The sequence below is a fragment of the Arvicanthis niloticus genome, chromosome 8 (genome assembly GCF_011762505.2).
Source record: "Arvicanthis niloticus isolate mArvNil1 chromosome 8, mArvNil1.pat.X, whole genome shotgun sequence".
NCBI classification, from domain to species: Eukaryota; Metazoa; Chordata; class Mammalia; order Rodentia; family Muridae; genus Arvicanthis; species Arvicanthis niloticus.
The window spans coordinates 81,981,106-82,125,284 of NC_047665.1; the positions used below are offsets into that span (position 1 = coordinate 81,981,106).

Sequence of the window (144,179 nt, forward strand, 5' to 3'; positions counted from 1 at the left end):
TGGAGTCTCAGGAATTCAGATGGCCCTAGCAGAGGTTCCGCAGATACCTTAGGCCTGCTGAGAGTGTACTAGTAGTAGATATGAGATTATATCTCAGAATGGAGCAAAGATATAGCCCAGCCTTCTCTTGAGATCTGTCCTACATTATCTCCAAAGACCCAAGGACATCCCAGTAGGCCCTAGATCTTAGAGATAATAGCATCTCTCAATAGCATCCCTCTGGGGAGTGAGCCTTTGATTTATAGATCCTTGGGACATTGCCTATAGAAGCAGAAACTTCTAGTCTCTTTGGAATCAAATATTGCTTTGCTAGGGCACACAGGTGAAAGGATGTATTATTGCTAAAGCAAACATGTGAAAGAATGTTTTCCTGAAGCAGACATGGGTGAAAGGATGTTTTGATATAGTGAACATGTAAAAGGACCTGGGATGAAGGAGTATAAATATGGCCCATGGACAGTGGGAGATGAGTACTGAATATTGGTTTGGTTTGCTCCGCCTTGTTACTCCTTAATAAGGACACGAATGTGTTGGTTCGACTTACAGAGCTTGTGGAGCTCAACTTGTGATAACGCTGCCATTGAGGAAAATTTGCCCAAGAACTACTTGTGAGGTTCCTGCAGCAGCTTGCTGCTTCAGTGGCCTTGCCTAAGGCTGGTCGGCAAGCCTGGTGGTTTCCTCAGACTTGAACTACAGTTGCTGGTTCATGCCTGGTGTCTGCCTGCCAAGAGAACTTGGACTGTAGCTGCCAGTTCCTGTGTGGTATCTGCATAGAGGACTGGTCTGCAGCTGCTGAGTTATATTTGGTGTTTGCTACGGGACTGAACTGCTGAGAAAGAAGATTTAGGACTCTCCCCTAAAGAACTATTGCTGAACAGGTCTACTTTGTCCACATCCTAATAACTTTTCTCTTCCACTACCTCTACTGGGTGGGGGGCTAGAGGAGAGGTTGAACCCTTGTTAAAAGTCGGTTGCAAAAATATTTCTGCCTACAGTGGATAAAGTCTATTGTGGTAGGAAAGACATGTCAGCAGGCAAGGAAGGCATGATGGCAGGGGCAAGAGGCTGGCTGGTCACACTGCATGCACACTAAAAAAGCTGACAGTGAAGTGGGGCTGCAAAATCCCAAGCTTTGCCAGGTATGATGGCACATACCTTTAATCCCAGCACTTTAGAGGCAGAGACAGGTAGATCTCTGTGAGTTCAAGACCAGCCTGGTCTACGTAATAAGTTCCAGACCAGCTAGGTCTATGAGGACTATCCTGCCACAAAACAAAAGAAAACAAAACAAAGTCTCATCAAGGCCTGCCCCTAGTTGCTCAGTTTCTCCAGAAAGGCGCTACCTTGTAAAGATCACAATACCTTTTTAGATTGTACCACCAACATAGGACCAAGTGTTTAGATAGAAGCCAATGTCTCACATTTCACATTTAAACCACAACAGTCTATCTGTTTTCCTCTGTGCTTAATTATGAGCATGCTCTTCTTAATAAGAATTGTTCTGGAGATTGCAATAATCATTTTCACAATAACCTAAACCATTGTTTAGTTTCACTCTGGCTTCCCAATAAAACTTGCACATTTCACTTTATTTTACATCTCCCGTGCACCCCTATATTTGAAAGTGAATGTTCAGATAGTAGCAACAGAAGGTTGAGCAACACAGAGATAATTGTGATATCATAAATTCTCTGATTTTCCTCCTGGTCTTTCCTGCTCCTGAGATTCTTAAGCCCAATGGCCAGACTGATCTTCATAAATCATAATCAAGGGTATGTCCAAACCACCTAGCCTGACCTCTGCATTTCTCTGTCCTCACCTTCTGCCATTTGACATCACTCTTCTCCTGTTTTACTGGCTTCCTCGTCTTTCTTTGAACTAGAACACCTGGTCCTGCTCTTGCCCCAGTGTCCATATACTGGTTGGGTTTTTTTTTTTTTTTTTTTTTTTTTTTTTTTTTTTTTTTTTTTTTTTTTTGGCTTAGGCAGCCTTTCCTCAACTAATGCTAACCCCCACCTCCTGCAGATCTTTGCTCAGTTAACATTTTTTCCAGGGGGTCATTCTTCTCTGCAATCCTCCAGAGCCCAACCCTTCCCCCCTTATCTATTTTCATTATGTTTGCCTGTTTATTACTTTTAAGCGTATTCTACAGCATAATGTTTCACTATGCTAATTTTGCCGATTTTCTTTCTCAGCCAGAATAATGAGTTTTTAAGGGGATGGGATTATTGCCTGTTGTGTCCACTGATATATCCGAAGCACCTGCAAGTATCTGAAATAGTGTTTAGCAAGTGGTTATTAAATATCTACCTTCTATTGCTTAACTTTTCCCAAGTTTATATGATGTAATTACATCATTTCCCACTTCCTTTTCCTCGGCCCAAACCCTCTCATGTAACCCTTCTTGTTCTCTTTCAAAATCATGGCCTCTTTTGTTCATTGTGGTTATATGCACAGCTTACTCAGTCTATATAACGAATGGTGTATAGAACACTCTTGCATAGATGTGTTTTCAGGCCTGACTGTTTCACATTGGATAACTAATTGATGTGCTCTTCCCCGGGGAAAACTATTTTTACCACCCCCCCCCCCCCCCGCTCTCAGCATGCTTTAGCTGCCTATAGTTCTTTGTGTATGATTGAGGACTAATGAGCTTTCCACAGCCCTTGTTGGCATTTTTTTTTAAATGAGTCAGATTATGGTCACCCAGCTTTGCAAAGGCTGAGGTTATGGATGGTGATGTTGGACTGTGAAGGACACAGACACCATTCTGAACATTCCCTGGGTGTACACTGGCTCCTCCCAATGTGTCCACCACCTTATCTGGACTTTGGAGGCTTTGTCTTTCAACTTAATTTCCAGGGCTAAAATTTTCATTTTAGGATTTCTCCCTATTTCATTTTTGTCTGTGATTGACCTGGTCCTAACTTATTTCCAGAATTTCCCTCATATTCTTAATTTCTTTCCTCAAGAGCCCTGACCCTAACCATCATAACTAGACATGGCTCACAGGAGCAGAGTGATATGTGGGCCAACCTCTGATACTTTGTCCGTGTAACTGATAGACTAGCTTTTAATCCAAGCTAAGCACAAAAGTTTTCATCACAGCCTTAGCAAACACTAAGCTCTCTTCTGCTGCAGCTGTAGAAAATGTTTGGATTTTGGGAGATCTGTTTGCTGATTTCAGAGGGCCCTACTTCCCACTGTGGCTCTAACGCAATGCTCCTGAACCTATGGTTACGATATTCTACACAAAGCCCCAGTCTATCCTTTCTTATTCTGTCAGGGTATTCCCCGCCCCAGTCTATCCTTTCTTATTCTGTCAGGGTGTTCCCCGCCTGTTTCCTTGTTTATGTTTGCCTCTCCTCTCTCCAATATGCTACTTTGCCAAGTTTTTAGCTATGCTAGGAAAAAAAAAAAAAAAAAAAAAAAAGACCCTCTGGCTAACCTTTTTGTCTCTGTTCTTGGAACTGAAATTGCTCTTATTATTTGTATAATATACTTATATATTATACAGCTTTATATATTTGTATAAAAATTTATACCTGCAGCTGGAGAGATACTATACAAACCAATGCTTTGAAACATTGCCTGATACTGGAATAAATAAACGTCACCCAAATATCAGATGATGTTGCTGGGACGTGATTTTGTGCCACAGTAACTATCCTCAGCCTTTCCTTAAATATCATAATTATTTTTTGTTATTTTTTATTATGTATAGTGTGTGTGTGTGTGTGTGTGCATGTGCACATGCAAATGTGTGATTGTAGGTAGCAGTGGAGGCCAGAAAATGGCACTAGAGTTCCTGGATCTCGAATTACAGGGTGTGTGAGCCACCAATGTGGATGTACACCAAGAAATGAATTCAGGTCCTCTGTTGTTAATGGCTGAGCCACCTCTCCAGCTCAAATGTAAAATGTTATTTAGGACTCTTTTAAAAATAAGAGTTGAACGTGCTAGGTATCAGGACCTGAACTAGATTTGTGGAACCAAGAGCAGAATATTTTGGTTTTATTCAGTGCCACTGAAACTTGAGCTCAAGCTCAGCCCTCAAATAATCTTAAATTCTTCAATGTCCTGGCTTTTAACATGAGTTATTACTTCAAAACCATTTTTCTTTTCAAACTTTGAGTTGTTTTAAAAGACTCCCGCCCTTCTCCAGCCAGGCGCACTAAATCTTTTCTTCGAAATGTAATGGGAGTGACTTTTTCCCAGTTTGAATATTCAAAGATGCAGCAGTACGGGCCCAATAGTTCTATACTTGTCTGCAATCAGACTCTAAACTTAAGCGTCTTTGTGATTCAGAGTGGGAACCAGGCCGACCTGGGAAGTTAACTGTTAGGTACTAGATTCCTATTTAAACTCCTTTAGCTGGCAACTTCAGGGGGTTGGGAGGGACACACAGACATGTTTGGGGCTGGGCTGAGACCGCCCCGCCCCTCTCCCGCCCCGCCTCTCTCCCGCCCCGCCCCTCTCCCGCTCCTCTCCCACCCCGCCCCTCTCCCGCCTCTCTCCCGCCCCTCTCCCGCCCCGCTCCTCTCCCGCCCCGCCCCTCTCCCGCCCCGCCCCTCTCCCGCCCCGCCCCTCTCCCGCTCCTCTCCCACCCTGTTCCTCTCCCGCCCCGACTATCTCTCTCCCAGCCCCGCCCCTCCCTGGCCAGGTTGCCAGCCGGGTCCCTAGTCTGCGCAAGGCCCGGGAGCGGAGGCGGGACCCAAAACCTCATCCAATGGGCGCCAGCGGGCTGGGCTGGCAGTAGCATGGTTACCCAGGTAACCAGTGAGTGGCCCCGCCCCTCCTGGCTAAGGCTTTGGCGCGCGGCTGAGTGTTGCTGGAGTGGGATCCCGGGAGTCTACCAGCGGCGTTCGCAAGATGCCCAAGTGGAGCCTGCGGCGGAGGCCGGGCCGCTCACTCGGACTCCTGCTGCTGCTGGTCTTGAGCTTCCTGGTGCTCCGCAGGTGAGAGAGAGCTCCGCCCAGCACCTATGGGACTCCTTTGGTCCCAGCCCAACACCTCAGGTTCTGGTCCGCCACACGTCTGGGAAACCGCGACTCCAATCGCTTAGAGCGCTCCAACAGCCTGGTGTCCCTTCGAGCCTCCAATCTTTCTTACCCTGCCTCTGGGTAACACCAGGCAGGCACTGCCCTGCCAGTCCCTAGCGGTCAGTGTGTTGAGTTTCGCAGTGTTCCATACTTGGTGCTGGACTCGGCTGTTCATAGACACATCCAGCCCTGTGGGAAGATTGACAGAACTGGCCTTCGCGTCTCTCTTCAGACATCCCCATCACTCCTTCGTGTAGCACCCACTGCTTTTCTTTCAATCCCCTGCATTTCCTCCCAAGCTGGAAGTTTCTATTCTGCAAAGTTAGTGTTGTGATGTCCACTGTGAAGGTGGTGTCCGTGGGCTTCTCCCAGACTCTCACCCCTGATTAATTTGCACCACACTGCTGTTTGTTTGTCCACTTTCCTCCTTCACTTTTGTAAGGTCGGTCCCCTTTTATAAACGTGACTTGCGCCAGTCGGTGACGGTGTTCTACTCACTGCCCATGAACAAGTTTTCTGGTGATCCACTCCAGAAGGTTTCCAAAGCATATCTATTTATAGGAGCTTACAGTCCTGACTATCTTCCAGGACAATGCCTGACACTTTACATATTCAAAATCTCCAGTGTTGCTGGGAAGCTCAGCAGCAACGTGGAATGTTTTGCCAGTAGATTTGAGGTGAAGGCTCAGGCCTGGGAGCTGGTGGTAACGATCGATAGCTCTCAGTCTTGTCTTTGGTTCCTTTCTTCATTTACCTGAACCAGAATCTAGGGGCTCTCTCTCTCTCTCTCTCTCTCTCTCTCTCTCTCTCTCTCTCTCTCTCTCTCTCTCCCCTGAGTCCTCTTTTGCTGCCGTGAGAACACATTTGGACACCTTTTCAAAACTTCTACCTCTTTGTTTCCGAGAGGTTGTCATGTTGTTTGGGAGAAGAAATTAGATCTTTTCTCATTCTAAGGTCTGGGGAACTCAAAAAGTCTTTTATTTCCTTAGTTGTTCCAAACACTTTCTTATTTATTCTGATTGCCCTTTCTTTGAATTTTGGTCATGGCTTCTGTCAAATGCTCGGATTCCCCAGAGGCAAGGTTGATGTAACTCCAGAAGTATTACTCAGGGCTGAGGCAACACAAGCTCTTGCATAGAGCAGGGAACCTCGGAGCTGGAGCTCCAGAGAAATATTTGCTTGTTTTTGATTGAAGTACACCTGTCCCTGCAGGTGACTCAGACAGGTGACTGTGAGGGCAACTCTGGTCAGGTAGCATTTTCTACTAGTCCTCAGGAAGATGTGTGGGACACTGATGAGGTGTCAGGCAAGAGACTGGACTGTGGAGAAGCAGCCTAACCTTCTCATAGGTGAGTAACTGATTGGCTACCCAGGCAAGCTGGTCACAGCAGGAGTCGGGCTGGGGCTGTGGAATGGGTCAGAAGTCATAGCTGTGGCTCAAGCCTGGAAACAGGTTGAAATGGTAAGTTGCTTCATGGCACTCTCTTTTTCAGCAGGCAAGGAAGGTTAGAGAGGCTCTGACTCAAGGTCAGGGATCCCTTGAGAGAACAAGTCTCTTTGGCATCATTTTGACTGTGTCTTCCCCATAGGTGCATCCTGTCCAGTTCTTTCTGTATTAACATATATGAGTTACTTTAATGAGCTATGAAGTCAGAAGAAAACAAACTGGCCCTCTCTTCCTGGCTTCCCCCAGCTTTGACTAGGTCATTAACTGAGTGGGCGGTGGGGGCCGCTCCCAGCTGTTGCTGGGGAATGTTGGTATGGCTAATGGAATATAGGTCACATGGTAACTGGCTGTTCTCCTCAAAGTGCTCTGGAGCCCAGCTGTCAGGACCTGCCCTTTCCTGGATCCCGGCAGCAGGTATTTTGAGGTTTCTGGGGGTTAGGTGTTTGGCTTAAAAATAATGCTTTTTTTTCTTCCTACAGTTTATTCACAGTTAATTATAGTTGTTTGATTATATTATACCTAAGAAATTTAAGAGGGCTAAAAAATGACTTTGGGGGAAAGATTTTATTCACTTTGGTGTTTTCTTTTTGTCCCAAACAATGCCTTTTCTTAAAAGCTTTCTTTATATACTTCATTGTACTTGTTAGACAATGAAGTATATACAGTTGATCAATCATCTTTGATATCGATAATGTAGGAAAATACCATTACAATTAAAAGTAGTAGAATTAGCCATCTTCCCTTTCCCTGAATTCTTTTGTACCCCAATGTCACCTTCCCCTCCCACTTCTTCTTCCTCTATGGGACCCAGTAACCCCCCAGTAAGGTGGTTTTTTGGTGCCCCGGTATGTTATCTGAGGTGTGTGCTCTCTCTTGGCTTGCTTTCCTGCTCCTCCCCCCGCTCCCCACCCCGCACTAATCTTAAGAGTGGTAGCCTGTGTTGTCAGTGTGAGCCATGTTTACAGTTGGTTGCTCTCCTTTCTTGTTTTCCTTCCACATGATGAACACAAGCGAGTCTATTTGATATGATCTGGACAAAGCGTCTTTATGATCCTTTTCCTCAGTTCACATCACTGAGCAATAACTCAGTCAGTTCTGCATATCTTAGACTTAGATTTTTATCTGGCTAAAGTGAGGGGCAGGGAAGGAGGAGGAGAAAGAGGGGAGAAAGAGAGGGAGGGAGGGGGAGAGGGAGAGGGAGAGGGAGAGGGAGAGGGAGAGGGAGAGGGAGAGGGAGAGGGAGAGGGAGGGAGAGAGAGAGAGAGAGAGAGAGAGAGAGAGAGAGAGAGAATATGAACTAGAGTGCTCCCTTAGGTCCAGAGTGTCCAAACTCTTTGGATGTTGTCCCTTTCATCTTTTAGTGGTAAAGGTTTTAGAATCTGGAAGTGTCTCTGGGCAGGCAGTCACACGCCTCATATAGGTGGAGAAGCAAAGTGACTCGGGAGGTAGCTCACAGTGCATGCATGACAGGTAAGATGTCTGTGTTAATCTGTGCTGGTATGATGGCATTGACACTGGGATTTTTATGGAACCATGGTAGCCAATCTCTGAAGAAAACCCAAGTTCTATTAGGACTTTGACATTCTTGGTCAGAGCAAAGAATTGCGTGGCATTGGCATCAGGTGTATCAGAACAGTGGGAAAGGGGCCTTCCTGCTTTGGGTTAAGTAAGTAGCAATGAAAGTGTATGCATTACTCTGCTAAGATGACAGTTCGACATCCCTAAACTGCCACTTCCAGCAGGGACAAAGACCTTTTGGTGAGGGCATGGTTTCTTCTCCACCCAGTCTCACAGTTTGATTAAATCTATTGCTCTGAGTATTAAAACCCATGTGGAAAAAAGAGATCCCTTTGTGTGGGACTGTTCCTGGGATGAAAGGCTGGTTTTCAAGGCTCACGGTAAGGAAGCAGACACTTTCAGACTGCGTTTGTTTGCCTGAGAGACTCAGCTGGTATTCATGAGTATTCTCATTTTAAGAAGAAGATGTTTTTAAGTATTTAACTTGTGAGTAGGTAATAAACGAACATTCAGAGGATAAAGGACGAATCAGTGAGAAGACACTCCTCTATCCCAATTTCCCCTCCCACAAGAATCAGTTACCTATGATTCTTTTAGGTGCATTGTATGCATGCATGAAAAGACAACTGCATTGTTTTTCTATTGGTCCATTAGATACATAATTTATTTAAGCATTCTGCACTTGATGGGCATTGATTGTTTTTAGTCTTTTAGCTCCTGAAGTAAACAGCAGTGAATATAGAATGGGTAGATTTCTATAAGTAGAATTGCTGATCATAACAGATATTAATTTTAAATCTTGGTAGAGTCTTCCAAAACAGCATATTTCAGTTCTTCTGGGTCATATAAAGGACATTTCGAACTCAACTATCTAGACTAAGGGAGAAACTTCTTTTTAGTTTGTATGTAGGACAATATAGATTCCTGAGATTTCATAAAAATGAATGTGCCTATTATATACATTTGTGATGTAATCGCAAGAAATAGATTTTAAAACACAGCTGTACTGTTTCCTGTATCAGAAGTTATTCTATTTATACTTGATGAATTGCCCCTATAGGTTTATGATTAAAGACTGAGAATCTTTTTGAGTTATCAGAGTTTTCACTTCTCTCTAGGCTGAGCTATAGTAATTTATTAATTTAAGAGGCTATTAATGGATTTTTTTTTGGTCACAGTAAAGGTACATACACTATCTCTGAAGACCATTGTAATTGTCTCTATTGTCAGGTGTGAATAGCTGAAATGTTTCGTTATTTTACTACTGGGTCTCAAGGTATAAGTCTAATCCATGTGTCTTCATGTATATATTTTCTACAGAATTTAGAAAACCTTGTCTCCTGAAGCACAATACTGTCTTAGGCCCAAGAGGACAGGCAACTATAGCCTGGGAAGCAGTCTACCTTCTTTTCAAAAGGAAAAGCAGAGACACTAGGGTTGCAATTGTGCCTGTGTCTCTGTAGAAAGCACATACTGGCATCCGGGTTTGAATTCCAGATCCTTGTAGAGGCTGTTTGATGACTCGTTCAGCAAAGTAAGAGTCCAAAGCATTGTTCAACTAGGGGGCATATATCCAATAAGCTGAGCCATATGTGAGCTGATGTGGGGAGAGGTTGCTTTGTGTGTATAAATAATGAGGTCTTTGGGCCTTTTAATGTACCTGCTAGGTAAAATTGTGGTCTCTGGCCTGGCTACTGGGATGCATGAGACCGTGGGTATTCTCTTGATTTCTCTGCTAGTCTGATGCCCTGAGCTGAAATCAGTTCATCTTTGGTTCAGGAGGCCTTAACAAGCTCACAGCACATCTTGAAGTTGAACTTGTAGGCTTTCATCTCAGACAATGTATTCAACATATTATGTATTTACCAAAGTAGTTAGTCCCTGGGGTCGGTAAGTTGAGGGAATGGAAGGACTACCATTTTAGACTGCTGGTATAGGTGCCCAGCTTGCTACAGTCCATTCGGCTGCTCCTGCTGATGTCTGTGTTGTATCCACTCACGGGGATTCTGGACCATTTATGTCTGGTCAGACTATGGTAAACAGATGCTTGAAGGAGATGACTTTGTCTCTAGTGAAGCTTCCTAGTCCCATTGAAAGCTTGGTACCGATCAGTGTTTGCAGGATTTTCAGAGGACCCTCTGGCATGGTGATAGGCACTCCAAGCACTCTGATTTGTATGTCATTCAAGAAGCTTGTTCTAGGAGGTGGCAGGATCTGGTCTCCTACCCTAGCAACCTACAAGTTGACAGTTTTTGACTTTAACAGTTGAAAATCCATTCACGGGCCTATTCAGAGTGAGAGAGGTGGTAACCCATCACTGGGTCCCACACAGCAGCACAATTTATCATATCCAGGGACATATTGCCTGCTGGAGCCTGTACCTGTACTCTCTGTTCTAATGATCTACCTCAGTGGTCAGTGGCAAAGTGTAAGGAAGCTTCCACCTTCACCTTGCTCCTTCACAAGTTTCAGCCTGATGAGGAGTCCTCACAGGGCCTAGTTCATGTCTTTTCACTACAGCCTGTTTCTAATGTCTGTAGCCCTCCGTAGCTGCAGTGAACACTGTTTTCACTTGCCACTAGTTGGACGACTTACATGAGGCCCCATTAGGAACACACACACACACACACACACCCCTTTGTCTAGGACCCTTATCTAGAATGTGAGCAAGACTAACCTTTCTTCTAGGGGAAGAACAAATATGACAGAACAGAGCAGGCCTTAGGCTGCAGGGCACAGCTCTTCTCTTAAATTTCTTCCTTAAAATAAAACCGAGATACAAAAGCAACAGAAGTTCTAGAAAAAAGTGGTAATATAAGCTCCCAGCTCCAAAGAAGGGAGGTGCCTACAGTTTCATCTAAGAAAATGTTATGAATGAACTGCTCGCTAAGGAAAACAACAGAACACACTGGGTTCCCCAGGGTTTGTTTATCTCCTTGGTAACAAGCCTGCCTTAGGAGTGAAACCCCTCTGATCTGTAAACCAGCCAGTCAGAACCACACAGTTGGCATTTCCTGTATTCCAGTAGTACCAAATTAATTACTCAGGAAATTATGGGGTTATTCTTAATATGATGATCATTAGTATTAATGATCATGATTAGTGTTAATAACTATTTGCAGGGAGTTTTGTCCTTTGGTTCATGAACTCTCCCTTGCATCATCTCCTTTTTACAGAGAATTCTCCGGAGAAACCCAACATCTACCATCCTTGGTTTCCCACAGAATACCTCCCTTTTATTGAGGTATTAATGATTTGTTTAGTAGGCTACCAGAAATTTCCAGAAAAAAGAAATATGGATTTTCCAGAATTTGCAATTTGATAACAGTTAGCAGTTTGCTTGTTTGTTTACTCCCTGTTTCTTGAGCAGCATTGAGAATTTTTGTTTTAAGTTTAGAAAATGATAGGCCATAAAAGGACAGAGAAAGAGAAAAAGAATGAGGAATTAAGGATGACTCCAGGATCTGGTCCTAAACAACTGCAAGTTCAGATTTGTTGGAGGGCGAGAGAAGGGGAGAAAAGGTATGTGGGTGCAGAGAGCGGGACCCTTATCTGCTTGCTATAATCTACATTGCAATGAAGATATTAAGTCATTATAACTGGCTCATGGTAGTTTGGAGTTCAACAAAGTTTAGAATGGAGCTGTATATTTTCTATGTGTGGTTTTGTTTTTCATCTCAGAACATCCTTGACTCATTTGTTGGTTAACAGTGTTGTTCAATTTCTACCTGTTTGTGAACTTTGTAGTTTTACTTCTCTTGTCTTTAACCTTGGAATCTGGCTAAAGTGCAGGCTTCGGTTCAGTAGGTCTTAGATTCCTGCATTTCCAACAAGCTACAGATGGAACTAGTCTGCAGCCTGCACAACACACTCAGAATTCAGCCTACACTGATCATTAGCTAGGTCACAGATAAAAATATTTGTTATTTTCCAGGAATGAGATTCACAGAGTTTGCCTTCAGCTTAGTCCATATCTCTGTGCTTAGCAGAATGAATCTCTTGTACCTATAAATGTCTATTTATAGGTACTCACCAAGGAAAGCAAGAAGTAAGAACCCAGATGTGAACTTCAGTCAATATTTAGAGATGGGTTTTTTTTTTTTTTCCAAGTTCTGCCCAGAAAATAGGATTGCTACCTGATAGAGTGGTCAGTAACATGTATTATAAATGTCTTTAAAAATAATGTATATGTATATTTTCATAACCAGATTGTCATTCTGTCCCCGTTTAAGACTTTAAAAGACTTAAAAAAACAATGTTATAGTAGTAGCTTGGCAAGTCTAGCAGGTAGGGGTGTGTGTGTGTATGTGTGAGTGTGTGTGTATAGTTGAACAGGCAGGTGAAGCAAAGTGTGTTCTTCAGAGGAAGTACCCTCAAATCAATGGAGAAGCACAAATGGGAACAGCCCAAACTATCCAGAGCTTACAGCCTGAGAAAGGCTCCTTCAGAGACCAATGGCTGCCAGGAGCAGAGTGAGAACCTCGGGGCCTCATTTGAATTACCTAGAGCTGTCAACTAGTGTGGGGACTTCAGGGTTTCCTGGAAAGGCTCAGATATTAACTGTTTCTAGTAGTGTGAGCCACACACTCTCCACAGCAGCTATTTACCTGTACCCCAAAGCAGCCATCCATAATAGAGGTGGATATGGCAGTGCGTCAGTAGTTTATGAACACTGAAATATGACCTTCATGTTGTTCTCTTAATATATTTCCAAAATTATACTTATTTTTCAGACATTTAAAAGTGTGAAAACCACTTTTACCTGGCAAACCTTGCATAGGTAGGTGATAGGCAGGGTTTGGCCTGTGGCAAAAGTAGATTACATGCTGGCAGAGGGGTTAGATTGGTAGGGTGGGATCTCTTTATACAGATTTTCAGTGCAAAAGTTTTGGCAGTGTAATAAAATAGCCCGATGTAAAGTTAGGCATCAAAAGTATTTTCTACCAGAATGGAGGAATGACCACCACAGGATTATTGCATATTAATGTCATTAAAAGCACAGAGACCATCCTCTGTGCCATGCAAGATCATTAGCTCCCAGTGGCCTTTCTGTGTGGTAGAGACAGGCATCAGCCCCATTCCACAGAAGAAACTCCCACAGACCTGGAGTCATTAATTTAGGGTGAGGGTATCTAGCAGGGGACCCACATCTACATTTTCTACTTCTAGATGTTGTTCTTGGTTTCATCCTCCAAGAGTCTTCAGACGTCTGGAAGATGAAACTTTTCCTCCAGAGAGAGAGAGAGAGAGAGAGAGAGAGAGAGAGACAGAGAGACAGAGAGAGAGAGAGACAGAGACAGAGACAGAGAGACAGACAGAGAGAGACACACAGAGAGACAGAGAGACACAGACAGACAGACACAGACAGACAGACACTGACAGACAGACAGAGAGAAACAGAGACAGAGACACACAGAGAGAAACAGAGACAAGGAGACACAGTGAGAGACAGACAGAGAGAGAGAGAGAGAGAGAGAGAGAGGCCAAAAAAAAAAAAAAAACCCAGATCAAAAGTAATTTTCATTGTTCATGAATGGTCCCAGAGAATCCCCAAGTAAACCATGATGCCCATGAACTGTTCAGTCTCTTAGTAATCTGCCCACTCTGGGGCCATCAGGACTATAGTATAGTTCCTGGCACTCAGATGACCATTTTATGCGGCGGAGCCTGCCTGAAATAAGAAGCCCTCTTATTGCAGGATCTACAATGAAAAAAGCAGCAACTAAAAATTTCTTTTATGCCAAATATTCTTGTGATCGTGTTTTCTGTCTCCAACTTCCCTAAACCTGTTCATGTTGACTTTTTCTCTTGACCTTCAAGAATGTAGATAAGGAGAGAGACTTATAGTCTTATAAATTATGAGAAACAAGTTGAGGGCTCCTCTTGGTCAGCCAACCACTGAGACATCAATAGGAACCCTTTCATGGACTGCAGCTGCCCCATAGCCTTCCCGGACATCCCCCTGCCATGCTGTGTTAACCTCTCATTGATACTAGATTATCAGAAGATAATTAAGAATGTCATATGTGGTCAGTGAATGAATACCATTTAACCTAGCTGCCTCTTTCTAGGTCTCTGAACCCCAAGGTGGGCAGCTGTGTCCGTGAGGGGGCTCTGAGGTACTGTTTTAGTAGCTCCTGCTTTAATGTCTAGTCTTATGGCTTAGAGCAATTGGCAGTAGTAGGAACCTGTGAGCTGCAGCTACTCCTGGGTCCGTCACACTAGAGAAGACTTCCTTGTATAGCTTGACCCTCCCTCATCCTCTCTCCTTTTAGCCCACGTGTCTTCATGTTGAACGGTGTGTCTGTCTTGTTCCTGGCTGCAGCATCTGCTTGCTCTCCCCCTGCAGTGGGGCTCAGTCCGGGAAGTAGTGCTGAAGAAAGTCACCTTTCAAGGTTTGGCTAAGTGGGAAGGTGGGTGTTTTCCCTGGCCACCCTGGGAACAGGTGAAAGAGAGAAAACAGAAGATTTGTGAAGGAGAGAAGAACACAGAGTGTATCTCTGTACTGGTACTGCTGTGGAAACTCTAGGTTGCATGAAGGCTTTTGCTTTTCTAGGTTGAACTGGAACACTCTGGTTCCTCTATGGCTCCAACGTCAGCGCCTGGGTCTTCGAACAAAAGGCCCAAACTTCATGCTGGAGGACTCGACCTTTCAGATTCTGGGGGGCTCCATACACTATTTCCGTGTGCCCAGGGAATACTGGAGGGACCGTCTGCTCAAATTGAAAGCCTGTGGCTTGAATACCCTCACCACGTAAGTACTGTCTCCTCATCCCTCCACCTGACCTGGCTACCAAATAGGGCTCCTGCAAAAGTGTTTGCAGGAAAAAAAGCTATTACAGGAAGTCATCCTGTGTTGTTTGCTTAGGTTTGCAAGTTCTACAGAACTCCCTGCAGGTGAGGTAGAGAAGATGCAACCAAGTAGTGGGAGAGAGAGAGAGAGAGAGAGAGAGAGAGAGAGAGAGAGAGAGAGAGAGAGAGAGAGTTAGTTTTAAGCATAAATATAGGAGGTGGTTCATTTCTTCATTTTGTGGCTTGAATAAACTTTCTTTTTTCACAGTTCTGAAGGCCAACCACTCATAGACTCATAGTCAAGCTGTTTATAAGTCTGATTTCTCCTGGGCCACCATGGCTTGTGGAGACCTGTCATCTTCCTGTCTTCTCAAATGACTTTTCCATTGTAGCTGTGCACTACCAGTTGTGCACTTTCTTGTTATAAAGACATACTACAAGTAATTTTTTTTTTTTTTTTTTTTGAGAAAGGTAAACTACGCAGCACAGGGCAGTTTCAGATGCTCTGTCCTTCCCAAGTAGAGTTTTGAATGCTGGGATTGCAGGTGTGCTCCACTTTGTCTAGAGTGACCAAGTAATGTTTTTCACAAGCAACTTCTGCTTCCCAGATTTGTATCCTGGACGAGTGTAGTCCTCTTCAAGGGTAGCGGCCTATTTATTTCCTGGAAAGATCTTTGGTTGCTTGTGATTATCATCCCTGCATCTAGCCTGGTGGTTATTCCTTGGCAGACACCAGATGAAATATAGAGTGTGCAAATCATCAGAAAAATAGGTTCAGAGGCTGGTGAACGTGGCTCAGCAGTTAAGAGACACCTGACTTTGGTTCCTAGCATTCATCTCAGCCTCACAACTTGCTTGTAACTCCAGCTCCAGAGGCACCTTTGGTCTCAGTGAGAACCTAAACTCACATGCACATATCTCCCTCAACCCACGACACATATACACATAATTAAAATTAATAAAAATAAATAAAACTAGGCCCAGTTATGAATAATATTGGTCTTTTCAGGGCTTTGTTTTCAAAAATTGCTAACATATATTTGGGGCTATCTCTATGAAATAAAAAGGGTCAACAGATTGAAATTCTCTATTATTAGGCAAAAAAAGAGGCATGATTATAAATCAAGGAATTATATAAATCACCTTGAGTGATTTGTGAACTAGCTTTGAAGACAGTTATAGAAGGGACACTTTTTATCAATCAGAACACTATTGAGAGAAATGTGGGCAACTTCTTAGAGGACCCCTAAAGGTCATAAGAATACTGCAGTGTGTGCTAACCTGGGGTCACAGAATTTGACCTTTTTTTCCAAATATCTCATACTTCACTTTAGTCAAGTTGATTCTCTGTCTTCCTAAGGAGATGTGATATTCTTCCTAGGGATTGCTTTGAATTCTCTATGGTCCTCATGTCTGGTTCCCAGGACTGAAGCTATTGAAAACTGTCTCTTTAACCATCATAATAGGTGTTAGAGGTAAAAGTGCTTTTGTGGACGAACAAACTTACCTGCAATTATCTTGTCTTTTACAGCTATGTGCCATGGAACCTTCATGAGCCAGAAAGAGGCAAATTCGACTTCTCTGGGAATCTGGACCTAGAGTATGTAGTCTTGGTGCTTCTGTACCTGGTCTGGGTTGGGAAGTTACTGGGGGTTGATGAAGAGCCATCAGGATGTTGTCTTGACTCTGTTTTGAGAAACTGAGGACTGGGTCTGGATCTTTGTTCTTAGGATGCTGAGAAAGACTTTGAACTCAGGGCCTGGATTCCCACCAACTGGGACATTACCCAGGGCTCTCAGCCTACAGGTTCCTATCTCCCTTTTCACTACAGTCCAGAGAGTCAAGATTGCACCAGACTCAGTGTTGGGGTTCATATATCTGAGATGGAATTGGACTGCTTCTGGGTGCAAAGTTCCTGTACTTTTTCTGTCTGACCACTTCTAGTGGGTGTGCGTGAATGGTCCTGATGCAAGGAAGCAGTGCATACCCAGCGCCCTGGGCTTTTGCCCCTCTATGTTGTGCAGGAATCCCCTGCCTGTGGTTCCTCCCATATCTAGCCATTCTTTCTTTCCCTAGAGCCTTTATCCAGCTGGCTGCGAAGATTGGGCTGTGGGTGATTCTGCGACCAGGGCCCTACATCTGCAGTGAGATTGACCTTGGAGGCTTGCCCAGGTGAGAGAGGGCAGTGCAGGTCTCCAGAGTAGCTCGAGGGGTCTGGATGCTTACAGGTATTGGTTTAGTTTTGTTTTAAGGTAGTTTTCATTCTGTGGAGAATTTCCTCTTTGAAGCAGGTGCCACTGACGCAGGGCCTTTGGCACAATGCTGCAGTCACTGCCCTTGTTGAGTAACCTTGGGTCCTTCTATGTGTCAGGTAGCAGCAGTTGGAGGTTATTGGCCTGGAGGCATTTTATTGTTCTGGCCACACTAAAGAGCCACCCAGACAGGTTACTTATCTGATCTGCTCAACAGTGCAAAATGAGATAAATCAAACCTGCCCTATCTGTTTCTTAAAGATATTGCTGGTGATTTATTAAAACCCCAAGTGTTACTGTAGTGCAGAGGAATCGGTCTTGTGTTTTTGTCCTCAGTTCTCCTGGGTCTTCTCTCTCTCTCTCTCTCTCTCTCTCTCTCTCTCTCTCTCTCTCTCTCTCTCTCTCTCCTTCCTTCCTTTCTTTCTTTTTTAAAATTTTAATTCAATATTTTATTTATTTACATTTCAGATGTTATCCCCTTTCCCCATCCCCCTCCTCCCCCCATTAATTCCCTATCCCATCCCTTCTCCTCCTTTTTTGCTTTTATACTGTTTAAATTACAGGCAAGTATTAAGATGAGTTCTAGGTTGAGGAACTAGGAATACAATAGATGCACATAGTCAAGGAACAAGCAAGACAATAAATCCAGATAGTCAAAGAACAATAAACAGAGTCCTGTGATTACTATTTCTAAGGGCTTATCAGGATGACCAAAATATCTGAGCCTACTTCCTTGCCCTAGCCCAAAGTCATTTTCATGCCTGAAGCCTACTTCTTTGTTCTAGATTAAGATTTAGATTTCTGCCTGTAATTACCTCTTTGTTCTAGCCTAAGATTTATATTCCTGCCTGAAATTTCTTTGTTCTAGCCTAGGCTTTAGATTTCTGCCTGAACTCCTTCTCTGTTCCAGCCTAATGTCAGATTCCTGCCTACAGTCCATTTCCTTGTCCTTGGCCTGTGTCAGATTCCTCCAAGCCGCCCATTTCCTTGTCCTTGGCAAATGTCAGATTTCTGCCAGGCAGGCCCAGAAGCTCTCCACATCTTCTTTTTTTTATTGCATAAACCAGACTTAGCCTGTCTTAGGCCATTCTGACAAGAATGCCTTCCTTACCCATCGTGGAATATGGATTATCAAAAGCAATGGATTTCTGTCTTAGGTTGGTAAGGCTCTGTGCAGAATCTTACCCATCCTTGGCTTGCCAGCCTGTTAAATTAATAACTCTGTCAGAAGGTTCATTTTTAGTTTTAAGTCATGTACTTTGGCTGCCAACCTGTTGATGTAGTTAGAGACAAGCTTTAACATGATGGGCAGGAATAAAAGTATTCTTAGGACAAGAAGGGCTAGCATGATAAAGCTATATATGCCATTCCTGAGGTTTGACCAAAATGGAAATACTGACCTTAGGCCATGGATTATTTTATCAGCATTATCTGTAGCATCAAAGGTCAACAAAGCAGCATTCTGTACATTTATAATCTCACTATGTAAAGTTAAAACACCCAGAGAGGTGTTAGAATTATGCTAAATACCCTACAGGTGTCTTTAAACTTTTTTTAAATTATAATGTCAATTATTGTAAATTTTAGAAGTAACACTACTCCAATGGTATTTGTCATGACACTTGAGATGGCTCCTAACTCTTGAACCCTGAACCTTCTTCAGATAATTTGAATAGGATATAGAGCATCATTTGTTGTTCCAGACACCTTTATAAATCCTTTTGTATTCTCAATACATCAGTAACTTTTTTTTTTTTTGCTAGATGGTTAACAAAAATAGTTGTCTTAACTTCTTGTGTCAAAGCTATTGCAGAAGCAGTGGTGCTAGCAATTAATGGTATTAAAGCTGTTAAACCAGCAGTAATCAAGCCTGCTACCCCCTTGCTTCTGCTTAAAGCCTAACTCACTTCTTCCAGCACTTTCAAGCTTTTTTTCAGAGAATCAAGGTTTTTCTAATCTCAGGGCAGTAAGAAAAAAGCTGGTTGATAGACATGCCAGATTTCAACACACTAACACAATTAGAAAGTCAATGCAACTTACAATAAATGCTGTAGAAGAGACACAAAACCAATTTTAGCTTGACAATTAAAAGAGCCTTAAAATATGCACTAACCCTTGTTTGAAATCCAGATCCTGTCCCAACATTATCTCTTGCTTTCATAACATCATGGAGAACTGCAGCTAACTTTCAAATATGTCTCCAAAAATGTCCAGATCCAGCCTTTCAAATGAAGACTGTTATTTCCAATATTGGATTGATTTCTAGACCAGGACATGATTTATTATGGATAAATATTATGGATATTTATCCATAATAAATATCCAAATAACTGGTCACCTTTAAGAAAAATACAAGAGTCATTAAAATTTCTCTTTTTAATTCTCAGTCCCACAAGGTCTAAAAACTTGAGGCAAGGCAGTTTGTTCCATTTGGGATATAGGCAAGCAAAGATGGGTCAGGAACATATGTTCAATACAGCTTCTCAAGTCATCCTTGTCAGAGCACTCAGCAAGCTCACAGGTCAGCATCATTCTTTGTCTCAGCAACAGCCTGTTTTAACAATCATTCTGGCAGCCACTATGCTCCTATAGCATGATGCAGAAAAAACACAAGCATGCCCTCTGCCCCATATTAGATACCTGGTCGGAATCATGCCATATGCTTGCAAGTGGATCCTTCCTTTTCACCTAGGCATAAGTATGCCTATTTGAAGAGTGCCATAGATACTCAGCAGAAAGTTCCTTGGCATCCAATTTTTTAAAATTTAAAATAAAAAGAGTATGATTTAAATAAATTTGTGGCATATACCTCCTTCTTTTTTATTTTATGAAGATATTGTTTCAATGTTCCATGGGCCCCTTCCACAATACCTTGTCCTTGAGGATTATAAGGAATCCCCATAACAAATTGTTGACAAAAATTCTCAACTGCTCTACCACAATTGCCAGACCGATTATCTGCTTTTTTGAATTGGATATTTTATTTATTTACCTTTCAAATGTTATCCCCTCTCTCATTCCCCCCCGCCCCCAAAACCCTTGTCCCATCCTCTCTCCTCCTATTTCTATGAGGGTGTGTCCCCACCCATCCAAACATTCCCGCCTCCCTGCTCTCGAATTCCCCAGCACTAGGGCATCCAGACTTTTAGGGACCAAGGCCCTCCTCCTCCACTGATGCCTGACAAGGCCATCCTCAACTACCTATACAGGTGGAGCCATGAGTTCCTCCTTTTGTATTCCCAGGCTGGAGGTTTAGACCCTGGGAGCTCTGGTTGAGTATTTTGTTACTCCTTCTAAGAAGGACCAAAGCACCCACACTTTGGTCATCCTTCTTCTTCTTGAGCTTCATGTGGTCTATGCATTGTATCTTAGGTATTGTGAGCTTTTGGGCTAATATTCACTTATCAGTGAGTGCATAGCATGTGTGTTCTTTTGTGATTGGGTTACCTCACTCAGGATGATATTTTCCAGTTCCATCCATTTGCCTAAGAATTTCATGAACTCATTGTTTTTTAATAGCTGAGTAGTACTCCATTGTGTAAATGTACCACATTTTCTGTATCCAGTCTTCTGTTGAAGGACATCTGTTTTTTTTTTTTTTTTTTTTTTTAAGCTTTTTGCGATTATAAGTAAGGCTGCTATGAACATAGTGGTGCATGTATCCCTGTTATATGTTGGAGCATTTTTTGGGTATATGCCCAGGAGTGGTATAGCTGGGTCCTCAGCTAACACTGTGTTCAATTTTCTGAGAAACTGCCAGACTGCTTTCCATAGTAGTTGTACCAGCTTACAATCCCACCAACAATAGAGGAGTGAGTGTTCCTCTTTTTCCACATCCTCACCAGCATCTGCTGTCACATGAGTTTTTTTTTTTTTTTTTTTTTTTTTTTTTTTTTTTTATCTTAGCCATTCTGACTGGGGTGAGGTGGAATCTGAGGGTTGTTTTGATTTGCATTTCCCTGATGACTCAGAATGTTAAACACTTCTTTAGGTGCTTCTTGGCCATTCGAGTTTCTTCAGTTGAGAATGCTTTGTTTAGCTCTGTACCCCATTTTTAATCAGGTTATTTGATTGTCCAGATTCTAATTTCTTTAGTTCTTTGTATACCTTGGATATTAGCCGTCTATCAGATGTAGGATTGGTAAAGATCTTTTCCCAGTCTGTTGGTTATCGCTTTGTCCTACTGACGGTGTCCTTTGCTTTACAAAAGCTTTGCATTTATATGAGGTCCCATTTGTCAATTCTTGATCTTAGAGCATAAGCCATTGCTCTTCTGTTCAGGAACTTTTCCCGTATGCCCATGAGTTCAAGGCTTTCCCCCATTTTCTCTTTTATTAGTTTCAGTGTATCTGGTTTTATGTGGAGGTCCTTGATCCACTTGGACTTGAGCTTTGTACAAGGACGTTAAGTATGGATCACTTTGCATTCTTCTCCATGCTGACCTTCAGTTGAACCAGCACCATTTGTTGAAAATGCTGTCATTTTTTCAATGATGGTTTTAGCTCCTTTGTCAAAGATCAAGTGACCATAGGTATGGGGGTTCATTTTGGGGTTTTCAATTCTATTTCATTGGTCTTCCTGCCTGTCTCTTTTACCAATACCATGTAGTTCAAAATCACTACTGCTCTGTAGTACATCTTGAGGTCAGGGATGGTGATTTCCCCAGAAGTTCTTTTATTGTTGAGAATAATTTTAGCTATCCTGGGTTTTTTGTTTTTCCAAATGGATTTGAGAATTGCTCTTTCTATCTCTGTGAAGAATTGAGTTGGAATTTTGATAGGGATTGCATTAAATCTGTAGATTGCTCTTGCAAGATAGCCATTTTTACTATATTGACCTTGCCAATCCATGAGCATAGGAACTCTTTCCATCTTCTGAGATCTGCTTCAATTTTTTTATTCAGGGACTTGAAGTTCTTGTCATACAGATCTTTTACTTGCTTGATTAGATTCACACCAAGGCATTTTATATTATTTGTGACTATTGTGAAGGGTGTCATTTCCCTAATTTCTTTCTCAGATTCTTTGTCCTCTTTATCAGAGGAAGGCTACTGATTTGTTTGAGTTGATTTTATATCCAGCCACTTTGCTAAAGTTGTTTATCAGGTTTAGGAGTTCTCTGGTAGAAGTGTTGGGGTCACTTAAGTATACAATCATATCATCTGTAAAAAGTGAAATTTTGACTTCTTCCTTTCCTATTTGTATCCCCTTGACTTCCTTTTGTTGTCTAATTGCTCTGGCTAGGACTTCCAGTACTATATTGAATAGGTAGGTAGAGAGTGGGCAACCTTGTGGAGTCCCTGATTTTAGTGGGATTGCTTCAAGTTTCTCTCCATTTCCTTTGAAGTTGGCTACTGGTTAGCTGTAAATTGCTTTTACTATGTTTAGGTATGGGCCTTGGATTCCTGATCTTTCCATGACTTTTATTTTGAAGGGGTGTTGAATTTTGTCAAATGCTTTCTCAGCATCTAGTGATATGATCATGTTTTTATTTTCTTTGAGTTTGTTCATATAGTGGATTACATTGATGGATTTCTGTATATTGAATCATCCCTGTATTCCTGGGATAAAGCCTACTTTATCATGATGGATGATTGTTTTGATGTGTTCTTAGATTTGCTTTGTGTGAATGTTATTGAGTATTTTTGCATCGATATTTTTAAGGGATATTGGCCTGAAGTTCTCTTTCTTTGTTGGGTCTTTGTGTGTTTTAGGCATGAGCGTAATTGTGGCTTCATAGAATGAATTAGGTAGTGTTCCTTCTGTTTCTATTTTGTGGAACTATTTAAAGAGAACTGGTATTAGGTCTTCTTTGAAGGTCTCATAGAACTCTGCACTAAAACCATCTGGTCCTGGACCTTTTTTGGTTGAAAGACTTTTAATGACTGCTTCTATTTCTTTCAGGGTTATGGGAATGTTTATATGGTTTATCTGGGCCTGATTTAACTTTGGTAACTGGTATTTGTCTAGAAAATTGTCCACTTCATCCAGATTTTCTAATTTTGTTGAGTATAGGCCTTTGTAGGATTGGATAATTTTTAATTTCCACGGTCTCTGTTATTATGTCAACCTTTCCAGTTCTGATTTTATTAATTTGGATACTGTCTCTCTGCCCTCTGATTAGTCTGGCTAAGGGTTTATCTCTCTTGTTGAGTTTCTCAAAGAATCAGCTCCTGGTTTTATTGATTCTTTGTATAGTTCTTTTTGTTTCAACTTGGTTGATTTCAGCCCTGAGTTTGATTATTTCCTGCTGTCTACTCCTCTTGGGTATATTTTCTTTTTTTTTGTTCTAATGCTTTCAGGTGTGTTGTCAAACTGTTAGTGTATGCTCTTTCCATTTTCTTTTTATAGGCACTTAGAGCTATGAGTTTTCCTCTTAGTACTGCTTTCCTTGTGTCCCATATGTTTTGGTATGATGTATCCTCATTTTCATTAAATTCTAAAAAGTTTTTAATTTATTTCTTTATTTCTTTCCTGACCACATTATCATTGAGTAGATTGTTGTTCAGTTTACACGTGAATGTGGGCTTTCCATTGTTTTTGTCATTATTGAAGTACAGCCTTAGTCCATGATGCTCTGATAGGATTCATGGGATTATTTCAATTTTCTTGTATTTGTTGAGGCCTGTTTTGCGACTAAGTATATGGTCAATTTTGGAGAAGGTACTGTGAGGTGCTAAGAAGGAGGTATACTCTTTTGTTTTGGGATGAAATGTTCTATAGATATCTATTAAATCCATTTGGTTCATACCTTCTCTTAGTTTCACTGTGTCTCTGTTTAATTTCTGTTTTCATGATCTGTCCATTGCTGAGAGTGGGGTCTTGATGTCTCCCACTATTATTGTGTGAGGTGCAATCAATGTATACTTTGAGCATTAGTAAAGTTTTTTTTTTTTTTTTTTTTTTTTAATGAAATGCTTGCTCTTGTGTTTGGAGTATATATGTTCAGATTTGAGAGTTTATCTTGGTTGACTTTTCCTTTGACGAGCATGAAGTGTCTTTCATTATCTGTTTTGAAAGCTTTAAGTTGAAAGTCGATTTTATTCGATATTAGATTGGCTACTCCAGCTTTCTTAGGACCAGTTGCTTGAAAAATTGTTTTCCAGCCTTTTACTCTAAGGTAGTGTCTGTCTTTGTCACTGAGGTGTGTTTCTTGTATGCAGCAAAATGCTGGGTCCTGTTTATGTATCCAGTCTGTTAGTCTATGTGTTTTTATTGGGAAATTGAGTCCATTGATGTTAAGAGATATTAAGGAGAGGAGATTGTTGCTTCCTGTTAATTTTGTTATTAGTAGTGGCATTATGTTTGTGTGGCTATATTCTTTTGGATTTGTTTGAAGAAGATTACTTTCTTGCTCTTTCTAGGGTATAATTTCCATCCTTGTATTTGTGTTTGCCCTGTATTATCCTTTGTAGTACAGAGGTTGTGGAAAGATATTATGTAAATTTGGTTTTGTCATGGAATATCTTGGTTTCTCCATTCATGGTAATTGAGAGTTTTGCTGGGTATAGTAGCCTGGGCTGGCATTTGTGTTCTCTTAGGGTCTGTATGACATCTGTCCAGGATCTTCTGGCTTTTATAGTATCTGGTGAGAAATCTGGTGTAATTCTGATAGGTCTTGATAGGTCTGTGTATATATGTTACTTGCCCTTTTCCCCTTACTGCTTTTAATATTCTTTCTTTGCTTTGTGCATTTGGAGTTTTGACTATTATTTGACAGGAGGTATTTCTTTTCTGGTCTAATCTATTTGGAATTCTGTAGGCTTCTTGTATGTTTATGGGCATCTTTTTCTTTAGGTTAGGGAAGTTTTCTTCTATAATTTGTTGAAGATATTTATTGGCCCTTTAAACTGGGAATCTTCACTCTCTTCTATACTTATTATCCTTAGGTTTGGTCTTCTCATTGTGTCCTACATTTCCTGGATGTTTTGTGTAAGAACATTTTGCATTTTTTTGACAGTTGTGCCAATATTTTCTATGGTATCTTCTGCACCTGAGATTCTCTTTTCTATCTCTTGTATTCTGTTGGTGATGCTTGCATCTATGACTCCTGATTTCTTTCCTAGGTTTTCTATCTCCAGGGTTGTCTCCCTTTGTGATTTCTATTTCTATTTTTATGTCTATTTTTATTCTATTTTTATGTTTTGTTCAATTCCTTCACTTCTTTGGTTGTGTTTTCTTGTAATTCTTTAAGGGAGTATTTGTGTTTCCTCTTTAAGGGCTATCTATTTACCTGTGTTCTCCTGTATTTTTTTTTAAGGAAATTATTTATGTCCTTCTTAAAGTCTTTTTATCATCATCATGAGAAGTGTTTTTAAATCTTAATCTTTCTTTTCTGGTGTGATGGGGTATTTAGGACTTTCTATTGTGGGAGAACTAGGTTTTGATGCTGCCAAGTACCCTGTGTTGCTGATGCTTATGTTCTTGTGCTTGCCTTTTGTCATCTGGTTATCTTTATTGCTACCTTCGCTCACTGTCTCTGATTGGAGACTGTCTTTCCTATTATCTTGGTTGTGTCAGAACTGTTTGGGGTGAGTGTTGCTGCAGGGGTTAGAGCTTCTGGAGCCCTGCCTCCTCTGGGTTTTGTGGAATTGGTTGCAGAGCTGAACCCCAAGATTTGCTCAGTGCTCGGGCACAGATTGGAAGGAACTGGTGCTTCTGGCCAGGAGTGAGTTTCTGGGTCACTGTGGGTCCCAGTTACTCCCTGTTTGAGGAAGGTGTTGCTGTCTCCTTACCTAAGATACTGCAGGGGGTTAGAGCTCCTCGGAGCCCTGCCTCCTCTGGGTTTTGTGAGATTGGGTGCAGAGCTGAAGCTCAAGATCTGCTCAGTGCTCAGGCGCAGATCAGAAGGGGGGGTCTGTTCTTTCTAAGTGTAGTTTCCAGTAAGGTCAGTGTGCTTTGGGAGTGGTGTCTGAACGGGTATCATGTGGGCCCACATCCATTCCGCTTCCTCAGCAAGACTGCCTTCATTTTCTAGTGGAGGTGTGTGTGTGTGGGGACTGTCCTATCTTATCAAGTGTTATTATCATTGTCCTTACAGCACCAATCACTGGTGGCTAGCCACAGCCTCCACCTACCTACCTGTGCTGTCCCCAGAGGAAATAAGGCTGAAATTCTTGGTTGTGGAAGTGGCTGGGGAAACTCTATCCTCACAGCACAGTACTATGCCCAGACCTTATCTGCTCTCTGTTTCCAGCATGGCCTGCCCTTCCATCAGGGCTATAACTTGTCTTCTGTCCAGCAGCCAGGATCATTCTGATCTGGCAAAGTGTCTCAGGCAGAGCTGTGAGCACACAAGCTGCTTGGCCGTTTGTGAGGATTAGACACCTGTGCCACTGTCAGCAGTTTCCTTGGGCTCAGCTGGAGCTGGGCATAGGAGGACACAGGGTCTTAAATTAGAAGCAATGGGGACTCTTAGATCTTCCCTCCCTTGCCATGGGGGGGGGCACCTACCTATTCATGAGGGATTCCCAGGAGGGTAGGATGTCAGTGTAATATAGGCCTCTTTGATAGATCAGGATTTGCAGGTCAGGTTAGAGGAGAGACCCCCCTTTAGCCTTTCATTATCAACTGACATTTCCTGATACGTTTCTGTCCCTTTTCAGAGCTTCTTAGTTAGGGGAAGGGAGACATCAGAGCCTCTTGTTAGAAACCATGTTTCTTAGGACTTCACTGGATGGAAGCACTTTGGCTTTAGCTTTGGAGCTAGCCCCTGGTGCTGAGTTTCTGTTTGGGTCCGTAACCACAGCTGATCAAAGGAAGACTTCATTTTGCCCTCCTGCTGCTGCTCTGGTGGCAGACTGCAGGGCCCAAGCTCCCACGTCCCTCTGATACCATCTTACAACTCTTATCGGGATCATTTTTCTGGGGCATCCTGAAAGGTTGAATCTGGGCTTCTCTAGTCCTAGTGATTTGCAATCCTTTTGACATTGCCTTTCTCCCTGCCTTGGGATAGGGTCTCACTGCACAGGAGAGCCAATTCACTATTTAGCTCAGGCTAATTTTAAGATCATGATTCCCCTCTTTCACCTGAGTGCTGGGATTCGAGGAGTGCTCTGCCATGCCCCTTTGGGCTGTTAGTGTAAATACAGACCAGGCCTCGCTCTTCTCTTTCCAGTGGACAGTTGAGAGCACCTGTAGCCATGAAATTCAACCCAGACTTCCCAAGGCATTTGGTGTGTAGGCTGGCACTGTGGTGTGCTTGCCTCTGTACTGTGTGCATAGCTTCCTGACTTCCTAGCTCATTGGAGGTAGTGGGGTGGTAATTAGCCCTGGCCTTGACCAAACTCATTCTCCAGTGGGTTGAAGTTGCTTCCTTTTCTCTAGTCACTAGCCTGCCCAAGCAAACCCACAGACTCTGACACTGATACTCCTTTTCTTCATTTCTGTCTCCAAGCTGGCTCCTCCAAGACCCTGACATGAAACTGAGAACAACTTACCATGGCTTCACTAAAGCAGTGGATCTTTACTTTGACCACCTGATGTCCAGGGTGGTGCCACTTCAGGTAAAAGAAATAAAAAGGCTTTTTGATCTTCTGCCTGCCTTCTAAATAGCATGCAATCCTCAGCAAGCTCACAGATGGAGGTCCTGCAGTTCTTCTCACCACAAGGGCACACTCTTCACCATTCTGAGAGCTCAATTTAGGACGTGAGGGCCTGCAGTACTTGTGTTTTCAGAGTGTGCATACTAGTGTGGTCTCAGCCAGGACTGAAATAACAGGTGGGCATGAGGAACCATATTATTCTGTACAGCCAGAGTTACAGCTGGGCTTGGGTAAATAGCATTGCCTTAGAACTGAAGCATGTATCTGTCAGAGTCTCAGTGACACAATGACCACACAGAGCACAGCACACACGGGAAGGCCCAAGACAGGACATGAGAATTCTGTGTAAGTGTAAAGCTCTAATTGATGTCTTTTTAAAAGTACTGCCCTATACTACCAAACAGTGCTGTACAATTCATTCCGACTATTCAAAACAAATGTACTCAGATGAAACTTCGGGAGAAAGAATCTTAATATTTTATGTAACAGTTACAAGTAATAACAAACAGGAATGGGATTAATTAACTCAGTTGCTGTGTAAAGCCACAAAGAATGATATTAGAAAATTAGTACAGCAATAAAAACTAGTGCATTGATTAAAAAAAAAACCTCTTGGGTTAATGGTTTGGAACATTCATAACAACATGAGTTAAAATGAACAGCCAGATGAAACAGGTTATCAAGGTTGGTTTGAAAGACAGATAAGCAAGGAAAAACATTTATATAAATATACCCCAATATTAATTGAGCCACGCTTATATTTACAAACTTGCCTGTTTGTAGAAAATTCATAATTGTACATCAGATGTAACTGAGTGTCCTGCCTTTTTATTTATGGAACCAGGCATTACTAAATATGAAAGAATCAGGAAGCTTGGGAGTTCTTAGCCTAGCTTTTCCCAGGAACATGGAGTTCCTGAGATGGTCCAGTACATTATGTGGTGGGAGCAACAGTGAAGGTTTCCTGAGGATGCATTCTGAGGCATGTGAATAGAATAACCAACTTTGTTCATGGGTACAGCACAATTGTTTCACTTGCTTTTTTATTGTATAAGATGTATATAACAAAAACTGACCCTTTCAAGTATACAGATAATCATCATTAAGTATATATTAAACTTCCTTATTAGAGGAGATATATTCCAAAACTCTTAATGGATGCCTGGGACCACACATAGTAGTAAACCTTACATATATAACATGTTCCCATTCATAGACACCATGAAGTTTGAAGGGACTCTGGCTACCTTGAGTGTGGCGAGCATTGCTCTGGCAGACCTTACCCATCGCCCCAATTTCTTTTGCCTTACTGAAAACCATTAGATTGCATTACTAAAGATAGCCCCCAAGGTCCATTCCCTTATTTAGTCAATTTCTCTTCCTGAGGCTGACTACCAATGTCCAGCTATCAAAGTATTGAAGTCCAGCAATCAAAAGTCTTCTTTGCCTCACCTAATTAACATGAACTATTAAAATTAAACACCTCATCCCAACATGGGGTTTCCCATTTTACCTTTATAAACTTCTATTTGCCTATGGAAGTCTCTAACCATAGGCAGTCCTTTGTCACCCCACCCTACCCAGGACAAATACCCTTTGCCCCTCTCCTTTGTTCATTTCCCCCTCTCCTTTGTTCCTTTCCCCTTCACCCTCTTCCTTTATCTCCTGTCTTTGTCACTTATCCATGCTCTCTGTTCCTCTGGGGCACATAAATCTCCTTTGTGCTGAGAACATGGTCTTGGGGTGTCTTGAGCTGACTCCGAGGTTCCCTACAAAGTTTACATGGATCAGACAGAGTAAGAAATTAACAATAATGGCATTATAAAATAGAACAATTATAGCAGTACACTGTAATAAGTCACCAGGATCTCTGATTTTCCTAAAAAATGATTTATTTATATTATGTATATGGATGTTTTGTATGCATGTCTGTCTGCATACCAGAAGAGGGAATTACGTTCCCTACAGTTATAGACAGTAGTGAGCTGCCATGTGGGTTCTGGAAATTAAGCCCTTGACCTATGGAAGAACAACTTGTGCTCTTAACCACTGATCCATCTCGCCAGCACCCTGGGATCTCCAATCTTGTACTTTGGGGCTGTCTTAAAGTAGAGCCAGGGCTACATATACCTAAGTAGTGCATTCTTGAAATTCATCTGCAACTGATGTGGCCACTAAGAGACTGACAGACTGGTTGTATACAGCATGGACACCCTGGACAAAGAGATGATTTACAGTCAGGCTGAACATGATAGGGCAGTGCCAGTTTTCATCAGATTGCTCCTCCCTTTGAATTTATGCACAGTTTAAAATTTATGATTTGTATATGGAATTTACCACCTCATATTTTCATACTGTCATCTGTTATATATAATTGAATCCTCAAATACAAGCCCACTACTCCATGGTGGCTTAAAAACAACAGCCAAGGGGAAACTATTCTACAGCAGAAACAACTGTTGTTTGATGGCTGAAAATAACAGCTAGGGGGAACTACTTCATGACAGCTTCAAACCCCAGGAAAGCTGGGAAAGGCCGGGAAGCCAGAAATTGCACTAATCCGCTAGTCAGTCAGTCTGTCAGTCAGTCAGTCAGTCAGTCAGTCAGTCAGTCAGTCACTCACTCACTCAGTCAATCACTCACTCAGTCACTCAGTCAATTACTCAGTCAGTCAGTCAGTCAGTCAGTCAGTCAGTCAGTCAGTCACTCACTCAGTCAATCACTCACTCAGTCAGTCAGTCAATTACTCAGTCAGTCAGTCAGTCAGTCAGTCAGTCTCACTCAGTCAATCACTCAGTCAGCCAATCCCCCAACCTCATCCAGTGTCTCATCTGTTCTCCCTCCTACATTGGATGACTTACTTATACTAGGTAAGTACTTTATCTCCAAAGTCCCTCCCTAGCCTGTGGCATTTTTCATAGAAACACTAATCTACTCATGAAGACTCTATCCTCATGATCTAGTCACCTTTCAGAGGTTCTGTCTCTTAATACCACTTAAGGTTATGATTTCAGCTTATGAATTTCAACATAATTCAAACACTTAACCTTCTAACTCAGGAAAATGTGGAATCACTGAAATCGGGACCTATCCAAAGCATCTGTAGAACGACTACACATAACTTCAGGGACACTTGACATCCCCTAGGAGGGAAATGTGGGCTTCAGGAGAGAGCAGGTATAGTACAAGAACAGGAATTCTCTCAGCTACTAAAAATGAGAAAGATGAGGGACACAAGGGGCATATCTTAACATAATACAGGCTTTACTGCAAGTCCACAGTCAACATTATCCTAAACAGAGAGAAACTCAAAGCATTTCTACTAAAGAAGACAAGGATGTCCATTCTGTACATGCTACCTCAACATAGTACTTGAAGTCTTAGCTGGAGCAGTAAGAAAACTGAAGGAGATGGAGAGGATACAAATAGGAAAGGAAGAAGTCAAAGTATCACTATTTGCAGACATTATGATTGATTTTATATCACTGATGTGATTTTTGTATATATAAAAGACCCTAAGAACTCCACTAGAAAACTTGCACAGCTGAGAAACACTTTCAGAAAAGAAGCTGGATAAAAAAGTAATACAAAATCAGCATCTTTCCTATATATAAACAGCAAACATACTAAGAAAGAAACCAGGAAAACAGTACCTTTTATAATAGCCTTAAGACTTGTGTAATAAAATCTTTAAGACACTGGAGAACATTTCAGAAGACAGAAAAATCTCCCAGGCTCGTGGAACAGTCGGATTAATATAGTAAAAATGGCCACCCCACCAAAAGCATTCAAGGCCACCTTCATCAAAATTCCAACACAATTCTTTACTGGAAAAAAAAAAAAAAAAAAACCTTAAACGCATTCATACGGGAATGCAAAAGACCCAGGACAGTTACAATGATTCTGAATAATAAAAGAAATACTGGCATTATCACTATACCATGTTTCAAGTTGTATTACAGAGCTATACTAATAAAAAAACAGCATCATGTTGGGATAAAAACAGACATACTGATCAATGGGAATAGAATCGAAGACATAGACATAACTCTACACACCTATGGACACCTACTTTTTGCCAAAGAAGAAAAAAAAAACACACTGTGGACAAGACAGAATCTTCGACGATGGTGCTGCTCAAATTGGATGGCTGAAGGTTGAAGAATGAAGATAGATCTATTTCTAGCACCTTACACAAAGCTGGACTCCAAATGGATAGGAGACCGCAGCACAAAACCTGACACTTTGAATCTTATCGAAGAGAATGTAGAAAATTAACTTGAACTCATTGTCACAGGAAAGCATTTTTTTAATGGGACCCCAGAGCATAGGGGTTCATAAGACCAACAACTAATAAATGGGACCCCGTGAAGCTAAACAGTTTCTGTACAGCAAAGGACACCTTCATTTGACCAAAGTGGCAGCTTACAGAATGGGAAAAATGTCTGTGTCCATTAAACTTCTGGCAGAGGTGTTGGATGTCCCCACACACAAGAGACTGATGCATGTAGGCACCCAGAAACTGAGGCAGCATGCACAAGACCTGCGCAAGTTCAAGCCAGACAGAACCATAGCATGGAGAAGGAGAAATGGACACAGAGTTCACCTCTAACTAAAATCTGTTTGCAATGGCTAGGAGAGGGAAAATCAGTTTTCTCCAATGGAGTGACACTGGGTATATCAACCGCACTCCGGGGCAGGCTCCATGCTTAGGAGTAGTTGGTGAACACAAAGTGGACTGTGTGCTTTTTATCTTTTGTTGTTCATTCGTTTGCTTTGGTATTTTTGTCTTTGTTTTTCTTTTTTTTTTAATTGGGAGAGAAAGAACATGGAGTTGAGTACCTGGGTAGGGAGGTGAGGAAGAGCAAGGAGGAGTTGAGAGAGGAGGAAGAATGTGATCAAAATATATTGCATGAAAAAAAATTAAAAGCCAATAAATATTAAAAAATAATTTCAACAATTTCAATTTCATCATGCCACCATCCCGTTGCTTCAGTACCTGCTTCAGGACGTTTTGATGTCAGAAGTCTGTTTATACATTGTTTGGCTCCTAAGTGTTCACTTTGAGTTCAGATGGATTTTAGAATTTCTTTTTCTATTTCAGCAACACCCTGGGGTTGTTATAGGGATTTTGTGGCACCTATAAATCACCGGACAACACTGACTTAAGAACTTCTAACGAATGGACCCAGAATTTCTTTCTTTATTGGTACCGTCTTTGCCTTCTATTAGTATCAATTTGTAGCATTTCACTTCCTTAGTTAAATTTTTATTTTTATTCTCTTTGATACTGTTTGGAATTGATCATTGGTTGTGTATAGAAATAGAACTGATTTTATTTTTGTTTGTTGATTTTGTGTCTGGTAAGCTTGAAGAGTTGGCTGTGAGCTGTAACGCGGTTGTCTGCGGAGTCGTTGATTTTCTACATTAAGATCATGTGTGTGCAAGTAGTAATGGTTTAATATTTAACTTTTGTGCAAGCTTGCTTTCTGTTGAGTAATGCTTTAGCTAGAACTGGAACTGTGTTGAACAGAATCAGTGTAGAAGGAATCTTTGTCTTGTTCTGCATCTAGAGGAAAGGGTTCTGGTTGTTCACTGCTGAATATGATATTGGAGATGGGCTTCTCATATGTGGGCTTTATTATGTTGAGATAGTTCCTAGTTTGTCAATAGATTCTTCAAGTCTATTGAATTCTGTCAAGTGCGTTTTATGTATAAAAAGGAGACTGTGTGAATTTTTCTTTAATTTTCAGAATATAGTTTACATTGGTTACCCTTATATCCTAGAATTTAATCTTATTTGTTCTTGTGCAATCCTTTGAATCAAGGATTAGTTTGTAGTGTTTTTGTTTGTTTGTTTTTGAACAGTATCTTATTTCATAGCCCTGCTCACCTGAAACTCACTATGTAGACCAGGCAGGCCTTAAATTTACAGAGTTCTACTTGCCTCTGCCTCCTGAATAGTATTTGTTGGTTGGTTTGTTTATAGTATTCTCTGGCTTGGTAGTGCTGACCAAATTGAATAACATAGGAAGTATTTCTGAACTTCATTTGGTGCTAATTTTGCTTTCAGTGTTTAATAGAGATGCTGATTATAATCTTAATGCTAGTGAGACAGAAACAGGGAGATTGAGAGTTCAAGGATGTCCTGGCTACACACTAAGTTGAAGATCAGTTTGGACTATAGCTAGGTCCAGGGCAGCCTGGGCTATACAGTTGAAACTTGTTCTTTAAAGAAAAGTAACTAAAAGAAAAGCAAAAATAAAATTCATCAGCGAAACCCGTAGTCCTCCTGGTCTTCTCTTGATCGGGAGGTTCTTGACTACTGATGCAGACTCTATTAGTACCGGTGTGTTTGCACTTCCTTCTTCTTCATGATTTACTGCATTTCTAGAAGCTATATATTTCTGGGAATCCATGTATTTCATCTAGGTTATTTAATAGTATATAGTTGTTTAAACTTCTCTTTTCAAAACCATAATACTTTCATTTATCATTTGACCATTTCATACATATATGCTGTTTAATTTTGACCTATGTACTTGCATTTCCCACTTCAACTCCTTCTGGACCTCCCCTGGCAAACCATGGAATTTATATAAATTTATAATATATATATATTATATATATTATACACACACACACACACACACACACATACCTCTGGCTCTTACTATCTTCTTGTCTTCTGTTTTGGGTCTTTTCTGAGCCGTGGGTGGAAGGGATGTGTTGATCTCATTTATAGCTGCGACTCCAGCAGTTACTCACTCCCTGCATGTTGGCTAGCTGTGGGGAGTCTGTATTTACCACTGCTCATTGTCAAAGTAAGCTCCGATTTATGAGAGCGGAAAGCTGTGAGTATAAAGATAGCAGCTGAGGAGGCGTCCAAACTCCTCTTTTTTAACTTCTATAAAATCAGTAGCCATGCACTGTTTAGTTTCTGATTTTAATCGAGGCTTCCATTTTTCTTAGTTTAAAGGTTTTTCTCAGTTTTTTTTAAAAAAAGATTTATTTATTTATTTTATGTATATGTATTTATTTTATGTATATTTTACGTTTATGTCCCTGTCTTCAGACACACCAGAAGAGGGTGTTGGATCCCATTACAGGTGGTTGTGAGTCACCATGTGGCTGCTGGGAATTGAACTCAGGACCTCTGGAAGAGCAGCTGGTGTTCTTAACCTTAAGCCATCTCTCCGGCTCATTTTTTCTCAGTTTGATAGATTTTTTTTCCCTTTAAAAAAAAAAAATCAGGTCTTAGATCTGTGATTTTTTTCCTTATCTCTTAAAATTTTTCTAGCTCAACTTTATTCCTTCTGAAAGCTTTCTTTCTCCTTTTCTAAGTGCTTTTTAGTGACTTGGTGCTACTTTTTCTTTGGCAGTTCCATGTGTGTAGAGTGTGTTGTGTTTATCTCGTTCCTTATTCTCTTCTCTCTTTCCTACCCTGTCAGGCCTCCTCCTCCCTCCAGGCCCTGGGCTACCTTTATGCTTTTCATTTAATTTGATCACTCGCTGACTTTAACCAGGGTTAGCTGTGTAACCCTGTGAGTCTGGCGAACTCCACTGAAGACAAGGACTGTCCCTCTCTAGAATCTGTCGGTTGCTTATAGGTAGGCAGGGAGGGGAAGGGCCCTGAGCTCCCTTTCTTATCGTGAGTGGTTATTGACAGGCCCAGTCTTGTGCAGATCCAGTGCAGGCAGCTGTAGCTGTTATACATTCTGTTTGCAAAGGTTGTGTCAGCCCTAAAGGTGGCATTGCAAGGACTTCCTCCCTATCTTCTGGCTCTTCTATCTTTATCTTCTCTCTTCTGTGATGTCCCTCTCATCCCCCAAACCCTAAGCCTTGAGGAAGTGCTGAAATGTCCTACTGAGGGCTAACACTCAATTGCTGTCCTACTGAGGGCTAGCACTCACTTACTCTAAGCACCTCGAACAGCCACAAGCCTCAGCCTTCACTTTTGTCATGCTTGTGCTGGAAGTGTTGCACTGGAACTTTCTCCAATTTTTTTTTTTTTTTTTGGTCCTCTCCTCTCCTCTCCTCTCCTCTCCTCTCCTCTCCTCTCCTCTCCTCTCCTCTCCTCTCCTCTTTTCTTTCTCCCTCCCTCCCAATCTGCTTTTGTACCATTTTAATTACATGCAACTATTAAGGTCAGTTCTAGGTTGAATAGCAATACAATAGTAATAGTTCCCCGATTTCTTAAGACATGAAGGTTAGATGGTTAATCTGAGATGCTTCATCGTTTACATGTGTGCACAGGTGGGAATGCTCTGCATTTTGTTAGCTTTTGGTTTTCATTTTCCTTCATCTCATTTTTTTCTACTATCTATGATGGTTTCTTCATTAGCCATTGTTATTTACGATTATTGTTAAATTTCCATGTGTTTTCTTTCACTGTTAATTTCTATTTTATTCCACTGTAAGTACAAAAATACTTTGATTTTAGTGTTTTAAAATTTATGAAAACTTGTTTTGTGGTCTAACATATGATCTCTACTGGAAAATGGTCTATGTTGCCCAAGAGAAAAATGTATGTCAAGCTATTTCAGGGTACCGTGTTGTTTGTTTGTCTTTTCTGGAGGATAACATATTTTATATGGCTTTAGGTTATCTAGCATGCATTTCAACTTGGGGAATTAATTGCACACTAATTGTGAAGGAATCAACTCCTTCAACTTTGCTTTGTTGCAAATTTATTTTTGGGAAGTTTTTTTTTTTTTTCTCTTAGATAAAGAGTTTCCAGTTAACAACTTTTTTTTTTTCTTTTGGTGTGTTGAACATATTAGCCCACTGTCTTTTGACCTGCAGCTGGAGTCTACATGGTAGCTTCACTGACAGTTTTTTGTAAAGTGATACATCATTTTCCTCCATGTATCCCATCCTTCCTCCCTCCCTCATATTTCCAAACGTTTGGTTTCATTTCTTCCCTTTATCCCTCCCTCTGCCCCTCCCTCCCTGTCTCCCTTCCTCTATCCATCCATCTTCCCTTTCCTGCACCCCCCTTTCTTTTAAACTTTTAATAAGGTTTTGCTCTCAAGCTCAAATTCACACTATACCCAGATTGATCTTAAACTCATAATTCTCCTACCTCAGCCTTCCAAAATTCTGGGATTACAGGTGCATGCCACCTTGCCTGATCAGCCATTAATTCTTTAAATACCCTTTCTATATATTTCCCTTTTTAATTTAAATTTTTATTTTTGAGATTTTTATATGAGTATTATAATTATACCATTTCCACCCCCTCCAACTCCTTGCATGTTCCTCCCACTGGAATTATTGATGTCTTCTTTAAATGTGTATATGATACATATGAAATATGTATTTAATTTTGTGTTGCTGAGTTCACTTAGTGTTGCTCTGTATCTGTGTGTTTAGTGCTGACTGCTGTAATTGGATAACACACTGGGACTTGTCCCTAGAGAACACTGACTTTTCTTCTCCTAACAGCCATTAGTTGACTGCAGCTCTTCATCTAGGGCTCTGGCATTTTCTCTCCCTTTTTCTCCTCCTCTTCCTCCATGTCAAAGAATAAGTATATTGGTCTGATAAATGGTATCACCTAAGTTCATTAGGCCCCATTCACAGTTTTTCATTCATTTTTCATTTCTTTCCCTTAAGGTAGATAACTTCAAATGATCCCTTTCAAGTTCACTTATTGTCCCCTTTGTCTAGTGCATCTGTTGTGTGCATATATATTGCACATGTGTATGTGATATCTATATCTATCTTTATATCCATTTCTATGTGCATACACACACACACACACACACACACACACACACGTCCTTATCAAAGTCCTCCTAATATCCTCTCACCTCTTTCTCCTTTCCATCAAATCAAGCCTTGCCCTTTTCCCCTCTTTTTGGTTTGTGGTTCTGAGCATCCAGCCTAGGGCCTGGTACATACTAGGAACGTTTAAAGTATTTTCTACTGGATTACGTTCCCTACTTCCATGTTTCCTTTATTTGTGTGTGTGTTTCCCCCATGGCTTTTGGTTGAACAATAGGCATTTAAAAAAATAATCTTTCCCCATTTCTGCAGATGGTCAGGGAAGGCCTTCACCAGTTGATGGGGTTTTGAAATTGGAGAATCAGCCCAGGATGCAGATATACCATCCCTCATATTTTCTGGACATATATTCTATCCATACCATCCGTCTTCCATCCAAATCCTGATTTCCTTTACAAGTCATCATATCCATAGAAGTCTCATTGCAGTTTCTTCTAGGATGCTTGTCATACTCTTTGGCCCATAATTCTTTTGCTGCCGTCAATCACAATCTATAGTCTTCTTTTGTGTTGACATGCTAATGTATCTGCCATTGCCTTCTTCAGCTTCCAGCCTGGGTTCCAGGTCATCTGAGATAGAAGCCACTCTACCAGGCAGTCCACAGACAGACCATTGTAAACGAGCTTCATTTTTTCCTTCCATTCTGGGGCTTGGAAGTGGAATTTGAGATGCTTTCTCTCAACCACACCATGCTGCACACAGAGGGGCCTGGGGCCAAGGCTGAGTACCAATATGACATATTTCCTAGTGTCACGTGTAGTGGCTTCCTGATTGGTGATCATGACACTTGTTTGCTTTGGTCTTAAACTGGTTTCCAGCATTGCTCTAGTTAGTCTGTGGTTGTTTGATATTTCCACCGGAAGACATGGCCTGATGGTCCGTGGTCTGATGATGTCACTCCCAATTACACACAGAGTCTATTGAGATTCTTGTTCTCAGTATAATGTGCTGCTAGTAATTTGTGATGGGTGTAAATTTGGATATTATGGTCCCCACTGTCCATTTAGCTTCTTTATCTCTTTTCCCCAGTATAAGCATGGGGGACCTATCATTGCGGTGCAAGTGGAGAATGAATACGGTTCCTATAACAAAGACCGTGCATACATGCCATACATCAAGAAGGTAAGAGTCACTATGTTCGTGTTTTCTCGTTCCTTCCTCTGGACTATATTATAGACTCTGTCATGCTGCCCTAGTGCTTTTCTCAAATTAATACCCCATGTCTTCCAACACCACTCATTAATTAGTGTAATGTTCTTTATGGCTCATCTCAGCAGACCTGTCACTCACCCGTTATTGATTGAGTTTAGCAGGATAGGTACAGTGCACATCCTGTGTGCAGGGACTAAGAAGAAAGGAATTGCCTTAATTAAATGGAGGTGATAAAAGCTTTGGGGAACGTCTGCCTTAGCCCAGCATAAAGCTAGATTTGTGGATGCACATGGATTTTATTGAGGAAATGGAAAAACAAAACAAAACAAATAACAAAAACTAACCAACCAAACAAAACCACCCTGACCATCTACACACCGTACTCATTATAGGGATTTCTGGGGTGGTGCTCGGACATAGGATCGGGGAGTGAGTGAACTGCAGATTCACGTGCAAGACAGATTGAGAAGGACGGTGGGGTGACAGCAAAGAGAGGCCTGGCATTCACTTCTGTTTCTGGTTTTGTGTCTTCACTTGGTAGTTGAGGTTTTGAACTAATATCCCAGTTTCCCTAAGCCACCCTATTCTATTACACAAAGCAGACTAATTCCTGATTGGTGATCATGACACTTGTTTGCTTTGGTCTTAAACTGGTTTCCAGCATTGCTCTAGTTAGTCTGTGGTTGTTTGATATTTCCACCGGAAGTGCCTGCATCTTTTGTATTATGTGAAGTCGGGTGGTTGAGCACTGTCGTAGATATACAGTAAGCTGTCAACAAATGACTTTGATAGAGTCATTGGCATTTGTTTCAGTGTACCCTGGAGCACTGGCCATGGTGTGGCTGAGGAAGTGGGGAGTGGACTCCAGATCTGTGTGACTAAATGACTTTGGTTCAGGTGCTCTGGACAGCGTGTCTGCTGCTTCCAGCCCCAGTTTAACTTTCCATCTAGAAATTACTTTCGTTCTCACAGACTGGAGACTCCCTTGTCCCTCCTTCTTACTTGAGGAGAGTTCTCTGCAGGGTACCAGCTGTCTGAGAAGGGTGGCATTCCTCCAGCTGGAAAGGGGTAGTCAGTCCTTGTCCACATCCTGGACAGAGCACCTGTCTAACTTCCGTGTTTTGAGTCACCTAGAAAAAGCCAGGCCTAGACTCCAGAACTTCTTTTGCCTCAGGCCTCGTCAGGCTCCCTGGGGCACAGGTGCCTCTCCAGCAGTTGTTTATCAATGATGCAGCTGCAGAGGAGAGCTCTGAGGAGCATCAGGAGTAGAGAGTAGTTCCTCAGGGGACCTTGTCTATACAGCCTGGCCTCCCTGGTGCCCAGAGCTCAGCCTGAGGAGGCTCCTGGGAGCATCCTTTCCTGAACTGCTGTGCAACTTCTCCTGGGCATGTTGGCAAGTTGTGCATCCTGATGGCATTGAATGACCTTGGGCATGACCTCCCTCAACGTTTTGAGCCCTACTCTCAAGTGCAAAATGGACACAAAATTGCCCTTTCCTAAGGTTTCTGTGGGAGGGTATGCGCTCTGTGCTTGGCAGATGGCTAGCACTTAGGAAATAGTAATTGGCCTATAAAGGGCAAAATAAAAAAAAATAAGTAATGTCTTAAAATTTAAGGGTATAGAAAATTTAGTGTTCTGTGTCAGTGAGCCAGGGCTTTTAGTAGAGATCTCAGCAATATTCCTCATGGATTAAATGCTCCAGCTCCTGCCATTTCTGAGACGTGGGGCCCCTTCTGTTCTGTCCTCACAGAACATGGGAGCTGGCTTTTATTGTTAGATGTTCCCTTTTTGTTTCCAGAAGGATTCAGTTGAAATAAACAGTCTTGTCATTGTAAAGCCACCTTTGTAGAATTGTTTGAGTCCAAAGTCCCAGAGTGGAGCCTGTGTGGATGGACATTTTTTTTGAGTTCAGCACCACCTCTTCTGTGACCTCTGTAAAAGATCATAGTCCACTCAGCCTCTCTGTGTTGTTCAGATGTTGGCTATGAAGAGTGAAGGAGACAGTCCAAGTGCTTAGCACCATGGCTGATGTTCTCATGTTAGCAGCTCTTCCGAGTGGCAGCAATCTTACTGCTCCTCCAGCAGTGGGCTTTATTTACATCCTTCAAGGAATGCTTCCAGCTCTGGCCATGGGCGGTACTCCATAGGCATGCCACTGAGGTATGGCTGGGCCATCATTCATTGCTCTTGCCGTTGACCAAGCTCACACTGGCTCAGAGTGGGGAAGAGACAGGCTGCTTGTTCATGCTGTGGATGAAGGGGAAAGTATAATGTTCCCCTGGTGACCTGACCCTCTCAGCGGAGTTCCTCAGTCGGTTGCAGTGTAATAGCATGGCATGGCATCTCTCCTTCCTGAGCCAGCCTCTGAATAAGCTTGTGTGTGTCCTCAAACTGATCAGCCCTACAGAAGCAACCAAGGCCTGCCATATCTCAGCAGGCACATCCTCTGTCACACTTGAAAGCAAGCAGTTATTGGAACTTGGTTGAATATTGTGGGCATAGATAATGCGCAGAGAAGTACTTTGGCTAGATTTTCCCCTCTTGCTCTGTAGACTACCTCAGCTTCAGCAGTGACCCTGCAGGCGCTCCGAGTAACAAGAACAGATTTTTTTTATTGGATATTTTATTTATTTACAATACAGATGTCAGTCCCTTTCCCCATTTCCCCTCCCTAGAACCCCCTATCTCATCCCCTCTCTTCCTTTATGCTTTTATACCATTTTGATTACATGCATGTATTAAGGTCAGTTCTAAGTTGAGTGTCTAGCAATATAATAGATGCAAATAGTCAAGGAGCAAGCAAGACAATAAACACAAATAGTCAAAGAAAGAGCAAGGCATTAAACACAATTACGGGAACACTTCTGTGATCACTGTTCCTAAAGGCTTATCAGGATGACCAAAGTATGTAAGCCCACTTTTCTGTTATAGCCCAAGGTCATTTTCATGTCTGAAGCCTACTTCCTTGTTCTAGCCTAAAATTTGGATTCCTGTCTGAAATTACCTCTTTGTTCTAGCCTAAGATTTAGATTCCTACCTGAAAGTACTTCTTTGTTCTAGTCTAATGTCAGATTCCTGCTTAAAACCTACTTCCTTGTCCTTGGCCCATGTCAGCTTCTTGCCAAGCAGCCCCAAAGGTTCTCCGCCTCTCCCCCTTTTTCATTTCATTAACAAGACTGAGCCTGTCTTAGGTCGACGAGAACAGATTTTTTAATGTGTCTTTTATCCACCAAATAGGCTTTGGAAGATCGTGGCATCATTGAGATGCTCCTGACCTCAGACAACAAAGATGGCCTAGAAAAGGGAGTCATCGATGGAGGTACCCGGAGGAGGCCGCCTGCTTGACTCTTGTACCCAACTCCCTGGGCGTGGTCTGAGATACAAGCGGGTTGCTTTTGTTACCTGTGTTGTATAGCATGGGGCTTGGCCCTCTGGGTTGTAGGGGTAATAGGGCGCACCCCCCCCCCCATAGCCCTTTTCTTTTTAGCAAATGCTTTACCAAAGATCTTTCAAACACCCAAGTACCAGGCGAGCGGTATCTGTTCTGTGTTCTTGCTAAGTTCATAGCACTGCAGGTGGCTGCCCTCATTGGCCAGTTTCTGTTTATTGGAAAAATCGCAGCTTCATTTCCTTCAAGTACACCAAACCTTGCAGTTTTTCTGAGCCCTGTCCTGCTAGACACAGCAGCCAGTGGACACATCCTTTTGCTTTTCTTTTTTTAAAAATTAATTTTTACTATTTACTTTACCTCCCACTCACTGCCTCACCAGTCACCCCTCCCCCAATCCTTCCCCCATCCTCCCTGTTCTTCTCCTCTATGCAGGTTGCCCCCACCCCCATATCCCTTCCACCATGGCACTTCAAGTCTTTTCCAGGCTAGGCGCTTCCTGCCTTTACTTTTCTCTTTAAAATATATCCGGAACTCAGATGTGGTTCACTGCCTCACTGTTAGTGTCCTTCCCACCTGCAGGGCTGCAGTGTTCCCACGGACTTCTCTTGCTTCACTGACCCCTCCAGCAACCTTTTCTCAATGCAGCACTCTGCCTGAGTATGAGAATGTAACCCTGGAGTTGGGTCTGGGGCACACCCCTGCAATCCCAGCACTAGGGATGGGTGGCTGTGAGTTTGGGGCCAGACTGGTCTACATAGTTCCAGGATAATCAAGACTCCATAGCAAGACCCTGTGTCTAACAGCTAAGGGAACAGCCCAGATCATCTTGATCTACTGCTCGGCTTCCACGTGCTCCCCAGAGACAAGAGAGATGCACACACTCTGAGAATGGCTGCACAAGGCTCCTTACACAGCAGCAACTCCTGCATGCCCCTTCACTCTTCCCTCCCACAACCTCCCCCACTGCCCCCTCCCATAGCCCTACACATGACCCTGAGTACACCCTGGCAGCATGCCCCAGTCTCCACACACACATGACTGACTGAGCTCACTTCCAAGTTCCTCCTGTTTCCCACTCTGTTCTGCCCTCCTGGATCCCATTCTGGTCTTTAAGGTGTGACTCCCCACACCTTTAGGGAGTCTGCAAGGATTCCTTTCTGGTGGTCTTCGCAGTGAGGCTTTCTCTGAGCACCCTGCTAGCACATGCTCTTCTGTGCAAGGCCCAGCCCACTCATTTCCCCTTTTAACCTTTGGAATAGCCCACTTCATTTACTGCTCTACTTCACAGCAGCTCTGTGGGCCTCGGGCTGTCTCATATGGCCTGTGCTTGAACATGTGCTCACCTGCAGTTGGTGCACAGGAAGACTCTGCCCTCCTGCAAGCCCCGGTGTGAGTCTTCTGCGGGCCATGCTTCTCTGGCAGCACCTCCTTGTGTCTGTTTTGTTTGTTTTGTGTTCCCTCTCTAGACTAACCTGTTTGTCGATGGGACTTTTATCTTGATATCCCTCTCACAGTACCTGGCTTGGTTACTTCTGGGAACGACTGATGAGTAGATGGAGAGGAGAAGGCTCTTATCTACAGCAAGCACAGTGAATGAAAAGGCATTGGTTCTCCTTGGGGGGGGGGGGGGACGACAAAGATCAATAGCGATTCCTGTTACTTCCACAAGGTGGCAGCATCTACTCATGTTTATTACCAAGGCCCAGTTGAAGGGACTATGGGGTCTATGAAGGCCTTAGAAGATGCTCTGTCCATTTGCACTCATCCTCTCCTGCAGGCTCTAATCCTTGGGACCCTGAGACCACTGCTGCCTAAAATGATGAATTTTTTTTTAATTAAAAAAGTTAAACATTCACTCACATGGCCTGTCAGTACAATGATGATGATAATGGCAACCATCATCATCATCATCATCATCATCATCATCATCATCATCATCACCATCATCATCTTATCAAGAATTACATCTTCCTCCTCATCCATTTCCCCAGAAACAGCCACCTCAGACTGTAACCTTTTCCTCCAGCTCCGACCTTCTCATTTCTATACAACTTGTACTATTGTACAACTATTGTACGATCATACAACTCTACGTCTATTGTTTTAGGATTCTGAAGCTGCCCTGATGCTGAAGTGGATGGTTGGGGTTCCCCTGGTCTCGCACACCTCCCTTTTCTTGCTAGTACAGTTCAGTGCTGGGATGCGTTTTGGCTGCAGGACTACTGGGTGGGGTGTGCTGCTTCACAGCATGAGACTCAGGTAGCCAGTCTCACCTTGCGTGGATGCACGATCCCGTCTGAGTTTCTTGTCACCTCAGATACCCTGCCCCTTAAACCCCTGTCCCTGCCTTCTCTTTTCTTGCTTTGTTCTGGCTGTTCTCAAACTCATGCTGCTTTTGCCATGACCCCCTGAGTAATGACATGATGGGTCTATGAGCACGTATCATGCCTGGAGCCCAGCCTCACTTCTGTCTCCATTCTTATCTCTCCCCATTTCTCTTAGCAAATCTTGTAACGGAGGCCTCCCAAGCTCCCATCCTATGCTTCCTTTGTTTTAAAACACGCTACCTGTTTCTCTTATTAGTTCTGCTTGCCCTGACTTTCTGTTACTATTCTTCCCGGTGTTTGAAGGGAGGTGGAACTCTGAAGGTTGGCAGAGGAGGTGAACAGGCACCCTTTCCTGTGGGCATGATGGAGCCACTAGGATTGTGAACATGAGGAAACTCACATGTCAGTGTCTAGAGATGCAGTGTTTCCCCCCTCCCACACACATATAGAAGCTGCCTCTGGCATCTTGCACAGATGTTGGAGGAACAGATGTGAGGACTGCACAGGAGCCTCCATGCTTGGGGATCCCCTCTAGTCCTCCCTCTACCTCTCACCCCCATGCTCATAGAGGATTGTTTTCTAAGAGCATGTGAGCCCCACTGAAGGAATGGGCCCTAGTGCAAAGGGAGCTTGACTGCAGGGCTGGGAGGATGCCTGTGGCCAGAGGGGTGCCCTTCAGAGCGGAGGAAGGACTTACTTGGGATCTGGAAGAAAGAACCAAATCTACCCTCCTGTCCCCTGCTGGTCCTCCATGGAGTTTACCTTCCCAGGGTTCCCTCAGCACTTTGCCTTTGCTCACACCCCTTCTGCATCTTACTTCTTACCCTTGAATTTCATGAGGTGTCAGGATGTCATGACAGCTGTCTGTGTTCAGCTTGCTCTGTGCATTGGGTTGACTTTGAGCTTCAGAGTCTTCCCCCGCGGGTTGCTGGAGGACAGTGACATCAGAGGCTTGGTGTGAAGGGGCCTGAGTTTGCAACCCTACTCTGCCGCTCACAGTTTGTGGACCATGAGGGGAGTCTCTGTGCCTTCAGAGCCTTAGCTTTGTTTTCTTCACTGGTGAGCATGGTCTGACATTCTGGATGATATCTGGGGCTGGCCATCCTGCCTTAGTTACCCCCCCTTTTTTTTTTCCCCCGAGACAAGGTGTCTCTGTATAGCCCTGGCTGTCCTAGAACTCATTCTGTAGACCAGGCTGGCCCGGAGCTCAGAAATCCGCCTGCCTCGGGCTCCCTAGTGTTGGGATTAAAGGCGTGCGCCACCACCGCCCGGCGCCTTAGTTACTCTTAAGCTCATTCATCTGGCACTGGCCATTCAAGTGGACAGTAAACAGGAAAGGGTCCTTGGAATCAAATTCTGCAGCTGGCCATGACTGTGGCAGGGTCATGGCCATCAGCCATCAGCAGCATTTTTCGTGAGCATGTATTTTGCTTATGGAAAACTGTCTGAAATACTGGTTAAATTTTTAGAATAAACACATTATGGAACAGTAGACAGTGAGTTCTTACCACGAAATGCGACATGAGCCTTCACTGAGTCCATTGTTGCCCTTGGTGTTCAAAGGCTTTGCCTCTGCACTTGGGTGCAGTGTAGGGCTCAGGGTCTGGTTCCTATGACAGTAGTTCACATAGGACTTTCCTCTGGCTGCAAACATTACAGTCAGTAAAAATCAGATGCTAACTTTCTGGCTTTGCTATGCATTGAACGGTGGAGTTTCTAAGAATAACAATATAGGCAAGTCCTTTGGCATCGCCAGAGCTAATTTCTAATGGAAGGTGGGAAAAATGTCTATACTAGCTTTTTTTTTTTTTTTTCATGCTGGTAGATTAAAGATGTGTATAACTCAGAAAGTCTTTGTGACTGCAAGACTATGCTTTGTTTTTCCTTCTCCACTGCCTTCCTAGTGCTGGCCACCATCAACTTACAGTCCCAACAGGAGCTGACGGCACTGAACAGTGTTCTCTTATCTATACAGGTAGGTCTGGCCCAAGGGATGCCGTGCATCTTCTAGCTTGGGGGCAGGGATCCCACATGCCTGCATTGATCCCAGAGATCTGTGATGGGGAAGAGGACTCTTAGCTCTCCCAGTCTCTTGGTTCAACCACACTGCCTCCTGGATGGGAGGGAAGCAGCTTAGAAACCCTGCTCTAAAGTCTTGCTGTGTAGACGGACACCATGCAAGTGTGTTGCCCCCTTTTGGGAAGGGCACCGTTTGAAGGTTTTGTCTTTTATGGACTCCACAAACCCCAGAATTTCTTTGAGATATCTAGAGAGAAAAAACCTCTCTATCTTGTACTGTAGAAGGCATCCGGCCTTAACCTTTAAGGCTTCATCGGCATTGGACATGTTTCTGTTATCCATTAAGACAGGCGGCCTGGTTGATTCCAGGTCAGTACATGGGAGAGGTTTCTGGGTGTATTTCACCTTCCTCAGACTGATGGTTACACATAGTTCTATTCCAGTTGATGGCTCTAGTTTGTGTGTCTCATTAAACAAACAGATGTGATTGAGGCTGAGCTAAATCTCATGTGCAGAACAGATAGCTCATCTCAGCCAGGCTTACTGAAAGGTGTCATTACCCCCAGGTTGCCCCCCACCAATTGCATATCTGCCATGGTCTTTAGCCTAGAGGGAAACTGATAGAGTCTATTGACAATTGATAGATGCCTGTGGGGATACAGGGCCAATGGTGTGGGATTACTTGTGGGCCACTGAGTAGATTGTTTGTGCCAGCTGTTGGCCTTTCAAAGTAGGGATGATATCCTCAGGTATACTCTTGAAGTCATCAGGACAGGTAGTACCCTGTAACATGAATATGTGTGTATGGTGTGGCTACTCCTGCAGTGGAGATGGAGGTCAGAACAGGTGGGAAGGGTCCTAGGAGGAGGGCAGGTGTGATCTCTGGTAGACTCTCCAGAGGGAGGGACTATGCATATACATGTGTGTGTATTCAGGTGGAAACCTCTCTTCTCATCTTCCTTCTTACAGTATGTCCTAGGTCTCTTCTCTGTCTCTAGAGGTGTCTGGTCTCTCTTACCTCACAACTGACCATAAGACTTCTGTCCTGAGGTGTCTGTAATCTAGTTGGGAAGAGAGGCTTATGATATATGGTCTCAAAGTGGCTAAGCAGAGTTGCAGTTGTGTCCTGCCAAGGGAAGTACAGATTCTGGGGGCTGCTCAGCACCCACTTGGTCACTCTATTGTGAGCCTGTGGAGACACTGCTTGGCTCCAGGGTGTTTCTGTTTTGCCTTTAGTTGTGTGGGTATAATGAGAACCTTTTCTTGCATAAGGCAATATTTGAAGAGGATCGCACCGTACTGGTGATGGAAAGAGTGTCTGCCGCTGACCTCTCGACATCTTGCCATGTCAGTGCTATTAGGCTGGCTGTCATCAGCAGAATGGCGCCGCTGAAGTACTTTCTTGTATAGTCTATGACGTCTGCCCTTTCTTAAAGAAGTGGTTTTGTCTGAAGGGCTTCATTGAATGGACACTACAGACCCCAGTACTTGTTAACTTTGGAGTATCCATTAGTTCTTAAATAATGCTTAGTAAGGAAGATAAATCATGCTAGAAATTTTTGAGTAATTCCTGTATACCAGAAATTTATTTGCAACCTTTCTTCTAGTTCTAGTGAGTATGAGTGCTAGCTACTGTTACTGCTATCCACGGTCTAGGAGATAGACAGAAAAATGGTTGAAATACTCAGAAGATGGTCATTTGGGGTTGGTTGTACCATATTTTGCAGGAGGACAACTTGGTCCATGCTGGACATTTGCCATCTACTCATCACACCATAGAAGCTCTTAAGCAAATAAGCCCACTGTTGGACCTGGAGATTTTGTGACTTAATACTTAGACTCTGCTTCTCCCTTTTGGGTGACTAGATGTGTTTGTAGTATGGCGTAACTTAGGATGTAAAGGAAAACAAAGCTACCAGCTTGCTAAAAACAAATCTTGTGGCTATTTTGACTTTTCCTAAGGGATAGTTGTTACTTTCTGTGCCATGAACCACTAAGAATGCCCCATGTCTCTGGAACATGTTCTGTTGCATTTTATGGAGTTTCAAATGTCAGGAAAGTCCTGAGAGAGGATGCTTAATCAGCTGTCTCTGAGTAATTGAGGAATGCTTCCTGGCTCAGAGCCTAAAATCTTAGCAGATGAGTCGTTTACACATGCCCAGGTGTTTACAGCTTTTGCAAACATGGTGGAGCCAAGCATAGTCCCAGAATGATCCCCGTATGCTTGGAGAAGGCAGATGTCACCTCAGTAGTCTGAAGTAACAATTAAGACTTGTTCAGTATCCTAGGCAAGGTGTGAATCCAGAGTGCAGCTGTAGAGCTTGCACCACACGTAGCTAAGCTGCTCTCCCAGGATCTGAGTCTCTGTTTTAGTTCTGTAAACTGCAGTTTAAGTCAGAACATAAAGAAGCCCACTCTGAAACCTGCTGGCTTCCACATACAGAGAAGCAGTAACTTTGGTCTGTCTGCACCCATGGTATGGTGCTCAGATTTACTCGTCTAGAATAGGACATTCTTCTTCCCTGGTTGGTGAAATTTGTCTTGAGCCAGAATGCAACCCAACCAATGTAGTAAAGGTCACCCAAATCAGGTGATAAGTTCTGATAAAAGCTTAGTTTGAGCAGATACTTACATTTTCTTGCTAGTATCTGTCATATGCAGCATCAAAAGCACATGAAGCATAAACTCTGGTAGTCTCTTCCCTGTTATACCAGTAGGTGGTGAGGCCACATTGTTGTTGGTGAATGGTCCATGCTGTGCACCTACAAGCCTCTTAGGCAAGGGGTGGATGGCCATGGAGGACAAAGATATGGAGTTCTGTTCAAGAACAGTGCCATCTTTCCTTTTTGATCAGCCTGCCTGCCTATTTCTCATTTTGTGGTACCCAGGGGATTCAACCCAAGATGGTGATGGAGTACTGGACAGGGTGGTTTGACTCATGGGGTGGTGCCCACAATATCTTGGATTCCTCTGGTAAGTGTTTTCCTTTGCCTACACCTAATAGTTATGTTGACACTTCGTAAGAACGTGTTTTGCATTCCCTGGCATTGTGTATGGAGTTGTAGGACGCTGAGTTCCCAGGATCATTTGTATTCAGATTCAGCTCTTGGTATTTCAGAGACTTGACACTTGAAATAACAATAGGGCTTTCCCCATTGCTTTTCTGTGATTTTGTAAGTAGAAAAGTAACAGATGTGTATTGTACATATCTAGGAAATGTAGGAAAGTTTAAAGAATAAAAGTCTCCGAGTCTAGGACAAGCATGCTGATATATTTAACAGTGCAGGCGGCAATTAGTGTCTCTTCATCTATGTGCATACAGATAGAGCTAGAGACAGATTGATCAGATCTTCACACATCTACACACGCCACACCCTGCCCCTCACGCCCACCATCCTATACTATTGAACATAGGAATGCTTGGTGTACACAGACATTTCTGTCTTAAAGAATTGGCAGAGCTCCATTGTATTGATGATTAAACCACCGTTTAGTGACCCAGTTCTTTAGTGATTGCTTAGTTTTGGCTTTGGTTAATTGAATATCACCTAAACAAGCATCCTTGAAGTTTGGTTGGGATATATTTTCTTATGATAAAGAATAAAGTATGCATCAATACAGTTTTAATATATGTATTTACCACTGTCCTTCAGACTGTAGCAGCCTACTGGCAATTATAAAATAGGAATAATCATTTCCTGCAGATTCATCAGTACTGAGTATTAAAATAATTTTTTAAATTTGCCAGTTCACTAGGTCAGTATTAAGTTTACATTTGTTGACTATATCATCCAAATATATAATAATTGGCCTTTTATTTTGTTGTCTGATATTCTCTTTGTATTTTGTTGATATGTTTTCCAGTTAAGGGAGGAATTAGGGACACAGGCAGGACTGTTGCATAATGGGGTCCCAGTTTTGTTGCATTTCCTTGGGACGGAATAGCCACTAGAAAACATGCTTTCTGGTAGAGTGGAAACAGCCCACGTACTACTATAGATTGTCCAGAGAAATCTGAATGACCCAGTGATGAGTGACCTGGTGGGAACTGGAATAAGGGGCCTAGTTGGGGCTTTCCTTAGGCTTTGAATCACTGTAAACATCCTTTCTCCCTGTTCTCTCCTTGAAGAGGTCCTGCAAACTGTGTCTGCCATCATCAAAGAAGGCTCCTCCATCAACCTGTACATGTTCCACGGAGGCACAAATTTTGGCTTCATAAATGGAGCCATGCATTTTAATGACTACAAGGCTGATGTTACCAGCTATGGCAAGTATCCTCAGTGGTTCTCCCTGGTCCTCTCCAGTGTCTGTAGGGCTGGCACTTCTGATAGAGAAACCTTTAGAGACAGTTTCTCAGTCCTTTCATGTCTTTGGCTATGTAATATCCTGGGAAGATAGAGACTTTGCCTGGCTGTCACCTCTAAACTTCCAGAGTAGTAGGGCCTGTGAGCAGCTTGTTGAAAGAGCTGTTTGGAGGAGCAAGGGGAGGCAAATCTAGAGTAAGAAGGATGGGGACAGATTTCCCCTCTCTCAGACCCTTGGGAAGGTGTGATCTCGGCCCTCTAACTGAGAGCTCTCAGGGAATAGAAGAGATGTTCCATTATATCTACTTGCAGTCAGAAACAGAGAATCATGCTGTGCTCATGGCTACTTTGGTAGTACTTACTACCTACCTTAGCGTGACTGAATGGTTCATACTAAAGGTATTTCTCTTCAAAATTGCTGGTCTGAGAACTATGTTCCTCTCTTCCGAGTTCTTCCTCCTCCCCCCCCCCTTTTTTTTTATTTTCTTCATCCTTTTTTAGTCTTCTGGGGACAGAGAACCTGAAGGGTCCATGGGTGTCTTGCAGACTATGATGCTATATTGACAGAGTCTGGAGACTATACTGCCAAATACACCAAGCTTCGAGAACTCTTTGAAGCCTTCTCAGGTACAAATAAGGGACAGATCAAACATCCACTTGGGCCCATGCTTTTGCTATGAGCCTTTAAAGTTTCTGCTTATTCCTATCCTACCTCAATTCTAGCTAATCCATATTCAAAAATGTCCTAGTCTACTATGAAATATATCTCAGTGCATGCATGAGGCCCTGTGTTCCGCCTGGCCCACTGCCAAAAAAACAAATAAGTAAATAAGCAAATAAGTAAATAATAAAATCAATATTCTAGACAAAGAAGGTTTGAGAGATTATTGTCATCATTCTGTACCTTTAATATTTGACTCATGCTAAGCCTATTTATGCCACATAGAAGACACAAACATGCCCTGCTCTTGCCCAGGCCCCATGTTCTAGAGTAATTTAAGCTCTGAGTAGGGCTTGTGGTTGATCTGGGTGCCAAGATGAAAGGAGCACATGGGACTATGGGTGTGAGGCTGGAGGAGGTAATGGTGATTGAATCTTTAAGGGAGGGCCATGGTTCCTGTTGCAGGTGTTCCTCCACCTCCTCCACCTGAGCTTACTGCTAAGATGGTCTATGAGCCAGTGAGACTATCTTTCTACCTATCACTGTGGGATGCTATCCCATACATGGATAAGGTAAGTGATGCAGGCTGGGTATCAGGAATAGTTACTAAGCAGACAGGACCCAGGAACTTTCCCGCTTGGATTCCAGGATGAGCAAACCCACTTAGTGGCATCGAGATCTCTAGCCAACCAGAGAACTGAGTGACGAGAATGCACTGGTGCTGGAGTGGGAATTGGGAAGAAATAGAAGGGCTTGAACCTGGTGTCTCCCCTCTAGCCTCAAGGGTAGGCCTTTCCATAGATCATGGGTAGGGTGAGGAGCGGAGGAAGGAATAATCCTTCCCCTGTGAAAAGAAAAGAGGAAACCTGCGACAGTTCATTCTGTTGTGATGCTGGCTTACAGATTCCATGACACGATGGTGGCTTCAGGATGTTGGTAGATTGTAGGACTCTAGTGAAATCGCCCTTTTCCTGTTGTCCTTATTTATGCCTCTGAGGAGTCATTAGTTTAAGCGAGTAAGAAGGTAGAATAGAGAAGCGGTTAGAGTATCCTTGCATCCTGTTCCTGATATCCTTGCTGCTCATGTGAAAACTTAGAATTAGGAGCTGCTTGACTTCTGTACCTTCTTGTGTCTTCTTATGTAGCCAGTCACATCTGAGATACCCATCAACATGGAGAACCTGCCAGTAAACAATGGTAATGGGCAGGCCTTTGGGTATGTTCTATACGAGACCACCATCTTTTCATCTGGTGAACTCAGTGGCCTCGTGCGTGACAGAGGACAGGTAGGAGCATCTCCTCAGAACTCATGGAACTTTGTGGTGACAGGGCATGGCAGGACACATGCTATTTTCTGCCTTCAGGATCAGCTGTTGGCTGTGTGTAGTTCCCTCAATCTTTCCCTCATACCCATGGTGTTCATTTTCCTCCACGCCTGCTAAGCACCTTCCTAAGTACTCCCAGCCATAGTTGTTTTCTTGTTTAACAGAGGCTCTTCTCCCTCCTGTTCACCATGATTTCCATCTGCTCACTTTGGCAGGTCTTTTTGAATAGAGTATCCATAGGATTCCTGGACTATAAAACAACGAAGATCACTATCCCCTTGACCCAGGTTTGTTATCCTAGGGATCTGGGTGATGGCTAGGGAACTTGGTAGGAGTCAAAGGAGGAAGACCAGGAAGCCAGGAGACTTCTTAATTAAAAACTGGAAAGAGCATAATTGGTATAGTTATGCTCTAATTGTATTTTTGAGAGAAATGTTTTTTTTTTTTTTAACAGGAAGGGTGATATGTAGGAGGAGCTAAGGTGAGAGGAAGAGAAGGAGTAAGGAGAGGAGGAGAAGAAGGAGAAGAGAAGCTAGGTGATGAGAGAGAGAAAGAGAGAGAAAGAGAAGGGGGGACATGGAGGCAGATGTTCACGTATCTCCACCAGTCAAAGATAGTTTATATATCTCGGTTGGGTATTGGGTTACACTTCTGATTGAGCATTACCAAACTTATAAAGCCTTTGATTAACATTTTAAAAAATGTATAAAAGCAAAAAGGAAAAGGGGGCAGGGAATAGGGGTTTTCTAGGGAGGAGAATTGGGGAAAGGGGATGGCATCTGAAATGTAAATAAAATATCCAATAAAAAATATAAATAAATAAATAAATAAATAAATAAATAAAAACTGGAAAGAGAAGGGCACACATAGCTTTCTGACCAGTTGGGGGCTCTCACTCCCTATCTTAGAGCATAGGGAATGACTGGGAACACAGATTCCCAGGTGTAGCTGAGTTATCAGGCAGTGATAAATGGCCACTGTGTTCCTGGCAGGGTTACACCATACTGAGGATCTTGGTGGAGAATCGTGGGCGAGTCAACTACGGAAATAATATTGACAGTCAGCGCAAAGGTGGGTTCTAGTACAGACCAGGAGAAAAGCCAACGCCATTCTTCAGACCTGTCTATCTGTTCACCATTGAGTATATTAACAGGCCACAGGGGCCCACTCAGGGAGATGGCTTATGGAGGCCTATTGCAGGGAGGTGGATCTTGGGGACCCACTGCATGAGAGGCAATTCATGGAGGTATTTGAAGGGAGATGGTGCCTGGTTTATCTCGTAAGGCTAATGGGTGTTCTGGCTAATGGGTCAGGAAGGTTTGGCCACTTTCCCTTTAGTGCTTTAGAACTGTATGGTGCTTGTGCTCCTGGAGGAGCCTTGAGATACCCCCTTCATCTTTCTTTCTACTGAAATTTACTTTGGTGGGAGTGGTCCTCTCTGCTTTTAGGGTTATGAGTAAGGAGTAAGGAATGGGAATATCTTAGAGTCCATGGAAGAGTATAGGACCCCTGACTTCTTGGGTCTTCACACTGAATTTCCGTTCTTCATCTCCCCCAGGAAAACTGAGGGAATAAGCAATGCTCCTGGGCCCAGGAGGAAGCCAGACACGCAACGAGCAAACTGCTTGATACTGCTACGTGCTCACCATCTAGATGTCTTTAAACCTATCTTTAATCTTAGGTTGAATTCGGAGTTCCTTGCTGAGTGACCAGGTCTCTGTGTCTGAGGCCCTCATAATACCATAAAGTTAGGCTCTCTGTTACCACTTAGCCAGATACAGCTGTCCCTGGAAAGAGGCCAGAAACCAGATGTTACACACTGACATCTCAGCTCTGTCACTGTCCTTGGATGTACTGTTCTTCATGACAAATTCTATGGCTTGACAGTAGTCTTATCTGTTGCTACACTTTTGACATCTCCAGGGAGGCTTTAGTTCAAGGGCAGAGTACCTTACACTGCACATGCTTTAGGAAAGATCCTTGCTTCATCTTTTCCTGGCATATCCACACATGCCCTGGCTGCAGCTGTGTCACCCGTCTCCTGATTGGGGGCCTACTCATCTTTTTTTTTTTTTTTTTTTTTGCCCACTCTCCCTAGGTTTAATTGGAAATCTCTATCTGAATAATAAACCCCTGAAAAACTTCAAAATCTACAGCCTTGATATGACAAAGCAGTTCTTTCAAAGGTGGGTCCCTGTGTGTCTGGTGAGGTCATAGCTAATATGCAGCAAGAGCCAGGAATACCCTGGCCTCCCAGAGGCCACAGTGACGTACCTAAGATGAGGGGTGGGACAAGTGGAACCCATGTTTACAAATTGGGAAATGCACATCTTGCTATCTTTCTACCATCCTATGACCTGGTTGGGAATGGGTGGTCTTGGGGCCTTGGTGTGGGCAGGGATGTGCCATGGGAATTAGATGCAGGTCTGGAAGCAGATGCGAGAGATGGTCCTTCCTTCCTTTTTCTGCTTACATCCTGTCCTTAGGCTTGACGTGGACAAGTGGATCCTCATACCCAAAGAACTTACCTTTCCTGCATTCTTCCTGGGTGCCTTGTCAGTTGGCTTTTACCCTTCTGACACATTTCTGAAGCTGGAGGTTTGTAGGATGCTTTTCCTCTCCTGTTCTCTCATTTTCTTAGGGCTCTGAGCCAAGATGACTTGGATAGAGTTTTCTGTAATTCCTGGGCCAGAAACCTTCAGATCTTTCTCTATTATCCCGTATGATAGGGATCCTGTGACTTCTCTGTGTCAGAGTGGGCTCAAAGCTGAAGCACCTCGTGGTGTGTGTGGGTTCCTATGGACAGTCTGAAGTTGATTACCCTGCCTCAGAGGCACAGCAGTGGGGTGGGTTAACCTTCATGGATGTCTAATGTTGGTTCACTTTGGTCTCTCAGGAACATGGTCTGTTTCTCACTTTGGGGCACCCGTGGTAAAGTGAGACCTTCCCTGTTTTATTTGAAGGGCTGGGTGAAGGGTGTTGTATTCGTCAATGATCACAACCTTGGGCGCTACTGGAATGTAGGACCTCAAGAGACTCTCTACCTCCCAGGTGTCTGGCTGGATAAAGGACTCAACGAGGTGGGAATACTTGTAGACTCCCTCCTTTTTCCTTGAAACTCTCTTCCCATCCCCGGGGGCTCCCCCTGCTATCAAGTTGCTTCTCTGCCCCTGAAATGCTTGACCAGGAAGTAGGAGAGGGTGGGTATTTCAGCTACCCTATTCTCCCCCTTCCCTTACTGAGTGACAAGTCTGCATTCACCCCACCACCTCTCCTTCCAATAGCATTTCACCCCCACCCTTCCAATCCTGCTACCCGATACTCTTCCATCTGCCTCCAGGGTAGACCTCACAGCACAGCCCTTGTTTCCCACAGGTTATCATTTTCGAAGAGACGATGTCAGGCTCCATGATACAGTCTACTGATATCCCCCACCTGGGCAGGAACCAGTATGTTAACTGAACAGCAGTCCCAGCAGCCCCTGCTGTGGTTGACAGCTTCCTTCCTTCTCTCCTTCAGGAGAAGTCATCATAATTAGCAGCCTCAGGGAATGAAGGGCTATAGTCAACTCAGGCCAAAATCCTAAGCCTGAGGGGACTGAAGAGAAGATGGGGTAGCACTGTCTGGATACACTCACAGTGAGATGTCTTCTCTTCTGGTTTTGTGGACAGGTACTTTCTGTTTCCCTGATCTTTCAGGGGAGGCCATAGGGCCGTCTCTGAGGGTGGAGTATGTAGTTATATCACCTTTGAAGAAGGCGCTGAACCTGAGTGGGTACTGACCTCTTCTGGAAGTGAAAGCCTCACTGGCCAGCATGCTGGGTCTATGTAGGTTTTTTGAACATTCCCAGCAGGGTATGGCCATATTTTAGAATAGTCTCTTTGTGCTCCTGAATCTGTGGATTTGTCATTGTTTGTAGAGCAAAGAGAAAAGGAGGTCTTACATAAGTCAACTTTATTTTTTGACTTTGCACTTGCCAGTTCTGGGGATCTAGAAGAAACATGTCTTTTCCTTTTCACTCTGTCTCTTACTACAAGAATATATTGGTAAACCGAGCCTAAGAGAAACAGGTGTGCTCAGTAGTTAGCTCCCATGTTAAGAGCTCGGCATTTCAGAAGAAACCACCTCACACCCACACTCTCAGGAAGGGAACGGCAGAAGGCCCAGCTAGGTGGTACTGGGCAGCTGTGCCCCACCGCAGTAGAATCTGGGGTTAGCTACAGCCCACAGGTCTAGCACTGTCCTTGTTTCTAACTCAGTGATTCTTTGAACACTCTCCTTCCCCTTCCTGACCAAACAGCAGGAAGGAGGAAAGGCAGCCTTCTGTCACACTGTCTTAGTCCAGATTGAAGGATCTTGTTCAAGGAATCAAGTGCAATGGCTTGGTTTGGGCTTGCCATTCTAAATTGCAATACATTTGAAGCAAACCTTCTTTGTGGAGGCCTGCGGCTTGGATGTGCCACTCTCAGCCATGGGAAAAGGTGACTCTTAAGGTTCCAGATACTGATGGTACCCAGCTGGCAGGTGGCACATGCCACTGGCTTCTTACCACCTTTCCTGATTTCAGTTCTTTTTGAAAATGTCATTGCATTAAGAGCAGTCCAATCTCATGCTGGTAGTTAAGAGTAAGAACTTTCTAGAAAGCTAAACCACAATATATCAGTTCGGTATAGGAGATAGTTTTTCTTCATAAATTACATCTGACATGTACTGCTCCAAGTAATAGTGAAAGTCAAATAGTACACACCTGTGAGCACAGTATCCACACAGAAGCCCAGTGAAGATGGGTTAGGCAAGAACAGGCCAATGGAGAGGCTTACAGACTGACAGGATGGCTCCCTGAGTAAGGCCAAGAACACTGTAGTCAGGGCTACTGCAGCCACTGAGCTAAGCGCCCAGCTAACTTACTTGTGAGTGGTCATAGAGGTACAACCCATGTCCCACTGGGTCTGAGAAATTTGAGGTTGTGTCTGTCTGTCTGTCTGTCTGTCTGTCTGTCTGTCTGTCTGTCTTTTTCTCTCTGTCCCTAAGATGGGGTCATATTATAATAGCCCAGACTGGCCTTGATCTTTTGGTTCTCTTGCTTTAGCTTCCCAACTTCTGAGATTACAGGCTTTTACCATCATGCCCAACTCAAAGGAACCTTTTTTTTAAAAAGCCTTTTATTTGTCTTAAAGTTTTAAAATAAAATTACATGGTAATTATTTGTTTTTGTGTCTGGGGAAGTTGAGTGTATGAGAGCCATGATGCGATGCATGACCGCTCAGAGGGCAGCCTGTGGGAGTCGGTTCTCTCTTTGTGCCCTGGGGAATAAATGCAGATTGCCAGGGTTGGTGGAAAGTGCCAGTACCCACTGAACTATCCTAGTCACCCTCAAAGGAAGCCTTTCAAAGTGAAGCTTATAAGTGGTGCCTAAAGAACAAGACCTCCCAAGCCCCCAATTTTACTCACTCTTGCCAGTTCCTTCTGAGATGCTTGGAATAGCAAGCATCCAGCTAAGATGCAGAACAGTCCGGGGCTACTCGAGCAGAGCCAGACCCAGACCCAGACCCAGACCCAGAGCCAGAGAGCAGTGTCATATTGTCACTTTGTCTTACATTACATAAGAGCGGGTTTCTGCAAAGCTGAATTAAGCAGGGCTGTGCTGGGAAGTGTGACAGGCAGTCAGAATATAAAGGAATCTTACATAGCATCCTTCTGTAAAGGAGCAAAGAAGGCTCAGAGTCGGTTTTATGCATACACGATTAGGCATGTATCCAGATAAGGTCTTTCTGTAGCAACATTTTTTCCTGCCTCCCTAGCATGTGCAGCTAACCTTAGCGCTCCAGAATTGACTATTTCTTGCAGATCCTGTGGACCACATTCTTGATCTCAGCCCCTCCAGAGTTTCTCTTTCCAATGTCCAATTGCTCTGAGACTCTGCTCACTCACTCTCCTTTCCTTTTGTCTACTCACTGTGTGGGACCACACCCGTGGGATCTCGATACCAACACCCTCCAGTGTCTGGTCCCACCCACACTGCAGGCACACAGACAGCTGGCCCTCACTATCTATGACATGTGTATGACTAGGTCAGAAACAGAACTTCACTTTCACTCATGTGACCTCTCCTGCACTCTGTCCAGTATAAACAAATGGAAATTCTGTTTTGGGTCCCAGATGATTCTGCCTCTTTTCTATTCATTCCACATACAACCCCTTCTTAAGCTTGGAGTGCAGCTGCTTCTCTCTGCCCTCATCCAATCCACCATCATCCTCTACCTGGTATAGCTCAGGGACTGCCTCCCCAGTCCTCTAGCTTGGCCCACTTGTCCTCTACACTGGAAGCAAAGTGGCTCTTCTTGAAGGCCAGTTCCATCAGTGGATTCCAGTTTCACTTGGAGTAGAAACCAAAAGCTCTATCCTAGTTTTGGAGGCCGACTGATCCTAGGCTTTCTTCCTACCATGCCGCCCCGCCCCCACCCCTCACTGGCCTGATCAGTTGCAGTCACATTGCTCTTTTTGCTGGGCCATATGGATGGGGAGAACTCTGCATTTGGGGACACTTCTCTTTTATCAGGATTATCTACCTCAGCTGCATGTCGCATGCTGCTGTTTGGTTCCACGTTCCTTTCTCCCCATGCTTCATGGAACCCCAGGCCCCCTCACTGCTACCTCCCATCATTCCCAGCAGCTTTGCTCTTCTCCCTACAGCACCTCACTTGAGATGCTGCATTGTTATCATAGTCCCCTGTATTTGGTGGGTAAGCCCCAGGAAGACCGCTACATGCCAGGTCCCTGAAGAATGTCTACTCGTAGCAGGCATCTGGTCAATATTTGTTGGACGGTTAAATTAATAAACGAGAATAAAGTAAGACAGGGCTGAAGAGGATTACAACTGTTAAAAACCATATTTGACTTTTAATTTTGAAAACAAATTAAATACAGTTAAATAAAAACAGACCAGATGGCGCAGCAGCTTGGGCTCCACCCTCACACCAGCCTCTGCCCATGGAGCTCCTGAACCCCTGGCTTAACTCCTCTGTGGTGGGGCTTTCCAGCAAGGGAGCAGGGGACAGCCTGGGTTTGGAGGGCAAGTTGTCATCATGGACCCAGTTCTGATTCGCAACAAACTTATTCCCAACAGAGATGAAGGCCGCAGTCCACCAAGGTTTTAATTTTAAATAAATACACATGCAGCTAAGAGAGGACATTAGGTGAAAACAACTGAAGTAGCATCTGCCAAAAAGTAAAAAATAAAAATCCCCATTTTGTTTTATTTTTGTTCTGTTTTGTTTTCAATTTCCTAAAAAGAGCACTGAGTTTGGCTAAGAAGGCAACCTCAGCAGCTTGTTTGACCTTGGCGTTCACTGACAGTCTCCATGAATGAGCAGTAGGGTGCCCAGACATAAATTCACTCATTGAATAGAGTCCCTGTGCCCCGCATTTGATGCCAAGGGGTAAATTTCCAAAACAATAGCCAAAGTATAAATCGTTAGGGGGAGAAGTCCTACAGGGTGACTGTGGGGTCTGAACCATCAGGTGGTTTCCTGAAGGCTGTGAGAAGTTAAATCCATTTTAAAATAGGCAGCTGATGCTAGTCTCTGAAAGTTAGATGTGTGGACTGAATCTCATTTACCCAAGAGTGGATTCTGAATGACTCTCAGGCCTGTCCTGTGAGTTTTAATGGAGGTGCGGGGGGGGGGGGGGGAGGAGGGAGCTGTTAGCAGTTAAAAAATAAACGCTTCTTCAGTGGGCTTGCGCCCTTTGCTTTTCCCCACGTGGGAGAAAAATTGTGCTTCCAACTTGTAGGAGCTGGAGTGAGATGACCACCAGAGGGCCCTATGCAGCCAGGACCAGGGGCCTCTGGATGCTGAACACCCAGGCAGATGCTTCTCTTGGGCAGGTGGGTAGGTGCAACAGCATGAGCATACTGTTCCGTCTGAGGTGGACAAGGGGCAGTGGGCATGAGGCGGGCTGGCTGTGCAAGCTGTCTCATTTTGTGTGAGATAGAGTGATTCCCAAAGCAGTATGTGCTCAGGTCTCCCTTTCAATGTTCAGACATTTCCTGCCCTTGACCTTGAGCCCAGGCTAATGCGCCCCTCAGGAAAGGGCTGGGGCTGTTGGGCTTCACACTTTTTCAGGAAGACCTCTGCCTGTTTATTACTGTTATCTCCAGCCCTGAGATCTGTGATTCTCAGTGGTTTCAGGAAGAGGGCAATTGCCTCCTTAGTCCAAACCCAGCAAGGGGCATTGCAGCCCAGGGGTATTGGAGAGGGAGGCAGTGTGGACATTGGGGTGACTTGATTCTTAATCCAGGTCAGTCCGTGACCTGTGCTGTCTCTAGGCCCACTACCTTGCCAATTCTGGCACAGGAGGCTTGAGGGACATGGGGAAAAACTTTGTTCTCCTACAGCCTGAGGTACAGGGGGAGCTGTAGGTAGGCTCAGGCTCCCCCATTGCAGGGCTGGGTGCCAGGTGGGATCCAAGACAGCCTTATGCCCTGTAAACATGAACCAGAGGAGAGCCAGAGGTATTTCTGATTCAGGAACAGCTCTGAGGAAGAGCAAGTGTGAAAGAGGAGTGTTGGGGCATCTTCATGCCCCAGGCTGCTCTCTGGTCTTCGGAATGTCCTGGCTGGGCACATGCTGTATAGTCATGCTGGGCCCAAGAGCAGGGAGCCATGGAGAGCCATGCTACACTCAACAGTGGGGTTTTCTGACCTCCCTCACCCCAGCATCACTCCAAGGCAGGGTCCTCTGCTGACACAGCCCCATCAATGCAGGAAGCTTCCAAGGAAGTGTGCTGAGTGCAGGCTTTGCTGGCAACTGGAATCCCCAGCCCTTGGGTCTTTTAAGCCCCTGGCCATGTTGATGTAGAGAACCATGGGTCTGTGCTTAAATTCTCTGTCTTTTATCCTGGCATCAAGCTGGGCTCTCTTGGAATCCTTCAGAATACACAAGAGGTGTTCCTTAGGAGTCTGCCTCAGAATGACTATCAGCCATGGGAGAGGATGGAATGCCAAGATCAGGGTCTGAGAAGGAGATTCCTGTGTGGGGAAAAGTAGGAACAGCAGGAGTTTCAGCTTGGGGCAAGGTGGAGCTGGGGCTGCAAGTAGAACAGAATGCTTGATCCTGAGCCCCTAGTGGACTCCACAGAGCCTCTCTGGATTCCCCTTGGAGACATTTTTGAAAATCAAGTGGTGGCAATTCTTCTAGTAATGTGTGAGGGCAGAATGTGGGATGGAGCTCTGTACTGAGGCATTCTGAGATGCGCTGGCCAAGGATTTCATGTTACTGGATGACACCCTGTAGTCTCAGAGACATGGTGTCTGCAGGTGTGCGGAGGCAAAACTCATCGTATTTGTCTGCTATGAGCCCCTGGATCTGTGGTGGGGTCTGGAGTAGCGAATCCTGGAACAGTGCTTCCAAGAGGCAAGGGCACAAAAGGCTCCTCAAAAATACTTAGCCTGGCCAGTCAGCATAAATCTCTTGCAATTTATGTGTCACTTTGGGCGAGTTGTTTAGCTTTTCTGACAGCACTGTCACCTCTAAAGTGTAGATAGATACACTGGGATGTACACAATAAATCCCATGTGTACAATGGGATGTAAACAATAAAAAAATTAAGATTATTGATTACGTAGGATTTGTTTCATGCCAGAGATTGATTTCAGTTGTTCTGCACATAGGAGAAAGCCAGGAGCTGAGAAATGACACTAGGCCAGAAAGAAAAGTGGTACCTGGCATGGGAGTGGGCTCTAGGGCTTATGCTTAGTGAGCCCTCTCACTTGCTACTGAATGCTACAGGGCACTCTATGGCATGTCCTCACCACAGCTCTGTGTTGGAGGTAATCCACAGAACCCCATGAACACGGCTATACTGCACCCTCCATTGCGGGCCACACCCCATGGCCAGCAGGACAAGAACAAGGAAAGACTGGTACCAGCAGGATTCAGCTCTACACATGGAAGTGGCCAGTTAGTTGTTGGGGACATAATCTTTGGCCACATTTCTTTTGCCCACACTGGTCTTGTTCTCCCACAAGACCCAAAGGAAAAGTCCTTGGAGATGGAGGATGTGTCTACTGCACTGGCCAGTCTGGCCTTCTCTCCTACCTGCATGTTCAGTTTCAGATCTCCACCGAGGGGTCGGTGAAGCCCTTCTTCCCCTCATTGACCAGCACTGGTTTCTCTGTTCGTGTATGCCAGACCAGGATCTGCATATCCGGAGACACAAAGTAAAGTGTTGTGGGTCCTCACTGGCTCCCTTCCACACGCGGCAAGTATTTTGCACCCTCCCTTTCCACCTTTGCTCCATCAAGGTTGTTAACCTGTCCTTTATTCATCCCCTCTCTCTTGTTGTTTGTATATGTGACACATTCGAAACGTATGAAGGCAAGAAATCTAAAGCGACAGAAAACAGACATATCTCAAGATTTCCCAAGTCTGCGTGTGTGTATGTATCTGTGTATACATACATTCATACATCTGCAGGCATGCATATGTGCTGTGTATATGTGCATGTATGCAAGTGTGCACCTTCACTGGTGTGTGCATGTGTGTGCTCAGCAGGGGTCATAGACTCGCCTATGGAGAGTCAGAGATCCTTGGAATTCCTCAGTGGAAACCCCTCCCCATGTCCCTGTCTATAATTGTAACCATCTGACTCACAATAAGACACCATTTTGGGTGAGGACTGAAGACAAGCAAACCCTCTTCTTCCCCCCTGATCTACAGAAGGTATAGAGGTGTGTGGGGTGCTTGCATTACCAACTGTCAGTTCTGAAGAGGGTCTTACCTTGGTACAGTTTGCCGCCTTGGGCTCCAGGTCATTGAGAGTGACAAGTTCTCTAAGGAGACTGCTTTCCTGGTAGCCTCCCTTCACACCACGGAGTTTAAAGTAGGCCTGGCTTCGCTGCAAGATGAGCCGGAGATTGACGGCAAATCCAGCCATATCTATTGCAAAGGGCCGGTGGGGGTCGAAGACTGTCTTCCAGCCAACCACTTTCCCTGCCCCATTCACCCGTGGGGCCTCATACCGAAGGCCACCCACGAAGGCCACAGGCCACACGGACACCCTTCTTGTGCTGCGCATCTACAAGGTGAGAACCCGAGTCAGGATACTTGAATAGGATGAAAACACTACGCATTCCCACAGGAGATGGATCACTTAATGAGTGTGTAGGTCCCTACCAGCCTGGCCTCCAGACCTACTGCTGATTTCTAGAGGAACCCCGAGAGGATTCTGACCCAGGCTCCATGCAAGACATCTCTCAGCCAAGAGGCTGCTCACCTTATCAATACGGCCCTATAGTCTTTTCTCCCTTGTACAAGATCTCTCAGTATTATCATTTTAAAATTTGAAATGAACTTCCCTCTTTAAAACTTAATGGAGATGATCAAACTGGCTATTTAAGAGGATTCTGGCCATGTTGAATGACCCCACAAAAAGGTCTCTTTCAGAGAACAAAACCTAGTCTAGTCTGGCCTGGACTAGGGTGTGGGAGCTATAAGCCTCAAGTCATCCTTTTATTGGGCTGGGTTGCTTTAATCTGTAAGGTTTTTCCATTTCTTTCTCTGGTTCTCTGCAGTGTGCAGTGAGCCCAGCTTAGGGCTCCTTGTATTTGTCAAGGCATGCCACATTGTCCCCTCATGGGTACTATCATCTGCTCTTATCTTGGTATGGTCCCCATATCCATCAGTTCCCTGGAGCCCCACCTGCTTCTCTCCCTCCTCTGGGCCCTAGCGCACCTCTTCAAAGAGCTCCAGACTGTACGTGTTGTCGTCATCCGCGAAGTACACTACGCCTGGCTGAGTAGAGTTCCGTGGGAAGGTCTCCCGCAGCCAGCGCAGGGCCAGGTTGCGCTGCATGGTGCCACGTGGGATGCGAGGGTCTCGGGCATCACCTCGCAGCTTGTAGTTGCGTGGTGTCTCTACGTGCAGGTGTGTGTAGTTGAGACCAGTGTCGCGCAGCAGGCGCGCTGTGAGGGGCGTCCTGCGTGGAGCATCTTCCACCACCAGCCAGTGAAGGTTGGGCACATGCAATAGTGTGTTGGCCATTCGCGTCAGCTCTGCCTTCTGCACCGGTCTACTGTAGGTGGGTGTCACCACATGGATGGTGGGTAGCGTGTCGGACCACGGTGGCGGCCTCGTGTACACGTACTCTGTGCGCACCACCTCCACGATGTCACGGTCGGACATGCAGTACTCCCTAGGGTCCGTACCGGGTGGTGCCTCATGGCGGGGGTCACTTCCCTCATCTGCAGAGGTGGGAGAAGGCGGTGCGGGGAGGGAGGGGGACGAGGGCGCTGGCCTGGCTCTGATATAGGGCTTTCAATGTCACCCACCCTTCCAAAACAGTCCCTGTTCTCTGCCCCTCTGAAGAACCAACATCAGGGCCTGCCTTCTTGCTTCCATCTTTAGACCTGAGGTTCCAACCTACGGACCTGGAACTCTGATGAGAATGTTCTTAGTTTAGATTCCTGGGCTGACCCAGAAACGACCCCTTCATCACACTTCACGTGCGTGTAGCTATTTGAATGCACCTGGCCACCTTCTAGTCATCTATCTCCAGTTCCTCAATGCATTAGATTCTAAATGAAAAAAAAAAAAAAGTGACTCCTCCCCACATGGCAAAACTGACCACATAGCAGAGTTGAACAGCTATGTTCTGTCCTGGGGATTCCACAAAGCCCGAAGGTGGTGGTGGTGGGTGGCTACAGCACAGTTTGGATCTCAAAGGGAATGTAAGGTTTCCCACAAACCCTCTAGTCAAGTGAGGCTTCTCTCTTCTGTCTTAGGTAGCAGTTCTTTAGATTTGGGTACATAGTATAGCATTTAACTACTGCATTTGCGTCCAGTGGATTTTACTCTTAGCTGTCAATACAGTTTTGTATCCTGAATGCCATTTGAGTTTAGATGTTCTTCCTTTTTTTGCAGACACTTGCTTAGGTTTTCCATTAGTCTGATGTCTACCTCCCGATTCCTAATTTCTAGACACATTCCTTTGTCTCTCTGGACCTATGAGCAGCTCCTGTGTCCTGGTGTCCACTAATTGCTTTGCATCTACACCCCAAGGATACCAGGAGGGATAAAGGTACTGCAGAAGCCTGTCCTTCTGGACACGTAGACACAGACACGGGGGCAGCCATTGCTTTCTTAATTTTTCAAAAGTGATCTGTTCCAAGTTGGGCAGCTCTGAAGATTTCTTATATCTGGACCATCTTTCTAGGTGGGGAACCTGGCAGGCCTACTAGAAGGAGCAATCAAGACTGTTAGTGTTCCTGCTTTCAAGTCCTGGATCTCCAAGTGATGCTTTTGGATTTGAAGGATTCATGAGTCAAATACATTCACTGCTCACATGTATCTCAGTAGGAGTGTTAATGGCTAGAGGGCAGACTTGGAAACTCAGGCTCAGATCCTGCTGTCTGCTGTGACAAACTATGAGGTTTAGAACTAGTTTCTTAGTTTCTGGTGCCTTGATTTCAGTGTCCACAGAATGTAGCTAATAGTATCAACTAATGTTAATAGCATCTGTTTGATGGAGTTATTGTATAGCTAACAACACATATCAGGGCTTGGGTCACTACTAAGCACAGTGACTACCAACTCCCATATAGGACTCTAGCTGACCTGCTTCCTTGTGGCTTCATGTATTTAGGGTAAGGACCATAGGAGCAAGCCACACGAAAGGTCCGGAACTTGGACACAGAGAGGATGCTGGGCCACGACTCCCCTGTTCTCTCCTACTGTTCTTCCATCACCATTAGCAACAGGTCATTTTGCAAGGTGTGGAGTCCAATGCAAATGAGCCCAAGTGATCCACTTTGTCTCCTAGGGAGTGCAGACAAGCTAATGTCTGAAGGGACATGATACCCAGGCTGCAGATCAAATGCTCAGTGAGTGTGGGAGGGGTCAGGGAGATTGGCGGAGATGTAGCTCAGTGACAGGGAGTTTTGGGTTAAATTGAAAAGAAACAATGTTGAAGAAAAGCTATAATGTCCAGGATATTCTGACCAGGATGTAAGAATTAATTTACCTGGTATTCAATAATAATTTGGAAACTGGGTTTGAGGGTGAAGACTTAGGGCCATTTTGTACAGTCTTCTGCTATCCAGATCACCCTAGACAGGCAGAAGCCTGTGTCCTGGGGAAGTTCTCCATGTGTCAGGGCTTGACTGAAACCTGCACTCCATCCTTCACCCTGGCTTCAGGGATTTTGCGACTCTGAATCCTCAAAGGCACTTGGTGTGATGTCTCTAACCCTCACTGTGCCAAGAGGACAACAGACGTTATGTCATTTTATATATGGAAGTTTTAACTCCTCTGGAATGATGTATTCACAGGATAACCATGATTCTAAACTGACAAGCTCCAAAGAGAGACACTGGGTTGTGAGCAGGGGGTGACATCATGCCGAGGACCAGAGTGCCCAGCAAGGGCAGTGGGGCTGCAGCAGGAAGGCTGTGGAACTGCAGGGAGGTTGAAGGACTGACTGTATTTTATAGTGGACAGCAGAGCATGGGTTGGGACCTGCACACTGCTGCAGCCAAATCAGTTGAGTTCTCTGACTATAATGGCTTCCCAGGTCTTACCACAGAGCATCCATCTGTTAAGGGAAGGGCTTGGGCACCTTCCTTTTTCCTGTTCCCAGGAAAGATGATACACATTGCAGCTGTAGAACATGCTGCCTGTCTGAGTCCCCAGCTAGGTGGAGCAGAAGGTAGCTTTAGTAAGACTGAAAGAGAGGTAGCTAGATGTGGGAGGCAAGGAAAGTCTGAGGGTGGAGATTTGAGTATGAGTAAAAAAAGATGTCTCAAGACTCATAGCTAGAAGAACGTTATTCTAATCCCAGCTTTTCTGCTTGCTCTTGGGAAGATGCTTCCTTGCTTCAGGTCTTTACCCAGTTAGTCTTCTAACCAGGAAACTTGAAAGGTTTTGCAACACAATACAAGCAGGGGTGTAGCTCTACAGGTAAAGCACTTACCTACCATGCAGTAAGCCTTGGGTTGTCTCTCCATAATTCAAAATTAAAGCAGACCTCAAACACTCCCTCAAACCACAATCTAGGCCAGGACTCTGGCCCTTCCTTGCTATCCGTCTTGCATGGCTCGTCCTTGCACACTATGGAACTGGGTATGCGTGTTTGTGTACACATTAATCCAGTTTGTTTTAATTGTTTAAAATTTGACACTGCTTTGACAATTCAGAGCTTTGTGGAATTCAGAAAGGACTGCCTTTCCCAGTGGTACCTCTTTTCTAGAGATAGTAAACAACTGACCACATTCCTGCTTCTTCATCAGACGACCCACAGCCAATCTTCCTCTGGCCTTAAATCACCCAAGACCCAAAGACAGGACAGGTGAAACCATGCTAATATCCAAAAGCTCACAGAAATCATCCAATTGATCTACTTTTGAACCCAGTGGATTCTGGTAATCTCAACACTGAAGAGGCAGAGGCAGGAGGATTGCCATGAGTTTGAAGTTAGTCTGGGCTACATAGTGAGTACTAGGCCAATTAGACCTATATAGTAATACAGCTGTCTCAAGAAAGGAAAATCTGAGTAAACCAAACCATCTGCTTCTGAGCCTGCTTAGCTTCTTCTCTGACGTTTCTCTATCTGAAATGATCACATTACAGGCTTTGTCCTAGCTTGCTCGCCCCTTCTGCCTCCTGACTAAAAGCTACAGTGCTTCCTCATGATGCCTCATGTATCATGGCATACCCACTCCTCTTGGAAACCAAAACTCATACTTGGTTATAATAAATCCCAGGTACTTAAAACAATGTGTGTGGGGAGATGGGGGGACAGAAAGAAGAGGAGGAGGGGGAAGAGCAGGAGGAGGCTTTCAGTGGAGTCTTAGAGGGCCCCAAATTCCCCCAAGGTAAGATCCAGGCCCAGATGTAAAAAGCATAATGTGTGGGGGGGGTAGCTTTTATTACCAAAGCCAGCCCAGGGTGGGGGTGGGGGTGAGCTCACCCTTGTGCACAGCAAGCAGAGGTGCGAGGCTGCTCTGGTGCCAGACGGTGATGAGCAGTGTCCAGGGAAGCACGATGAGGACTATCGCAAGGATGTCCCGTCTCTTCGGCATCTCCAAGGCTGGCTGCACCCACAGATCCTCATTACCTGAGCGGTGGCAAGGTCAGGGGAGGGTGGCCATGGAGCGCCGGCAGCACAAAGAAGAAAAGAACAGGCATGGGCCGGCCGGCCAGGCACAGGGGGGCAGAAGCCGAACACTGGCCAGTAACTCTCACCAGCGCTCACACCCACCCATTGCGGAAGCAAGTTTGCAGAGTCCAGCCTGACGGGAATCTGTGAAGGGGCGGTAGTCCAGGGCAGGGTCAGGAACCTTCAGAGGCTGATACCTGTAAGATAGAGCAGTGGGGGATGAGCCAGAAATGTGGACACGGATTGCAGACGTTGTCCTACTCCAGACCCACAGCATCCAGAGTTTCCCAATGGACCATCCATCTTCCCAGAGCCTTTTCTGTATAGCTGTCTGAGCGAGTGAGCCTGTGTCCTTCCCTTGGGAAGCAGACACATACAAGAGCAGTAGGATGCAGTGCTTAAAGACACAGATTTCAGGGACATCTGCTATGGTTTAATCCTAATGGACCTGAGGAGAAGCTGTGGCTTTTGGCCAGTTATATCAACTCTGTACTAGTTTCTAAGCTATTGATCAGTTACCTGCTTTCCAAAGCTGCTCTCACAATTGAATGAGTTAATTGTCAGAAAGCACCCAGGATAGTCCCTGATAGAGATGTACCAGAAACTCTGGCTGCTATGCTGTTCATATTAGCATAGGTGGTTTCTTCATAGCTTTGGCCCAATGTCATACTTAGGATAAACAGAGATGGATAGAGTTGGACACCACAAGGGGAGACCCTAAGTGCCCTCCTTTGTTTAGGTCTGCAGGGGATTCTTATAGGGCACCTTCTTATCATAGGATGAGCCTCAAGCCAGACTTGAGCATCAGCAGGAAGAGGGCTGTTCTCTGAGGAGCTGTCAGGTAGTAGGGAGACACTTCTCAAAGATGGCAGCTGCGAGAGCCTGAAGGGCTTCACTCCTGCTTCTGCAGAGGATCTGCTAGTAGATACTTCTTTAAGAACTGGTCTCTCTTGTGACAGGAGTGTAAGTGTGGCCTGCTCATAGCTTCCTTGGGGATGGTCACATCCTTTCCTCCTCTTTCTCCTCCTCTTTCTCCTCCTCTTCCTGGGCAGACACTGCTTGGTCCATGGCTGGTAGGAGCACTTGGCACTCTGGTTGGACCCCAACATGTTTGTCCTTTTGGAGCCCATTATTACATGGTAGACAGTCATTCCAGAGTCTGTATTATCTGCCCCACTCAGCCTGCATGTGCTCTTGGTCTTTGCCAGTGGTGAGAGTTATGGCCAACCAGACCATTTTGTGACCCAGTTTTGGAAATAGTGTACACTTTTTTCTTCTTCTCAGGTCTTTATTCTACTAGTCCTGATATATTCTAGGAGACCAAGTTTTGCTTTCTAATTCAGAGCATCATCCTGGGTGAGCCAGCATCCCAGGCCCAGCCCTTCTCATGAGAGACTCATAGCTCCAAGAATCAGTGTCAGCTGCCCTCACATCACTCCTTAGGGAATGGAGCCAGAAGGGCAAATGTGAAGTGTCCTCTGCAGCTCCCCAAGGGATCTAATCTCTCCTCTCTGAACTGAAAGTTGGGATTTGTCTTGGGGCAGTGTTGGGAGGCAAGGCCTGTAAGAGATGACTGTGTTGTTGAGAGGGATGAAGGCCTTTCTCACTCCTTTGAGAGCAAGTTGTTCTAAAGCAGAGCCACCTCTTATGCCCCTCTCTTCCTTGTCTGCCTATTCTTCCTGCTGCTTTCCTCTATAAGCAGAGGCAGCACACAGCCCTCACTAGACCATGTGTTTGCGCTTCATCTTTCAGAACCGCAGAGCAAAGCCCTCCTGTTCTTTTTAAGCAACTCAGTCTTGGGTATTCTCTTACAGAGACAACAGACCAAGAGAGGGATCTTGGATCTGGCCAGGGCTTTGGAAATGTCTGCCTCTCAAGTGAGCCTGGTTTGGGTGAAGGTTCTAAGTCCAGGTTGGGGAAGCAGAAGAAAGAAGGTGGGCATGGCATGGCGTTAGGCTGTGTGGGGTGTTTTCCTATGGCTCTCTTTCTGGGCAGCTGCTTAGACATGTAGCTTATTCAGCCTCTCTTATATCTGCCTTTGCCACTGCTCATGATAACTGGCTGTTCTTCAGCATTCATGGTGTCCAAGGACAAAGATGGCTGGCACTGTTTACACATGTACTCTGTGCTGTAGTCAAGGCTACCCTGAGAGGCAGGCACTGGTGTGTTTCTATTTGCAGCTGGATTCACTGAAGCAATATGGGTAAGCAATTTGCTCCTGACCAGAGACAGGAAGTGCCAGAGCCTGAATTACATGGAGGTCACCTGGTTCTAAGCTACTGCCTGGATAAGTACTGAGAAGTGCCACCTTCCTCCACCATAGCTACCTTAACTGTCAATCCCAGTGTCTGCTGGATACTGGAACAGGAAGAAGGAACAATGCTATGGGCATGGTGTTAGGGGCCTGATACATGCAGGGGTATCTAATTCCATCACATTCTTTTTTGGTCAAAAAAATCTATGAAAGAAAAGGGAGGGGAGGCAGTGAGACAAGCTCTAAAAATAAGCTTAGCAATAAACCCAGTTGTGCATTAATTACTCTGGAAGCCATTACAGCTTGAAAACCCCATAACTTTAATGGAGACTATTATAAGCATAGTGGCAAAATCGTGGAGCTAATTACCAGGCTGTTATTAAGTAGAGCAGAGAGCACCCCCAGACTTGGAGAACACCATCTGGCCATCAGGAGATGGGTCCACTGGCAGTGGTGCCTGGCTGTAGGCAGGAGATCAGGGCTGGTCCTACATTGGCCTTTCAGACCAGCGTGATTTGTCACACGTAGACTATTGTTTCAGACTAGGTTAGTTGGAATGTGTGGATTGCCTGTGGCATCCACCTGGTTCTCAGAATGGTTTATGGGGCCTTAGATGGGGTGAGCAGAAGAACCAACAGAAAGCTTGGAAAAGGCAGGAGGCAGGGTGGAGAGAATAGGGTGTTTGAAAAATAAGCAGCACTTGAAAGGGATTTTATGGTGAGAAAGGACATGTCTGTGTGGTCAGGTAGCAGCTGAGGGTCTGCCGTGTTCATGATTTCTAATGCTGTGCTCACACACCTGCGCATTAGTGACCCCAGTGACTGCTGGCTTCTCTTACCAGGAAGTGCAGACACAAGAAACATCAACTCCCATGATATTTTCTAAGCATCCCACAAACAGGGACAAAGTCTATATTGTGGGTGCAATGGGTAAATCTCAGTGAGGAATAGCCACTGAATGAGAAGCAAGACCAGGACAGTGACAGGACAGACCGTAGGAGTGACTGTGCTTTCACTGTTCACTTCCCTGATCTCTGCTTTTAGCTTTAAAGCATGAATGTTGACAGGAATCGTTCTAATGAATTTTCAGTACTGCAGTTTTAACAACCTGAAGCTATGATGACTGGGATCTGTGAGGATGAAGACATGTTCTACATGATGCAAGAGAAGTCTGGGTGTGTCAGTCCAGACTCAGTTTCAGAGGGCCGCCATTACAGCTTCCTATGAAACTGGGTCACACTGAAAGCCATAAACACTTGGAGATAGACATAGCTGGGGAGAGCTAGTCACAGGGTTTTTTTTTCCTGCAGGCTTTAAAGAGCTGCGGTCTTTAGATGAAAAGTGGGGGTGTCTGGGGATCAAAATAAAGCACTTTATAATCCAAGGCTGAAAAAGAAGTTAGGCTAGACAGACTAGTAACTGCTTGCCCAAGAGGGTCAGAGTAGCGTGTAAGGGGACCTCAATGCTGGCCAATCCTACAGAGACAGAAAGGCTTTCTTCTGAACCCACGGGTATTTAAACAATGTCCCTGGCACTGAAGATGGGCTTATTGATCTCCACTTGAAAATTATTAATTGTGCATTAAGGCTTTATGCCTAGTAATTCTGTATGTAGTTAGCTTCTCAATTAGAGGATCTATGAAGATGTGTCTTCTGGATTGTGCAGTGTGGTGTTATTCTCAGTGAGATAATTCTTGCCTAGTATGTGTGAGTTCCTAGGCTCAATCCCCAGCATCATATAACAAGCAAGCAAGCAAGCAAGCAAGCAAGCAAACAAACAAACAAAACAACCACCAACCCACCTCATAAAACACTTTTCATCCACATTCAGAAGAATGTGGAACACCCTGGGGAGCTTGGGAGCTGACAGAGGCTACTAAACCTCTTTCTATAGGACCAGGGTCAGCTTCTCAGGAGGTACTGGAACTGGGGACTCTGGTGACTGGGAAGGTTCTTGGCCATAAATGGGAAGAGGGCAGAAAAAAGAAGGATGAGGTAAATTGTGAAGAGTAAATTGGTGGTGAGGTGTTGACCCCCAACCCTGGCATCTTTCTTTGCTACACAGGGCCTCTCCATAGAAACAGAGGCACAGACTTTGTCCTAGAGATCTACAGGAGCCCCTAATGGGATCAAGGGATTAGTATTGATTCTGCAGGCACTGCTCAGGAAAAGCCCAATGCCAGAGCTAATCAGCTTGCAGCCCAGTCAATCCATACTTCATTAACCCAGCCCCAGCCCTTCAGCCACAGCTATGCTACCTTGGGCCTACAGTTTCTCCTGGGATGCAGGGCATACACATTGACTGCTCCTGGTATGACAATCCCTTAAATACACAGGCACATGTAGGGCCTTCTGTTCTTTACTCATGTGGGGAGGAGGGGAAGGTGTTTTCTAAGAGTTCCACTCTGAATCCTATCTTGACACATAGGCAATTTTGTAAAGCTCAGCCTTTTGATGGTCAAGATGTGCTCATGGTAGACCTTGTTAGGTCTACCTAACCATTAGGGAAGCTCCCTCATCCACAGAATCTCAGTGTTAAAATACAGATGAGGCTGTGGACCTTGACCTTGACCTCTGCTCTCTTCAACATCCATTTCACCTCCTTTATATGGGTTCTTCTGGGTCTTGCTTTCAGGCTTTTCTGGTCCATCTTTGGACCACTCACTGGAGATTTCTGTTTCAGGAAGATGCTATATGGCTTCCAAGGCTACAGGGATTCTTCATCCTGCCTGGATGCTGCCTGGAGAGAGGAAGGACCAGACCAAGAAATGACAATGTCTTCCTTTGTGGTCTAGCCCCTGCTGCCGGGCACTTGTAGTACTTATGTGGGTCTGATCTCCCATCATCGTGTCTCCTTCCAGCAGGGAAACCAAGCCAAGGACTTGAGGAGAAGGGGCATTGTATCACTCCAGATTCGGTACAAAGAATCGTTTTTTTTTCTTCCAGCCCAACACTGTCAAAACCCACATGGTTTGTCAATTTTTTAAAAAAGGTAATTTCTTTGAGTTTTTTTTTCTGGAAACAGCCTGGAGTTATATTTAGATTATGATTATGTTAAAAATGAGAATAGGGTTTTAGCTTGGCATGGTTCTCCGAGGCCAAGTCCTCTCTAGTCCATGGCAGACATTAAAGCAGAATAAAACATGGTACCGGCTGGGCTTCCTGAAGCTACCTGGGTCATGCTAGCAGTCTATAGACTAAACTACAAAAAAATCCACTCTTCCACAGAGCTAATGCACAGGAGGACCTGGATCAAACACACATATTTTGTCCTGTGGAGTCATCACATGTCCATGGATATGAATAGGCAGAATATTAGCCGATAAGTCACTGCTTGATGCTTGAGGACGGGCACAGGTAAGCAGGCCATAGAAGCTGCAGAGCTGATGGAGAATTGAGAACAGCTGGAAATGGTCAGCCAGTCCACAGGGACACACCACTTAAGAGCTACCATACAGCAGAGGTATGGCGGATGACTGCTTAGGTTGAGGGGACAGTGGTTAGGTGGGGGAAGATGTGTCCAGTTACAGACCAGTGGCTAGACAGCATAAGGCCATTCAGCCATTGCTTCCATGATGGGAAGAAGTTTCTATCTGCAAAGAACCCTACACCCTAATCTGAGAGAGAGGTTCAGTTTCTCCGATTTCCTGGTCCTTCTTCCTGTTATCTCTTCTTCCTTGCATGGGCTTCTTCCGAAAATGCGCCAACTTTAGTGAGGCAGTGTCACCATCCACAAGAGAATCAACTTCATTAGCTATTGCTGTCTAACAAATTACTAATTACTAGGGAACTTAAAATAGCATGTATCTGCTATCTTCAGTGTCTGAGTCAGGACTCCAGGCCTGGGTCATCAGATCTTACTAAAGCATTGGCTGGGCTGCATTTCTCTGTGTGGGCTTGACTGGGGAAGAATCTATTCCCATGATTACTCAGGTTGTTGGCAAAACTCACTGGTCCACCGGCACATACCTCCTATAGCCTGTCTGGGCCATAGTTCCTAGTCATATCCCGCCCCCCCTTCTGTTTGACCTCCTCTTGTACAAGTCAGCAAGGAGACAGCAAGGAGCTAATCGGAGTCTTACATGATGCACTGTAACTGTGGCGGTGACAGATCAATATTTTTTGGCACCTTCATGACAAATGAGAGGATACTGATATATGAACACAGAGAGTTACAGATCATGTGGGCCATCTTAGAGGTTGCCTGTCTGCTACAAACTGCCAGGTCATTCTCTCCTCCTTTGAGTTCCTCAGCTCTTACCCAACCACCACAGATCCCAATGGTAACATAAAGGACTAGCCAAGCCATGTGTTCTACCATTGTCTATCACCTCTCTGCCTGCTTCTTTTGCTTTCCTCTGCCTAGAAAGATGGGTCCATGCCATGGAGGATTATGCAATGGTACAAGAGCTTGGGTCCTGGGCATCTCGTGGATCTCTCTTCTCTTTTGGGCCTTCATTTCCTCATGGGAATAAAATGGTGCTTCCCCAGGTAGGTTATTAGGTAGTTAGGAAAAAGTTAACATAAACAATCTGGCATGTATTTTGTACCAATAAACAGACACTTCTGTAACTGTGATCTGCCCAGCCTGTGAAGAGTTTGGCATGAGATTCTTATCTTACTTTACTTAGATTACTTCCAGTGAAACCCCAGGTGCCCCCCCAGGGCTCCCTTAAAAGAAGATATGGAGGAAAAGAGGGGCTGAGATAGTCAGAGACAAGTTTCCTCTCAAGTGCTAACCTTGGCTTTACCACATGGCATGAAGCCATGGACAAAGTCGGTGTCAAGGCCAGCCCCAGGGAAGGGGGCTTACAGATGCTGTGGGAGCCATCCCTATAGAGTATCTTCTAGCCCGTGACTCTTCAGCTGTAAATCTGCCTCTTTTCTGTGAGGCATCCTGCATCTCTTTGTTAGACTTACGTCATCGTTTGATGTTCATGGAAGTGAGCACCCATGTCCCATGGCTTTCATGGGAGGTGGAAGCCTGGTATCAGATCAGCCATAGTATTCCTACCTACTGACATCGTGATGCTGATGGGGTAGAAAGAGTTCATCTGATAAAAGTGTCTCAGGTCCCTGCCCTTCATCTTCCTAGGTGTGATACTTCTATCTTAAATCAGGAAAGGATTGGTATTAAACTTTCCATTCTGACAACACATTAAGGCTGATGGTAAACCACGGAGAACCTCCTGAGTTATTTCAGAATGCAGGGGTCTCTTCTAGACACACATATGTACGTGAACATGTGTGCACATGCCACCTGATGATAGAGCATGAGTTTACAGCTGTTTTGGTTATTACTTCTAAGGCCTCTTAGAGCATCTTGTGATTGGGTCTCTGTTGGAATGAAAAGGTATCTATCCATGTGCCCTTAGCTTCCAACACTCAGGCCTGGGATTATTATGAAAGGGGTGATGCCAACATGCCAGTTTGCTCTCTCTGCAGTGTTGGAGTAGGAGGCAGCCCTCTAAGGATTCCATGAGGGTGGCTTCCAAGTTCTCTTGTGCTGTTTATCTAATTTAATCACTAAACCCTTACAACCCCAAAGTGTTTCTTCTTCTTCTTTTTTTTTTTAATAGATGAAGAAGTTGAGGCATGGGGGTGGGGATTGTATTTCCTCAAATGTCCCAGTGTGACTCTACCACTTGCCCTTTGGCTAAGGTCTGTTGTGAGCTTCCTGTTGGGATAGTCTTTTGCCGGAGAGTGGCAAGTCCTCCCTCTCAGCCCTGTGACAGACAGTTCTTCCTTCTGGGTACTGCAGCTGTATGCTCAAATGGCAACCAAGAAACTGAGGTTCCCTTACCCCTGTGACCTTTTGCCCCCATCAAAAAAAAATCCAAAATAGGACCAGTTTGAAGGTGTGATGAGGTGATAAGTCACTGGAGTCAACAGATCAGACACAGGTAGAGTGTGGAACAGTGGGTATCACCAGTGATCTAGGAGCCACAGCTTAATGCCTGTACAGGCGCTGCATTTGGGGATGAGTGTGGAACACAGACAGGTGCTTTTCTTTCTTCCTGTTCCCTGAGTAGATCACCAGCTTTGTCCCAGACTTCGTGATCAACCTTTAGGAGCCAGCGAATACAAGCAGCGCCCTTCCCTTTTGCATTATGAACCTTGGGAGCTAATGAATCTGACTTGCTCCAAACAGGAGTAGTCTCATGTCCTCTCCCTACCCACTTCACCTTATTCCCTGGAGATACAGGGCACAGGGCCGGCAGTGTACTTCATTCAATGCCACAAAGAGACCACACGAGGGTTTTGTCCTGCCTTTAGAGTCTACACAGTATACCAAATTCTACTTATTTACTCATTCTGGTTTTGGAGAATCTCTCCACCCAGCCTACTGCTCTGCTTAGTGCCCAGTGAGAAGCCTTTGGGCTGCTCAGGACATCTGTGGGTATGGCTCTACAGTCACTGAACACCCACTGGGCCAACACTACCAATGGATGCCTGCTTTGCAGAGGAGGAACTCGCCTATTTTGCTACCAGGCAGGCAGCAGGGACCACTAGAGCTACAGCTGCTTCAAAACAGCAGTAGCAGAAACCATGTGGGCAGCTGGCCAGGAGGCCACATCTCTCTCTCTCTGTGCCAGGCTGCCATGTACCAACAGTTGGCAGAGAATAGTCCTAAACTGAGAGGCACTGCAATGCTCCTAGAATCTTTGGCTTCAAGGCTTGGAGAGACACAGCATTTGCCCTCTGATAACCTTAAGATAGAGGACAACCCATGGTTATGCTGCCTGAATGAAGTGGGGAGTGAGGGTGCCCATATACAGGGTGGAGCCTGGAATAGATACCTACTCAATCCTTCCTAGACCTGGGTACTGGGACCAAACAGGCATGGACCACAGACTGGGTTTTACTCTGGAGCCAAGAGTCTGAACCTTGCTGAAATGGCATGCAGAGCTTTTCAGATTTTTGTAGGGCTTTATATCCTATGGGGGGAGGGTGGGTCAGCTGACACCAGCTTGCTCCCCCACCACTGACTTTCTCAGTCTGATGCTGTTCGAGGCCATTCTCTGCCTCACATTCCCTTGGTGCTGAGGTCTATGCTGTGTCTAGAGAAGGATGCTGGCAAAACGAGATGCCCCTGAGCCCTGTGCCTTCCCTAGCCTCAGCTTCCCCAAGCCCAGCCAACTATGATTGTACAGTAATCAAGTGTGGGGCCTTGTAAGTGGTCATGCATTTGCTGGATTTGGTGTTTGTCCTCCAGGTCATTCCTTCCTAGGACCCAGGGCTCAACACAAAGGAGAAGCGGCACCTGAGCTCTGCAGCTCAGGCTCCATAACTGCATCCCTCACAGGGCCATTTGTAGTCAGTTGAGGGAATCCATTGGAAGCATCTGGTTCACAATTAGCACTAAAATTACCTAGATCATGAAAAATATCATGGCAGTGGCAGCAAGCACTACCACCTTGTTTTAAAAACAGAACTCCAGGAGTGGGAGTGGGGCTCGAGAAGGTAACAAACAGCATTATCAAAAGTACATTCTGTATGTTCGTGAAAATTGTAATGAAACACGTTATTACGTAAAATTAATATATGCTAATAAAAACTTTAGAAATTCAGTTGGAAGTCACCACAGGGAAGATGAAGAGAAGGGGAACACTTCAGTTATTTTCCAGGGGTGGGTACCAGCTGCTTGCTGGGCAGTTTTTCTAGCATATTCCTCCTTTCTTACAGCTAGGCAGGGGAGAGACTTCAGCTCCTGGGAATGTAGGTGGTTGGCATGCTGTAGCATGATAAATGGGGGTGGCCTGGGGCAGGTAGGCTTCCCACACATGGATGGTTGTGTTACCTGGAACCTGGCACTCCAGCCCGGTTCACCCTACTTTTGTTTATAGCATGTTCCTTAACAATGAGTCAAAGCCCTGTGCTGTGCACTCTCCCCATGGTACTGCTTTTTTCAGGCTATTAGTGTACTAAGGTATGTCAATGGGGATGTATGACTATAGTATCCTGAATGCAATGATTTCCCTGTCCTTTCTCGTATGCCTGCTCTGTCCCCAAGGTTCATGCTGTATGACATCAGCTATCCCTACTGACAGGATAAGAAACAGTTAATATGATGTTCTGAAGGTAGTTGGTTGAGCATACGTATAAACGTGTATTATTAGCCAGAGTGGCCAGGTTGTGTGTGCCACTTCTCGTGAACACAGCAAGTGTGGATATGATCGATGGAGGGTACCTTAAATCTAAGTCCCACACGTGGAGATTATGCTGACACTATCTACGTGTGCTCTGGACTATATATTACATGGAAAGCTGCAGGATGGCTATGTATCACTGATCATCTCTTTGCAAAGAAGCCTGAATAGTGTAAGGCAGATTTGCCTGCTATGCCCCCAGAGGACTATCTAGGGGCTCATGGGCTCTGGACCATGACAAGGATCCTAAAAGAGAAGATGGATTTCACCTCAGGGCTCCAGGAAGACAGCAGGAGTAGTAAAGGCACAGGACATTGGCATCCCTCTGTGGCCAGGATGTCCATGCGAACATCTGTCTCAATACTTGTTAAACCGTTCGGCTCCCAGGGCTGGGAAGGCCATGCTCATCTGGGGGAATGGGCACCTGAGGATCCTTAGGAAACACAAGATGGCTGGAAGGAACAAACAGAGGCCCAAACAGACCCCAGATAAAATGGGGGCTTTCCTGCCTGCTTTGTGTTCCCATGACATTTGAGATATAATTTTGTGTTGAGTACCAATGTTCCTGCTGTGTCTTTCTTGAATCAGGAAGGGCATCTGGGGCTGACTACCATTGGTCTAGCACTTTGTTCTCCAGGGTTTGGTAGAAAAGAACCAGCCCACTGGCTGGAGGATTAAATGAAATACTGCATGCACACATGCATCAGCCTCACTTACAAAGAGGGGGAGATTCCAACATATGGTACCACATGGGTGAATCTTGAGGACATTAGAAGAGAAACAATCGAGTCACAAAAGGGTAAACAATGTAAGTTTTGCTCAAATGATGTATACCTAGAGAAAGGTGGAAGCACAAAGCTGGGGTTGTTCAACAGATGTAGAGGATCCAATTTGTAAGGTTTTATAAACCACTGACTATATTTGACTATTGAACTGTACACTTAAAATGGGTAAGATGGTAAGTTTGATGTTACATATTTTTTGACACAATAAATTAAAAAGAACTTGTTGTACACATGGTCTACTTAGACCTGGCCAACAAGGACATTCCCCAGAGGCCAGAGTTATTAAGAAGCAGGTCCAACAAGCTTTCCCTGAAGCTGGTTTAGACGTGATGTTCTATGTGGTCATAGTACCTTTCTGGTTATTCTCTTGGGAATGTCACCAGGAAGAAATCAGTTCAGGGCACAGAGATGGGTGTACCCCTTAGCATAGTGGGTATTTGTAGGCGGCAGCCTGCAGCCTGGCAGTGGAGGAGGCTAGAGCAGCGGCCGCTTGTTCTGAGACACAGAGGGAGATTTATGAGGGGGAGAAGAAGTTAATATCGACAAGTGATGAGTTAGGAGAGTAATACGTCAGCTTAAGTTCAGAAACTCTGACGGAGAAAGAAAATCACATGCCTACTGGCTGTTCATCATCCTAAGCAGGCTGCAGAGCTAGGGTCCCTGGCCTGTGGCTGAGCAGAGTGCATGCCAGCTGGTAAGTCCCTCCACCTCTGAAAACAGTGTCCCATTTACTGTGAGGCCTTTAGGCAGAGGACAGTGGGGAGAAAGCAAGAGAGCTGAATGGGGCAAGTAGGAAGGGTGTGAGGAGGGATGCTGAGGGGAAGAACTATGCACTAGGATGGCCACAGAGGTGTCTAGAAGGCATAGCATCTTCCTTAATATATAGATGACGTCACCTACCATGCTTCCCAGGGGACCAGCTAGGAACAGCCCCTGGAAGTAGCTTTGCTCTGACTGGGTACCAGGGCAGTGAGGATTGGGGATGGTGAGGATGATTTCCCAATCTCTGAGGCTCAAGCATATGATTCCCCAATCAGAAGGCTGCAGATCTAGGCTCTGGGTAGTTAGAAGCCCCAGAACCAGGTTGTAAGCCACTGAGGATCCCAGCCCCTCATCTACCTCTGTAGGAGCCTCTGTTCACCAAAGACAGGCCATCAGGGTATTAGGGAAGTTAGACACTGTGGGGAGAGACACTTAGGTTTGAGTGGCCTTAGACAAGGGTGGAGCCACTATGGCATCTGTCTGTACCTTCATATCAGTGTAGTAAGTGGTCTGGAGTCACAGAGTCCAATGCTGGAGAAGCCTGGTGGCCTGGGGAGCCTGGGCATCGCATCTGTGCACCAGCTCCTTACATGCTTTCTGTCTGCTCTCCTTACCTCTACCTTCCACCTTTGGGACACCAAGTTCCTGAATGAACTGCAGAATGGCTACGTGTTGTGACTTTTTGCTGAGTGGGCAGATGTTCTTCGGTTCATGGCCTCCAGGCTTTCAGGTGAGGAAACAGGCACTTCACAGGCTCTGCCATCCAACTGAGTTACTGACACAGCTGGGACACTAAACTTAGGACCCTGCTTGCTCTTTGACTCACTCAGTTGCTGGGTAGGTGATGGCTAATTCCTGTTTGGCAGGAGCCTTCCTGGCTTCTGGTTTCCATAGAGTTTAGGGACACAGCCTCCTGGTTTTGTTACCCTTAAGACCAGGGATGTACTAGGCCCAGGAAGAGACCCCTCAAATCCCTTTATCCCAGGCAGCAAGATGCCACAGTGGCTAACTTTGTGGCTGGACTTGGGTGCTGCTTGTGTGTGTGTGTATGTGTGTGTGTGTGTGTGTGTGTGTGTGTGTGTGTGACAGAGAAAGAGAGAAAGAGAGAGACAGAAAGAGAGAGAGAGAAAGAGAGAAAGAGAGAGAAAGAGAGAGAGAGAGAGAAAGAGAGAGAAAGAGAGAGAAAGAGGAGAGAGAAAGAGAAAGAGAGAGAGAGAGAGAGAGAGAGAGAGAGCACAAAGAGCCAGAATTTCCATTTTCCCTACCCTCAGACAGCAAAAGCAGCCCCTTTAATCTGGCAGCAGTCATTTAAAGTAAGACACTCTCCCAGTTGTATTTATCTCCAGGGCTCTAGTCTATCTCAGGTCAGGAAGCAGAGGCCCTGGAGGGGTTAGCATTGCAGGCAGGGGCAAATGATGATGGCAGACAGCCTGACTCAGAGTGGGCTGCTCAGCAAGTGCTTTTGTGAATTGCTAAATAAACGAAGAATACAAATTGCTTTCTATTTTCAAATAAAAAACAAAAAGGCACCCGCTACTGTGCGCTCTGAGCGATTAGCATGATGGACTGCAATGACTCATCCCCTCTCTACCATCTTAATATTATCCCCATTTTAGAGATGAGGAATCAGAGGCAGAGTGGGGTAAGCGGCACCCCTAAGGCCATACAACCAATATGAGGCAGAGGCAGGATCTGAGTCTAGCCACTGTGGCTCCTGTGGCCACACTATGCCAAACCCTGTGTGCATAAGCATGCTCACAACAACTGCTTAAGAGCTTTCCGGGCTGCAGGAAGCACTCTGAATGCATTGTCCAAGATGGGAGCCACTGGCCACAGGTGGCTCTTGAGTCCTTGAACTATGGCCTAGGTGGTGAGGGGCTGCTTAGTGTGCAAAGGGAAGTGGTCTGTCTCACACTCATCATTGGTTATCACAAGTGCTGAACCACAAATAGCTAGTGGCAATCCTGAGCCTAGAGAGTTGAATGTGGCTCCAGTGGTCAGATTCTCCCCCTGCACTAGAAACAAGGAAGACAAGCAGGATAGAGACAACAGAGCTTCACCCCTACAATCCAGGCCACACTATGAAAATGGGGAGCTGGTCTCTGGCACTGAGTCACTCCTGACCACCAAGACCTTTGTCTCTGTCTGTTCTGCCCTTCATTGCTTTCTGTCTGTCCCCTTTTTTTTCACGTGAGCACATGACTGGACTACACAGTTTTTGCACATAGAGAGAAAAATCTTGCCCATGGCCTTGCACATTGAGTAGAAGATCTCCGGTCCCTCGGGCATGGTAAGTCCTGCAACCCATCCAGCTCTTGATCTAGACTTAGATTCTCCACCTTAGGGATGTTGGTGATGGCAAGGCCATAATCCCTGCCAGGAATTTGGCTCAGAGCCTGCCTCCTGTACTGCTGTCAGCTGGTGTGTGCACAGGGAGCACAGACTCATTTTAATATTGGCCAGAGCTAAACCTCATTAGAAAAGTAAATTTGCGGTAGCTGCAGGGGAAAAAATGCAAGCAATCCACACAACCTTCCCGAAGCTAAACAGAAAGCACAGGGTTTAGACTGTTTAATGCAATATGTCCTCATCACCAGGTACAGGACCTGGGACACAGGAGGTGCTTAGAGTCACTGCAAGTGGACTGAATTCTGGGTGACTTCTGGCCACAGTCACTTTCAGCACAGAGAGTAAATGGTCATAGATTTAGAGTGTTTATAAATCTCAAAAAATTAGACAATCATTTGCTGGTATTATGGAATGATTAAAATAAAAAAAAATTCACTAGGTATGAAAATATCATTCCTAGTGTTCTTCAATAGAGAGATGTTCTGGATAATTTGGTTCTGTATCAAGAAGGGTAGGGTTCAATTCAAAGTCGGAGGTTAGGTATCTACATAGGTTAAGGGGAGGCATACTCAGATACTGCGAGGACAGGGAGGGAAGGGGAATGTATAAAAGATATAAATGAAATTAACATTCATAGCCCTTATTCTTAACAGTCTGAAAAGAAGATACTTCCCTAATTTATTGACCGTCAGGAAAGCATGTATTAAGAGGGCTCATTTTTTTTCTCAAAATCCACTTAGCTGGGGACAGATGCACTGACATGTAGGACCCCGGCAAGCCTTTCTAGGTGTCTGTCACCTCTGGATCATGACCATATCTCTTAGCTGGTCCTTGGGGGGATTTTCAAAGATCTGCTTGTCTGAAGCCCTGACAAGGAGGATGGTACACGACAGAGGCTTTTCTCTCTCTTCCCTAGGTGTCAGGCTTGCCCATACTCTGCCTCCTTCTCCATTACACTACATGCCAGAACCAGGTATAAATAACGAAGGCCAGAAGGTGACCAATCCTGAACACTGAGGGATGCCACAGCAGGCGGCTCTCCTTAATAGTCCTGGAAGAGTTTGCTTTTGATTTCATGACCTCTCCATGTTGTGAGCCCCCCTGGCTCCATCAGAATCTTTCTCAGTAGACAGTCCACTAGCTCCAGTGGGGGGCCTCCCCAGGAGAGGATGATTGATAATGTTATGGTGTGCAGATTTGTAGAAGGCGGCTCGCATCTTGTCTGAGGCTTCACTTTGCCTCCTTCTCATTGCCTCTCCTAGTGTCTGATTTCTCCTTTTGCTGAAGCCTGGCCTCTCCTATGAGCAGAGGAGCATTCAGGAATTCTTATTCTCTTCTAGCCACGTGCAACCACTGGACTCCCTGACCCAGAGCCTGGCTCGTTGGTCAGCTCACCCTCTTCCACATCTTATCCTTACAAAAGCTCATCACTCTGGGCTCCATATCATGAAGACACAATAGACTCGGTCCTCCTTAAAAACGGTGGGGAAAATTCAAGTCTAATGAAAAGCTTGAGCAGAAAACGTGGACTTCTTCCTTTGGGCAGTTTATTCTCTGCTACAGGCTCCCTTTCTGTAGTTGGGTCCTCTCTAGTGATTTACCTGCCCAGGGCTTCAGGTGAAACATTCAGTAGCACCGTACCCAGAAACACATGTACATATCCAACCACGCCCGCAGGCACAGGGTAATCTCCAGGACCTTGGGGAACAACTGTACAAATGAGAGCAGCAAGACCTCACTGCCAAGTGCCTCACTGCCAAGTGCAGGCATACATGCATTCATCTCCTTGGTCCCATCACCCTAGGAAGCATTTTTCTCTTGTTGAAAGGGGCAGAGAGAAGATGAAATGCAAACCCAGGTCCTTTGCGAATCCTGGAAGTGAACCGAGCAGAGTGGGAGGTTTTGTGAAGGTGTCATGGGAAGGATCTTTGTCTTGCATGAACACAGAAAGGACTTGATGTTTAGTTCAATAGTGGTCACCAATTGAGCAGGTTCTAAAAGGAAATGCCTCCTCTCTGTAGTGACTCTCGATGGAAAAAAGGAGATGTCAGGACAGAAGACTAGAGCAACAACAGCCTTACACAGCTAAACACCCACCTCAACACCAGTCACTTGTGAAGCCGCGTGCTTGCCACACCACACACACACACACACACACACACACACACACACACACACACACACACACACCATTATTTCTGTGCTAGGCACATGGATATCCGTCTCATTCACGTGAAACTGTATGCCAAATAGTCCAAGAACAAGATCCTGCAGGGCGCTCCAGCTAAACTGGTCTCTATAGAGAAGTACCCTGCAAGCATGGGGGAATCCACTGTCAACAAAAGGCTCTGCCCAGGGTCCTGTGCCTTAGAAATCTAGGGGTCATCTCAGTTCTAGTTTCTATAAGCTGTCCAGTGAGTGCACTAGGACTAGATCTGGTTGAGAAAGTTGTAGCTCACGAAAACCAAGTTCCTGTAGGTGGGTGGGGTGAGGTGGAGGTGGGTGGGCTCTTGACCTGAGCTGCTTGGTAAGAGGCTGACACCCTGGTTCCCCGAGGTGCTGGATCTGATACTTTTTCTCTTGCCTCATATCTCAGTTTCCTTTTCTGAACTTGTATGATCAAGTGCACAGAGGAAGGTAATGACCTGGTCCTGCCTCCTTCTGCTTTCCTGCAAGGAAGGTCTCAAAGATTCACTGTCACTTTCCACATCTCTCAGCTCCCAGCACTCACAGGAAAGATTCTCTTCTCGGTGCTTGGCTTCCTTGAAAAGAATTAAATTGTAAACGCCCAGGAAAAGCAGAGCAATTGGGGTCCCTGCCGGTGAGTAGGGGTGCAGCTAGAGCTGACCTCTTCTCCTGTGATCCCGTGGGCCACCAAGAACCACCTGCTGAGGTGGCAAGGGACAGAATAGCTAAGAGAAAGACCAGTTGTTAGAAGACTCAGAGAACCAGTTCTTGCCTTCATCCTAATGGAGCGGGGCAGGCAGCATCCTAGCTTTATTTTCTGGCCCCTCAGGTGCAGGCCCCGCCAGCCGGCCCTATTTCCTGATGTCCCTATTTTGTGCAACACACACACACACACACACACACACACACACACACACACCCCGCGCGCGCACGCGGGCGGACATGGCGCGGGTACTGATGGGGACGCATAAAGGGACTCTGTGCACCGCGGAGGTGGGGGATCAGGGCGCCGGACACTGACCTGCAGCAGCGAGTCCGTATCATCCCCGGCGCGGTCCATAGCGGATGGCAGTTCTATGCCCTGGCCCCAGCGACCCAGGGCTGCTGCCCTGCGATGCGCGCGCTTCTCTCTCGGGGCGTTCTCCCGTTCCGTGCCCTCGGGGGCCACTTCATAGCCGCGGGCCCTCTCGTACGCAGCCCCGGCCAGCCCGCTACCACGGCCCGGCTGCTTCTGGGCTCAGCCAGGCGGTGGCCGGAACCCCGGAGCGCGCCGGAGGGTGCGGGCGGCGAGGCGCGGGGCGGCGATAGGAGCCCCAGGAGGCGACGCGCTGGCCGGCGGGGCCGGGATGGCAGGGCGCGCGGCCGGAGCCCAGCCAAGCGGGCCAGCGCGTGGTGCCCTCGGCGCTGGCGGCGGATGCGCTGTGCGGCCGCGGCTGTGACAGCGCCTCCCGCCCCGCCCCCACTCACCCCGCCCCCGCGAGCGCGAGCTGCCGGCGGGACCCGAGCCACTCGCGGTCCGTACCAACCTCGCGGGCTGAGACGGGGGCCAACGCTGGACCCTCTCCCCGAGCTTGGTATCACCCCCCAAACGCTCTCCGCTGTGGCCCTCCCTTTGGGGCGTCTGGGGGCTTCGTTTGGATGCTGGAGTGGCCTCGGGAGGGGCCCAGGGCACCCCAGCTTTGGCTCGAGGAGTAAGAGAGCACCCGCCCAGCTCTCACCCCCAGCTCACTCGGCTCCATCCCTCAATCTTGGCTGCTCAGGCCCCTGGCTTGGCAGTCTCTCTCAAAGGGCGATTGTTTCAGGGCTGGGATGCTGGGGGTTGGAGGGTGGCTGCGGGGGACGCTTCTGCGGGACTAAGACACTGAGCTGGAATGAGTGCGGCAGTGAAAGAGGGTGCGGCCCCCCAGCTTGGTTTCGGACAAACTGAAGTGGATACAGGGTTGATTGTATGGGTTGGATGCAGGAGACTCCAGGAGCCTGCCAGTGGGGCGGCCCCACCTGTGGGCACTGCCTCTTTCTTTAAGGACATGCCAAGATGTCGAGTGTCACTCTCTGCTCTCCCGCCCCCTCTGCACTGGGCATTCTAACAAAGAGGCAGGAGGCACTGCCTGGTCCAGAGGAGTGAAGAGATGGCCAAGGTGGGTGGGCAGCCCATCCAGGAATTTCTCAGTACTGGGGAACTAGAATGCAGGGTCTCTCTCTCTCTCTCTCTCTCTCTCTCTCTCTCTCTCTCTCTCTCTCTCTCTCTCTCTCTCTCTCTCTCTCTCTCTCTCTCTCTCTGTGTGTTCGAGCACAGGCCATGCAGTCATCCAGTGGGAGATTTCCAAATGCTTTTGTCCACTTGCCAGAGCCTAAGACACCATCCCTACACCTTCTGGTTAACATTCCCGATAGTCCTCACTGACACCTGTGGTCAGGGCCTCCAGCTGTGTCTTCTTCAAAACTCTAAAAGGCCAGCTCCTGTAAATGCTAGTGCTCTCTCCACCACCTGTCACATTCCTCGATACAAAGATCCACAGGTAGGCATTGCTGGATTGAAGTGTACTTTATACCGTGCGCTGAGGCCGAGCCCATAGGTCTTCAGTCTTCACTATCACCTCTGTCCATCAGGATGAAGCCTGGTTCTCTTCTTGGGTGAAGGTGGGTGGTGTGGGGGCTCCAGTATCAATTCTGTTCTTCGAGACTTTGAGGTTAAGTAGGAGCCACAGTTTACAACACCCCATAGAAGATACATAATTACTGTCTCTAGAGAGAGACTTCCTTCAGACTCCCCTTACTCCACATCAGGTTGCCCAGGGCGTGCTGCCCCGTTACATTTTCTTGAGTAAACCACACCACCCATAATTACCAAGTGACAGGGCAGAGATGATCTTGGCGGCTGATTCTTACCAACAGGGAAGCTGATGCCCACAGACAGGAGCATCCATGTGTGTGGTCACACCCAGGACTGTGCCAAATCCCCAGGTCGGGAGTTCAGGACAATGGTGGGATAATGAACAGGTTAAAGGCACTGGCTAAGTGATCTGGTCATAGTCCACCATCCTCTGGACCCATCTCTTCAGTAGGAAGACAGGCTTTGGGTAAGCCAGCAGGCTCCTGTCTGGTCCCATAGGCTTCAGCCAGCAAATGTCCTCTGGTTGTTCTGTGGGATGGCAACCCCTCTAGCTCCTCTAGCTTGCAGTTCAACCAGATGGAACAGGACTGGTTGCAAGTTTTATCTCACCATTCTTGTGAGAACGACAGTAATAATAAAACCCCATTCTGGAAACCTGTCTTGGAAGTTAGCCTCAGACTCTCTCTCTCTCTCTCTCTCTCTCTCTCTCTCTCTCTCTCTCTCTCTCCCCTTTTTCTCTTCTCTCTCTATATATGTATACATATATATTAAACAGACATATATATGTATATATATATTAGTATTTATAAAGCCAACTTGAAAAAATAATGTGATATTAAAATTAGCATGAGAAGGCTCAGAGAAAAGACCACAGCCTGCCATTCATTTAACAGTATTCCACAGGTGTAGACCCAAAGATTCATATGTATTTATGTAAACACAAAGTGTATCCAAAAGGCAGACACATAAGTAAGTACAATAAAATGAGTGCATACAAATAGTGTGCATCTGTATACCTTATGTGCGTGTGTGAATCTGTGCACATACCTGCCTGCTCCGACTGCATGCGCCCATCAGTCCTTTACCAGGGGGCTGAGCCAGTCATCACTTTTCTGTGCTCTTTGTCTGTTGAAAGGCAACACTGTTTCCATTCCACATTTGAATTTTCTGCATCCCCCCAACTTGGTCCATGCTCCGAATATCTGGAGCAGCTCCTAGAGCTCCTTGAATGTTGTATCTTTCCTTATTTCCCCTTCCTCTGAAGAGGAAATAGACCCTCTTCTCAGAGGCTCCCAAAGGGTAGCACCAGAATGTTTAGTATGCAAACCTTGAGTCTTGTCCGCCTTCTGGGACAAGCTGTCATATGTTTATTGTGTAGTTAAGAAGGACAGGAGCCCTGCCCCATCCTCTGATTTTGGCACAGTTCCCATAATCCGAATCCCAGAAGAATCTCATAAAAGCATCATCTGTAGTGCAAAAGCTAAAAAACATCTGGGACCAGATCACTTGTGCCCAAATTTAATATGACTAGCAGTTAGTTTACTCTTGCTGGTTCATTGTTCCCCTAGCTGGCCCTCTGCTTGGCTCTCTTTCAGCAGTAGCTTTGCTGTGCTCCAGGCCTGTCATTGGTGGTTTCTTTTCAGATCATCCTTTCCTTCTCAGCTAACTATGCAAGGAACTAAAACAGCTGAGCCATGCTCTCACCACAGGCCCATGCCCTATCCTCTCAGCTTCTCTTAGCTGTTTGATGTCTGGGGCCTCTGTTTTTAGGGAGTCGCTTGCTATCCCTTCTCTTATACTGGGACTCATCAGTAGGGATTTTGCTGCTATGAATGGACAGGCCTAGTGAGGAGTCCCTCATTCCCCAGTACATATGCTCACCTGTCATGGTCCAGGCAGGGACATACAAATGTATGCATGGCACCCAGGCGTACCCTCACCAAGGGATACAGTGGAGAGAAGAAAGCTTTCCTCTCTCTGAACAATGGCTTAGGGTGCCTGGGGATGGGTCATACTTGCAAAGTCTGCAGGAAGTTTTGTAGAATGTATTGTCCTTAGAAGTTTTGTGCTGACTGCGTGGATGTACTATTTGGGGTGGTTGAGTTCATGGCTCTGAGAAAGATGAGCACATTTTTCCACTCTTCCTTTTTTATTAAGAGTCCATTGGTTCTAGTTTTGGATCTCAGTTTCTCCAGAGCAAATTGGAGATGGTCATTTGATCACAGAGACTCTCAGACTCCCTTTTTGTGCCTCATTCTTGCCACCTCTGAATTCCATTCACGGCTATAGTGCAGGTGCACAGCTTTAGGATACTTTTGTAATTTACTCACTGCTCTTTGCATTTGGGGCTGATGGAGATGAGAGGCAATAGAAAAGGGTCCTGTGCCCCTGGAGGAGCTTTCTCAGAGGCAAGCTGAGGACTCTTCCGTGTGTTCTTGGGGAAGAGAGAAGAATCCAGGCTGCCTATGACCTCCCTACCTGCTGCTCTAAAGTCTCCTTGGAACTCCTTCCAACATAGACCTGAGCTACTACTCTTACAAGCCTCTGCTGAGTCTCCTCCCCTGTGTTGTGAGCTGTTCCTCCCCTGTTTCAGGCTACACTTACCTGTGGGGGGCTTTTATTTAGATGCACATGCTTTCGTTTGTTCCCCTAATTTATATTGAGCTTCTGTCAAATCTCAGTCCATCGAGTTAGGACAAAGACGGACAGCCCCCAGAACAGCCAATATTGATAAGGCCTTTTCATAAACCAGGGAAGGGTTTAAGTCTCCATGTGCATATTTCATAACATAAGGTGTTATTTACGAGGAACCATTTGTGACAAGGCTCTATTATAATTTCCATTGTGTAGGTCAGCGATCTAAGGCATAGTGTTTAGGTAATTTAATCAAGGTCACATGCTCAGCAGTGACAAAGTTGGCTTTGAATCAGGTGTTTGATCTCCAAGACTCAGCTCTTCATCATCAGAGTACCTCAGGAGTTTGGGTGCTATTGACAAGAAGCCAGGGCACATATGGATGTAGAATGAGCTGTCAAAAAGAAACAACAGAGTCAGAGTTCAGGGAGGATGCTGGGACCAAGGAAAGGCTTTTTTTTTTTTTTTTTTTTAGAAGGTTTCATTTGATCTGAGACTTGCAGAAGGGCCACCAGAGTGTAACACTAGTACTTGAGGCTGGTCAAGGGACTAGAACAGTAAAACTAGCATTGAAGAAAGAACAAATCAAAGCAAGGAAGTTTGTAAGGCACTGAACAAAGATTCAGAGAGAGAGAGAGAGAGAGAGAGAGAGAGAGAGAGAGAGAGAGAGAGAACCAGAGACTCTATCACTCACACAAAGAGACATACAAGGGGATGGCAGGAGAAAAAAAGACAAAGAGAGACAGCGAGAAACAGAGATACAAATAGAAACACACACAGAGACACACAGAGACACAAAGACAGACAGAGAGAGACAGAGAAAGCCATGAAGTGAGAAGGACATTCACTTTCTCTTTGGAGTTTCAGCATGACTGATATCCTACACTGGTGTCTTCCAGGGAAAAACTGTTCAATAAATATGATGGATGTAGTTGTTTAATTTCCTGCCTAAATGCTTCTCCATAGCTGAGTGATGAGCAAACATCTTAGACCTCTGGGTGTTGGCAGAGCTCTGCAGGAACAACTATGTACAATGTCCTGTTGGGACTTGGAAAATGTAGGAAAGGAGTTAGAAAACATCTCTCATGGGTGCTCTAGCTCCAACATCCATCCATCCATCCATCCATCCATCCATCCATCCATCCATCCATTTATCTAACATCCAGCCTCTTTCCTTCCTGACTTGAAGGACTTCTTTAGCTATAGGTGTGGGAAGCACAGAATTTAAAGATTAGCATCTACTTCCAGGTCAATTGTTCTTTTAAGCCTGGCGTTTTTCCATCTCACTTTCCCCATCTGCCTTTCCTCTTGTGCCCTGCCATCGAATTCTTCTGCATGAAGGAAGAGGCAGGCAGAGGGCAGGTTGTTAGACAGATGGAGATCAGGGTTGCTGCAGAAGGCAGAAATGAGAGAGGAACAGAGGCAAACAGTGGAAAGTTGTCAAATTCTTCTTGAACTCAGAGGTTTGGTATATGGTGTGTTTTGGGTATCTGGAGAAGGAGGAGAAGATGCCTATAAAAGACACAGTTAATTTCAGACATCCAGCATATATATATATAACATTGTTTTTAAAGGCTTGAGAAGCAGTTTTGTGCACTGGAAGCCAGTCTCTGCCCTCCATCTCTAGCTTTGTTGGACCTGTGATTTCTCCTTTTTTTCTGAAACCAAGAGGGCATAGAAGCTGTGGAGAGAATGATCAAATATTAGTGCACACATGCCCTTTGTACTGCCTCCATGTGGCCTGAAATATGTGCTGTGCCAAGTAGCGGGTGGGGACTTGCTTCTGCTGCTCTCTGACAGCCACAGGTGCTAGGAACTCAAAAACACAAGTACGTTCTCTTGTTGACTTTGTGAGACAAACCCAAGTCTGTGGTGAGTTTCAGGGAAGAAGAAGAAGAACTATGACATGCCTATGGAAAGAGTATTGGATGTGAGACTTGTTCTTCTATGGACATCTGGGAGACAAGATGAAGCAAGACCCCTTGGAAATCTCTGGAAACTATTTTCAGCAAATCATGTAGCAGTCTATTCTTTGCAGAGATCCTACAGCTTTCAGTCCTGGGTGGGTTGTTCAGACAATTTACCCCCAAGCCTCTGGTCTTCACTTATATTGAGACCTGGAAAAATGCATTTTATCCTCTGGTTTCTTCCTGCTTGAAAAAAAAAATCACTGAACTCTCTGTGGGGAGCTGGTGATCTGTCCTTACATAACCCAGTGAGGGATAAAGGGTCGACAGACTTCGGGAGAGCTTTAATCAGGACCCTTGGGTCTGAGCCCATATCTGACAGTTCTAATTCTCCAGCTCTGTTTCCTGAAAGATGGATGGTCATTTTGGACTTTCTGGTCTCTAATCCCCCATTCAGAAAAGCAAACACCCTAAATCCCCAATAATGTAGGTTTCACAGTCTTACACACAGATCTGTGTTTCAGCACCAAGGCCAGTACCACTCACAGGCAGCATGTGTTCTCACAGCTAGACTGAAGCAGTGTTCAGACTCTGGGGGCCCAACTTGTGCTTGGCAGGAGGATATCACACTGTGGAACTCAGACTGACACTGGATGAAGTCTCTTCTAGGTATGGTAGTTGTGCACCTTTGAAAAACAATAGGCTCCTCTTTATAAGTAGAAGGGGTATTCATGGGATGCTAAATAATCTATCAAGGATAGCAAATCAATTTTACTATGCATGCCAATTCTTTAAATTGGTTGTGAATGTATGAAATGCTGTGAAATGTTCTGAAGTTACACATGGGCTAAACAGGACCGAGCACTGTGACTGCTTAGTGATGTTCATTTTGATTGGGTAGTGAGATGTTAGGCTAATTGTGTGTGTGTGTGTGTGTGTGTGTGTGTGTGTGTGTGTGTGTGTGTGTGTGAGAGAGAGAGAGAGAGAGAGAGAGAGAGAGAGAGAGAGAGAGAGAGGCAATCATGTAGCCATTTCTAGTAATTATGTGATATTATCTAAATGTCTAGAATCTATTCAATTTTGAGGATTGTATGTCCTTCACATTCTTTCTTTCCCTACTCATTTAATCAACACTTGCTGAGTGCTTGCTAGGTATTTGTTACCAGATTTTACATTCTGTTTACCCTCGGCCCTAGCTTAGAGTTTACAAATAAAGGGACACAAAACTGTGAAATGAAAACCATGTTTGGAAGGCTTTGTGGCATTTTCTTGGGGTAGAGAAGTTATGATGACATTCTGGGCAGGCGATGGCATTCAGATCAAGTTATGATCATTTCTATAATGGGAAGCCCGTGAAAATCCTGAACAAGGATTTCTAAGAGTGAAGTGTGACTATCTAGAGCAAGGCCTCCACTTTGGGGCACACATATTCTGATAAAACAGTGCATGACATTTGCTTGTCATTGTAGCCTGTGTACTTACAGAAAGTATTTAATGTCTACTTGGTTTGGACAACAGAGAACACTGGGTGCTATAAAGAAAGGCACAGCAAGTCCTAGCTGGAAATCACCACTGGATCTGAAAATGCTATTTTAGGGGAGGCAAGGGGCTCTGGGATGTTGGCATTCTGGACTGAGCCTGAAGTACAAGAATGAGATACCTCAATATGTGAGCATGTGGGAAGACCAAAATTCAACTTCTGGTGTTTCCAAACAACTCTGTCGTATGAGGTTGCAGCTGCAGCAGCTACAACAAGTCTTTCTAATGCCCCTTCTTTTTATCCTTGGGTACACCACCAGCATCCTTGTAGATCTTCATGTTATGCATTTGTGAAAAACAAGAGAAAGTAGATATTTTATAATTTTGGTACACCAAAGCCCGAGAAGGAAAGGAAACTGCCAAGCCACATTCGATGGCCATGACCTTTAGTAGGCACTGATCCCAGCAGGCTTGGAAAGCCAGAAGTACCCGGGGTCAGGAGCCTTGAGTGGCTGAGCTGAAAACCTACCATTCATCACAGTGGTAAGCAGCAAATTTCCCTGCCTCTTTTGAGGATCCCACAATTAAACAGGCAGAGAAATGTATTTCATGAAATATGCATATTGTTTGCTTCCTACGACAGCATTTTAATCTCGTTTAGCTCATAGCCCAGAAGAGCAATGGGAGGAACGATCTCTCACCGCACATTAAAATCAGTTGTCAGCCAGCACTGTCTTCTGGGGTGAATGCCTGTCATCGTCACTGTCATCATCAGCACCATGCCACTATTATCATCTCCATTATTTCTTCTTACAGTCGGTGTGTAATAAGTTCACAAGAGGTCCACAGAACTGCAGAGTGTGCCTTGCTCTTCCACCGAGTAAAATAGTTGGCATGTACCTAATAAATGTCTGAATGCATGAGGTTTAACAGTAAGTTGTTTGCTCTTCAGTGTGACCCTATAAGATGGGTTTTCAAGTGTTATCTCATCCTCATTGAATGTAAGGAGACAGAACTTGAAATAGGAACAGAGGCATTGTCTTGAAATAGAACTTGTCTTGTGGTCTGACCTCATGGAGATGTATTATGCTCAGGTCAATTTTCCCTTCCCCATGAGTATCTGATCACCAGACTCCCTTCCTCAATCACCCTCATTGCTTTGGCCTTCCACCATTCCCATACCCATTTAGCTCCTGGGCCCTAGCAGATGAGCTCACTCCTGTGGATAATGGTTCCTTGTCAGCACTAGAGCCCGAGGAACAAATTTTTCATTATTGGACAGAGATGACATGCAAGAACAATTGGACTAAATTGATTGTATTTTCCAAATCATTGCCCAGCTTCTAATTCTATCTGTGAGATGAACTAATTTGAATGAGAATTAGCTTCTAAATTGAGAATCCAGGCTCTTGACCAAGAGGTGAGAAAGGGTCCTTTAGCAAGGAAGGAAGTTGCTAGGATTCTCAGTAAGTCCATGGATTTCCAGAACTATATAATCAAGAAAAGCCTGGTCACACCCTCTGTTTGCTTTCTTGTTCCATCTTCCATTTCATCCACACTTGATAACACTATCTCAAAACAGTGTCATGGATTCTGGCTCTACTGCCACCCCAAAAGAAACCACACCAATGGATAGAAGAAGATGGAAAGGTGTCTCCTGCCTCAGAATTAGAAGGAAACGACTTGTTGCTTCCAAACCCCTGTGGATTCTCTGTCCTTCATCTCTGAGAAAAGCTGGTCTTATTTCCATTTCTACCTAATCCCAGAGGCCCCATGGCCTTCCACACGTCCCATTTTATCTACAGTCTGCTCCCTACAGAAGAAAGCTCTTCTTAGTCAAACTAAAACTTGCCTCCCTTGGGCCGTGGGGATTTGTCATCTTGGGCAGAGCTCCTAAAGTTAACATACCCAGGAATCTTCTGAATAGCACCTGATTAAAGTATAGATTCTGATTTAGGATCCCCAAGGTACTGCCTTTCAAAGTGACAAGGATGCCCCTTGCCCACAAAGGTTCTTTGGAATAATGGCAAGATCTCTCAAGCAGAGGTGGGCTGTGTGAAGGTGGGATGGTGTTCACCTTTAGATAGGATAGTGCTCGCCTTGAGATGGAATGATGCTCACATTTAGATGAAATGGTGCTTATTGTTTGATGGGATGATGCTCACCTTTAGATGGAATGGTGCTCACCTTTAGACTTTTCTTCACTAGGATCAAAGACATACATTCTGTTAAATGCAGAGTAAACAGGTTTTAGAAGTTCACAGAATGTCAAGTTTAGATGGAATCATTTCCCCTAAAGGATTCTTGTCTAATTTTATTCATTTTACAAAAGTGGGAACTGAGGTCCACAAAGGTCAGAAGAGCCAGTTATAAGTCATAGAAAAAGCAGGCTGAAGCTAGAATCAGATGTGAGGCTGACAAGGAGCCTCTTCTCTGAAACTGTTTGCATACTGGGAGGAGGAAGAGAAGATAAAAGGATGATAAAATGTGGTGTCAGCTGCTGTGGGAGGCAGTAACATAGGGAGGCTTCTAACCTTGTTCCTGAAGGTTACAAATGGCAGCTTGTAGCTTCTGCCAGTGAATAGGAGTTGGGGCTGGTCAGAAGAGTGTGAAGAAGGAGGCAACTGTCAGAGGAAATATGCAGTGAAGACATAACTAAAACAGGCTATTAGAAACTTCTAAAGAGATAATGAATGTGGAAGGAGGAAGAAATTGGATCCCTTCACACGTTTCAGAGAATATAGTCCCACTCACACAGTACTTAGTTCTCGTCACACAGGACTCTCTACAGCATCTTGTCTTTCCATATATGCTTTCCTATTTCCACACAATAAGCATCTCAGGGCAAAGAGCAAGATCTACACAGCATTATTTCCAAGCACCTATTTTGAGTGCATATAGTAGATAGTTAATATGTATTTGTTGCCTGTGTATGGATCTGAATAAATATTTAGAAGTAGGGTGTCCAAATGTAGGGCTGCATATCCTAATAAAGTAAATCCAGTTACTATAGACTGAAGTACAGATTCCGTTAGGACACTGTGGTAATTGGGCTTGATGGCTTTGGTTGCACACAGTGAAGGAAGTTATATAATCAAGGATAATTCATAGTTTGTGGATTAAGGAAGGAGATAGATGGTGTTGTGATAAGTTTCTTAGGAGAAAAATCAAGTTTTGTGTTGGGCATTAAGTGAGATTTCAAGAGAGATGCTAACAGCTGGATATAACTGGTCTTCTCAGGTCCAGAAGGTTAGAAGTGGGTATCTGCCAACCTTATACTGGGAATGGGGAAGCAGAGTGATTTCCTCTCAAGCATAGGTAGAGGGCTGACAGCTTACTCTTATCTTGGAAACTCAGCAGCTCAGAAGAATCACAGGTAAACTGTGGAGAATGAGAATACACTAGCAGTGACCACTGTGAGAGAAGTGTAGCCAGAATACCGGAGTAGCCTGCTTAGTACCACAGCGTAAAACTCAGAGCTACAGGAGCTGTGAAACTTATGCCTGGGGGAAGAGGCAGCCGCAGTACAATGAATGCTTTCTGGTGCTGAAAATCTTGTTTTCAACTTGGAAAAGTTGGTAGCTGATGATTAACAGAGATGGGAATGATTGAGGAGTGAATTAGTGGCTTCAAAGGTCAGTGAGAAAAAGAAGCTCAATTATAGAAATAAAAAAAAATAGTTGAAAGTACAAGGGAGAAATAGGATATTTGGAAGACAGATTCTAGAGACTGACTGTAAAGTTTGGGAAAAGAGAACAGATAAAGAAATATCACCAAAAAAAGAATAAACTCAGGATTTATCATCTATCTATCTATCTATCCATCCATTATCTATCTATCTATCTATCTATCTATCTATCTATCTATCTATCATCTATCTATCCATCCATTATCTATCTATCTATCATCTATCTATCCATCCATTATCTATCTATCTATCTATCTATCTATCTATCTATCTATCTATCTATCATCTATCTATCATCTATCTATCCATCCATTATCTATCTATCTATCTATCTATCTATCTATCTATCTATCTATCATCTATCTATCCATCTATTATCTATCTATCTATGTATCTATCTATCTATCATCTATCTATCCATCCATCATCTATCTATCATCTATCTATCCATCCATTATCTATCTATCTATCTATCTATCTATCTATCTATCTATCTAGGCTTGCCAAATACTTAACCAGAGTGATGAAAAGTCAGAAGTTATAGACAAGACTAACAAAAGTGCCCCCCCCCAGGCATGCCTTTGGAGAAGCTCAGGATATATCATCTTTATCATCACCCTCACCCCATCCCAAAGAGACATGTTTCTTTATCAAAGTATGTCATTTCCCTTGGCAGCTGCTCAGTGGGGAGTCTGTGGGAAGGCTCATCCTTGGAATACAGGGATGCTGGCAGTGGGCACCTGAACAATGAGGTGAATCTCATGAGCATACTAGTGTAAAGGGAGGGTGTGCAGCTAGGGCCTTTATACAAGCTCACCAGGTAGAATGGGAGAAATGAGCATGGTTCACACACAGGAGATTATCTTTGCACACTCCTTTCCATGTGTGTACCTGCTAGTGTTTCCCAGTGGCTCTAGGATATTATACAGAGCTCTGAGCAAGTAGTGATTAACAAGTGGGCTATGATTCCACACCATTTAGTTGTCATAATTAAGGTACTTGTATGAAGACCCTACAGCATGGGTTTTTAACGCCCATGATATTAATTTTAAGGTACGAGGCAGAACACTAACAAGCAAAATGTAGGGTAATGATAACAATTCATTGAATATGACAAACCTTTAGCAGAAACTCTTTGGACTGAGATGGATACCAAGGAGTCTTTTTGTGGACTTTTCCACAGAAACCATGTGCTTGCTTCAGGATGCCCTCTTTTGACCTCTGTGCTGTGCTGAAGGAATGCAAGCAGGGAGGGTGCATGGATAGGTACCAGTGTGCAGCAATATATAATATATAATATATAATATATAATATATAATATATAATATATAATATATAATATATAATATATAATATATAATATATAATATATAATATATAATATATAATATATAATATATAATATATAATATATAATATATAATATATAATATATAATATATAATATATAATATATAATATATAATATATAATATATAATATATAATATATAATATATAATATATAATATATAATATATAATATATAATATATAATATATAATATATAATATATAATAAATATATAATAAAATTTCACAATATGAATTAGGAGAACATGGTAGAACTATCTGGTCTACCATGATCTTCCAACTTGTAAGGCTCCTGTGACAGGACATGTCAGTAAATTAACATATCATTTATACTGTTTAGAAGGTACTGTCAAATGCAATTGCTTACTACACATTAGCAATACTGGCAGGAGATAGATTAGGGTATGAATTATTATAACCCTTTTATGGACAGAAGAATTGAGGCTCATGTTAAAGACCATAGTTGTTAGGCCCAAATGGCTATAGTGCCTTACCCCTCTATGAGTATGAATCCTTGTTGTCATTTCACTGTAGGCAGTGTGTTCCTCTCTACTCTGGGTCTGTTAATGTAACTTCCTCTGGATATTAAATGGGGTGAAGTATCAGGGAACCAAATTTGACTCTGGGTCTCAAGGGACTGCATGGATTTATACATTGCCTTCTTCTACCTTGGTTGTGGCTATAAGAAGAGTTAGTTGGTGTACTCTCAGCCAGGGCTGAGATAAGTTCATGAGGAACAGACTCCCACTTCCACCATCTCAAGCACTTCTAGGCCTCTAACAGGAAGCTGAGCTTCCTCTGCTGACCAACCATTGATTTTTTTTTGGAGCAAATAACCATTGTTTCTCACCATCGAGATGGCATGGGTTATTCTTGTTATATGGAGTTATTATGGCAATGTAAATGGATGCCTTTGGAGAGTTTATGTTACCTACACTTCAATTTTCATGTGCAAGAGAATCACCCTAGGTTCCTGTTAAAACACCAATTCATCAAACCCTAGGAGATTCTGGTCTACTTAAGTCCAGAGCAACTTAGTTCTTTATAGCTATGGGACAGTCTGTTTGCTTATTGCACAGAGAATGGACAATGTTCTGTAATTTGCCACATATTCACCTGTGACTGGTGGGCATGGCAAACATTTACAAATCCAGGGCTCTTGGCTCCCAGAAAACAAATATTTTCCCCAATGTAGCCCAGAGGCAGCCCATGGAACGCAAGTGTGGGAGAGGCAGCCCGTTAGTATTGAGGTTTAGCTGAGTCTGCGTGCTGTGAATGGCATAGTTCTAATCTAGCAAATTGTTCGAGGAACTTGGTTAATGCTGTCCTCACAGCTGCAGCTGCTTGAAGGGAGATGCTCCTCCCTGCATGTGCACTCAGGCTCGCAGACGCACATGCGCAAGGGCACTTTTCCTTCTGTAAGGCTCAAATTGGCCTCCTTGTTCTGACTCAAAGCAGCTGTTTATTTGTTGTTCTTGTGTTTTCAACTGTTGTGATGAGGTTTGCTTCCTTCTTCTTTAACTGAATTACGTGCAGTTTAGCTCTTCAGTACAAGCTGCTGATTGAGCTGGATCCTTCTGTCGTGTGGGCTTCAGGTTCCTCCTCATCTCACAGTCCAAACAGAACTGCACAGACCTGGGCTACCTAGGTTCGGAGGTCCTGACAAGGGAAAGGACAGAAACACAGGGTGTTACTCCAGCCACTTCTGCTGTTCCCCTTCATCTGTCTGTGGGACGCAACTCTAAATGGGCCAGGCAGGCATCTGGGGTTGCATGGCCTACAGGAACACATTCTTCCCCCTAAAATGTTCCTAGGCCCTCAGTTAGAGAGTGGTTGGAAGTTCAAGTATCCAGATCTTTCCAGTTTGTCTTAGTTTATTTTTGGCTGATAACCCTGAGCTGACTTATTGCAGCTGAATAGAATTTCTGAGAACTACCTCATAAGCAGAAAACATAGGGTGTTGAGATTCTGGTAGCATAGACCAAATATCCCAGACCTTTCCTTTGCTCTCTTGGGCCTCAAGTTCAGACAGAGGTCTCAACGGAGACCTCTTCTAGAGATGCTGTGCTGCTCAAGAATTCATTTCATCTTTTCGTTGCTGAACTCTGACCTTTGGTCTTGTTCCTGTCTCCCAATAGGATAGGACCAAGGCTACTTTCCACCATGGACTGTGGTTGCAGAGGGATATATATATATAGATATATATATTATATATATATATATATATATATATTCCTGAGGAGAGTGCCTGTTGTGTGATCACCCGTAACTGCTTCCCTTTGCTGACACTGAGACTTAAAATACTAAAACGAGCCTGGCAAAACTTGGTAGCTTTAAAAGTCTAACTCTAAATGTATGTAATTTGTGTTTTGTGTTCATGTCAATCTCTCATCTTCATTTTTTTTCTTATTAATCCTGCAGTGTCAGTTTGGTATCATTGTGAGGAAGAACTTGACTTTCAGGTACACCAGGCACAGCGATACGCTTAATGAAGTTCAGACTCCAAGGGAGTGCCGTCCCCCTCCCCCAAACCTGAACTTCATTAGGCAGTAGCATACCTGAGATGAGATCAAGACACAGCATTGTGTAGGCTAACCACCAGAGCAGGTGTGAATAGGGGGCGAGCTAGGTCACAGAGCTCAAAAACAGCCAGGGGAGGCCCAAAAGATGACAGGTGGGAGCATTTGCTGATGGCCACACAGTAAGCTGTCTTTTAAGGAAGCCGTCCATATCCCTCGGCACCCATCATACATGGTGGAGGTAACCTAGGTCCTATCCTATTGGGAGACAGGAAGATAGAACAGGACCAAAGCCTAGAACCAAAGGACAAGCCCACATGGTTAGCAAGTGAATACTCACATACCTGGTACTATCTCTCAGGGAGGCCAGAGAGCTGTGAAACAGGACCTGCAAGGTGGAGTGAAGTTTCCAAATCTGTACAGGAGAGCAAGTATATGGGGGTACCAGAGTTAGAGAAGAATAGGTGCTGAGCTTAGAAAAAAGGCATGCAGCTCATGCAGAATAAGGCAAGCAGGGCTGTCAGGGATGGCTGGATGAGGGGGTGGCGGGAGAGTAGGATTGGTGGGATGGAGGGATGGTGTGTAGGGTCTGCTGGTGGCCCTCCCTCTAAGCTGCACATTACCTCTGAGAACCTTTATGTACACTGCATACTAAAAATTTTAAAAGAGGACTGAATTCCTTTTCTTTCCCAGGCAATTTGAGAATCCCACTGGGCGAGGCATGCTGATGCTCACAAGGGATGCTGAAGGGAGGGTCTGCAAAGGCAGTGGCTATTTCCTTTTCTCACTCCTGGCAGAGAATCAGCAGGACAGTAATGTATCCTGTTAGCAGCTAGGAGCCCCAGTTCCTGCCTCCTGAACCCCTACCAAGTAAACCCCAGCTCTGCACAGTGGGATTAACTAGTGCTTTTAATAATAATGCTAGAAGATTATAAACGGTTTCCTTTCCAATTATTCCTCTATGAAGGAATAAATCTCAAAGATGATTATCTCTTAAGGCAGTAGTCTGTCATTTCCCCTTGGGGGGGGGGGAGGGAAGGAAGGCTTGAGTGTAGCTTGCCTATGAGCCACTGGCCTGGGTAGAGCTCTATGCTTTGTGGAGTCATCAAAGGAGGTCCTTCAGGTGATTCAGCTAGTTCTAACATCCAGGGAGGACCTGAAGGACAGAGATGACACTCCTTCTCTTGGCACTCAGTAATTCTCATTGTTGGGTGTGGGGCTGTAGGAATGCTCTGGGACCCACCTAAGGGTGTCAGGCTCACCATTCATGACATCAGTTTGCAAAGTATTTCACCAGCTTTGTTTAAGACCAGTACTTTGAATCTTGACTTGGAGCTCCCTGAAGTTAAGTGATCATCCCCTACAACTCCACAGAAGCCTTTCCCAGTGGTGTAATCCTAAGTGGTCTTGGACTTTACAACATATTAAGTTCTCACATTTAGATTTATTCTGACAAAATGGATTTTTTTTTTAGTGGAATACCATTTTCCAATTTTGGATTTATAAAAAAGGAAAAAAGAAAGGAAAGAAAGATAGAAAGAAGAAAAAAGTCACTTTAGGAAGAAATCAAAGTTTTGATTGTCATGGCTCTAGTGAGGCTGGTATTCCCACGTGACAGGATGACCTAGGGAGCCTCCATCTCCACTGTCTTCCAGTGCTTTCCTCACTCTCTAGTCAGGCCCTTAGTAAGTCTGTTTCAACCAGGAGGTAGGACAAAGGCACACTCAGGATATGGTCTTTCCTCAGGAGCTTTCAGGAAACAGAGCAAAAGTAATCAGAATCCCTATGACCTGGTGATGGGGCAGAGGATGTCAGACCCCTGGTGCTGGGGGTCACAGGAGGATTATGGCCACAGGAGAGAACTGGGGAAAGTATTCTGCACGCAGAAAATGGCAGCCACCAGAACTGAAAGCACCCACCGTATGCTGCCTACACTGGATCTTTTCTAGAGATTCAGGGAGTGAATCTGAAGCCTCTGATCCTATTTTCCTCAAAAATGCCCTAACAGTGAATGAAAATCAACCTAGAAGAGTCCCCTGGTTTCAGCCCAGAGGCAGCTGCCCAGCTGTGCAAGGCAAAGCCAAGCCAGGAAATCACTCATCTTCTGGCTGCCCAGTGATGGAGAACACCCGGGGGAAGGTTAACACAGGAACATCATCATTAGCATCAGCAGACAGAAGGCCCTTTCCAGGCCCAGTCTGCCTTCAGGAGCTGCTCTAATGATGGGAATCAGGGGCTAATTACCTCCGACCTCACCTGTGCACCACCACCCAGCAACAGCAGGCTCTGTAGGCACACCAGGCAGCTTCTCTGTCTGTTCTGTAAACATGGGGCACCTTATCTCGTTAGGATGTCTTTTGCCCGATGAAGCATGTTAGCAACTATTAGCTTATTTCTTGTGCATGTTCTTATTGCTGTTTGACTGGTATGAAGAGAAAAATTTGAGAGGATCTAATTTGCCTCAGTAAGGTAAAGATCAGGGATTTATGTATTTTTTTAATTATTTTTTTTCTGGGTCCTTTCTTCTTCTGCAGTGGGAGAAAGAAAGAAAGAACACAATTATTTCCATGTGGGAGACACATTCTTTTGTATTAACCCATCAAGCTCAAAATGCCCATTTATAGGTGAAGCAATTGCAGCTCAGAGATGTTGCTCAGTCCAGTGTTGCTCAGTTGCTGTGAGGGGTGCTGAGGATTGGCCCCAGAACTGTCTTACTGTGTCTTTCCTCTTCCCAGGATGTCCTCAGGTACTTGAACTTTTCTTCTCAATCATTCCCTGTGTGGGTTGCAACAGTACATACCTCTGAATCTGTACCACTATGCCTTGCCTTGGGACTCAGTGACTTCATTTAGCCAGTATTATATGTGCTGGTTTCTCTGCAAAGCTTGTCCTCTGGGGTTAGAGGCCGTCTCTGAATCAGAGTACATGTCTGTGGTGATGAAGTGTTGGGGAATGGCTTGCCTTGCAGTCACTGCAGGTATGACTGCAGACTTCATGGAATAGGAGGACTACCCTCAGAGACAGTGTCTCCCTACAGAGTTAATATTCCATCGTAATCTCAAAGTCAAGTAACTAATGGGCGGGTCCTCAGTTTCCCCTGTCCCACTGTCCTGCTTTAGTCATCTGAGACATTGGCTTGTTCCTGAAGTCACAGATAGGGATGTCAAAGAAAACTGCATTTTGTGTAAGTGGAGCAGGGACAGTAAATGAGAACTTCCAAAATTTGTTAATCAGTGAGTGAACAAGCATGGGCAGTTTGTGAAGTGGGTGGTAAAACTCTTGAAGAAAGGATTGTCACATGATCTGTTCCTCCCTTAAGCCCAAGAGGAAAAACACTGTAGTCCTTCAAGGAGAAGAGACAGCTCTGCCTCCTGCCAGGTTAAGAGGACTGCTTCATAGTTCCCCCTCCTTTCCCTCTCTCTTCTTCCTCTCCCTCCTCTTCCACATTCTCTCCTTTCTTCCTCCCTCCCTCCCTCCTTCCATTTCTCCTTTCCTCCATCCCTCCCTCCCTTCATCATTTTCTCCCTCTCTCTAAAGCTATGTCCTGCTATTGCTACTTTCTAAATCCTATATCTCATCTTAATTTTGGTCCAATTTACCAAATGATTTCAGATCACAATGTTCATTTGAGCTGTAAATTAGCTGAATAATTGCTGTATGAATCTCAACAGGAGCACTTCTGAGATGCCACAGCTTGAGACCCTGATACAGCCTGGGCATTACTTGGCCTGCAGTGGAAGGTGCCTGCATGAAGGCAGAGCACTTCTGGTCCCACCACATCCACTCAGTGACACCCAGGATACTTGAAAAGAGCCAAAGGAAAGGCCAGTAGGAAAACTGAGTTGACGAAGAAATGTATTCTCCTCATATTAACATATACATTTAAATTGATTCTCTTAATAATACACACATTTGTTTTCCTAAAAGTCTGACTCCTTTCAGGGTGAGGAGAAGACTGAAATAATGTTAAAGTTTATCTGAAAATCAAAAATTGAAAATAGCCTAGAGTGATGACAAAGATGTCGAGTGTAGGAAGGCTCATTTTACTGTGCATCAAGACACATCACAAGTAAGATGGAAGAGGAGAGGAAGCTATTGTATGGGATAACTCAATAAGTTAGGTCACTGTGCATATACTTTCAGGAATGGGAAAATATAAATTTTTCAAACCTCACTTACTGCTATATAGCAAGAGGAAATATATGTCAATGAAAGAAAATGAAGTCATGTAAGATTAGAAACAAATTTAAGCTTGTGCTTGCCTCTAAATGAAAAATTATATTCCAGGCAGAAAAATAATGAAATGAATAATAACAGATTTGACTATTTAAAAAAAAATATCCATGTATCAAAAGGAGTCTATAATGAAAAGGCAAATGCCACAGCTATCAGAGACAAAGCATGAGTGTTCTGAATAACTCATCTGTACTGAAACAAAAACCATGAAGACTCCAGTAGGAAAATGGACAAAGATCAGAAATAGACAATTGGATAAATGACAAAAAGTTAAAGTTGTTACTTCTTCCCTGACATAAAATATATGCAAACTAGCAAAAACCAAAATTCCATTTTCATCTGTCTCACTAGCAAATACTTAGGAGGTGCACTTCTTTCGTACTTCATTGTGTAGAGGACATGACAAGTAGCCTCAGATGATGATGGATGATTGAAGAATAAATTGGTACTGTGCACACATGTAACAGAAACCATTCTATATGTTCAATGTAAATAATTTGTGTTTGTTAGTCATAAGGGAATATTTATCATGGTGACTTAAAAGATTTATTTTTTATTTATGTGTATGTGTCCATGCCTGTAATTTTGTACACATACGTTTAGATAGATATCCATAAAGACCAGAGAGCATCAGATTTCTTGGAATTGAAGTTAAAGGTGGTTGTGAACCACCCAATATGGGTGCTGAAAACCAAACCTGTATTAATAAGTACTCAATCACTGAGCTATGTTTCTAGCTTCTTATGATTTATTGATAAAGACAATACATTGGAAACAATTTCCAATGGCATTAATTTTTTTATTTTAAAAATTTAATAACTGTCAAGGCCTGTTAAATCTCTTTGTTCTTATAAATAATGTTTTAATTGTTGGGGACACATTGGTTAGTGGAAATCACAAAGGTCTGTGTTCTTCATGTATTGTAGAAATCTGATTTTCACCTCCCAGTATAATGAAGAAAGACAAGCAATAAATGATTTAGACAGTAAATAATTGTTTAATAGTTACTGATGAACATTGGTATTATTGATTATGCTAAATTATGGTATAATCTTAAAATAAAATACTGTATGACTATGAAAAGTAAAATTTAAGAAAGAATAATGATATCTACTGTTCCAACAAATGTCTATCAAATATTTAGTAGGCACAAGGAGCAATGGCAGGCAGAGGAGACAGAGTTATCAAGCTAGTTGTAGTTTCTCACACAACTAAGTTGTTCTAACTAACTAAGAAATCATGATATTGTTGATTGAGGCTGTAAGAGAAGTACAAGACCCAGGCAGTCTATAGGAAAGGTATGGGTAGTGTGTGGGTGTGTGTGTGGAAGCAGTCTTATCTGTGATGCTGTTTTCTATTACAGAAACACAACTGAATCTGGGTTTATTAACTCATACTTACGGAGACTGGAAATCCTAGAGAGTATAACTCTTTTGTTTGGCTTTAGTGAGAGGCTATCTCTGTGCATTGCATCACGGTGTGAGCATGTGTGAAAACAGACCACGTAAGGACAGGAAGCCAAGGGATAAGTGTGAGAGGGAATGTGCTTTTATAAAAACTCCCTCAGGAGAATTGCCCATAGAGACCAACATTAATTCCTTTAGTGAGGGTCATGGTGAACCTCAGTGGCTGAGCACTGGGCTAGCATGGCAAAGCCTGGGTGAGACTCTTAGCATCAGCACTGGGCTAGCATGGCAAAGCCTGGGTGAGACTCTTAGCATCAGCACTGGGCTAGCATGGCAAAGCCTGGGTGAGACTCTTAGCATCAGCACTGGGCTAGCATGGCAAAGCCTGGGTGAGACTCTTAGCATCAGAAAAAAAAATAAAACAAATCCAAAGTCAATAATAACAGAATTTAAAAATTATCAGAAGAAGGAAGAGGAAGAAGGAGATGAGGTGGAAGAGGAACAGAAGGGGCCCACAGTAATTTAACCACCATTCACTAGGCTGACCTCTCCAAATTTCCCTACATAGCTATTCTGGAGCCATGCTTCTAATTCATGAACATTTGTGGGCAAAACCTACACAGGAAACTTTTAGCATTATTCAAGTTGGTATTCAACAACAAGTAGGAATGTGCCAGGTAAAAAGAGAAGGGAAGAGAGTTGGCGTGTAGTTCAGAGGTAGAGCATTTGTCTAGTACATGCAAGGTCCTGGATTCCATCCAGATCATTGCCAATAGCAACTGAAAGAAAAAAGTAATGAAGAAAGAAAGGAAAGAGAAGGAAAATGGAGTAGGGGAGAGAGGGAGAGAAAATGATGGAGAGAGGGGGGGCATTGGGGAGAGGGAGAGGGAAAGGGAGAGGGAGAATGGGAATGGAGGGAGAGGAAGAGGGAGAGGGAGGTGCTGTACAGACTAACCCGGGCAGTGTGTACAAAGGGCAGGAAATGCTCTATTCATTTATTGGGGTATCAATGGCACAGAAGCTGTAAAAGCAGAGGCAGTGCAGACAGTAATATGTGGTGTCATTAGGCATAGTTGGTGAGCTTCACTTCCTACCTTCTTACCTTTCCGAGGACAAGCCTGAGTTTTGGGTGGTTCTCTTCCTGTGGATTAACAAGCATGAGTCCTCAGCTCTGTCAATGTGTCAATGGTGTACAAAAACTGGGAGAACACATATGGCTCATCTGGTTCCACGTACTGTGTTAGCAAATTGCTGAGAGCAATGATGGATAGGAAGGGAGCCCTTGCCACCCGCAGAGAGCAAGTGGAAAATGGCAGTTTAAGATAAGCTGTTTTCAGGGACCTGGAGGTTTCTGTTTTGTTTTTGATAGAAAAAGTGCTCTGAATCAAAAATGTTCCCATGTGGTGTGATGTTGGTGGGGTGTTCTGAGTGGTGGAAGTGATGGATGTGTCCTCTAAGTCTGAGCCCCCCACCTCACTGCCTGCCTTTCTGTAAGGCAAGGTTGACATAGCCCCTATGGTTAACCAACTCTCTATGTTCGGCTTCCGGCTCTTCCCATGGACCAACCATTTTAAAGCTGCCCACTCTTGGATGAAGGATGCTTTTGCTGAAAAGCCCCCTTGCAACTCAAGTGAAGCCTGTCCAGTTTTCTAAAGCCTGATAAAACAGCTCTTCTCTGCACATCTTCCCCAATCACCCCAAATCATACAGGAGCCTCTTGTTACTTGTATGCCGACAGAAAAGCTCAGCTGGCATTCTCCATTCTACTCTTTAGTTGTTTCTTGTGGTGTTTAAAAGTCTTGTTGTGTGGTTATATTGCTGTTCTCTTTACTGAAAAAGTTTTTCATTCTCTTTCCACTCCTAGGGAGTACAGCTCAAAAGTCTGCTCTGGGTGCCCACTCTTTTTATATTCAGATAGAGAAACTGTTCAATTTCTCCTAGCTTCTCTTGTGGTGTCTAGCTCAGTGGGAGAGCCTTAAAAAACCATGCAATCCATTGAGGAGCCAGTGAGAACAGGAGGATAGGTGGAGCATTTAGAGGTCTGTGTGGATGTGTTATGGGTTATAGGTTTGCACTGTTAGGCTTTCTCCCTGTACTGTGTATGTGCTATGCACATAGCAAGTGTTTAACAAATATGAATTGCAGCATACTTATTATTTCATTTATTATTAACGCTATCATTCAGTACTGCCATCTCCAGCCAAAACTCTGTCACAGATTGGCATGTGTTTGATCCATTGGCTTGTCATCCTTGGGTAAGAAAACTTTCTTCTGGAGCATTCTGATCCTTCTGAGATTCCTTTGTGCTTAGTAATAACAGAATTAAAATGCTGCCTCTCCTGCATTTGGGGCAGGGTTACTTGACTATGTCCAGCTGTGGGCTCAGGAGCTACTTTTGTACATGGGGATATAGCATCTATTCAGGCTCTAGTGTCGTGTGAAGAGACAGATGACAGAAACAGATGCCCACTGTGGGGCAGTGGGCTGTGAGGGACAGCATGGTTTCTGGTCGAGCACTGGCTAGAGATGGCCAGAGACCCAGCAGGCTTCCCTGTAAGGGACGGCATGCATTTCGCCATGCTCCCAGACTCCAGGCTCCTGACATGAGGTTGAAGACCTCCATTGATCCGTCCCTTTCAGTCATGTAGATGGAGGGAAGGTGGGCATTGCCCAGAGTGGTGCTGGTGCACTGCCTGTTTCAGCTCTAGACACAGGTATCTTAGATGCAATTGACTCAGCTGGTAAAGGATTTGGGTAAATGTCCAGAGCCACTCAAAGAAGGAGATTGGCTGGGGGTCTAGGGATGAGCAGGAGACCACACCTCTACTTCTTGTTTTGAATATACATCCTGGACAGCAAAGCCAATGGCAAAGACCATTTGGGGTCAGGGAAGATTCCAGGCATTCCAGAAATAGGAAGGGTATTCTATTCTTTTGTAGATAGGACAGGCTGGTCCTGGAGTCAGGCTTATGGTGACAGAGACTCACCTTCCATGACCTATCAGGGGCCATATGAAAGGGGCACAAAATTCTAAAGCCTCCATCATCCTCTGAGACAGCACTAAATCTTCTAGGGACCTTTGCTTGGGACATTTCCTCCAGTGTACCTGAGCTGTTTTTCTTATGAAGAACTCAATATCATATTGGCCTTCAGCAGAACAGGGCTTGTCTTTCATGTCCTGGGAGATCTTCTAGCCTCTCGGGGTTTCTGTTTGCTCACCAGTAAAATGAGATATGTTAATGGGATCAGCCCCCTTCAGTGTCTTTCTCCTGGTGGTTGCTTTGATTATGACATTGTCCCTGAACACTTAGTCTCCACAGTCTCCACAAGGTAAAGCCTAGTCCCAGGGAAGTCAGGAACACTGGCATGATGTTTCTGTCCTACACTTTTTGTACCACCTATGATGGTGAGAAGATAATCAAATCCCTGTTATGGTGTTCAGGACTCAATTGGATGGGCCATGGTTTGGGCGTGTGGATGGGTATTAAGAGTCTGGAATGAGCATACTAATCACATCCATCCTCCAAGCTTGGGCTGTGTGCCCAGTGTTGCACACAGTTACAGTTTCAATAATAAGTGACCAGACATCTTCTCTCTTTACCCAGAGATAAGAAGGCCTGGTTCCTGTAGATCTGACCTTCTCTGCTTTTCTCAAAGGCTTTGATGCTCATCATGGTGGTCCTAAAACCCAGTGATGGCTAATGGGAATTGATTTCAGAAGTCTGTACAGAGAGCGGGTGGGGGTATATGTGAGTGTGTGGAGGGAGGGAAAGGAGAGAGAGATATTGAATTTAAGTCCCAATATAAAAATAAACAACAAGACTGCTCATTGAAGGGGCCCACTACTGGGGATGTAAAGAGGAGGGGACACCTGAGATGGTTCTTGAAAATTCCTGGGGGAAGGTAGATTGTGTATTTATTTGCTCCATCTCAACAGTCCAACTAAGCTATTATTATATGGCTCATCATCAGGGCCAAGGGGCAGCAGAAAGATGCAATTTTCTGAACTAATCATTATGATCATGGCCCTCCTGTCCTCAGAATCCTTGCAAAGATGGATGAACCTTGTGAGCTGATATGGTGAGCATAGGGAAGAAACCTACGTCTTCTTCAGTGAATGTCTATCGGCTTCTCCTTCATTTGGAAGAGCAGCGTCCAATATCCCTTTACGCTGCTGTTCCTCCAGTTTATCTCAGGACTAATGCTTGTTTTCCTTTACTGTGGAGATGGCAGTGGATTTTGGTGCTCTGAAGAGAGTCTTAAGGGATGGCTGAAAAAGAAACATATGTTATAAGCTAACCATAGCCTTTAAACGTCTAATGCGCTTTGTCAAAAGGTGAATAAGTGTTGGACATGGCTCTAGCTCCTACCCCATATAGGCAGGATATGGAGCACCAGAGAATACAACCACACTCATTCTTGTCCATCTGATGATAGAAGAGACATTTTGCTAAGCAGATGACACATCAGACTACTCAGACTCCCCTGAGGTACTCACGCAGGTGCACCTTGCAGCAGATGAGGCCCTTTCCTGAGGCACTCATGCAGGTGCATCTTGCAGCACTTGCAGCTGTTTCCTGAGATACACATGCAAATGTATCTTGCAGCAGATACAGCCTTTGACTGTTTGGTTTGTTCCCAGGTGAGGCTTCCATTGGTCTTTTATTTCCCCTGGCTTTTAGGGGCAACATCCCCAAAGGCCTTTTACCATCCATGTGTCCACAGAGCTCATCTGTCCCTTACTTCACTCTAAGGGACAATAGGACACTTGTTTTCAAACTAAGAGACAAATGCTGGGAAGCTCCGTTTCTCCTGAGAAGCAGAATGACCTCTGCCTCTACTGACCATGTTCAAAAGAAGTATCATTTCCTTCCAGCTCTTCAGCCACCTCTTTCTTCCCCAAGGTCTGTTTGATGACGATGTGTGGCAGGGGCCACATTCTTACTTCCTTACTTGTTCCCTGCATGTGATTCAGGCACCTGGCTGTACCACGCAGCCTTAGTAATAAGACTAGATTCGTTGAAGGCTCCAGCCAGATTAATCATCCCAAGGCTCTACTTTGATGATATCCCTTTTATAGACACATAAAAAGAAGCATTTAGGCACTCAGTCATGCTAAATCTTAACCATCTTTACAGATTTTTTAGTGTAGCACATCAAAATTGTCACTAGCCCTGAAGGTCCACATTTATAGCGTCTATGAAGTCACTTCTAGTCAGGAGGTGGCAGCCATTGCCCACTTGGCATATCTATGCTTGGCCTGGATATATAGCATGCCTTTTCTTGGACCTACAGGTGTGCCCCTTGCTTAGCACATCATAGCTTCCTTTTCCTTAGACCTTCAATAATTTTTCATGTAATGGTATATTCAGTATATATGACTCCTTGTTACTGAGTAGTCACATCATATGTGTCTACTCATGTGTATAAGCTGTGCTTTGCCAACTGCTCTGTAAGCTTTTGAACCCAGATTCAACTCAAAACTCTCTCGGACCCCTAAGATGTGCATGGTGATTATAGATTATTGGGAAGTCTGTCTAATCAGTGAAAATTTGCTCCCCTGGCCTGTGTATGCCGCCTGTGCTAGGCTTAGCTGGTGCTGATTCACATCGACACTGACCCTAACTTGACAATATGCTGTCTTTGTTCCTTCTCTGATGAAAGCATTCCATTTGTGGCAGGATGTGAATGGAACAAGCCTTCCGCCTCTCACCTTTGGAACTCAGAGGAAGAAGGCTGTTTTCCTTCTCCATGTTATGGGAGGAACAAATCAAGCCATTAATTTTGGCAGAGATTGTAGCTCTTTTTCGTTGTCACGGGAGCAAGATGCTGACTGCAAGAAGTGTAGCCTTTCCAAGTGCGCACTTAGCCCTGGGGCATCCAAGACAAGGGCAGGACAGGGTAGGCTTGAACCTTCTTGCCTTGTAAGAATATTAGAGGAGGCTGCTTCTCTGGTTCTCTCATGTACTACAGTCTTAGCCTGTGCAGGGAGCTGGCACTGCTATGCCATTAAATAATTAACTAGTACTTTGTAGAGTAAAACACGCATTGGTCTGGGTAAAAGTAAAGATTAATTGCTTTCACTTAAGGTGTGTATTATGTTTCCAAGAGGCTATGAGAAGGGAGAGAATGTAGGTTTGAAGGCAAGCTGAGATGTAGTCCCTCAAGAGATGACAGATGCTCCTCTTTTCAGGGAGTTGGATCTGTTTAAATAGACAATGTAGTGGGTAAGATAGTAGCTGCTCCATTCTGGGCTCTGGTCATTTTCCATAGGCTCTGAAAGAGCCTGAACCAGGGACATGAGGATTCAGAGTTTTGCTGATGGGTGGCATGTGACTGGCCACCTCTGATGGAGTGACCTAGTTCTGCAAGAGAAGAGACAGCAGCATCAGGCTGCTTTTTTTTTTCTTCCCTGATGCTGTGGTTGGAAAAGCTCTGAGCCATTACACACCTGCTTTTTGGGCTTTGTAGAAGATACTTAGCGCTTACTGTAAGGGTATGTCTGGGCCATGAACATTCACAGTTGCTTGTGATGTTGCCAAATACACAAGATGATGAAGGGGTTAGGGGAGGCTCAGGGTTGAAACCTGCTTCACTACCCATAGTTGTTATTCGCTGCACACCTCCCCCACCTCATCCCACGTCCTGGTCTTTAAGGATAGACTGTCCTTTTCTCCAGGTTCCTTGCCCTGATCACTGTATTCATGGACTCTGCCACCATATAATCTGACACATTGACCACCATGTAGACGGAAGAGCTCCCTGGAGTTGTGTGGTGATGAACCTTGATAGTAGACACATAAGCATTTGTTTTGAGTGGAAACTGGAGTGGAGAAGATGGCCAGAGGGCAGGGATGGTATTAAGGGTTTGCCATAGGAGGTGAACTTCCAACAAGGTATTAGTCCATTCCATTCTGTCCTGAGCTGAGATGGAGAGTCCTTGGGGTTACTCTGGCATTCTGGGTGTTACTATCCTTCTCAGTGTTCAGACCTCTTCCACTGAAAAGGGCTTTCTGTTCAGAGTGTTTCCCGTTGTGTTTGGTTGCTACCTATGGCTTCTGGGTGTATGCTCAATGTCTGTGAGCAGATGATTCAAAAGTCCACCCATGTGGCCTCTCTTAGAAGAGAGAGGCCCAGAAATACTGCAGGTGACTGAAAACTGGAATGAAAGGAAACATTTCTCCAATGGAAACTGTCTCACTTGTGAAATGTGGCAATGGGTCGGGTCATGCACAAGTGTGTGTGTGTGTGTGTGTGTGTGTGTGTGTGTGTGCGCTCATGTGTGCATGTGCATGTGTGTGTGGTGTGTTAAGAAGTCTGGTAGGGCTATCCATAGGGCAAGAGAAACAAGTAAATGCAGTTAGTCATATAGATATTCAGTGGATTGGAGTTGAACTCAGACCCAAGCCCAGGCAGGGGATGCTAACTCCAGGCTGCCTCAGCTGATCGGCATCTGACTGTAGCTGCACATTGGGTCAGGGCCTGGAAAGCCTCCTTCCAGCGCATGATGCTTTCTGCAGCTGGAGGGATGCTCTGCACCTCCTCCTTTTTGAAGCATCTCCTACTCATTTTTCTCTGATGTTTTTCCTTAGGGCTTCTTGTTCATGGGACTTTTTTTTATGTCATAATGAAAATGTTTGAATGATTCATAGGGGTGGGCTTGGGGTGTCTAGATGGGACTTGACAGAAATGTTCATAGCATCTCATGCATTGCCTAATAGCTAGAAGAAGTTACAAAATATCCAGTTTTAAGACAGCTTAACTAATTAGACAAATAACAAAGCATAGTACAGGATACATTTGTATAACAATGTGTAGAAATTCCTAAGACCTTTTAAGTGAGAAAGGTGAGCTACCTTTCCTCAGCACTGCCTTTTTAAAATATATGTTAGTGTCTACCTTCAAAGGAGCTACACTGCAATTCACACCTCAGACACAGTCACCATTTGTTCACATTTCAGGTGGATACCTGTGACTAGGAACTTGTTCACACGAGAAGGTGTTAAAAGTTTTAAAACCATTTTTACAGCCATTCAGAATTTTACAACAGCTGAAATTATATTTAAAGCCTCAAGTCGTTCTTCCTTTCCTTCCACCAATAAAAGTAATGTTGGGATGCCTTGTCGTCATACCAATGGAGTTCTTACTATATTTTTTCATAGCAGATATTTGGAAAAACAAGGTATTTGTACTGGTAGAGAGATAGGCTAGCCTAAATGATAAATGACATGACCTCTGGGTGGAGATGGACAACCAGTCCCAGGTGTGTCACACAGACCTCCTAATCCCAATCTGTAGCCAACTTCAGCAAGACCTGACCCGGCCCTTAGAAAGCCTGTGAGCTCCCTCAAGGGAGGGGACAGACCCTCCCCTGATGTCCAGAAGGAGAGGCCTCTGGGACATAGTGCAGTTGGTAGAACTTCTCCTTGGCCATACTCCCAGTACCACCCTGCTGGGCTTGAGCCACCCTGAGAAGCTACAGGGGGAAGCTCAGAGTTGCTGGGCTAACCTGGTCATCTGTCCTTGGGACTGACTGCCAGCTGTCCTGGACCACTGATCTGTCTCACCCCCGTGTGAGAAGCTGTTTAGCATATTGTGCACGGTGGCAGGTCTACACCCTAACTGTGCCATCACCCCTCCAGCCCTTCCTCCATCTGCTGCATATGGAGCAGACAACAATTTTGTTCGTTGGCTGAAGGAACAGAGATTCTTCTACAGATCCCTCATTTCCTTTCTTTTATATTTCAAATGCATTGTCCCTTAATTTTTCTTTCTTCTGTTTTTAGCAATATTTTAAAATTTATTTTTTGAAATTTTTATGTAAGTTTGACCGTATCCATTTCTAACTCCCCCTGTAACACCCAAACACATTTCCCCCAACTTTATGCCTTTCTCCTCTTTAACTAATTAAGAACCCATGAAATCCAATGAGTGCTGACCATATTCACATAGTTGTGTGACTGCCCACTGGGGCATGGGCAATTTACTTGTGGCTACCCCACCCATCCAAAAGCAATTCTCCTTCCTTCAACAACTAGCCATCAATGAACAATAGCTCCTAAATTAAGAGTGGAGACTTGGTAGCCCCTCCCCCATCCCTGCTGGTTGCTCTTGGGCAGGTCTTGGGCAAGTAGCCACTACTGCTGCTTTCATGTGTGCAATGATCATGTCATGGACAACATGGATATCATGTCATGGACATGACAAAATAGCACTTCATAGATTTCTTCTCTGTCCCCCTGTTCTTACAACCTGTCTGCCATATCTTCTGCGATGTTCCTTTAGCTATGGTGTGAGTACATTAATACAGACGACTTGTCTGTGGTTGAACACTCAGTCACTTATTCTCAGCCCTCTGAGAGTTATGGATCTCGGCATTAGCCACTTCCAACTGCAAAAGGAAACTTCTATGACAGAGGGTGAGAGCAACACATAACTAGGTGTATAAAGATAGTATCTAGAAGGCAGTTTGATAATATGACCACTTAGCAAAGCCAACACTAGTATTCTTTCTTAGGGCCTATGAACCACCCAGACATGGATTTTTGAACAGGCTTATTAGAACTAGGCACAAAATCTCTCCTCTAAACAGGCCTCCAAAGAATGCTGCTGGTTTTACCCCATAACTGTTTTGACATGATTGTGCCGGTGGGTACATCTTGCCTGGCAAATTGGTATTGTAGCACACAAGAGGCAGCACCCAGCAAGGCCACTAATTGAATCCCCTTGCTCCTCCTGTATACTACCTTCTAATTATATGAAAGCTGGTCGTCAGGTAGAGAGTTTCCTTGTTGGTTCAAGGTAAACTTCTCCGTGATCTGCCAAGGTGTCTCATGTCCTCAGCAACAGGGCCTTGCCATTTACTTATGGTGGGCAACCAAGAGTAGTGGTGATATGTTGCGGCCCGAGCTGCTCCACGTTTGGGGGCCAAAACGGTTTTGGACCGTTCTGTCAATGTTGGAACCTGCACTGCCAAAAGCCTTGGGGACTAACTTGTTAGCCCAAACTGCCCCAAGCAGCTCCGGTCTGCGGGTCAGGGTTCAGCAAGAGAGAGAGTGAGGATGAATTCGAGGAATGGAGACCAGACAGAGTTTGATTCAATCCCATTTATTCTTCAGTCTCTCTTCCTAGTCCAAGTCCCAAGTCTTGAGTTCCTAGTCCCTAGTTCCTAGTCCCTAGTGCCTCCAAGTTCCAAGTTACTTCTTCCAACTGCTAAGTGCCTAATGTCTACTACCTAATAATTATTCTTCTAGTCCAAGTGTCTTCTTCCTAATGCCTAATTCCTGCTCCAAGTTGTACTCTAAGTTGTACTACTCTGAGTGTCTAATGTCTACTGATTTCTTCTGTCTGCCTCTCGCCTTTTATATGTCTCACTTCTAAGCCAGGCCTCTTAGTCACGCTTTTTAGTCACACCTTTAAATCATGCCCTTGGGTCTTGTCTCTAAATCTGATCTCTAAGTCATGCCCTTAAGTCACACACCTTTAAGTCTCATACACCCAAGGGAAAATCCTGGGAATCTAAAGCAAGATGTTATCAGAGTGTGCTCAGCTGTTGTAGGCTATTGTAATCAAGTCTTTTGTCAGGGTATATGGCTCAAGATGGCTGCAAGGATGGTAGCCGCCTTCTGTCGGCTCCCCACAGTGGTAGCCTGTGTTCTTTCGAGTGCTTGCAGGGTCTTCCTGCCCAGTAACTCATAGGGAGGTATCACATGCCTGGCACTGATATTTTCATTTATAAACTCATGTCTTCTAGGAGCAACATGGTCCATCCATGCAAGGTTCCTCAGTTCACACTTCTTTTCTGAATAATAGTGAACTTTCCAATAAATGGGTTTCCATAAGGCTTCTTTATACCCCCTTGGTTTTGGTTAGCCCACCACATTATCCCTCTATTTCCTTCTTCCCTATCCTCCTTAAGCCCTCCTGCTTAAACTCTTAACTCCCAACATTCTGCCTTTATTCTTTTATGTCACATGTGTTCCAGTATTCCCTTAGAATAGTCATTTTTCTTTGGCTGCAAGATCAAAGGCTTTTGCCTACCCTTTTCACACACTCTTCATTTTTATTATGCCATACTCTGCTTCTATATTTCCATTCCCTCTTACTTCCTGGTCATGTTTGAAGCTTTCTGCCATAGAAGTCCACCTTTTCATTCTCATTTCACCTGGATTTTACTACCTTGCCTTTGGTCCATCTCCCATATCCCTTTGATTTCTATTTGCAAGTGTATACACTGCCCAGGGTGTGGTTGGCATGGATAAAGAACAGTGAAGTCCCTTTTTGGTGGAATTTTACTCTCCTCAGGTAGGTTATCTCCTACATGTCTCTCCTCTTCATTGCTACCCCGATGCTCTGCCCAAGAACTTCTCCACTTTGAGACCTGCTACCCTCTTTTCCTACTTCATTTTTGATGTTTTCTCTACTGCCTGGCTTAGCTGAACATGGGTTGCTGGGATTCTCCTATTCCTCTCTGCCCACTCAGCCTTCAGCTTCATACCATCTGGATCCTGCATCATCACACAGCAGAAATGGCTTTCTCAAAGGTCACCAGAGACATAATCACCAGCCTGATGGCATTTCCTTGGTCTTCTCTCTGCGTGATCAGACGTTGACAATTGCCTTTCATGTCTTGATTTTCCGCCCTGTCTCAGCAGTATATTCCCCCTGGCTCCTTCCTTAGTCATGAGGGGGCTCATTTTACCTCTGCTGGAAGGAGGGACACAGAAAACAAAGACCTTTGCAACAGGAGGGACAGTGGGGCCCAGTGGAAGAGGCATGGGACCTATTCCCTGTTCCTGTACAGGGAACACCTATGGAGTTATCCCTAAAGCTTTGAATTCCTCTTTGGATTTTATTCCTTGCCATTTGAGGATGGTGAGCCTACACAGCTGGTAGAAATATACGCTGTGTCTGTTTAGGAAGCAGCAGGGAAACAGGTTAGTGACCAGAGCCTGTTTTCTGGATCAGTAACTTGGATCAAATGCAAATCTCCAGAAACAGCTCACAGTCCTGCTGCCCATCAGCATCCCAGGCAGAGAAGCTGAACTAATCTGTCTGGCACCCAGGCTGGTGATGTCCTCTCTGGAAGGTGTATATGTTGGCATCCTCCCTCTCTGCAGCTAGCTGAGGGCCAGTGCAGGACTAAGCAGACAAGCTGTCTTCTGCTTGCTACTCTATCAGTGCTTGGTGCCTTTACTACTCAGCACATGAAGTCCCGAACTGAGAGGAGACTTATTCTTGTCTCATACTTACTCTAAAGCAGGGTCTGGGTACTATTTGTTTAGTGGACAATAATACCAAGTAATCGAGCTGGTACAGGTATAAAATGCTGCTTTCCCAGGGATGCATTACCAAGATAGTTACTGGGGCTCTGGGAACTTCTGCTAGATCTTCCCAAGGGTTTCCTGAAAGAGGGGACAGGAAAGTGGAGAGTGGCCCCTGGAGCATTAAGGAGCCCCACTCTGAGACCACTGCAAAGAGCAGAAGACTAGGGATTGATGCCAGAAGCCCTCTTCAACAGTAAGGTTTGGTGAGCATCCCGTGTCTGAGCACATGGGAGAAGAAGGGGACCAGAGACATGGCACTAATTTCCCTAAATACCCCTTCACCTGGATGCTCATCTGTGGCCTGCAAAGCAAAACAGTAAACACAACAAAGTGTTACAGGTCTCAGGAACAAAGCCAGCACGGTTTCACACACGAAGTATGGAGACTGTTAAGGACAGGGACCATAAGTGCAAGCAACAGCATGGAGCTTGTCACAGGCATGTACATTGGAGGAGGCAATTTTAGAAACTAAACCCTCATGGGTGTGGTGAGATATAAACTCCAGGTAGATAGTGTGAGAAATAAATTGTTAGACATTCCAGCAGCATCAAATGCAACACAGGGACCCTTTTCATATCGGGTCACAGAACTGAGAGGGCATAGAGAAGAAAATCTGACTTTTTTCTTTATGAAAGTGACATACTCAAGATCCCACTTTCACTAGTTAAAGCCTCTTATCTTTGGTTCTGGAACTCCCTTCATCAACCAGAGGTAGTCAGTTGAATTAGCAGATTGTGCTGGTGATAGTAGTGGTGGCACTTGTTAAGGTTATCAGACCTGCAGATTCCATAAGACCATCAGTGTGCTCAGTCCAAATGCACAAGCATTGAAGACAATGGGGGACACTACTAGGCCTTAGGCAGACATAGGTTGCTAAGGCCTTGGTGGTGCCTGCCAGCTGGAATGAGAGTCAACACATGGAGAAGATAGGAAGAAGTAGTCATGTAGCACAGTGCAGATAGCCTGAGACTCCAGAAAGGATCAGGGGGTATCAGAGACCCTTTTATGTGCACAGGGTCTCAGAAGAGATTAAACGTGTATATCACCACCACCACCCGGCTATTGTTTATATTATGCACTGAATTAAAAATTTAGTGTATCACTGGTTTTTGTCCCCCACTTGTTCCCACAAATCCCCTGCCTTCTATGCCCATATTTATGATCATCTCAAGACAACAAAGACCAGTAAAAAAGGATTTAGAGTTCATACCGTTTTTCTCTTCTGTTCACTAGGAAGTTATAGTTCTTGGGTGGGTTCTAGGGGATGAAAAGACTGCCAAAAATCCCTCTAGTTATTATTATATAACTTTGGATGATGCTGTACTACAGTAAGTCAATCAATAGACAAGGGAACAATTCAAAGTAGTAATAGTAGTAGTTGTTGTTGTTGCTGCTGCTGTCATACTGCAAATTAAATCCAGCGTTTGTCACATGGTAGAAAAGTACTCCACCACTGAGCTACATCCTTAGCTCAATACTCAGAATTCCCAAGCCAGTCTTTGTCACTTTTGAGTACCATGCTTGAAGTAAAATCATGCTTACCAGTCAGAGTTATGGATCTCCCTCATATCCTGTACAGGGGACCATCACAGGCCTCCAGCTTCTACAGAATTCATTCTAAGAGCCTTCAGAGTACACCCTAGTGATTAGCTGGGGAGAGAAGGCCTTATAACCTTCAGGCTGGAGAGTGAAGGTTAACCAGGAGATAAACTCTGTACATTTAGCAACATTTTAAAAGGCCACTTAAAGCCTATTGAAAGATGCAATATTTGTCCAATAATATGTTTGAGATCAGGAAGGGTTTCCCAGTGTTTATCCAGGGGGAATAAAATGTTAATAATCTTTTTGTGAGTTGAGATTTTGACGTTCTTTTGCTACTATTGACATGGTGCACTGCCTTATTAAGGGTGAGATGTGTGTGTACACACATGCACCAGTTTTCTTATCAAAGTGCTCCTCTGCCTAGAGAGGGAGCATCAGCAGCTGTCCCAGACTTCTCTGCCTGTGACGTCACTGTGGCCTGTTTCAGAGCTGTGTCAGTGATGCTCTTCCACAAATGCCCACTGTCTCACCCTCTAACAGCTGCCACTGGGCAATAAGATTTGGAAGCCTGGCCCTGCCTTGGCACAAGTTGAAACAGGGTTGGGATGGCTGCTCTCTCTCCTCAGACTGGTCCTTCTAAAATGTCCCTTGTTCTGAGGAGCCTACAAGTTCCCCATCAAATTTTGGAGAATTATCAGAACTCTTCCCCTGAGAGACACTGAAGCATTTACTAGACTCTTTTGCCACCTCTGAGAGGCGGTGGAATTGGTTATGAGTGAGCACATATACCTTTGCTTAGGTAGACCTGGCTTGGACACACCTTCCAAGTCTGTAAAGCAGGGACTCACCACAATGCAGGGCCAGTTGCTAGACTTCCATGATCTTTACTTCTTGGTGGAACAGGGAGAATGACAGTGCCCCTTAGCATAACTGGTATGCCCACTAAATGAAATAAAGTGTGTGGGGCTTCTGAGCTAGAGACCACCACACTTTCAGAGCCTTATGATTTCTTAATATAAATATATTTTGTGGACTTAAAACATACACTTCCTTCCTGAGTCCCACTATGCTTGCAACAGAAACAGAAATTGGAGTATGCCTAGATTTCCCACCGGGCTTCAGTTGACTGTTGATTGTTGTGGCATGGTGCTCATGGCCAGTGGATATACTGACTTTCCAAACTCCAGCTTCAGAACCTGCAGACTGGGAGTCTGTGGCCCAGAAACACACCAACAAGGTAACATAGATTGCTTTTCTACGCCTGCAGAAATAAGACTTCCCAATCAGTGGGGTGGGCATGCTTAGTAGCATTCCCGAAGCAAGAGACAAAAGTAGGCTCACTGTACATAATTGCAAAGCTGACTTAAGGGCTCCCACAGGCTTTCAGATATTGTATAGTTCCCTATGAAAGTGTTGCATCAGCTCCCTGTTGATGCATGGAGGTAATATTATGTGGGAAAAATTGAACATCACAAGCTGTGGATTAAGGAGTGATACAGAGGAGTTGGATTTGAATGTGAAGAGGTTTTAAGAATATCTTAATTTACTTCACTGATTTTTCCCCTTTTACATATGTAAAAGCATAATCCATAATAAAAAAAGCACTGGCAAAAATAAGCCTCAACAGTTCTTTGAATGAATATCAAATAAAAACCATGTCCTAAGAATGCACTGTACTTCAGTTTAATTGGCAGTCTTCTTTTCTTAATACAGTAGTATGCATAATAATAAATACAATAGTTTTATAAGTGTCTGAGCTTTAGTGAGTCACAGCATGTGAGACACAGTAGGTAAGACACAGGCACCTTTGGTTCCTGTAAGTATACCTCACGTGACACAGCCATCTGGCTGTGTTTTCTCCCATCTGAATAATTTCAGCCTGTTATATCAGATCACCTTTGTGACAGTTCTTTCTTTCTTTCTTTCTTTCTTTCTTTCTTTCTTTCTTTCTTTCTTTCTTCTTTCTTCCCCTCTTTCTTATTTATTTATTTTTTTTGTCAACTTGGTGAAGTGTGGAGCTGTTGTTTGGTAAATACTAGCCTAGATGTTACCATGGTGGCATTTTGTAGATGTGGTTAACATTGGCAGTCAGATGACTAGACACAGCAGAATAGATTTACCTTCCATGCTGAAAATCCATCCAATTAATTGAGGGCCTTGACATTAAACTAAAGTTTCCCAAAGACGAAGAAACTCAACTTCACCTGAATTACCTGCCCCAAAGTCTCTGACATCTCCAGCTTCTGTAATCACTTGAGTCAGATCTGTGTGCAATCCGTGTCTCTGGAGGAGCATAATGTAAGCATTGGAAATTTGCTGGATGGTTATTGCACAGAGAGCATTGAAAGACAGAGGCTGAGAATACTAGCTTTGCAGAGTCCCAGCTGAGGTAACAAACACTTTCTAACATACTCTATGCTGGCAAGGGTGGTGAACTTTTTTTTCCCAAAATTGTTTATTAAATTTTTTCATACAATATATTTTTATTATATTCTCTCCCCTCCCTAACTCATCCCAGATCTTCCCTACCCCCTAACTACCAAATTTAGAATCTTTCTCTCTCTTGCTCATCCATATTTACTGCTGCTGTATTCATAAGAGCCAGAAATCTGAAACAGCCTAGATGTCTATCAACTGAGGAATAGATAATGAAAATGTGGTATATTTGCACAATGGAATATTATTCAGCTGCTAGGAAAAATAAAATCATAAAATTATCTGGGGTCTAGAAACAATCATCCTAAGTGAAGCAACCCAGATTCAAAACACAAATATTGCATGGTTTCTCTTTTATGTGTATGTGAGCCTTTAAGCTTTACATACGTGTATTTCAGTTTGAATAACTACAGAGGTTAGGTAGCTAGTAAGACACCAGAGGAGAGGAGGAGACCTTGCAAGAATGGCAGACACTTAACGTATGCCTATCTGTGAGCCTTACATCTTCTGCAGTCTCATGTGATTAATTTTGGCTGACTCATACAGGAATTTATATTTGTCTCACGTAATTACCACTTCACTAAATTTGGCTGATTTTTGTGTGTTATTTAGCACTCAATGGGGTGTCTTCTGATGCCCCACCATCAGAGAAGGACCTTTCAGCTGCAATTATGGAACCTGGATGGATGGAGGCATTGCCCTTGCAGGTGCCAGGGTGGTGACATCAATTATCCCCATTGTAGGCATGAAACAGTGGTCTCCAGTTCTCTCTTCACAGCTCAGCCTCTCCAGATTCAATTGCTCAGGGCTTGAGCTGCACGTGGGCAGAAGTGAATGAATTGTATTAATAGTTTCCTTGGCATAATCCATCATCCCCTCAACAATGCGTTTCTGGCAGTTAATTAGAATCCACACAGTGGAATAACGAACATCGTGTTTAGAATTACAATCTATTACTAAACAACAGACCAGACAGCTCATTCTCTCCCATCACCCTGGATGTCTTAAGTGTCTGGCTTCTGTATCACATTTAGGACCCTTTAGCCAGTAACTCTGTTGAATGGTTTCAGATGGCTTAATAACATCTGTGTGGTGGAATCTCTCTATCTGTGCATGGGTGGGAGATAGAAGAGGTGCGAGTTGGAGCTGGAGAGATGGCTAACTGCTGGAGAGATGGCTTACCAGTTAGGAGTACTTGCTTTTCTTCTGGAGGACTGTACTTAGATTTTCAGGGTTCACATTTTACAGCTCACAACCACCTATAACTTCAGTTCCAGGGGGGATCTGATACTCTCTTCTGGCCTCTGTCTCTATGTGCATATACACACACAAACAAACATTCACACATACTCATAAATAAACATTAAAGTACATCTTTAAGAGAAGAGAACAGAACTCAACATTTGGAGAAGGGAAGTCACTACTGCCTGAAGCAACAAGAGGTGTTCTCTGCTTTGGGATCAAACTCTAAGCCCTTCTATGGGTTGTCAGAGGGAGGAACACTCACAAAGTTTGAGTTAACATGGGTCTCAGACATAGAAGTCTCATCCTCTTCCCACTCGGAGTGCTTATGTGGATAGTGGCACTAACTCTAAGCTCCCAGCATGCTGTGCTTTCTTGTGTTCTGGACATTGCGTCAGCCAGGCACAGGCAACTCTCTCAGAGGCTCAACTGCTCTCAGTGAGTCCTTTGTTGGCTTCAGAGAGATCTCTAGTTTCTTTGCACTTTTAGGCAGTAGATGATTGGCAAAGTCAAAATCTCTCAGTCTAGTTGCATCTGAAGTTGGGTTCCAGCCCCATGACTCAACTGTGGATGGAAGCAGATACCTGTGACAAGTGCCCTTGACTTTGATAGGTTAGGCCTTGGCTTTCACTCTTCTGTTGTCATTATGTGAGTGTTTTTTTTTTTTTTTTTTTCCACTCCAGGGTCTAATGGGAACATGCCTGTGGGGGAGAAGTTTCTGAGACTCTACCTCTGAGAGCATCAGAGTCTCCCAACTTCCTGGTACCTGTGTTTCTAAAAAGAAGACACATGTTGCTATTATCTGAATGTGTTCCCCAAAGTTGGAAACTTATCTAATTAGATAACTCTAATTAGAAAAAGCCCAGGTCACAGGGGCTTTTTCTAATTAGAGTTATCATGGGAGTAGGCTAAAGAAGAGTGTTTGTTCTACTCTCTCTCTCTTTGATTACGTTACCCATCTCCAAACCACAATACAGCCAGCAGACTGTCTCTAGTTGCAGTTGTGGGTAGCCAAGTTTCCCAAACCATGAGCCAAATAACTTTCTGCTCAGGATAAATCTCCATCTGCATTCTTCTGTTTTGTAATATGAATGGATTTACTAGAAAATGGACAGGGGCACAGTAGTATCTCTGTTGGTAGCATGCTTTTAGTTTTTCTCTGTTTCCACAAGACAATTTCCATGAAATCCCAGAGACAAAAGCTCAGTTCCGTAATTGTGACTGGTCCCAGGTGTACTAGACATGAGAACAAGCCAGCGTGCTCAGTCACAGTCTCCTTGTCTACAAAATGGGCAAGAATCCATGTGTTTCTCACATTGGTAGAACAAATAGTATAATGAACATTCTATATCAATCATGAAAGACCTTCCCGTTTTACAGGAAGAAAGTGCTCAGTCAGTATGTATTCTCTTCCTGTTGTTTCTTCTCCTCTGTACGTTTGTGTGAGAGAGAGGGGGGCGGGGAGTGGAGTCAGGCATGCCTTATGTGATCATTAGCATTTGTTAATCTTAGATCCCCTAGTACATATAGGTGGCTACCTCAGAAGATAGGTAGAATCAGATCTAAATCTTCTATTACTCAATCAAACCTTGATTCTTTAAAGTCATGGTGCACTACAATGGGTTAAAGCATAGGTGAAGGACACCCAGATTCCACGTATTCTGATTATTCATGTCTGGGGGGTCGTGTTGCGCTGGCAAAGCTTATCAGATGGCAAGGAACCAAAGGCCTTGGCTGTTGCTGTTATAACTGCTTTCTGCCGCTTCAACAGAGGAGCACAGGCTTGGCTGTCAACAATAAAGGTGAATAGGGCTCAAAAATCTAAACAGAGCAAAATTATGAGATCTAGGGGCTCTATCTGGTGAGGGAGGGCCTTTGTGTTGTATTACAATGTGGCGAGAGGGCAAGAGAACATGTGGGAACCACAGACAGAGCCCCTTTCTCTCAAAACAAGGGCATCTGTCCCTTGATAGAAGTAGCTTTTAGAGCCTAGTCACCTTTCTCTTACATCTCACCTTAACAGTAGCAATTAAATTTCTACATAGCCTTTGGAAGGGACCTTTTTAAAGCATAGCAGTAACATTTGCTAGTTTTGGTGGTATAAATATTCTCTTTATGACTGATTCTTAGATGAGGAATTTGGCAGAATGTGTGTAGTCAGCCCTCCTGCGCAGGCTTGAGTCTGCTGTGTAGCCAAGGAAGGGTAGAGACACAAGTTTTAGGTTGCCTGGCTGGCCGAATACCTCTGCATAACCATGTCTTCACCCTGCTCCCTCTTTTTAAAGCACGGTTGAGTTGAGCATGGTCTTTTCTTAAGTGTTTACAAGTATCCAATACCAGGTCTGGAGTCAGCACTGGACCTGACTGCCTTACTGGCCAATAGGGCATCAGTCTCAGACTGCAAGCTCCTGAGCATCTTGGTTGTCATTGTGTATCCTGCTGGGTGTCATTCCAACCCCTAGCAACTGCATTCTCCATCCTCACACCCTTTCTTTATCCACAGCCTAACAAGGTGTAGGCATTTTGTGAATGCCTTTTCAGAGTGGAGGTTTTAAATTATGAGTCACAAGTGGGCACTGGGTAGGAAAGTCCACGGCCCTTTGAATCTTCCTTTTGCCTGGGTCTTGGATGGGTGGTACAGGCTTTTCTTCTTCACTGTAAGAGGCAGTCTAGTGCTTGCAAGGAATAAGGTTTGAGGAGGCTCTGGTTGCCCTACTCTGCTTCTACCCAACAGCACCTTCTTGATTCTACAGGCTAAAGTTGGGAGTCAAGCAGCCACGCTGAGCGTACAAGCTTGTCCTTCCCTGGCTCTGCCAGGCTGAAGAAAGTCACACTAAATGACTCAATAACAGTCTCAATGCCTTGTTACATCTTTATGAGTAAATTGGGTGACTGTGGAAAGATCACTGTATCTCCGAAGCAAATCTCCACAAGACAATAAATACAGATTCCTTTGTCATAATCACAGCAGCATCTTGATCTGCCTGCGGTGATTAAAGTGTAACCAAACAGCCGCTTAATCTCATTTCAGACCATTTCCAAATTGTGTTGTGTAAAGACATCATGATGCAGAATTACTCTGTGTAGCTCGAGCTTTGCTGTGCAGATTCTGTTGAAAATTGCAGCGTCTGCTGAGGAATAAGCTCAAATTTACCCATGTAAGTTGTATGTGAACAGGAACGATCTCCATTACCCTGTCTTTGGTTCTCTCTACAGAGGTCATTTTTGCTCTGCCTTTTAGAGACCTTTCCATTCTAACTACTGGAACAGAAACCCACAGTGTATCTTATAGAAGCACATCCCCTTCTGGGTCTACATAGTGAAGTCTGGTCGTGAACTCCTGTCAGGAAAGTTTCTGTGGCTTGTTATATAAACGACGGCTTTCCCTGGGGATACCAGGCATGTTTGGGAGCTTGTCCTGTAGGTTCATGAATTGCATCTGTGCCTGAGGGGGAAGGGGATATGACCCCTACTCAGCTGAGATTTTAGCCTTGAGTTGAGAGAGATGCAGAAAGAAAGGCACCAATTTAAGGTACAAGTTGCTGAGAGGACAACCAGTGGCCTAGTCCATCCAAATTGGCCAGCTGGCTCTTGTGGGCTCTGCTGTAGTAGCCGGCAGCCAAACAGCATGATTAATCTGATTTCCCTGCAGCAATTCATTTGAGGACTTGAGAGCTCATCTGCATGAGCATTCTCTAGCCAGCTCTGGGCTGGCCAGGGCTGAGGAGGGCCCCAGTGACTCAACATTATTAGTAGGGAGCTCCCCAAAACATCTTTTCACCTTAAGGGATCAGAATGAAAGCAAAAATACGACTATGGTCTCTAGGGTGGGAGGGCATCCTGGCATACCCACTCAGAAGGGAAGAAAGGCTGCCTAGGTTAGATAGCATCATTCTATTCTGAACTCTCTGTTTCTGCTGTTTGAGGCATGGGCTTTGGAGATTCTAGGGACCAGGAAACCAAGTGAAGAATATGTAGGGAATCACAACAGAAGTGCTATGTGTCTAAGAAGAGAAGCCATGCCTGCAGCATGAGTATACATGTGCATATCTGAGTGTGATTTTTCACTGCTGGCCCAGAAAGAGTAGGAGAACAAAGTCAAGCTGTGTTGATGTAGGATGTCTGTTGTCCCTCATGTGACAGTTCTGCTGAAGGGAAGGTCCTGGGGACATGCTGGGTGTCTTATGGAGCTGCAGAGCTTCCTTTCTTTTCAACTACTGTCTGCAGCACTCACTATCAGTGTCGGATTAGTCACTTGGAGAAATCCCAGGCTGTGTGAGGAGGACTAGAGGTATTCCTGAGCCTGGAGTTACTGGGTCTGGGGGCAGTGAGGAAGGTTCTTGAGACAACTGAGAACATTCCCAAGAATAAGGACCTCCTGGCTATATCAGTCCAAGGCTTTAAAATAACCCACTAGATTACTTTTCATCTATTCTATTTACCTGGAGGCAAGGTCTGATTTTAACATGTATGTTTTTGCAGTTGTCCTAGTCACTGAGCAGAGTAATTGAGTTTTAATTACAAAAACAGAAACAGCAGTTAGTCCAACTATCTTGCTGGAACAGCAGAGTTTACAAGATCAGTCAATGTAAACATGGTTTTCATTGTCTAGGTAAAAAAGGGAAATGGGCTAACAGGGTACAGCCTATACGAGCTAAGGGCTTGCATATCATAGGCATTTTTGCTGTTTGTTTTCTCAAGCATACTAAGTCTAAGTGTTAAATGTAATGCTAACCATCACACCATCTGGGAGAGAAGCTTAAGGCATTGAATGTTCTAAAGGAAGGTGCAACATTCCATCCTACAGGGAATCTCCTTAGACTCAGGAAATAAACAATTCAAAGACTTTAGGAAGTTGCTGAAACTGATCAGATATACCAAACCCCTCTCTCTCCAAGCATAGGTAATGAGGATTCCCAAGAGATACTGTTAGACAAACTGGATTTGCCTGGAAGAGGCCCAGACCAGGTAATTTGCAGGGAAGAAGCAGAGACCTGCCAAGGACTAAAGTAGCAAAGACCAGCCCAGTTGCCTAAAAAAGATGCTTCTCAACCGGCTGATGTGTCTGGAGGTGGAGCAGTGCCCTCTAGGATTTTAGGTTTAGTGGATAATGAGCTATGACCCATGCTGGAGTAGATTATTGAGTTTTTTTGTACTTCTTTAAACAACCCATCACTTCTTTACATATTTCTGTAAATAACTACAACAAAACTCATTAGTTGGAGTTTGGTGGCATCCTTATTTTGGTTTGTCATTGGTTCTCTATCATGGATGAGTAGACATTTGCTGTCATCTCCAAGGTATAATACTACCCAACAGTGTCTTTATATGAACACTTTGTAGTATCCTGTTCAGCAAACCAAGAAGCCCATTGCCTATGATTCTCCCAGGCCTAAGGAGACCTATGGGCATCCTGATAGCTAGTTAGTCAAGAGTTCAGGTCACTCTCTGGGGCTTGAGATTGGACATCAGCATGGCAAAGGTCAATCATGGGTATTGAGTCCTAACTTGGGGGATCCGAGTTCTCTTCTGGTCAGCTAATTAAATTAGAAGTTCCCAAGCTAGCTTCCCCTGCCTTTAGTAAGGAACAATCCTCACACACTTTGGGGTAGAAAGCCTGAGCTGTAGTGTTAGCACATAGTTGGAGAAACCACATTTGATCTGTTTTATTTTTCCACCTTGATCTAAACCCCATAGATAGAACCTAAATGGATTTTCCACTTTTCCTCCTTGTTTTCCTGCTTACCACTGGCATTGTTTCGCCATTCTTTCTCTAACACACATTGTTTCTACATCCCAAATGTTCTACAGTCCATTATTTATTTTCCCACCTTGCCTTACTGCTTTGGTTTGAGACACCTTATTCTTTTCCTGCTGATTGAAGCAGGTTCCTATCTTACCCCATGGTTCTTGCTGTAGTTTCTCTGAACTTAAGTTTTGGTTCTTTTAAACTGTGCAACATAGGGCTGGAGACATGGTTCCATGGTTCCATGGTTTATAGTGAATGCTTTTTGTTCTTGCAGACATTTGGTATTTGGATCCCAGCTTCTGTGTCTGTGTCTGTGTCTGTGTCTGTGTCTGTGTCTGTGTCTGTGTCTGTGTCTGTGTCTGTGTCTGTGTCTGTGTCTGTGTCTCTGTCTGTGTCTGTTTCTGTGTCTGGTGGCTCAAACCACTTGTAACTTCAGCTCCAGGGGATTTGATGCTCTTCTGGATTGCATAGGTATATACACAAACATGTAAATAATAAAAAACAATAATGTTATAGTCAACATTATTAAATATATTCATATATAAAAATATACATTTGAAAGACCCTGAAGTCTACCCTAGATCCCTTCTTAACCTCCTGCTGCCTGCAAGATGAAGCCCAAGGCAAATTCTTGGGCTCTGCATGGTTGCAACTGGTAACTCCAACAATATTCTCCTCTCTCCCATCTCCCAGGTTATCAGACAACTCTGAGCTCCATGCATCTCCCGCAGAGTACCTCAATCTCTTTTGGTGTTAGATAGTTGCATCATGACCTCTCAGCCTGCAAATTCCCAAGTCCTTTACCTCACTGTTTAAAGTTCTTTTGGGAAGCAGCTTTTCTGGTTGACAATATGAGCCGCTACCTGCCCCGGAGGTCAGTAATGTTACTAGCCCTTCGCCATAGTGTTCCTCAGCAACCCATTTCATAAATGGCTTATGAGGCTCCACAAGCCTCACAAGGCCTAGCACTGTTGCTCACACAGGGCCCACGAGCAGGAGAGCTTCACTGCATTCTCTTGCTTCCAAGGAAATTCCATTATGTAAGCTATGCTGCTAATTTTATTTCAGGGGCTAAATGACGCAGCACATCAAATTCATGCGATAGTATGAATTTACCCAAGACATCATATTTCCTTTTCAGTAAACCAAGGTTAATGTGTGGCTCTGCCTTTTCTACAGTAGAAGCAAAGACTGTTCTTCACCAGTATATTGCAGTGCAGTTAAATCCGGTTCTCAAGATAGTCACTGCATACTTCAGACTGCTTACAGATTGTTTAAAAAAAAATATTGAAAGATGTCATGGCATCTTCTGCCTTTACCATGTGATTAAACTTAATGCTTTTTTTTTTCCCATACTGACATACATTTTTCAGAGTAAACAACCTATCTACAGAATCAGTGTGACATGTTTGCAGAGGCTTTTCTGCTCCAGAGTGACAATCTTTCCAAACTGATACTACATTAACCTTTCTTTTCAATGTTGAAAATCTTATAGCATATGCCAAGGGCTCCCAGTTTCCAGACCTGTCATTGTGTGGCTGTTGGATGAATGGCTACCTCCACTTTGCAAGGTTGCTTTTATAGCTAAGAGTCTGTTATAGGAGATAGTTGATTTTCTTTTTAAAGAAAACTAGGGAAAAACCTGGATTCAAATGAAAGGCCAAGTCCACTTATGTGATGTTATCAAATCTCCAAATGGAGCACCTTTCCTATGAATTCAAAAGCAAAGACAAACTTGTCCAGGCATTGCTTTCTGGGAGTTCCTTTGGGCTCAATTTGTTTCTATGAACATTTATTCTGAAACTCAATTTAATGTGACCTCAGAGAGAAGAGATATGATAAATAAGTGGAAGGGGTCTTTTCCTATGTTCAGAGAGTTGTTTACTAGATACAGGAATGGTTCCTACAGTTATATCTGTGAGTGTGTCTTTCCAATTGTGATACTTATAATTTTCTTATGTTCCCATGGAAATTAGAAGCTCCCTAGAATGGCAAACATTATTTTTACAGTCTAGCTTCTGTCCTGCAGTGTTTGAAGTGCCTGGGGAAAAAAAAATAAATGTCCCACCCCAGGCTCCAGAATGGATTCTATTGTGTTTTTCTAGAAGGTAGATATCTCGATAACTGACAGCTTTAAAGCTGATGCAATCAAGGGTGAATAAATGCTCCCATTTTTCTAATTTTCTTTACTTTTTTATCAGAGTCTTGGGTGTTTAAAGGTCTCAAATTCTAGTCCTGATAACAATAAACTTAAAAGGAAAAAGGGTGTTTCTTGGGTCAGACCAGTAGAGGTTTCAGTCTAGGACCAGTTGGCTTTTTGCTTTTGGGCATGAGGCAAGGCAGGGATTTGTGGTGGGTAGCCATGATAAAACCTCTTGCTTTAGAGATAAAAAACAGAAGAGAGGAGGAGTCTAGAGTTTCAGGGTCTTCTTAAAGGGCTTAGTATTAATAGCTAAGACTTTAATTGGGATATACCTTGTAAAGATTTCATTACCTTCCCATCAATTTGGAGACAAAGCACTTAGTAACTGGGGTACTTTGTAGGGAACATTTTAAGATTCGAGCTATAGTACCCTGTTTGGTCACTTTTCTCCATTTGTTTACACGTTCCCCCATTTTCTAGTGCTTATTTGTATAACTTAGAGGAGACCTTCAAAGACAATATTGGCAAAAAAGAAGGGGTGGGCATTCAAAGCCTTAAATTAGTGCCTGTGGAGGGCCAGCGATCTTCGTGATGGGTGAGTTTCCTATAATCATCTACCACAAGCCACTTCCCTGGAGGAGCGCCAAGAGTGTAGCTGCAGCCTGGGCATTGATCTGTTAATTCATCCTCCTGTTACTCATCTGCAGATTTCTAGTTGACCTACTTTCCAGGGCTCCCTGGACAGGAGAAGAACGAAAGAATCTATAGCAGCTCCAACCGCAGGGAAAGAAAAATCATGCAAAATCTTCTGGAAAAATTAGAAACAAAACAACAACAAAATCCTAACATCACTTCAGAGGGACTCACTTGGACTTCAGATGGAGTCTTAATTTTCCTTTCCTGTTGCTAAGACAAAATGCGCTGCCAAAAGTCATTTTAAAAAAGAAAGAGTTTATTTGGCTAACAATGCTAGGTTGTAGACCATCATTGCAGGGAAGTTGAGCTGTAGGAACTTCAAGAAATTGCTCACATCACAGCCACAAGCACTAACAGAGAGCAATAAATGAATATATGCATACAGTGCTTAACTCACCTTCTCCATTCAGAGTCCAGAATCCCCCGCTTAGGTGGTTCCACTCACAATGGAGGGCTTCTTATTTAAATTAATATAATCAAGATAACTCCCCTAGACATGCCCATAGGCCAACCTGATAAAGATAATCACTTATTGAGTCTTCCTTTCTGGGTAATTCTAGATTGTGTCAACTTGACAAAACATACAGAACATACCCTCTCCCTGAGGCCTTTCAGAGACATGCTGTGCCAACATCCTTAGCTGAGGTCTCAGCAGCTGAGGCCTGGAATCATCTTCCCTGAAGCTCTCTGTACCTAATCTCATATGTGACCTATAGAATTTATAACCTCAATATTTACCCACATTTGAATAAAAATTAACAAATTTTGTAGAACTTTTATAAAAATATATTGACATCAATCCTCAGAAACAGCCACTATAATTCCTTATTTACTGATATGGATAAATTCACATTTTTTTTTTAATGTATGCATTCACTCATCCATTCCAAAACTCTCACCAAGTATATAATATATAGATCTCATAAACTAAATTTAATAAGAAATGCTTTCTAGGAACATGTAAACCAGATAGAAAAGCATAATAATGCAAAAATACAGAATAATAAAAAGCAGCATAAGAATTGTGACCCCGTGAGGTCACACATAAAAAAAATCAGTTAAAGCTTTAGGACTCATCAGAATTATGAGATGAGCAGGAATGGCCTACTGTGTTTGGCACATGGGGGCTCCCATGGAGAGGGTGGTGAGGGAGAGAAGCCTTTTGGGAGCTAGCTATGAAGGTGAATGGCTACCATTCCAGGCTAGAAAGGCTGTGCTGAGTTTGGTAGTAGTGGGTGGTCCAGAAGACATTTGAAGAGCAGTGATCCTGCTCTCTGTGGCAAAATGAGAAAGACAAAAAAGGAATAGAGGCTAAGCAAGAAGAGAGCCTTGTCTGAGGTTCTAGTCAGCCAGGGATGAGTTAACATTGAAGCCAGGCGTTCAGTGCTTCCCACAGACACAAGCTGCTTTGTTCTTAGGAAACACTCCATTTCATAAGGGGACTGGAATCACACAGAAACTGAGTCAGCATTTAGGAGATACAGCCAGGTAGTTGCTGGTATCCATCTTGCTCAATGATCTGTCCAGAGCCCTAGAGAAGTTCCTGGGTGCCAAGCCTACCCCTACTCAGGCACTGGGATATGTCCCTCAACTAGCCTGTTTTCTGGGCCTCCCTCAGAATTTACTTTCCTAGAGGACTTGGAGAGACAGCCGAAACAAAGTGCTCCTTCCTCTTAGTCTCCCAAAGCCTGGTAGGACCGCAGCCTGCCGCCATTGCTAGCATCTTGGTGATTATCCAGGTCTGAATGGGAGTCTGGGGCTGAAGGAAGGAGTCCTATGTGCTGAGCTCTGTACGCCTTTCCATGCAGAATGTTGGTGTTGAGGTTTCTTTGTCAGGTCTCATTTCTTTGTGGCAACAGCTTTGACTTAAATCCTCTTCTCTGATTGAGTCATTGTCATTTTGTTGATGGTAATTCATATATCAAGCAATTATAGCTAGTGTGGGATGCTGGCATAGGTACCTTGGATCTGTGGATGCCCACCTACAGAAAGCCATCTTCCTTCACCATATAGATAGCAACCCTGGATACTCGCTTTCCTGTTTTTGCTGTGTTAGTCATAGTATCCAAACCCAGAGTTATCCCTACCCCCAAACACTCTGCTCTCAAATTCAGAATAAGGAGCTTGGGGAGACAACAAAGAATGGTAGGGTGGTCTTTGCTTTGAAGAGTTTCTAATCTAGTGAACAAAAGAGGCATAAGCATAAGTAATTTGATTCCAAAACAGCATAGGTCAGTCACAGAGTGCTCTGTGAGCATGAGTCAGGCAGCACCTTCCATTCAGCTGTCTTCAATTCAGTTCCACCATCTGTGCTGAGAAGGCACTGTAGAGAGATGGGGGCTGGGTGCAAAGTTGCAAAGCCTGCAAGGATTAACACAGGCTGGCCTTTCATTCTTTTTCTCCCTCTTGCCCTCCCCCCTTTGCCTCCATCATTTTTCCTTCCCTCCCCCTTGCCCTTTCTTTCTCTCCTTTCCCCTCCCCTGCTCTCCTGTCTTTTCATCTTTCTTCATCCATCTTGGCTGTTACTCTTTTACTTTCATTTTAAAAAATGTCTTTTTGAGAGTATAGTTACATCGTTTCTTCCATCTCTGTCTCTCCTACAAACCCTGCCATGTACCCTCTTGCTCTCTTTCAAATTTATAGCCTACTTTTAAAATTGTTGATATATTTATGTTACAAATACATGCATACATGCGCGCGTGCACACACACACACACACACACACACACACACACACACACACACACCCCTGTTAAGTCTGTATGATGTTGCTCTTTTAAATCGACTTCTTCCATATGTTTCTGTGCTACTCTTACTTGCTTCTGGCCCAGTGTTTGTCATTGAAGGCTGGAGTGCTGAGTTGAGTACAGATTCTATCTTTGTTTTCATTTGAATTAAAGCATATGGGAGAGACAAGCACCAATCAAATAAGTACTCAAATAATTAGTATGGAATTGTGTTTTTAGTGACTTGGGGTCATCTGAGTAGGCAGGCAGCTCTGGGCTGTACCTGTGTTACAGAAACTGTAAGACAAGGAAAGACCTTCGTGTGTGTGTGTGTGTGTGTGTGTGTGTGTGTATACACTGAATTATAGCCCATAGGGTTAATCTCTGTCAAGGAAAGTGGATTTGTTTTTAAAAAGTAGAATATCAATAGAAAAATGTAAACTTGATTTTAAAGACAATATCATAAATGTATAATCTTTAAGTGGCCAGACCTTTCAAAAATATGAAGGAAACGGTAATCACATAAAATTTCAATGCCTTGAAAAATGGCAAAAAAGTGGAGAGACCCTAGAACCTGGAAAGTTTTGGCTTGCCACATTATTTACTGTCAATGCAGCCAGCCTACAAGCCAGTGCTGTCCCAGTATACTGAACACTGATTGGCAGAAAAAGAGAAGCTTCCCCCAGCTTTTATCCAGCCTCTACTCTTCCACTAATTACTGTACATCAGCTCACCCACTGCAGGAATGGACTCTTCTAGACCAGCCCAGCTCACTACAGGGATTTGTAGAGTGATTAGAATACTGCTTTTAGAAACTGCTCCAATGGTACAGCCAATTTCATCTTAATTGATTGAGGCCCCTGTCCAACAACTGTCAAAATGTTTGTATTTAACTTGACCTTCAACAAGATTTTTTTCTGTATGTTTCTATATGCCAACCACTATCATGAGGAGAAATCAGAGCAAGGTTGAACCTTGCCAGCTTGAGCTGGTAATAAGCAATTAACATCAGTGTACCTCGTTAATCAACATGAAGAGATAAAAGAGGGTCCAACAGAAAAATGGCTGCAGAGTTTGCACAAATATGGTCTTACACCTAAGACCATACCTGCATATATGCATGCATACTGCATATACTTATAGGATATATGGCTCCACAATAAACCTATGGTCTCTGTACTATCTAACCTTTAGGTTTTGGCATTCAGGCAGTGTCTGGGAAGGGGTGCTCCCTCTCACGGCATGGGACTCAAGCTGGACCAGTCATTGGTTGTCCACTTCCATAATTTCTGCACTGTCTTTACTCCAGTACATCTTGTAAGCAGGACAAATTGTAGGTTGAAGGTTTTGTAGCTGGGTTGATATCCCAGTCCCTCCACTGAAAGTCTTGCCTGGTTATAGGAGATGGCCAGTTCAGGTTGTCTATTTCTCATTACTAGGAGTCATCTGGGATGTCCATTGCAATTCCAGTTGTCTTTCCAGTTGTATTTGATACATCAGGATTAGTGGATATCCATGGTGGGCTTGCCCTTTTCTGAATATAAATGGGGGAGCAGGGGGAGAAGTGGGGCAGAGGGACTAGAAGGAGAGGAGGTAGTGGAAACTTTGATCAGGCTATAAAACTGATGACAATGATAAACCTATGGAAAGATTTTCATTTTATTTAACAATTAAAGAGCTTCAAATGGCAATAATGAAATTTTGTTATGATAATATTAGAAAAAATACATTACAGGCAGACTCTTTAACTATAAATATGTCTATCCCTTGAATCAGCTAGCCTGCTGGCAGGTTTATTGTGAGTAGAAGATTGCTACTTAGTAGAGAGTATTCAATCAAGGATGCCCATAGTAATGGCTTATAATCACAAAACAATGTGAATGATCAGACATCCCTCAGTAGTGAACTAGAAATAAAATATGGCAGAAGCCTAAAACAAAATAATATAAACTTCTTTCCTTTTCTTTTTCTTTTTGAGACAGAGTTTCTCTGCATAGTTCTGGATGTCCTAGAATTCACTCTGTAGACCAAGCTAGCCTTAAACTTAGAAATTCACCTGCCTCTGGCTCCTGAGTGCTTGGAGTTAAAGGTGTGTACCATCATAACCTTGATGTAAGACGTTTTATTTTATTTTTTATTGGATATTTTATTTATTTACATTTCAGATGTCATCCCCTTTCCCCATTTCCCCTCCCTAGAAACCTTTTTTCCTATTCCTCCTCCAACATTTTGATTTTATACCATTTTAATTACACACATGTATTAAGGTCAGTTATAGATTGAGGGACTAGCAGTAAAATAGATGCAAATAGTCAAGGAACAAGCAATACAACAAACACAAATAGTCAAAGAACAAGCAAGGCATTAAACACAATTACTTGAACACTCCCATGATCACTGTTTCTAAGGGCTTATCAGGATGACCAAAGTATCTGAGCCTAATTCCCTGTCCTAGCCCAAAGTCGTTTTCATGTCTGAAGCCTCCTTCCTTGTTCTAGCCTAAAATTTAGATTCCTGCCTGAAATTACTTCTTTGTTCTAGACTAAGATTTAGATTTCTACCTGAAATTCCTTCTTTGTTCTAGCCTAATGTCTGATACCTTCGTGAAGCCTACTTCCTTGTCCTTGGCCCAGTCCCAAAGGCTCTCTACCTCTTCCCCTTTTTTATTTCATTAACAAGATTGAGCCTGTCTTAGGTTATTCTGACAAGAATGCCTTCCTTACCCATGAAAAAATATACATTATCCAAAGCAATGCACTTCTGTCTTAAGTTGGTAAGGCTCTGTGCAGAATCTTACCCTTTCCATCCTTGGCTTGCCAGCCTGTTAATTTAATAACTCTGTCTGGGGGTTCATTTTCAGGTTCAAGCCATGTACTTTGGCTGCCAATGTGTTGATGGTGATAAAGAAAAGCTTTAACACGATGGGCAGAAATAAAACTATTCCCAGGACGAAAAGGGTTAGCATGATCAAGCTATATATGTCATTCTTGAAGCTTGACTAAAATAGAAATACTGACCTCAGGCCATGAGTAATTTTATCTCCGGTATCTACCTCATCAATGCTCAGCAGAGCAGCATTCTTGAAATTCATAAGCTCCCCATGTATTGTTAAAACATCCAGAGAAATGTTAGAATTATGCCAAATACACTACAAGTACAAGTGTCTTTAAACCTCTTCCTAATTATTACTACCACTGTAAATTTTAGAACTAACATGAATCCAATGGTATTTGGCATGACACTCAAGATGGCTTTTTACCCTTAAATTCTGAACCTCCTTCCAATAATTTGAATAGGATAAAGAGCATATATCTGTTCTTCCAAATGCCTATCTAAATCCTCTTGTATATTCAACACATTAGTAACATATTTTGCTAAATGATTAATAAAAGTAGTTGTCTTAACTTATTGTGTCACAGCAATTGTAGAAGCAGTGGTACTAGCAATTAATGTAATTAAATTTATGTTATACCAGCAATAATCAAGCCCACTACCCTCTTGCTTCTGATTAAAGCCTGACTCATTTCTTCCAGTAATTGCAAGCTATTTTTAGAATATCAAGGTTCTGAGATACTCACGGCACTAAAACAAAAGCTGGTTGATAGACCTCCATAACTGACATGCCAGATTTTAAAACACAAACACAATTAGAAAGTATGCAATCAATGCAACTTACATTAAACAGTGTAGAAGAACCAAAAGTATTTTTAACTTAACAATTAAAAGACCCTTAACACATGTGCTAATACCTGTTTGAAATCCAGATCCTGCTCCAACTTTATGTCTTGATCAGTTTGAGGGTTTGCTGTGAGCATCTGCCTCTGTATATGTCTGGCTCTTGCAGTGCCTCTCAGGAGACAGGTATATTAGGCTCCTGTCAGCATGCACTTTCGGACATCCACAACAGTGTTTGCATATGGTGATTGCATCTGGGAGGGATCTCCAGGTGGGGCAGTCTCTGGATGGTCTCTCCTCCAGTTTCTGCCCCACACATTATCTCATATTTTCTCTTTTGAGTATTTTGTTACTCTTTCTAAGAAGGACCAAAGCACCCACAGTTTGGTCTTTCTTTTTCTTGGGCTTCATGTGGTCTGTGAGTTATGTTTTGGGTATTGTGAGCTTTTGGGCTAATAGCCACTGATCAGTGAGTGCATACCATGTGTATTCTTTTGTGATTGTGTTACCTCACTCAGGATGATATTTTCCAGTTCCATCCATTTGCCTAAGAATTTCATGCATTTGATGTTTTTAATAGCTGAGTAGTACTCCATTGTGTAAATGTACCACATTTTCTGAATCCATTCCTTTGTTGAAGAACATCTGGGTTCTTTCCAGTTCCTGGCTATTATAAATAAGGCTGTTATGAACATAGGGTAGCATGTGTTCTTGTTATATGTTGGAGCATCTTTTGGGTATATACCCAGGAGTGGTATAGCTGGATCCACAGGTAATACTATGTCCAATTTTCTGAGGAACTACCAGACTGATTTCCAGAGTAGTTGTAGCAGCTTACAATCCCACCAACAATGGAGGAGTGTTCCTCTTTCTCCACATCTTGCCAGCATCTGCTGTCATCTGAGTTTTTAAATCTTAGCCATTCTGACTGGTGTGAGGTGGAATCTCAGTGTTGTTGTTTTGATTTTCATTTCCCTGGTGACCAAGGATGCTGAACATTTCTTTAGGGGCTTTAGAGCCATTCAGTAGTCCTCAGTTGAAAATTCTCTATTGAGCTCTGTACCCTGCTTTTAATAGGGTTATTTGATTGTCTGGAGTCTAATTTATTGAGTTGTTTGTAAATTAGCCTCTATCTGATGTAGGATTGGTAAAGATCTTTTCCCAATCTGTTGGTTGCCATTTTATTCTATTGACAGTGTCCCTTGCCTTACAGAAGCTTTGCAGTTTTATGAAGTCCTATTTGTCAATTTTTGATCTTAAAGAATAAGCCATTGATGTCCTGTTCAGGAACTTTTCCCCTGTGCCGATGTGTTTGAGGCTCTTCCCCACTTTCTCTTCTATTAGTTTCAGTGTGTCTGGTTTTATATAGAGGTCCTTGGTCTACTTGGACTGGAGTTTTGTACAGGGAGATAAGAATGGATCAATTTGCATTTTCCTACATGCTGACCTCCAGTTCAAGAAGCAACACCTGTTGAAAATGCTGGTTTTTTTCCCACTGGATGGTTTTAGCTCCTTTTTCAAAGATCAAGTGATTATAGTTATGTGGGTTTATTTCTGGGTTTAAATTCTATTCCATTGATCTTCTTGCCTATTTCTGTAGCAATACCATGCAGTTTTTAATCACTACTGCTCTGTAGTACAGTTTGAGGTCAGGGATGGTGATTCCCCCAAATGTTCTTTTATTGTTGAGAATAGTTTTAGCTATCCTGGTTTTTTTGTTATTCCAAATGAATTTGAGAATTGCTCTTTCTATCTTTGTTAAGAATTGAGTTGGAATTCTGATAGGGATTGCATTAAATCTGTAGATTGCTCTTGGCAAGATGGCCATTTTTACTATATTAATCCTGCCAATCCATGAGCATGGGAGATCTTTTCATCTTCCGAGGTCTTCTTCGATCTCTTTCTTCAGGGACTTGAAGTTCTTGTCATACAGATCTGTTGCTTGCTTGGTTAGATTCACACTGAGGTATTTGATATTATTTGTGACTATTTTGAAGGGTGTCATTTTCCTAATTTCTTTCTCAGCCTGCTTATTCTTTAAGTAGAGGAAGACTACTGATTTGTTTGAGTTAATTTTATATCCAGTCACTTTGCTGAAGTTGTTTATCAGGGTTAGGAGTTCTCTGGTGGAAGTGTAAGGCCCCCACGAATGGAGGACCTCACCCAAGCCTTGGGAATTCGTGGCCACCCATTAACTGTAAGACACCAAACTTGATGTAATCAGCAAGAGGCATATTTTAATCAGTATACTGAGGTCAAGACCTGTAGCCCACGCAGAGGCAATGGGGTATGACCCCGGGGCTTTGGAGACAGAGAGAATTTAAAGTCTAAAACCACAACTCAGGGGGGGAACCACAACCCAGGGGGAGTAAGAGAGGGCTATTGGAGAGCACCTGTGGAAAGTCCCAGACCATTATTCAGTTTGTGACAGAGTACAAGGAACAGGCTATTCTCTAAGAGCCTATACATAATCAGCCAAGTTCCTGGTATCCAGGATGTACAGGCACACTGAGAACTCTCAGCTCAACCCCTATTCAATCTATCTTATGGTCAGTTTTTAGTTCCTGGTACCCATAGCACTTGGTCACGCTGTCTTGAACTCCCAGCTCTGAACTCTATTCAATCTATCATCTATTTTGTCTTGTGGATAGCTAGTTTCCTAGGACCCAGAACACAGAACAAGCTGATCTGCACTCTTGACTCCATCTGTGGAAGGTTTAAAAATTTTTAACTCTTTCAGAAGTTTTGGGGTCACTATCATATACTATCATATACTATCATATACTATCACTATACTATCATATCATCTGCAAATAGTGATATTTTGACTCCTTTCTTTCCAATTTGTATCCCTTTGACCTTCTTTTGTTGTTAATTGCTCTGGCTAGGACTTCGAGTACTACATTGAATAGATAGGGAGAGAGAGGGCGGCCTTATTTAGTCCCTGATTTTAGTGGGATTGCTTCAAGTTTCTCTCCATTTTGTTTGATGTTGGCTACTGGTTTGCTGTATATTGCTTTTACCATGTTTAGGTATGGGCCTTGGATTCCTGTTTTTTTTCCTAGACTTTTACTATGAACAGATGTTGAATGTTGTCAAATGCTTTCTCAGCATCTAGTGAGATGATCATGTGTTTTTTTTTCCTTTGAGTCTGTTTATATAGTTGATTATGTTGATGAATTTCCGCATATTGAACCATCCCTGCATTCCTGGAACAAAGTCTACTTGATCATGTTGGATGATGGTTTTGATGTGTTCTTGGATTTGGTTTGCGAGAATTTTATTGAGTATTTTTGCATCAATATTCATAAGGGAGATTGGTTTGAATTTCTCTTTCATTGCTGGGTCTTCGTGTGGTTTAGGTATTGTGGGGCGATGGGCTGTGAGAAGCAGCTGGGTGCTTGGTCGAGCATAAGCCTGGAACCCCGGACTCATATTGAACAGCAGGTGTTTGGCTCTGCTCCTTGGGCCCTGGTTCTTTTCATTCAGTTTCAGCCCTCCACAGCCCCTCCCACAGAGAGGTCTATGGCCATCAGTCATGAGGAACAGTGCCTCAGTCTCTCCCACATGCAGATGAGGTATCTCAAAGCTCTTGAACTAAGCCAATAGGCATTATCTGCTGTCAGATCCTAACCCACCCTAAAACTGTATATAAGGGCTCTATTTAGGGGAAGTAAAGCGCCCACTCGAGAATCATCCTGTTGCCCAAGAGTTTGTCACAAGAGCTGTAATACTTGGGGAGAGCTCTGCTCTACTGGAACCTGCCTGGGACACCAAGCTGCCTCCTTGCCAGCCAGCCAGCTTCTTATCCATCTAGCACGGGCAGGGCCTGCTCAGTGCAGAGAGACAGATACAGCACCTGGGAGTTACCCAGCAGTGACAGCCAGGATCGAGCAGAGGCAGCAGCGGGAGCAGGCAATCTCACCTCCCTGCTGGCACTCTGTGCCATTTGGCCTGGACCTCCAGCACCAGGCCTGGCCAGAGACCAATGGACAGTGGAGACACGGGCAGAGGCAGCAGCAGAGACAGTAGCAAACCCTTCCTGCTTTCACCCTGTTGTCGTGGGGCACCCTCCAGAACAAGGGACCCACAAGGTATGAGCATAATTGTGGCTTCATAGAATGAATTGGGTAGTGTTCCTTCTGTTTCTATTTTGTGGAATAAGTTTATAGAGAATTGGTATTAGGTCTTCTTGGAAGGTCTGATAGAATTTTGCACTGAAATCATCTGGTCCTGGGCTTTTTTTCGGTAGGGAGACTTTTAATGACTGCTACTATTTCTTTAGAGGTTATAGGACTATTTAGATGGTTTATCTGATCCTGATTTAACTTTGGTGTCTGATATATATTTAGGAAATTGTCCATTTCATCCAGATTTTCCAATTTTGTTGAGTACAGGCTTTTGTAGTAGGGTCTGATGATCTTTTGAATTTTCCTAGTTTCTGTTGTTATGTCTCCCTTTTCAGTTCTGATTTTGTTAATTTGGATACTGTCTCTGTGCCCTCTGGTTAGTCTGGCTAAGGGTTTATCTATCTTGTTGATTTTCTCAAAGAACCAGCTCCTGATTTTGTTGATTCTTTGTGTAGTTGTTTTTGTTTCTACTTGATTAATT

General features: G+C 44.1%; 2 protein-coding genes across 8 annotated transcripts; one reads left to right on the plus strand and one right to left on the minus strand.

Annotated features, from left to right (window-relative positions):
• Positions 1-4,796: 4,796 nt before the first annotated feature.
• LOC117713610 (beta-galactosidase-1-like protein 2) lies at positions 4,797-57,766 on the plus strand. 6 transcript variants are annotated; one of them, XM_076939710.1, is made up of 21 exons: positions 4,797-4,958; positions 14,079-14,126; positions 14,283-14,402; positions 14,564-14,761; positions 16,331-16,399; positions 16,876-16,971; positions 27,447-27,555; positions 38,413-38,505; positions 41,773-41,854; positions 46,158-46,228; positions 49,161-49,245; positions 50,402-50,539; positions 51,123-51,203; positions 51,703-51,809; positions 52,383-52,523; positions 52,778-52,849; positions 53,555-53,633; positions 54,661-54,748; positions 55,049-55,160; positions 55,526-55,642; positions 55,938-57,766. In XM_076939710.1, exons 1-21 carry the CDS (start codon positions 4,873-4,875, stop codon positions 56,022-56,024), a joined length of 2,079 nt encoding a protein of 692 aa, XP_076795825.1. In that variant the 5' UTR covers positions 4,797-4,872; the 3' UTR covers positions 56,025-57,766. The 6 variants fall into 6 exon arrangements, with proteins under 6 accessions (XP_076795825.1, XP_034365831.1, XP_034365833.1 ...); XM_076939711.1 differs by lacking the exons at positions 4,797-4,958; positions 14,079-14,126 and adding exons at positions 6,164-6,391; positions 6,852-6,903; XM_034509940.2 differs by lacking the exon at positions 14,079-14,126.
• A 1,667-nt stretch (positions 57,767-59,433) lies between these two features.
• B3gat1 (beta-1,3-glucuronyltransferase 1) lies at positions 59,434-86,571 on the minus strand. 2 transcript variants are annotated; one of them, XM_034509945.2, is made up of 7 exons: positions 86,221-86,571; positions 68,817-68,911; positions 68,526-68,672; positions 64,295-64,803; positions 63,342-63,638; positions 62,660-62,760; positions 59,434-61,590 (listed from the first exon to the last, which is right to left on the minus strand). In XM_034509945.2, exons 1-6 carry the CDS (start codon positions 86,241-86,243, stop codon positions 62,674-62,676), a joined length of 1,158 nt encoding a protein of 385 aa, XP_034365836.1. In that variant the 5' UTR covers positions 86,244-86,571; the 3' UTR covers positions 59,434-61,590; positions 62,660-62,673. The 2 variants fall into 2 exon arrangements, with proteins under 2 accessions (XP_034365836.1, XP_034365837.1); XM_034509946.2 differs by lacking the exon at positions 86,221-86,571 and having other exon boundaries at positions 68,801-68,879.
• Between the last annotated feature and the right edge of the window lie 57,608 nt (positions 86,572-144,179).

What these genes read in the sequence shown, in the direction of transcription:
- LOC117713610 (XM_076939710.1), top strand. Translation starts at nt 4,873, where the DNA reads ATGCCCAAGTGGAGCCTGCGGCGGAGGCCGGGCCGCTCACTCGGACTC. An exon ending in GTCCGTGAGGGGGCTCTGAG is followed by an intron (nt 14,127 to 14,282) that starts GTACTGTTTTAG and finishes CTCTCCTTTTAG; the next exon opens with CCCACGTGTCTTCATGTTGA. An exon ending in ACTCTTTGAAGCCTTCTCAG is followed by an intron (nt 51,204 to 51,702) that starts GTACAAATAAGG and finishes TTCCTGTTGCAG; the next exon opens with GTGTTCCTCCACCTCCTCCA.
- B3gat1 (XM_034509945.2), bottom strand. Translation starts at nt 86,243, where the DNA reads ATGATACGGACTCGCTGCTGCAG. An exon ending in ATACGGACTCGCTGCTGCAG is followed by an intron (nt 68,912 to 86,220) that starts GTCAGTGTCCGG and finishes TCTATCTTACAG; the next exon opens with GTATCAGCCTCTGAAGGTTC. An exon ending in AGGCGGCAAACTGTACCAAG is followed by an intron (nt 62,761 to 63,341) that starts GTAAGACCCTCT and finishes CCGGATATGCAG; the next exon opens with ATCCTGGTCTGGCATACACG.